General features: G+C 40.8%; 8 protein-coding genes and 1 long non-coding RNA gene across 14 annotated transcripts; 5 read left to right on the top strand and 4 right to left on the bottom strand.

Moving 5' to 3' along the window:
* Window positions 1–736: 736 nt before the first annotated feature.
* LOC133003346 (uncharacterized) lies at window positions 737–4435 on the bottom strand. Its single transcript, XR_009678277.1, has 5 exons — window positions 4170–4435; window positions 3462–3561; window positions 2705–2857; window positions 2440–2512; window positions 737–2131 (listed from the first exon to the last, which is right to left on the bottom strand). It is a non-coding gene; the product is annotated as an uncharacterized LOC133003346 (long non-coding RNA).
* Window positions 4436–5371: 936 nt separating this feature from the next.
* rps6kb1b (ribosomal protein S6 kinase b, polypeptide 1b) lies at window positions 5372–13806 on the top strand. Its single transcript, XM_061072729.1, has 15 exons — window positions 5372–5529; window positions 6954–6997; window positions 7083–7203; window positions 7390–7458; window positions 9146–9293; window positions 9378–9435; window positions 9586–9686; window positions 10193–10283; window positions 10385–10475; window positions 10587–10694; window positions 10802–10864; window positions 11013–11090; window positions 11487–11594; window positions 11767–11879; window positions 12461–13806. Exons 1-15 carry the CDS (start codon window positions 5461–5463, stop codon window positions 12714–12716), a joined length of 1518 nt encoding a protein of 505 aa, XP_060928712.1. The 5' UTR covers window positions 5372–5460; the 3' UTR covers window positions 12717–13806.
* A 264-nt stretch (window positions 13807–14070) lies between these two features.
* On the bottom strand, window positions 14071–20286 carry slc33a1 (solute carrier family 33 member 1). Its single transcript, XM_061072728.1, has 9 exons — window positions 20174–20286; window positions 19151–19605; window positions 18807–18960; window positions 18086–18281; window positions 17775–17977; window positions 17492–17676; window positions 17303–17420; window positions 16429–16644; window positions 14071–16316 (listed from the first exon to the last, which is right to left on the bottom strand). The coding sequence occupies exons 2-9, from the start codon at window positions 19561–19563 to the stop codon at window positions 16149–16151; spliced, it is 1653 nt and encodes a 550-aa protein (XP_060928711.1). The 5' UTR covers window positions 19564–19605; window positions 20174–20286; the 3' UTR covers window positions 14071–16148.
* Window positions 20287–25159: 4873 nt separating this feature from the next.
* Window positions 25160–37620, top strand: gmps (guanine monophosphate synthase). The gene is made up of 16 exons (XM_061072853.1): window positions 25160–25461; window positions 27474–27646; window positions 27777–27891; window positions 28390–28487; window positions 29037–29140; window positions 29381–29574; window positions 30549–30714; window positions 31067–31218; window positions 31430–31603; window positions 32127–32232; window positions 32394–32509; window positions 33664–33789; window positions 34780–34895; window positions 35007–35137; window positions 35762–35934; window positions 36082–37620. The coding sequence occupies exons 1-16, from the start codon at window positions 25435–25437 to the stop codon at window positions 36181–36183; spliced, it is 2073 nt and encodes a 690-aa protein (XP_060928836.1). The 5' UTR covers window positions 25160–25434; the 3' UTR covers window positions 36184–37620.
* Window positions 37621–40382: 2762 nt separating this feature from the next.
* On the top strand, window positions 40383–47284 carry LOC133002884 (vomeronasal type-2 receptor 1). Its single transcript, XM_061072475.1, has 14 exons — window positions 40383–40606; window positions 41063–41354; window positions 41441–41683; window positions 41767–41958; window positions 42050–42175; window positions 42300–42484; window positions 42988–43108; window positions 43578–43805; window positions 43920–44043; window positions 44797–44957; window positions 45035–45230; window positions 45549–45790; window positions 45911–46110; window positions 46963–47284. Exons 1-14 carry the CDS (start codon window positions 40383–40385, stop codon window positions 47282–47284), a joined length of 2856 nt encoding a protein of 951 aa, XP_060928458.1.
* A 4674-nt stretch (window positions 47285–51958) lies between these two features.
* On the top strand, window positions 51959–60678 carry LOC133002852 (transmembrane protein 255B). Its single transcript, XM_061072433.1, has 9 exons — window positions 51959–52022; window positions 53013–53152; window positions 53676–53738; window positions 55150–55239; window positions 55906–55986; window positions 56127–56212; window positions 56396–56555; window positions 58523–58627; window positions 60529–60678. The coding sequence occupies exons 1-9, from the start codon at window positions 51959–51961 to the stop codon at window positions 60676–60678; spliced, it is 939 nt and encodes a 312-aa protein (XP_060928416.1).
* Window positions 60679–69981: 9303 nt separating this feature from the next.
* Window positions 69982–93821, bottom strand: rasa2 (RAS p21 protein activator 2). The gene is made up of 24 exons (XM_061073313.1): window positions 93744–93821; window positions 90508–90631; window positions 85857–85960; window positions 85682–85776; window positions 84416–84492; window positions 82306–82389; window positions 80956–81028; window positions 80774–80850; window positions 80126–80227; window positions 78065–78218; window positions 77614–77762; window positions 77109–77223; window positions 76612–76686; window positions 76172–76295; window positions 75684–75790; window positions 75503–75586; window positions 75206–75283; window positions 75051–75124; window positions 74546–74652; window positions 73668–73750; window positions 72391–72599; window positions 71925–72028; window positions 70708–70888; window positions 69982–70220 (listed from the first exon to the last, which is right to left on the bottom strand). The coding sequence occupies exons 1-24, from the start codon at window positions 93799–93801 to the stop codon at window positions 70190–70192; spliced, it is 2469 nt and encodes an 822-aa protein (XP_060929296.1). The 5' UTR covers window positions 93802–93821; the 3' UTR covers window positions 69982–70189.
* A 1780-nt stretch (window positions 93822–95601) lies between these two features.
* On the bottom strand, window positions 95602–107341 carry zbtb38 (zinc finger and BTB domain containing 38). 2 transcript variants are annotated; one of them, XM_061073266.1, is made up of 3 exons: window positions 107299–107341; window positions 106471–106730; window positions 95602–100179 (listed from the first exon to the last, which is right to left on the bottom strand). In XM_061073266.1, exon 3 carries the CDS (start codon window positions 100177–100179, stop codon window positions 96589–96591), a length of 3591 nt encoding a protein of 1196 aa, XP_060929249.1. In that variant the 5' UTR covers window positions 106471–106730; window positions 107299–107341; the 3' UTR covers window positions 95602–96588. The 2 variants fall into 2 exon arrangements, with proteins under 2 accessions (XP_060929249.1, XP_060929250.1); XM_061073267.1 differs by lacking the exons at window positions 106471–106730; window positions 107299–107341 and adding an exon at window positions 102979–103045.
* A 1929-nt stretch (window positions 107342–109270) lies between these two features.
* On the top strand, window positions 109271–134310 carry trip12 (thyroid hormone receptor interactor 12). Of its 5 annotated transcripts, none has more exons than XM_061073507.1 (42): window positions 109271–109341; window positions 112413–112559; window positions 112959–113084; window positions 113292–114079; window positions 118134–118239; window positions 118532–118668; window positions 118886–118969; window positions 119164–119259; window positions 119350–119501; window positions 119662–119697; window positions 119797–119892; window positions 119991–120083; window positions 120178–120339; window positions 120773–120841; window positions 120961–121126; window positions 121529–121646; window positions 122392–122548; window positions 122783–122936; window positions 123282–123510; window positions 123608–123726; window positions 124267–124474; window positions 124823–124923; window positions 125689–125896; window positions 126021–126162; window positions 126405–126596; window positions 126801–126952; window positions 127041–127198; window positions 127385–127458; window positions 127598–127797; window positions 128223–128350; window positions 128610–128761; window positions 128885–129027; window positions 129137–129293; window positions 129508–129606; window positions 129704–129818; window positions 130006–130160; window positions 131094–131258; window positions 132316–132480; window positions 132579–132692; window positions 132799–132893; window positions 133644–133747; window positions 133856–134310. In XM_061073507.1, exons 2-42 carry the CDS (start codon window positions 112462–112464, stop codon window positions 134050–134052), a joined length of 6210 nt encoding a protein of 2069 aa, XP_060929490.1. In that variant the 5' UTR covers window positions 109271–109341; window positions 112413–112461; the 3' UTR covers window positions 134053–134310. The 5 variants fall into 5 exon arrangements, with proteins under 5 accessions (XP_060929490.1, XP_060929493.1, XP_060929494.1 ...); XM_061073510.1 differs by lacking the exon at window positions 109271–109341 and adding an exon at window positions 110721–110773 and having other exon boundaries at window positions 122864–122936; XM_061073511.1 differs by lacking the exon at window positions 109271–109341 and adding an exon at window positions 110722–110773 and having other exon boundaries at window positions 122864–122936; window positions 125722–125896.
* The last annotated feature ends 2967 nt before the right edge of the window (window positions 134311–137277 follow it).

The following is a 137277-nucleotide window of genomic DNA, read 5'->3' as shown; positions in this document are numbered from 1 at the left end:
GGACAAATTGTCTTAAATTTTAAAATACTTAAAAGTTACTTTTATATTTTTGGATTTTAGATACTGGAGGATTTAACATGCTTTAAAAACCTATTGTTAGAGAATAACCCAGTAGTTTCCAAACTTGTCTTCTGACTCCTTACAAGAATCACAGTCTAATGCTGCTTGTTTCCATGCGATGTCCTGAGACTGCCCCCTGCTGGCTGCTGGGTTCCTCTGCTGCTCTTGCTTGGTTTGTGCAGCTTGTGATTAACTAAAGCTGTCCATAAAAGTAAATCTTTATTATCCTTCAAGGGCAATTTGATGTACAACCAGCAACCAGTGCACACTCTTAACCCGAATAAGTTGACATTACTTGAAAAAGGTGAGGAAACCCGTTGCCTTAAACCGTTTAAGTTTTTACATAAGGTAAAAACTAAACAAGTTAAGTTGTATTAACATAAAAACCTTAGTTGATTTAGTCCACATATTTGAGTATACATTAGTAATCTGAACTCAAAATCATTAGTTAACATAAATTAATTCTACTAGAAAGTCTAAGTGAATTGAAATTATAATTTTAAGTTAAACAAACTAACTTGTTTAAGTAATAACAACTACAACATTATTTAACTCTACTTAAAATCATTTGTTAATGTAAGAGATGTCTTTAAGTTTAATGTAATCATATTTTGAGTTTGCAAAATGCATTGTTTAAACAAAATCAAATGAAAAGTAAGACATTAAACAATACATATAAATGCTCCAATGTATTTTATTCTTGAAAAAACATTTAAAATGTTATATAACAGTAATACTTTTAAGACAAGTATAAACAGACACAAAAAAAACTGCCTGTAACACTTTGTTTGGTGAAGGAACACAGACGTACTGTATAACAATATCTGCTAAATCCTTGTAAACATTATGACCCATACATCAGTGAATTTAAACTGGAAACAACAATTTAACACTGTTTAAGAGATTGTATAAAATCAACTGAGTAGAAAATGCAGTCAAACATATGCCTCTATATCTTGCACCGTACAATACAAGTGGCTGAAAATTCCTTTCCCCTCTCTTTTTTTTTACTTATATCAGTTTTAACATAATACAAAGTAATAAACACTGATTCAGTGTTGACATTTTTGACTTTTGTCTACCTTTTAGAACAACCACAAATAAAACGTAATCGGCCTCTTCCACTGTTGCTAGTAGTACTGTTAGAAACTAAGGCAAATAAACCACTCATGACAATCACTCAAATAGCTTGAATAAACTAAATAAAAATTAGTTTGGAAAGGGATTATAACACACAGCATATAACAATATCTGATGTATGTATAAAAAACTGGACATATAAACTGGCTACAAGCCTCTAAAACTTAAACTGACTGGAGAAGGACAGATAAACCGTGTCAATTTTCAAATCTGGTGAACACAATATTCAGTCCTGAGCATACACCACAACACATATTGTACCATGGAACACACATGGCTGGAAATTCCTGTCTTTCATTAAACTTAGATAAATTCTTGCATAATACAAATAAACAAAAAACGTTTTGTTATGTGCTATTCCCGTGTAGCCAGACACCAAGCTTGTGGATTTGTCCATATGAGACCAAAACTTTATATACATGTATACATGTTATACATCGAGTGCTAACAAATTCATTTGTGTTCGTAAGAAAACTAGTCAGAAATATACCCACAGAATTATTTTTACAGATACAGTCATGTAGAAAGGGCAAAGCAAATTGTGGATTTGGAGTTTTTGTGGGTGCATGGCCTTTTTTAAACCATCTTGTATTAACTGACCTAAAACCACATTGACCTTCACTTAAGATCATTACATTTTTCAGTGTTTGCAACCTTGGTTTTAGCGCACTCTGGCCCAACGATAGAAGTACCTGTTGAATGAACTGGAATCTGTGCTTCATCGACTTGGGGTAGTTGAGGTTAAGTGCGTATGCAAGTCCCAATAGAAGACAAACAGCCCTCAGCAGGTCTTCAATGTTAACCATCACCACTTTTTCCTCAATGATTATCTTCAAAGATGCTGGATAGAGATGCAGCATCTTCTTGTTGACAGCTCAACAAGAAGGATCCTAATGTCGATGTGTTGGTAGGAATCATCATCATCTGAGTCCTTAAGGAGACAAACATAAGAGCACAAAGACATCTCTGTCATTAAATAAGCATTAGTAACGTTTAGCAATGTAGCCTAGTCATGGGATATTGCGAAACATGAGGGAGGGCTGAATTGGTCATGATTAAAGGAGTAAATTAACAAACACGTCACAAAAAAAAAGCAGTTTTTTGGGCTCAAATACTTCACCCACCCCTACGGTATAGTGGTGAGTAGATAATGAGTCCCTTTAACAAATAATTGATAAAAGATCAACATGACACATTCACAATGTTATATACTCTTTGATAAAGAAAGAGGTTACTTACAAAGCAAGCTTTGAAAAAGTCATTGGAGAAGGCCTCTGAGCATCATTGTACGAATATCTGTTGGATCTGTAGTCTTTTGGAGAGTAATATGACAACAAGAGTTAGATACTGTGGATACAATGACAGGAAATTAATGGTTTGTATGGGAGTGCCCAAATAACCAAGCACAATTTGGATTGTACTGCACAATTAATAAAGTACAACTTTTTTGGAAAATTACATAAGCTGTGAAAACAATGCAAATACAGGATGGGTATGGACCAACCTTGGTCTCTTGTGATAGCTGAGTCAACTGCTGCCCAATGATCCCTCTCTTACATCAAAATATTTCAACGAGACAAGGACTGTGCCGATCGATGCCCTCAAAGAATTCTTTTTTGAGGTTCTTGCCCACAATCCTACTGTACTTCATGTAGATCTGAAAAATACAAAGTTACATTAAAAAAATGTATCATTTAAAGTTTTTACAAGCTTTCAGACAAAAACAATGCAAGTGAAGTAACTTGTGACCACTTCTTCAGATGTAATTAAACAGAAAAACATAACATGCCTCCATACTGCTTGTGTGGAGTCATCTGAGTGTCGCCAAGCCCACTCCCACTGTCACATTCAAATTCAACTCGAAACGGCGTAATTTACACCAAGTTTTTGCCCTAAATGTCCACTACCTGAAGAAGCTATGTTACTGCGCAGCCTAGGGTGAGAGCTTGTGTGGAGTGTGCTAGGGTGAACAGACTCCAGAGGAGGATATCAGAGGACATTTAGGCTAAAAACTTGGTGTAAATGATGCCATTTCGAGACGAATATGAATGTCAGGGCTTGGTGACACTCAGATGACACCACTGATGGAAGCAGAATGGAGGCATGTTATGTTTTTTCTGCCGTTTTATTACTTCTGAAGAAGTGGTCACAAGTTACTTCACTTGTATTGGTTTTGGTTGCTTTTTAGTATTTTGTAGACTCAAACACTTCACCCACCCCTCCATTCGACGTAGTGGTGAGAAGATAATGGGTGAACATACCTGGTCTTCTGTGAATAGAGCAGGCCAGCGTTCCATTATCGTGCTTATGGCAGGTTCAGAGTCGAAAGGTCAGTTGGGCAGTTTCACACATGTGTGCCTCCTGTGCATTTGGGTGAATCTTAGATAAGTATACCTTAAGAGCATTTATGGAATTCAATTAGCACAAACATTATTGGTGTAAGCAAGGGAATGCTACAGTTCTGGTGTAGCTCCCATGTTTTAACCTGTAATGTTTTAAAAGGTGACCCCTTTCCTCAGATATAAAATCACAGTACTTACAGTTCCACTGCATTTTCACAACAAAGAGAAAATTAAAAAACGTCAGCCTAACATCTTAGTTGCAGTAACATAAACGCATTTTGAATAGATATGGTTATGAACAGAAAATAGCTAGCGTTAGCCACAAGCACGTGCAATCATAATGCCCCTCACTAACACAAAGCCTTTAGGTCACTGTTCCCAGAGATATCCACAGATTGTTCAATTAAACACTCGCCATTCCACTTGGTGTAGGATTAATAAACGCTGCTTAATACAAAAGAAGAAAAAAAAAGGTTTTCAAATGAATGCTGAAGCTTTGTGGTCGGCAGCTATCTATGAGCCGACAGAAAATCACATTGACACAAGTTAACTTTAGCTTGTATGGTCACTGGACCGTTTTTCTTTTGTAGTAACATATCCAGGAAAGCTACTGAAAATTATATTTACCGTTCCACTTGGTTTAGGCTTTGACACCGTCGAATATCACTCGTGAAGCAGCAGCAGCCAGACTCCTCACACCGGGCCCTGCAGGCATGTCCCAACATGCCACCGAGCAGAAATTCAAATAGGCCCCTCCCCTTTCTTACAGAAAAGCAACATTCTAAGTCAGCTCTGCTTAACATCATTAGTAACGTTGTGTGTTTCAGGTGAATAGTGCAAACAACTCATTTGATTAAGTAATGACATACTGTTTTCACGAAACTAGACATTATAAGTTATGACCACTAAACAAGTTTAGTTCAAATAAAATCCGGGTTAAGAGTGCATGACACAAATAAACCAATATATACAATGTAAATAAAACACAATAATAACCCTATAGACTAAGTAGCAGGGGAAAATTAGCTTTTAATAAATCAGCCAGAGCAGCAATCCAAGTCGCAAACAGAACCTGTCCCGTTGGGTGTCGGAGTACGGCCATGGCGAGTTGACTGGCATATGCCGTTCCACTCGACGCCGCTGGATGCACAAAAAGAGAAAAACAAATCTTGACAACAACAACCTCACAACAGTTCCTCATAGCAGCATGATGCATACAAAGAGAAGTATAAAAATCTACTCATTTTGGCAGCTTAGTAGGGACATTTGCTGATGTCACCATCCGTGGCTCCATGGACAGGCAAGCAAGCATCTAAAACATCCTCCTGGATGGGCTCCCTGTGTGAACAGACACGCTGCGGTGACAGTCTGCGGTTAGAGTCAAAGATGAATCAAAAAAAGATTTAATCATCAGGTGGACAATTCAGAAAGCACCGCAATTAGAGGAGGAGAAGACAGAACAATATAGAGGTAAGAATCACCCCGATTGTGGACATCATTAATGTTTATTTTTGTCGACATGACATGATATGCTATCAGTACAGCTGATTTCAGAATCTTTATATTTTTTGTTATATATTTTATTGTTTTTTATAGCTTACAATTTTGTCTTCCCAGTGTGTGCATCTGTATACAGTCCAAAAGTTATTGTGGATGCATGACAGCTTGTGTGTGTATGTTGGCCAGGGCCGGCCCTGGCCTCAGTGTTTGGTGTTTGGAGCATCAACTGTTTATAAGGAGCTTTTACCTGTTGTCAAAATAAAAGCCTCTCGCAGGTCCCCGCCCCCTGTGCTGGGCGCCGCAGTGCGCATGCGCAGCGTAGTAGCCGGTCATGGCGGCGGTGTGTGTTCGTCCATGAGGTGGAGGGACGCCTGCTCTTCTTGCGGTCTGTGACGGAGCCACCGAGCGACACGCTGCCATGGCGGGAGTGTTTGACATCGACCTGGACCAGCCGGAGGACAATGTCTCCGACGATGAGGTCGAGGAGGTACTTGAGCCGGAGCTGTTGAAGCGAGATGTCGAAGTGTGTGTGCACGGCGGCTAGCGGCTAGCGGCTAGCAGCTATTAGCCCGCTAGCCTGTCAGCCACCGCAGGCCTGCTCTGCACCGGGGCTGCAGGCCTCTGCTAGCGGGTTAGCACGTCTGACAGCGGCCGTCACGGAGCTGTCACTTGTTGGTTCTTTGTCTGTTCACTTCTAATCTGTAGCTGGGGGTCGAACACACGCCTTGTAGACGCTGTCACGTTTAAAAAAACAGCGGCTGTCACGCTGGAGCTGTGCAAGCCAAAAGCTTAAAGCAAAGCCCTACTTGGCCAAAGGTGCTGCGGTGATAAATGTGGCTCAGGGTGCAACAGTGTATTCAGACCAGAGTGTGAGAACTGAGAGCTGCAGCCGCTTCGTCTGTGAGGCTGAAACGGCTTTAGCTCCACACACACCCCCACTTTACTTTAAAGGACTTTTAAATCATGTGTACACACGTGTCAAACTCCTGGTGTCTTATTACAGCAAATCCCCTGCTTGAAGGAGTCGACATGTTATCTGCACACACACACACACACACACACATATGATGTGGTCTCAGAGTTTAATCGGCATATAAAGTGACCTTTTGCATTATCTTGCAACATGTTTTGTTGTTCATGTTGCACGGATTGAGCAACTATTACTATTGCAGCAAAGCATTTCTTGTTTGTCACCATCATGGTCAACAGACAGGGTGTTTGTGTGTTGTTGTGTGGTTGTGTGTTTGGAGATGTGAACAAATAAGTGCTGGATGAAGTGACCAAAAATTATATCAAACTAAACGTTTTTATTATCATGATTGTCACATTATTTCTTTCACGTGTTTCGACAGATTTTTGCTCCTGAGTGAAGGTTGTGCTTTTTAAAGCTTCTTTATTAGGCAGAGAATAAGTCTGAGGACGCTCAATCGTGTATTAAATCACATTATTATTATTATACCTTGATATATTGAACAATTGCTATGAATGTTTCTATTATTGAAGAATATATAGTGACAATTATTGATATTTTTCATCAGTTTCTATGCTCTACTCTTATTTCATGAACTATTACCAATCTTTACATTATTTGGGTTCATGAAAATGACGTAAAATACAGATCACAGTATCCTACATTAAAGTGGATTTACTTTGGAACTCTAGTTGTTTTCAAACCCAAATGTTTTCAGTTTAAAATTAAACCAAAGTTGGCCCCAAATTTTCAAACTACAAAAGTCGGAACCAGATTGTTTGTATATTTTCTTGCAAAAAGTGATAAATCGTTTATTTCAAATAGTTGCTGATTCATTGTTGCAGTTCTCAATACAAACTTATGAGATGTGCTCATGAAGTTAAAAGCTACACACACACACACACACTTTTTTTTGACTTGTGGTGTGTTTTTCCTTCCAGGCTTCAATCAATGATATCATGGATCAGTGCAGCGGCTTCGAGTTGTAAGTATTCAGTCCATCTGTGCTTCTGTCCAATGCGTGATGTGGAAAAACCAAGTGTGAGCCTGTGAATCGAACGTCTCCACAGCAACATGGACGACTGCGAGAAGATCGAGATATCAGAGGACGTCGTCAACCAGGGGACGGAGAACATCCGGCCCGAGTGCTTCGAGCTGCTGCGGGTCCTGGGGAAAGGTGGTTATGGAAAGGTACTTATAGAAAGGAACTTGTGGTACCCGAGAAGCAGCGAGGCCGGAGAAAGTACACTGAACAAGCTCACACTCCTCTACGGCCATAAACACACACTTTATTGTGTATTCTGTGGTTCTGAGTTATTTAGACTGCTTTTTCATTTTATTATTCAAACCACGTGTATCTCTCTCCGTTCTTCGCAGGTTTTCCAAGTCCGAAAAGTTGTTGGCGCTGCATTGGGCAAAATATTTGCCATGAAGGTTTTAAAAAAGGTACTTAATTTTTTTTCTCCTTGCAATGCAGATGCACTCGTTCTATTAGTAACGTTCAGCTGCTCTCACTTTTTAATTCTGTGAACATAATTGCATGCCTGTTAGCACAGATAAACCTCATGTTGCTCCTTGTCTGCAAATATTGTCCGTCCTTGAAGCCAGTGGGGGGGGTAAGATTTCACTGCTAGTTGGTTGATTGCCATCTGCGCTGCTCTGCTGCAGCCTTGGCACGTGCAGCGCTCTGCTTCAGCCCTCGAGGTCCCGCTTGACATTCTCACCGCTCCTGCTTGATTTTTCTGAAATGACCCCGCTGACATGACAGAGACCTGCCAGATTTCAGCCAGTTGTTTTCGAGCACTAAAACGTCACAGTGACAGACGGAGGCCAGGGCCCGTAGTTATGTAGCATCTCGGATAGAGAGGCCTCTGTCCTGACTTGCCCAAACTGGAAACATGCATTCAGTCTTGCATTTAGGCTTAATGCAAAGTTTGATTTAAGAAAAAAAAAAAACTATAACCAGACTGGAATAACATTCTGTCCATGATAATAATTTCATCAACAAAAAGTGTGATCACTGCAAACAATGTTTAAATGTTCTTGCTGTTTACACACAAACAAAAAGATGCAGCTACATCAGAAATTTGACAGCTATGGTTTACACCGTTACGCCTCAAATTATAATATACATTTTAATTTGGTGTAGCTTGTATATTGAGATAAAAAAATTGTCTTTCTGTGAGTGCAGTTAGCTTTTGATACATGTAATGCTGTAATCTGAAATGTAATTTCACCCATTATTTCTACTTCAGCCTGTGTGCTGAGAAACGCTGAGTGTCATATATCAACCGTGTCATGTTACTTCTTGCACTATGAGGCTCATACACTCGTAATAAGTCCTCGTCTCAGACGCTCAATCGACACTTGCCCAGGTAATAAGAAGAAAGGTTAAAAGCTTTGCAGCGGCGGATGGAATTAGTTTATTTTATTATGAGACCACACACTGAGTTTTCAGAACAATTCAGAACACAGTGCGTAAACCCTAATCAGCCTGAACATGGACTGATGTCAACAAACTTCTCAGAGTTAAAATCCGCGATGGTTGTTGGCTTCAGTCGACCTGAGGACGCTCCATCTGTCCACAGGGTTGATGCTGACAGGCAGCTCGTCAGATCTCCAACAGAAGTGGTTCACAGATATGAACAGAAACTGAGTGTTTGTCTCGAGCTGGAGAAACACAGGTGCACGTATCGGCCCATTGACTTCAACCAACTCTGCTCCCAGTAGAACAACATGCACCCATTAAGGACTGCACTCTAACTCTGGTTTAACTCTCGTATTTGCAATATTCATTCGGTCTGTGCAATTCAATATTCACAGTTAAAAAATGTATTGTAATGCTTTGGTGTTGCAATTCTTTTAAGTGTTTATTAAGAAAGGATAGCTGCTTTTAGAACACGACTCAAGAAATGTGGAATCTGCTTCAAAGTTAATTCTTTAAACTAGATTAGTTGCTCAGCTCAACAGCTGCTTCCCAAATGTTGCACAGTAGAATACGTCCATCCCTTAGTCATGCAGGACGAGCAGCTTGTAAGACTGACACGCACACTGGAACATTTCACATAAGCCGTGGGTAGAACATTCCCAGTTTCACTTACTGTATCTTTCTTTGGGCTGCTGGGAACACCAGGCAATGATTGTGCGCAACGCCAAGGACACAGCCCACACCAAGGCGGAGAGGAACATCCTGGAGGAGGTGAAGCATCCCTTCATTGTCGATCTCATTTACGCCTTCCAGACCGGAGGGAAGCTGTACCTCATCCTGGAGTACCTGAGTGGTCAGTATGAGCGAGACGCACATCCGCTACTAACATTCATGCTGAATTCAGGAAATGAGACTTTAATGTTGTTGACCTGTGCAGGAGGAGAACTCTTCATGCAGCTGGAGAGGGAGGGCATCTTCATGGAAGACACAGCCTGGTAAACTTCCCTATTTTCCTATTGATACAAAACACATTTATAATGCAGCTTAATTTTGATCCCTGCTTTGTTACCAACCGAGGCTCACTGGTGAAAATGAGCCTCACCACAAACCTAATAGTTAATAACAGCATTTAAACCTCTCTGTAGTTTTTACCTGGCAGAGATCTCCATGGCTCTGGGCCACCTGCACCAGAAGGGCATCATCTACAGAGACCTGAAGCCTGAGAACATCATGCTCAACAACCACGGTGTGTGCTTTATCTCTAGTGCAGTACCTGTTCTAAACCTGTCTGTTTGGTTTGCTCGGCCTGTGGTGTTGCTGGTTTTACATTTCTAGCTGAAACTGAAAAAAGTGCAGAACTGCTGCTGCACAAAGGGCTGTTCACACGTTTACTCAGAGTTTGGCAGCTCACTCTGTACTCACTTCCCTGAACTGAGGGATTGGTTGTCTTTGCTTTCGTCGTGATCAACAACGTCTCTTTTAATATCGAACGTATCGCACCAAATACGACACCGGACTTCTTCGGGAAGATGATAAGATGAACGCTTCTGAAAATATGCTTTTTTTCATTTACAGACAGAGATTTCTGGAATAGTCCGATAGATAGAAAGATAGTCTTGATTTGCTACCTTGTTTATACACCCTAATACAGCACAAGTGTATGATTTTTAACCCTTCACATTTGAGTTTAATGTACAGATGCATGTATCCACTGCATCTATAATCAGCTGTATCTGGTCATGTTCCTTCCAGGCCACGTGAAGTTGACAGACTTCGGGCTGTGTAAAGAGTCCATTCACGACGGCACAGTCACCCACACTTTCTGTGGAACCATCGAATACATGTGAGTCCTGCTCTTTCATCTCTCTCATGCACTTACTGGTACTTACTGGTTCTCCTCTCCATGTTAATCAATAATCATGGACTCTCAATCATTTGTTACAGGGCTCCAGAGATCCTGATGAGAAGCGGACACAACAGAGCAGTGGACTGGTGGAGTCTGGGCGCTCTGATGTACGACATGCTCACAGGCGCGGTCAGTTCAACAGCTCCAACATAATACTATTGTGTTTCTACGTCACTCTAATTTTTTGCGCCGTGCTCTGGAATATGCGAGTTAACCTGTTGTCTTCTCTTCCTTCTGTAGCCACCGTTCACAGGTGAGAACCGGAAAAAGACCATCGACAAAATCCTGAAGTGCAAGCTCAGCCTCCCGCCCTACCTCACACAAGAAGCTCGGGATCTGCTGAAACGGGTACCTGCTGTTTGTTTCTCCGCTCATGATACTCCTGGTGTTTAACAGAATTAAATGTGGCGTTGTTGTGGTGGCGTTATGTTGACATGTTGCCTCTGGTTGTGCAGTTGTTGAAGAGAAACGCCTCATCGCGGCTGGGAGCTGCAGCAGGAGACGCCGCGGAGGTTCAGGTGAGAGCAACACAGGCTGCTCACAGTGAAACGACACACAGGCTCCTGTGGCTGAGCACTAAAACATACCGGGCTGTGAATAATGCAAATGAGTCAAAATTACATAAATTAATTAATTTGCCTTTTAATTTGATGACACTGTTTGTAGGCTCATCCCTTCTTTCGACACATCAACTGGGAGGATCTTCTGGCTCGGAAAGTGGAGCCTCCTTTTAAACCCTTCCTGGTGAGTATAATAGGAGCAGACCACAAAGATTTCTGAAAGGAAGGAAAGGCCCAAATTGTTATTCTTTGCCAAGAGTCTGGCAACACTAAACATCTCTTACTCAATGCGAAGCTGCACTAAGACTGTTTCACGTTTCACATTTCATGGACTGTCACAGTTGCCCTATAAGGTTACATTCTATCCCCTGACGCTGTGCCGGTGGAGGCAATCAATTGGACAGAAGTTTTCCACATAATGGGTTTTAACTTTGGTTAACTCCCCAGATTAAACCAATCGACAACTTTCAGTTATCGAACCAAGCTCTTCTCTAGTTTCAGACCTCCTCCTATTTATCCTGATAGCTGGCACATCTGCTTCACCTCCTCACCTGTCTTTATCTCATCTCTCTCTTCGCAGCAATCGGCCGAAGATGTGAGTCAGTTCGACTCCAAGTTTACCAGTCAGACGCCTGTGGACAGCCCTGATGACTCCACCCTCAGTGAGAGTGCTAATCAAGCCTTTCTGGTAACTCCTTTGTTTCTCTGGTCTTAATTTCGAAAAGCTCCGTCTCTTAACCACAAAACGCAATCAAAATCAATATGAGCTTGAACTGAAATGTTCCTGTAGGAAAATCTCCCCCCCCTAAAATGTGTCTTAGCACCAGCTGGACCTGTGTTTAACCTCTGGTCACTTGTAGGGTTTCACGTATGTCGCTCCATCAGTCCTGGACAACATTAAAGAAAGGTTCTCATTTGAGCCCAAAACCCGCTCACCTCGACGAATCCTGGGCAGCCCGAGAACTCCTCTCAGGTATGTCAACCCACCGACTGCAGCAGGTGCATCAGAAATGTCTGTGTTGAGAAATTACATTCTGGACCATGATAGTGCTCAGTGGGTCTTGGTTCAGGTCCTGAGATCTGGCTTCCGAATCCTTGATCGACTCCTGTTGTCTTTCTAAGTTGTCGTCTTCTACATGTACAGCACCTCTTCCATCATTAGATATTTTCGTTCTTTTAGGTAGAAACATCATCAACACACACACTCGCTGTGAATTCTTCGTACCTTTTCCTGCTGTATTATTAAGCGAGCTCACTCGGATATTTTCCAAACATTTTACTTGAAATGTCAAGAGCAACTGACACTTACAAATTCCAGAAGTTCTCTGTATGTCTGATATGTTTCAAAATAAGTTTTTTATAAGAAGCAATATATTTTAAGTTTCTTCCACAACTACAATCGCTGAGTTGTGTTCATCTGATGTACTATACCTCTTATATTACTGTACTCGATGGCTGAATCTGACCAAAGAAAAAGCCACAGGAAAAGAAATCATACATGTTTCTGAATGTTGTAAAAGCTTGTAACCCACGTCCCCCTTTTTTTACTTTCAGTCCAGTCAAGTACGCAGGGGCGGACTGCTGGCCCCGGAGCCCGCTCCTCACTGGCGGAGGACCAAGCGTCCTCCAGTCTCCTCAGGACCAGGCCATGGAACTGTCCACCCCAGAGCAGATGGATGTCACAAACAACTCCGAGGTCTCGGCCCCTCTTCCCATCCGTAAGCCTACAGGGGTCAACCTGGGTCAGATGAAGCAGCAAGCGTACCCTTCCGCGGCCAAGCGGCCCGAACATCTACGTATGAACCTATGACCCATCACACCTCTTTAGGAGAGTTTATTTCCTGACTTCTTTTTTTTTTCTTTTTTTCTTTATTGATATTTTTTAAGAAACAAAGCAAAAAGAGATGGATGCTAGAGACAATGAAAATCAAAAAATTGCACATCCGCACACTACATACACTGTCACAAGCTGGAGTTTGTGGGTCTGGGACTCGGGCGTGCTGCAGTCGAGAGCTACCAACATCACCATCTCACCCCTTCTCCCCCGATGCCTCAGGTGTGACCTGAAACCCCCCCTGCCCTCTCCTACCATTACAAAGTAGACTTCCAAGACTTGAAATATATTGAGGAGCTACAGCCTTTGTGTGATCGTGAACTCGAAGGTGATAACGTATCACACAGTATGCAAGCGACTTAAAGCTAAAAGGCAACCAGTCTACTGTAGGAGATGACGTCCAAGGTGCTCTGTGCTTTTTAAATGAATTCCAGTGAGAAACCGCTTCCATGGGGGGATTGTGATAGTATTTCTTCTTAGACTCAAATGCTTCCTGGCTCTGAATGAAAAGAAACAAATGAGGTTTTTGATTGAAAAAGATAAATCATCATCATCGTGAGCAGTGGAGATGCAGAGGTTCTGGTACTGATTAACATAGGTTTGCATCTTATGATGTTTTATGAAATGGCTGCATTAACTGTGCTGTGGTGAATCAGAGAACCCAAATTAAAGGAGAAGAAAAAAAACACTTTGACTTTTCACATTCTTTGAGCGTTGATGTTGAGGATGAATTGTGAAACTGCTTATTTGATGTGGGATCCATACGTCGATTATCTCACCAGACATGATTGAGCATGATGCAATGTTGACGTGACTCACTCACCCATCACCACAGCAAACTTCTAAGAACTGATCTCGGTGCTGCTCTGTCACACCCAGCCTCCCCCTGCTCCCTCTCCATCTGGCTGCTGGAGTGAGTTCATAATGGGAGTCTGAGGCACCAGTTGATCTGGTCACTGTTTGCAGTTGTGAGGGTTAATTCTCCAAAAAGTTGGAGGCAACATTTATAAAGCCTCTTGCATCAGCATTTACTTGTTTAGGAGGGACATTTTAGAATTCCTGAAAAGCAAGGAAAATTATAATAAAATGTAAAAAAAAAAATACAAAGTGCATTTTGTCTTTTGTGTATGCAGCAAATCATCTATATTCAGATTTATTTAAAATCAATAGTGCATCATATGAATGGTGAAGAACTTTACATTCATTATAACAGCAGATTTTACTTTGTCACCCTGTTTTTTTTACGATTGGGGGATTTTGATTCATTGTAATGAATGCGGGATGACGAACACAATTTTCAGTGGCTGAAATTACAGCAATTCAAAAGCCAAAATATGCAACCAGTATTTTAATGTCTGGTGAAGAACATACAAACTATCTCCTGTCAAAAAGAATAAAAACAAACATTGTCCTGTCAATTGCAGAAAGGCTCTGAGTATGAGTTATATTACAGTGATGATCTGGCACAATGAGCATTTAAATTCAAAACTGTTTGACCTTTAAATAGCTGTTCATAAAGTAACTATGAAATCAGGAACTATGCAAAACAAGTAAAAATACAAGCTTTCCTCACATCTACGCTGGCTTTAGAGAAAATACTGCAACAATCAGATAATGTACAATTTTTTTAAAACATCTAAGCCGAGCGTTTGCTTATGAGGCTGCTGGTCTGGGATTTGCATTGTTTTGTGAGCAAGAAATTCATTGTACTTCACATTTTTTAAACAAATGAAAAAAAAAATCCTGAATATCATTACCAACTGGAAGTGCAATTGGAGAGCACATAACGCTTCCAAGGCAAATGACAATCTTGCCATGATAAAGAAATAAATTATAATTAATTAAATGGGTTCTTCCATGGGTCATAACCCAGCCCTCCACAAAACTTCATGGAAATCAGTTCAGTAGTGTATGAATAATCGTGCTAACAAACAAACTAAAGAAAACATAACCCGGCTCTGTTGATATGACCAACAGGTTAGAACAGGTAAATGAAGCAGCGTCCAATATTAACAATTCAAATTGGTCCTATAACCAAGCAGACTCGAGGGAAATTTGGAGAAATAAAAGATACAAAAATCATTTAATATTTCAGTCATCTCAATTCATTAAACATCTGTGACACTGGTTTCATATTATGAATATATCACTGTGCAAATGAAACTCTTCATAATGAATGTGTGCTCACACACACAGGAGTATGTAAAAAGAATGAAGAAAGCAGTGGAGCTTTTTTCCGTTATCGGAAAAACAACAGTATATGAACTCAACCACATAATAATATTCAAACCATATAGAACTAATAATCCCTGCCTGGATCTTCAACCACAGATCTTCCAGCTTGTTGCTGCTGGATGGTCCTCAAAGTCGAGACACTTTGATCAGCTACACAAGGCACAAAGAACTTCAGAGGAAAACAACATTTAAATAATATTTTTTTAAAAATCAGATCTAAATTAAACAACTAAAGTGAATCTTCTTCACTCAAGGTTAAACTTGCGTGGATTATCAGACGGGCGAATTTGACGGTACAATGAAAGATCAGATAGTTGGAGACATGAACCCACGGTATCTCAAAACCTTTAACATACACGTCTTATCATATGTAGGTATGTATTATAGTACTCCTGATACTATGGCCTAAATACCAACGTGAGGCTGCAGATTAGAGACTATTGGAGTCACTGCACATTCACCTTTTGCTGAAATAGATTGACGGTGTGCGTAAAGGTCCCAGCAGAGAATCCCCCCCATGTAAAAAACTGTGTGGAGACTTTATGGGAATGGACAACACAGTGCATCGCTACATATTCCCTTTGCCATCCTTGAATACAGAAGATACAACTATTGTCCAGGAGGAGTGTGTTGAGTTTACTAAAATTAATTTCTAAATATCCAAGGGCTCAAATTTAAATAGCATACTTTTGCTGCCATTTTTCTTTAGAGGTTTAAAAGGTGCAAATCCAACCATCTGGTAATTCATGCAAGTTAAAACAGAAAAAGGAAGTAAGTCTTTGACCCAGCTCTGGTTTGGTAAGGCTATATTCAAGTAGCAGATTGTGGTTTGACAGAAAAGACTATTTTTAAACTTTCTAAAAAAGTTCTTGACCAGCCGGAATGTTTCCAGGACACTGTTACAGCTACAGTTAGCACGAGTGACGACCGAAAGGGCTTTTAAACACCACGTCACAACGGTGCTTTCCTTCAGATTTACGTGCTTCAAGCTGGCAGAGTTGAGAAACGGTTTTCTGAACGTAGCAGCTAAAGCGGGACCGAGCTGAATATGAGTCAGACGGGCGTGGATGGAATGACAGTATTTTTCAGAGTTCTGCTGTTTTTGAGGCAGAGGATGCAGAGGTACAGTGCATCAAGAAGAGTCTGTGGTGTTGATGATGTAAGTGAGTAACGTCACTGGTTGATTCTGCACCTCCATGCGGCCGGGCTCTCGTCTTGCAGCCGTCTCATTTTCTTCCCTAACCACACCCACCAGGCTAAACCAATCACGACACAAACCACCGACTCCACGTAGTAGCCGTCCAGTGTCGTCACACAAGCGCCGCCTTCCTTCACGCACAGCTGGAAATGGGAAGAGGGAAAAGGAAGAAGAAGAGTCAGTTTAGGATTTTTAGATTAGGACATACAGTCAGATCCCTCCTGAGAGTTTCATCCTCTCCCCCTGCCCACTCACCCCTGCCTCCTCGGGGGAGCCACAGGTCTGCCCGATGGCCCCCTCACACGCCTTCGAGGTCAGTGGATCCACCATCCACAGAGCCACAGTGGACGGCCAGTTCCCTCCGAGGTTAGTGACCGTGTTCAGCAGGGTCATGTACGTGCCGCCGATGAGGGGGTCGCTCACTTTGGCGTGGAAGGCCATGCAGGCCACGTACATACTGTACAACGCCACCTGGGGTCAAAACACAGGAAACTTTTGTTTTAGAAGAGCATTGCAGGGTTCATACACATTTTGACCAATGGATTTCCATGACTTTTCCATGACTTTTCAATAACTTTAAACCAAATTCCCATGACCAAACATTTTGTGAAATCTCGGTGTATATATGTGAAAAAGTGACGAAATGTATTATTTAAACTAACAATGAGAATTCCAAGGCATACAGTTCAGCTTAAATGACACAAACCCAAGTATGCCTGCTTATATTTTGAGTGTATTTCTTTAAAAGCATAGGAATTATTTAAAACTCAGCATAAATGAACGACATGAAAATACGAATATAACACATTTCCACGACTTTTCCAAATTTTTTGGGATGTTATTGTTTTCCATGACTTTTCCAGGCCTGGAAATACACATTTAACAATTCCATGACTTTTCCAGGTTTTTCATGACCGTAGGAGCCCTGGCATTGGGTTGAATGATTTATTGCTCCTGATAGCCTGATGGCAACTAGAATTACTAGCTGGAGTTGTATGACTGATAATAGGAAAAGTTCAGGTCTTAATAAGAACATCAACATTGATTTGGAAAAACTATATCAAACACTGGAATAAAGGGAGAGAAGGGGGGTAATATACTTGTTAGTATTAACAGAGGACTACTGCACCTGATGCCCTGCGTAGCTGATCAGCACGATGGTGTAGTAGTAAACAGGGAACCCTCCGTCTTGTTTCACACTGGACGTCCACCACACCAGCAGCGCATACTCAAGGCCTATGAGCAACCTGCAATCACAACACTCTGTTAGCGTTTGGTTTATATGAATGTCTGTATGTTCTCAATCGCGCGTCAATACCTGAAAGGAAAGGCCTTATAGAAGATGTCCAGCGGTCGGGGCCCTGCTGTGTATTTACTGATGACGACCGGTAGAAGAATCTGCAGAGGCACCATGGGCACCGCCAGCAGTGCCAGCTGCTCCTTGGGAACTCCAGCCTCTACCAGCTTCAGACCTGTCACCGCATCTGCTGCAGAGAAGCCGATCTGAGAGGAGGTAAATTAAATATTTATCAAGAAACGGTCACATAGAGCAATCTGCCAAATGCTTACATTTTTAGATCATTTCAAAAATGGTAACGTACTTTAGCGGTGAGAAGCAGGGCACAAAATGTGAAGACTGTGGGCATCTTGATAATGGTGAAGAGCAACTTGTAGGTTTCCAAAACGCCCTTTGTCTCCTCCTGTGGGACTCTCCTCTTCCCTCTGCCGTTCGCAGTCTCCCTTTTAAAGACGGCCACCAGCGTTGTGGAAATCAGGAACACCACTCCCCAAAAAAACAAGAAGTCTGCAGTGGAGCAATAGAAAGCAGCAGAAATTACGATATTTAACTGATCATCGTGGAAACTGTAAAAAACATTATTAATCTTTTTAGCAGGTCAGGGATAGAAAATACCTGACAAGGTCACGATGCCTGTGTCCTTAGGCTCCGATCTGAGGTACTTGTTGCAGAAATTAGCAGACTCCAGAGCCAGAAAGAGCACGTTCCCCAAGAAGTATCCAGCCGTCTGACCTACAGAGTTGCATGTAGATGCATAACCCACATTTTCTCTGGACAACATGGTCAGGGCCCAGCCATCCACAGCTATATCCTTGGAGACAAAAAAGGAAGAGAAACTGAAGGATGAAGATAAGAAGCTATCTACTAGGGCTTGGCGATATGACTTATGACAATTTCCTGATTTCAAACCTTTACCGTGATTAATTGATTATTTTTAATTAATTAACTTTTTTTGTTTTTTAGAGCAAATCAAAAAAAATTGTACCAATTCCTGTTGAGCATTTTATGTTTAAATACTTAAAATTTACAACAAGGGGTCCTGCTTATGGAAGCCGCTGTATTTTATACAGTAGCCCAGACTGGACAAACTAAACAGCCTTTGAGTTTTTATGAAACTGGAAGGGTTCTCTCGGGTGAGAGTGAGGTGAGGGGCTATTCAGCTGCAACATGCAACTTCACCAGTAGATTTCACTAAATTCTACACACCGAACCTTTAAGTCAGTCAGAGGTTATCAATGTATATTTCAATGTATTTTCAGGTAACTGCCCAGTCTCATTATCTACAGTATTTTTTCTCTCTGCATGTGTGTCTGTGTCAGTGTTTATGATGGTCTACCTGTGTGGCTGCCAGGAAGGCAAGCATGAAGAACACTGCAGTGAGTATCCCCACATTCGGTCCTCCCTCGCTCTGCAGCAGTGCTTCAACGGTGACAGACAGGTAGAGCATGAAGAGGCCCAGCAAATACTGTGTGGGCACCAGCCATGACTTTCTGCAGAGACAGAGGAAAGAGATAGGTGCAGGTGAATGATCAGTGAAAAGATGCTGTACAAACTAAAACATTCAAACAGTATATCTGTGATGATTCTCAGTCCATCGGGTCACGGTATCTTCTGGGGTGGTGCATGTATATACAAACGTAAAATGCCTGGAGATAAACAGTAAACATGTGTCTTTCTTACCTTCTGCCAAACCTGCTGAAGTAAAGAGCATCCACCAGTGGAGCCCAGAGCAGCTTGAGACTAAACGGCCAGAAGACGAAGCTGAAAAAGGCCTGATCTTTGTAGCTGACGTTTTTGCGCTGTAAGATGAGTGGGATGCTGCCGGCCAGTCCCAGAGGAATCCCTTGGAGCACGTAGAGAAACAGAAGAAGCGACACGTTGCCCAACTCGCCACGGATCCCCGGCCGGCTGGCGTGCCTCCTGCCCTCTGAATCCGACCCTCTGATGAGACCCTCCGCCTCGTCCTCTTCCTCCGGCTCAGAGACACTCATCTCTCCTCTGTGCAGGTCCCCAATGTTCACATTTGCGGGGGTGGAACCTGCCAGCTTCCTCTGCCGCCCGTTCTTGTGTGCGATCACATCTGAAGGATCCATGTTGGAGCAGCGGACATTAAACCAGCTGTGTCCTCAGCAAGTCTAAAAGATGGATGAGAGAGAATTATTGAAACAACTGCACAGATTGTTAATACTCAAAGTCTCAGTTAGTTGGCAGACATTACAACCATTAGATTTTTAGGAAGCACAGTCATGAAGAACACAACATAAAGTGTTAAAACAGTCTGGTTATTAATTACAAACATTTACATACAATTGCAATATCATTTTGAACAAATAGGATTGTGTATAACTATAATATCAATAGTCAATAGATTTGTTTCTCCACTTATCTTGTTGACAACAAGATGGAGGAGATATTATACATGAATAAATGGACCTGTCATAACAGCTGTAACCTTCAAACGACCAGCAAGGACCATATTTCACAATAATGGGCAAATATAAATATACCTAAATTACAAATACATTCCATTGCAATATATCAAATTACATTCTATCACATGAGGGGGAACTGTACGAAGCAAACGAACAAAGGGGGAAAGAGAGAATCCCCCCAGCAGAGAGTGAAACCCACCTGGAGGTGATGACAACATGTCGGAGCAACAAACACAACAACACAGCAGCAGCTCAGCCGGACACTACTCACGTATTCTACGATCCTTCAGTCGCAGCATGGAAACACCGAGGTCAAACAACCGGGAGATTTCTACCGTGACACTTCAGATCAGCCTGTGGCAGCAACACGGCGGACTCAGGAAGAGCGGCTGGTCCGACGCTCAAATGAGTCCGGCACCTACAGCTGACGTGTCAATACACGAGGAAGATGTGTTCCGCTTGACATCTGGCCAGTGGACCCTTCTATTACAGAGACAAGGGAGGAGGTGAGTCAGACTAGTTCCCCCTGTAGCATGGGGGTGTGTGTGTGTGCTGGTTACAGAGCTCGGACAGACGCCTGGACACATTTGAAGTAGATGTCCTCCTGCTGGACATCCTGCAGCTTGGCCTATGGGACATATGCAGAGGGCTGGGGGGGGGCTGAGGCTCCTCCATAGCTCTGGACCTGCTGTCCCGCTCCCTCGGCCTTCTCCTGCTGCCAGCAGCTTTTTAGAGACATGGACAGAGGGACAGCGTTGAGGACCAGGTCAAACTAGTCACATCAGTGTATTCAGTCTGTTTCCTGTCCTACTTCATGGATCATAGTACTTGAGGATAAACAGCTCCTGTTGCTGACCTCACAGAGCTTTACTTTCAAACTGCACCATCAAAGTGTCAACACTGGTTAGAGTAGTTACCAACACTACACAACATTATCACAGTCATACTATAGCTCTATAATACACACAGGCAGAAGGATGAAGTAACTAAAGGAATAAAGATATTACATGTTCTGTAAATGTTCTGTAAATAAAACAATGTTTGAATCACAAATAACTGTGAATGAATAAATTAATACATTTAAAAATCATTTAAATTCCTCCCCTGATCATTGATGACGTCAGTTTTACCTTTACGTTACCCAAATCTGAGATACTCGTCTGTTTCACACCTCCACAGACACTTCAGCCTGCAGGGATGTAGACTCTCTGGCAGGAGCTGTTGGACTCACAGGGACACTATGTCTCTCCTCCTGTCCCCAGCAGAGGGAGCTTCATACTAACATCTAATCCTCATATGATGAGGCCTCAGAGATCAGACAAACCTCATTCTGTGGGATGGAGGTCAGAGACATATCCAGACTGGATATTTCTACTCTTGTATATCTCCACTGACTTCCACAACAAAACTTAGGCTGATATCCTTCAACCCGATACAAATACACTGTTATATGTTAATTTATTTCCATAAAACTCAAATCGTTCATCTTCTAGAAATCTAAAGACTGCTGGTCCATTAAAGTAACTCATAGCTACAGCTGTCAGATACATGAAGTAACAGTCTACCTCAACAGTGACTTACACTTCTTGATGTACTTATTTCACCACTGTAAACGGCCAGCCTGCACAAACAGCAAGTAATACCACAGGATTTTGTATTAATCAATAAAGAGCATTTTAAAGTTCACTTTACTCCATGATCAATACAGCTTGTATCTTCAGAGGAAATATCACAACAACAATTATATATCCACAAAACCCCACCTTAATCAAAGCAGTGTGTGTAAGATACACTAGATCCTTTCATCTGTGTATCATTCACATGACAATTAAAAGAGAGAAAGAGCATTTTGAGTCTCCTGGGTTTTTATATATTTCCTTCATCGCTATTTAAACCAAAATGATAGCATCTTTTTTTTATATCAAAGAAGTCACAATTTTTAGAATAGTTTTGGAGCCTAGTGGTTAAAGTACATGAAGTCAATAGTGATCAATAGGTTGAAATGTTATGGATATACATTGATCTGTATGGACCCGCCGTTGTTTACATCAGTCAATATATTACTAAATGTTAAGTCAAGCATGCTTGTTCTATACATACATTTTAAATATTTGGTTATGTGCTTGTTGTCCCTGTTTGAGATCTGTGTCAAATTGAGGTGTACAAAATATTCCCAAAAAATTTAACTTTTAAATAAAGAGGAAAGTAGTGGATCTAAATTTTCTTTAACCACGCCACCAATCATGTCCAAAAACTGTGCTGCAGCCTGCTTGATCAATACCTCTTTTATTACCGGTCATGACGCACCCATTACACCACATTTTACTTAGAGGTAATGAATGACTGCATGCTCGGCCTTGTGGTTGCTGTGAGTGCATGTGAAGCTGCTTATCCTCACCGATGGCATGTGACAACACACGAGCATTATCGGTCTGATCGGCATGTGACGAGAGGAGCACAGTGAAGCAGAGGGTCTTTGTGAGTGTCCCAACACAGAAGACAAATAATTCACCTTACATGTGACCTCATATCAGGATGATGCTGGACTCTATATTGCTCTTGTGGCAGTGGAGCTGTGCTAAAAAGCCGTATTCACATCATTCCAGGAATATCAATCGTATTTTTAACTCGTTTTTGAGGCTGGATTAATAATACAGCACAGAGAGCAATTGCCTCAGGATAGTTTGGGTCTATATATAGTGATTAAGGGGCGGCACGGTGGTGCAGTAGTTGGCACTGTTGACTTAAAGCAAGAAGGTTCTGGGCTTGAACTTTGCTTCGGCCAGGGCCTTTCTGTGTAGAGTAAACACGCTCTCCCACGACTTCCTCCTGAAGTGCAATGACAAACTTTTCCGTGGGAATGAATGTGAGTGTAAATGGGTATAAACCAGCCCTGTATCGACTTTTGACGCTTCTTTACTAACTGATTGATTTCACAGTGTACAGATTATGGGTTTATCATCATTCCTTATTACCTAAGTTAACATCGTCATACATCTGGTTTTCAAGTCAACTTTATTGTCATTCATCCACATACACAGTAAACGGCTGAACGAAATTACGTTTCTCACAGGCGTTAGCCTCCATGTGCCCATACATCTTGTTCCCTTTTTCTGACAAACAGTCAAACACCTGATAATGTTAAATTATAAATAAGAGAAAACCCGTAAATATACACATTTGCAAACTGAATTGTAACTTTACAATTATTTTGCAATCTGTCAATAAACCTGATTGACAGCAGGGATAATAATGAAACCAATGAGACCCATTATTTAAAATGTCTCTATTGTGGTAATATGATTAATAGAAAAATAATACGCATACATCAATAAAAGTCCAATATAAACCCATCTACCTGTCTTAGAGAGGGGCCTTGTGCATATATGGCAAATGATCCTTGAATAAATGAACAAAAGGTTAACAGGGGCCCAAAGTTTATTTTTTCCCATATATAGTCACCAGGTTGATTAATCTGGTCGTGCTCATAAAGCCCAGCGTTTAAGTAAAGAAGCACTGTTGCAAGGTTATAATAATATTATTGGTGCACTACAGTTAAGTTTCACCAGTTTTGATGGAGACATACCAGACAATCAGACATGAGTTTTCTGTCGACATGGCAATAACTGTCGTAGTTGTAAAGTGCCGTTCATTACATTTTCCACATGCTGCCGTTGATATAACATCTCACCCTAGTGATGAGCCTAAGTGTCTGCTGTGTGAAATGACCTATATCAGTTTTACCACTGTGTGGGTATATTGGTCCAAATACTTGCAATGACATGTTCAAAAAGTTGGGACTACATCATTTAAACCCAAATACAGAGGGTTTAATGGAAAAACTGTCAAAGATGACCAGTAACACCCATGTAACCAATGATGCTGAAGGTAACTAACTGTCTGCTGTAATAAAAGCTGTCTGAACAAGACTTGTGAAGTGATGAAGACCTCAGTGTCTCTCACAGCTGGAACATACAGTACAGCAGAAGTGTTAAAGTACGGGACGCTCTTCACACATACTTTCTGCCTCTGCCTGAGGGGGTTTGAATCTGCTTGACCCTCGTGCATCTGAGAGTGGACACTCAGGTTAGGGGATATGTCAACGCAATAGTACTGTGGGACTAGGGTACCTATAAGATAGACCTGTTCCTATAATACTCGTCTTTGTATTGGAGCATCGACCTTGTGGGTGTGTGTGTGTGTCTGTGTGTGTTAGTGTATTGTCCAGGTTTGGACGTAAATCTGTTAACTCAGACACATTATGGACACTTGTTTTCCTTATGGGGGCAAAAATCAAGTCCCCATAACGTTAATTCTATGGTGTGGACATGTTGTAAAGTTAGTAAAGATTAGGTTTATTTGAAGTTAGGTCATGGTTAAAGTTTGGTTAAGGATAATATTAGGTTTAGGTTTGATTAAGGTTAAGAATTGAGATTTAAATTAAATTAAATTAATCCTGCGCAGAAGCGAACTGCTCACCTCCTGCGCAGAAGTGAACTGAACTTAATTTAATTTAAAAATTTAAAAACAAAGAAAAAAAGGTATAATAACAAAAAGCCAGTTCATTTGCCTGAAAAAATAATAATAATCAGGATTGCTCAACCCTTGAAAGTACCAACTATAAAATACAATATCTAAAATGTATAGGACTGCAAAAAAACACTAAGCAGGTTGAAGCGTTGCATGCGTTTTGCCTTTTGCCTGAAAAAAAATAAATAATGACTGAGGAAATATCGTCACATAGAGCTGTTCCGGCTTGAACTCTGATCATGAGGCAGAAGTTTGGTGGTGATAGGACAAATTGCACCTATAGACTTTTTTGTTTGCCTAGTCATGATACACATGTTTATCGATTTTTGTGAAGATATGTCAATGTGAACACGTTCCGGGGGTCTCTGGGGGCACCGTTGAGCAATTTTGCCCTCAAAAAGCCAATTAATTTGCCTGAAAAAAAATAATAATAACCCTTACAATTTCAATAGGGCCTCACTGTGCCAGGCAGTGCTCGGGCCTTATAATACTAATAACTCGTTTAGCTGTGGTATCCTTTGAGTCAAAGGCTTTGACTATGATGGGTTAGGGGTCAGCCTGGGTCCATAGGAGACCTGGTGTGCCTGTGACAACACTTGACTGTAAAAACATCTCACATCTAGTGAACCCTCCAGTAGCAGGAGCCACTCTGATCAGTGACATCCTCCTGTCTCAGCCCTCGTGAGGCCACTCACTCCCTCCACTTTCAGTTTCTACACATTTCACTCTGCGCTCCTCCCAGGAAACACACACACACACGCACATTTATTTGGTGAGATCCCACAGTGAAGCTGACTCTCCAGCCCGAGGAGGAGGAAGAGGAGCCCAGACTGTGACAGCCCGGCCTCCCGACAACACGCTACTGCAGCAGGAGTGGGCGAGCTGAGCCAGGAGCGACCCGGTAGCTGTCTGTCTCTCAGTGTGTGTGTGTGTGTGTCAGTCTGCGAGGACCCGGGACACCGAGGGGGACAGCTCATTCCACAACACAGCACTCAGTCCTCCATGGCTCTGTGCAACGGAGACAGCAAGGTCAGTAGCAGCGGGGAGTGTCCGGTAGTGGCCGGGCAGCGGGGACACCGGGGGTCCGGTGCACCCGCTGCCCCGGTTAGCCCCGGCCTGTGTGCACCTCCGGGGGGGGAAGTTAAGGAGGGAATGTAAGGTTTGCCAGCAGCACTGAGGACCCCCCAGCCCCCTGTCGTGAGCCTGTTGCAGCGGGACATGGACATGTTGGCTCCTGGGTATGCTAACGTACCGGACAGGACATAGGTCCGCGGGGTTCAGCGTACATATAAGCCGGGGGGCACATGTCTCCTCGGGGAGCGGACGCCTCTCTCTTGTCCCCTCTAGGACCATCTGCCTCACAGCACCGCGTGGGCTTTAGCATGGCTACGCTAACTTTAGCTAACAGGCTAATGCTACCTCGTCCTGTTTATACTACGCGCCAGCTAGCATGCTACCCGGGCGGTTCGCCTGCTAGCTCATAGCCGGGTGGCCGCAATTCAGCAATGACAGCGCGTCTAAAAGCCTGTCACGCATTGTGAAAGCTGTTTAGCAGGCACGCTAATTTCTTTTTGGAGCTAACTTTAAGCTAACGTACACGGAAATGTTTGCCTACGTCGCTTCTAAGCTAGTATGAGTCGGGGGTGACCGGTGTGACACCCCGGGCTGCTGCGGAGTGACCAGCTGACTCGGTAAAGTTTGACCCGGGTTTTTCTCCTGCTTGTTTTCCAAGAGTCACTGTGCGTGATGACGCGTTGCTTTAAGAGCCTTACACCACTTTAGACTTTGCATCAGAGGTGCGCCATCAAAGTTGTTTTTAGACATGTCAATGGCGGAAGTGTGTCCCTGCCCCACGTGGGGTTCTGTTACTCGTCTACATAGTTAAAGTAAAGGCACTTGCTATTCATGATCTGACCCCTCGTAGCCTGTGTTATGAATACGATACTGTCACGATACTTGGGTGGCAATACGATATGTATTGCGATTCTTTGGGTATTGCGATTCTGTAAGTATTGCGATTCGATTTCCTCCGATTTATTTTGGTTATTATTTTTTTTAAATATTGGACCATGGAAAAAAGTTGAATCATACCTTCAAATACAACACAGTCAAATTCACTTAGAGATTTACAAGTTTTATTTAAAATATTAACATTAACTTAATGACTGCCGGGGAGCCAATAGAGAAAATAAATACAAATGTGCCCTATTATTGTATAGCCCCTGTCAACTGCACACAAACTGACAGATTAAGAAATGTATGCCACCTAGGCTACTTTTAAACACTAAATAAAAGGTAAATTAAATAGAATGAATAAAAGTTCATTCAATATTTCAACTTTGAAATAAACAAAAAGTAGGCTATGCTTCATTGTTGTCTGCATTTAGGCGATGCAAAGCTAGTGCTTGGGTATGTTTAGATTCTTGTGCAAAAAGAAGAGCTGGTCAACTTGCCCCCCCCCATATATCCCCCCCGTATAGACAAATAAATATGTTATTAAAAAAAATCGATTTTGGAGGCAGCATGTCGATATAAAATCGTCATTCACAAAAATTGCGATTTGTGACTGAATCGATTTTTTCCCCCATCCCTAGTTATGAATAGTTTGATTTTACGCATAGGTTTATGAAATTGCCTCCGTACACGCAGAGAGGGAGAGAAACAGAATACCGTGATGAGGGGCTTGACTAATTTGTGGGCTTCATGTGATGCTGCTGATGGGATGAATGACTGCAGCACTCCACACGAGTGACGGTCTGTGTTGTAGCTCACATGTCCATAATTGTGTTAAGCCTAATTGAGTCCCATTTGCCATGGGGAAGGGGGGAGGGGGGGTCAGAGGGGCAACAGTTCAGAGTAGAGGGAGTGGGCTGTCTTGTGACGCCACCAAATTGTTGAAGAGATTGTTAAAACTATATTTGTCTGTCCCTGTCACCTGGTTAACACAAGTGTGCAAAAGTGACATTGGGCGGTCACACACCTCAAGCAATGTAAACATAACAGTTTGTGTGGTTTCTTTTTTCCCGATTGTGTGTCAACAGCTGGAGATCAGCAGCACGGAGCAGAATGGGTCGTGCGAGGGGGCGGTGGCGATCCTGGATGCCGGGGCCCAGTACGGCAAGGTGATCGACAGACGGGTGCGAGAGCTGTGTGTACGCTCTGAGATCCTCCCGCTGGAGACCCCGGCCTTTGCCCTCAGAGAACAGGGATACAGGTGAGCATGACAGGCACATGCACCACAGATGTTTATTTGTCCTTTGTAGCATTGTTAGTACTGTCCTGTCCATATTAATGTTTTACTCTACATTTTGACTTTATCGTTAACGCTCTCACAACCTCCTCAGGGCAATTATTATTTCAGGAGGTCCAGCCTCTGTGTATGCAGAAGATGCCCCCTGGTTTGACCCGGCCATATTCACCATTGGGAAGCCTGTCCTTGGGATTTGCTATGGGATGCAGGTATTCATGTTAAATCATGCCTCTACACATTTAGTAAAGGTCTGCTATGAGAAGCTGTTGAAGTGATTTAGGGATACCATCAACCCCATTCAAACCTGGTATTAACATCTTTCATGAGTTATCTGATCACAAGTGGTCATATGGGATTAGATATATAGATCACATATTGAGCATGAAAGTGAGATTCAGTCACAAGTGGTCTTTGCTGTGGTATTTGCTTTCACTCTAAGTAGCTGTACTGTACTATCACTCAACTCCAGGCTACTGTCCAGCTCTCTTGGGCTAAAGGGGATTTAAACCACCTTCTTCAAAGGCAGCCTGACATTTGCTGTGGAAGAAGAGAGCGCTGCTTGCTCGGTTTGCCAATCTAGCCTGAAAATGGAAACCAGCAGCTTCTCAAGCACATTTCTCTAAACTTCAGGCCATTGTGCAATGTTTGGAATCACACTAAAATGCGATCTGTGTCCAAGTGTTGACTTTGCTGTGTGTGTGTTACAGATGATGAATAAAGTGTTTGGTGGAACAGTACACAAAAAGAGTGTAAGGGAAGATGGCGTGTTCAGTATTGGACTGGACAACACTTGTTCTCTCTTCAGGTAATTAAGTTTCTATTACTAATAATATTACAAATATGTCACAATGAGCAATAAGCACATTGTTTACATGAAGCTACCCATTCGCACACATCCTTTTAATTTTACAATTAGATACAGGGTTTTTGCTATGTTCATTTTTGCAGCAGTGGCCAAATGTATATCTGTATTTGCTGATATATTTAAGGCCGAGAACATGACTGGTACTTTGTAAAAGTTTGTTAAATCGGTGAGGACATACTTGGTGCAAGAATAACATGAATCCTGTGCACAGAAAACAGCCTCACACTACCAATGAGGTTGTGTGATAAAGCAAGTTTTTGTTCTGGTTATTCTCAGGACCACAGTTACTACATAAACTGCTGACGCATTCCTGCAATCACATATAGTTGTTAGACAAATACTGCGGAGTTTAAAATAGAAAGCTTTTTTCACTGTCTGCCTCTAACCCTTGACTCAAATGCACACCCTGAAAACAGTCACCGCACTTATAACTAACATACACCACATTCCTTCTTCTTATGTCTGTGTCTCTGTTGTTTGTCTTTACAGAGGCCTTCAGAAGGAGGAACTGGTCCTGCTTACCCATGGAGACAGTGTGGATAAAGTCGCTGATGGCTTTAAAGTGGTGTCCCAATCTGGGAACATCATTGCTGGTGAGGAGCACACTTCAAATTTATTTAGAATCAGATTGTGGTGCATAAAAACAGTCGTTTTGTTTTGTATAAAGCCTGACACTGTGTGCGTGTATTTACATCTGACACAACCTTTGGGAATAATGTGCAATCTCTATTTTGAGTTGTTGTGTCTTGTACATAGTTGTTATTTTGAAACGCCCAAAATTTGACCGTGGTATATTTACATTCCCGTCATCACGTCTCTGTTTTCCCCAATAGGGATCGCTAATGAACAGAAGAAGCTGTACGGGACCCAGTTTCACCCCGAGGTCGACTTGACAGAGCGAGGCACGGAGATGCTGCGCAACTTCCTCTTTGAGATTGCGGGATGCACAAGTACCTTCACTGTACAGAACCGCCAGCAGACCTGCATCACTGAAATCCAAGAAAAAGTTGGGAAATCTAAAGTGCTGGTGAGTTGAACTGCACCAGATTTAATAAGTGTGTGTCAAAAGCATTTTTAGGGCAGATTTACTTAAAAGAAAGAAGCCTGTGTTTACCTACAATGGGAGATAAAGCCGAGTTGCTGAGGGTGAATTGTGCTGGCTTCTCCGAAAGTGGTGACAGCAGCAGTCATGTGAAGTTAAGTCGAACCAATTAAACTCTGAAATTAAACCCTGTCTGAAAAGAGGTAGCCGACTCCCTGAGAGGCTTCAAACTGGGCTTCATCTCAGGGGAGTATGAAGGCGTGTAGGAAACCGGCACAGGATTTATATTTCTAGAAATACATGCAGCCTCTTTATTTTTTTCTACGTGGAATTTCAGGTAACAGATTCCCAAAAGTTGTTAGCCAGCTAAGTAGAAGAATAGCCGCTTGGAGTCATCTTTTCCAACTGCCTATTATTTTACATCCTGGCAATACGTACTACTACACTTAAAATGAAGATTATATTACCGGGAAAAGCAGTCGTTAATGTGATTGTAAAATAGTAATGTTAGTGGTGTCCCAATTCAGGGCCGACATCCTTAGTAGTCTGCATTTGAAGACAGATGTCATGTGACTAGAGGGGTCCTTCACAAGTGGCTGAAAAATATCCAACCTATCCCAGGATTCATTGCACTGCAGTGACAAAGCTAACAAGCTAGCTATTCAGGTGGCTGAGCAGCAGTAAGTGCAGCGGGTCAAAGTAACTAGTGATGCATCAGTAGGGCTGAGACAAGCTGCTGATACAAATAGGAAAACCGCTGATAGACCAGACCAATCTAATTTCAGTTCAGCCGGCCCTGACTATGAAGACCCCACTTTTGACCGCTGAATTATGACACTGCTTTTGATATTGTGGTTGACTGTTGGCAAGTGGTCCAGTGATTACCTGGCGAATTTGTTCCCAGTCGAGCAAGATCACACCTCTTCATTTAAAGATGTTGTTTGGGAACATATCCTCAGGTGCTTCTGAGTGGCGGAGTGGACTCCACAGTGTGCACAGCCCTCCTCAACAAAGCTCTTAACCCGGACCAGGTGATCGCGGTTCACATCGACAACGGCTTCATGAGGAAGAGGGAGAGTCTGAGTGTGGAGGAGGCCCTCACCAAGCTGGGTATCAAACTTAAAGGTAGGTGACTAAGTAGAGATAGTACAGTTAGAACTGACGGGTCTAAATAAAGACTTCAAGATGGGAACTTGTTGACATAGTGAAATGTGCTCTTGTGGTTTCAGCTGTTAATCTAATTGGAATTTATCAAGAAGTGAAATCAGAAACCTATTAAGAGTCAAATTATAGCTTCTTTTAGGCTATGTATTGCCATTGTGGGTAATTGATATTATTTAGCCATTTGATAGACTGAATGATTTGTATCAGCCTTAGATGTAACTGGATAATGAGCTGAGATGTGGGTTTTTGTGTCTCTCGTAACCCACCTGTGTCTTCTGCCTCTCCTTCTCTCCCCTATCGTTGCACTCCTCAGTGGTGAACGCAGCTCACACCTTCTACAATGGAACGACAACCCTTCCCATCTCTGACGAGGACAGGACGCCCCGGAAACGCATCAGCAAGACCCTGAACATGACCACCAACCCTGAGGAGAAGAGGAAAATTATTGGAGACACGTTTGTCAAAGTGGGTTTAAGGTTTTGATTATTTATGAAACATACTAAATAATGCTTTTACTATTGCTATGTTTTAATCTTAACCTGTCTTGTTACTGTACATATCATCTTTAATCACATTATCTCTTCAGCTGCACATTCATATAATATGGTTTCTTTGTTTGTCTGTGATTCACTTGTTTACTGTTGTACCTGACCTAATGACTTGTCATGCGTCACAGGTGGCGAATGAAGTGATAGGAGAGATGAATCTGAAGCCAGAGGAGGTTTTCCTGGCCCAGGGTACCTTGAGGCCCGATCTTATCGAGAGCGCCTCTCCTCTCGCCAGTGGCAAGGCGGAGGTCATCAAAACGCACCACAACGACACCGAGCTCATCCGCAAACTCAGAGACGAGGTATTGCTCACACACTGTTGTTGATTTTTAATGGTTTGTTCTGCTGCTATGTAAGAGTATGGAAATACTGTGCCTTTCAAAGATGTTTACACTTATGCTTAAGGTCATAAATCTCATCACTTCCTCCCTTATAAACATTATCTAGAACAATTTTATCTAGATACTTCCAAATTACCTATTTGGAAGCAAATGTTTATTGAAAGCTTAAGATGTTAATGAAGATTTTTTTTTTTTAATTATGCTGACTATTGACAGTAAATCCCTTATTTCACACTTCTATGGCAGAATGATGACAAATTTGTAAACATCACTTGCTTTTATTAAAAGTTAATCTATAATCCTCTATTCTTCAAAGAGACCTCCTTCTTAATTCATGGTTAAAGATTTAAATTCACTCAAGGCAGCACCGAAGTGACTGTTCTTTTTTTGCTCAGTTCTTCTGCATAAACGCTATGCAATACAAACATATCCCTGACTCCCCCACGGTTGCAGTGCTGATTCCACTTGTTTTATGATCCTCCAGGGAAAAGTTATCGAACCGTTGAAAGATTTCCACAAAGATGAGGTCAGAGCGCTGGGGAGGGAGCTGGGCTTACCAGAAGAGATTGTCTCCCGACACCCTTTCCCTGGCAAGTACAGTTTTATAAACACAATACTGAGCAATGTTGCATTTTCATTGTCTCCTTTCTGTCTCTTTCTCTGATGTTTAGTTTATCAGACAGACTCAAATCTGTCAAAAATAACTCCTGCATTTTCAAAAAACTGCTTCTCCTCTTTCTGCTCCCGTTAGGTCCTGGTTTGTCCATCAGAGTGATTTGTGCAGAGGAACCATACGTCTGTAAGGATTTTGCTGAAACAAACAACATCCTCAAAATCATCTCAGACTTCTCTGCCAGTATCAAAAAGGTACAGAACAACACTAACTCCTAAGAAAATGTAATGAAGGGGTGGTGTACAGCTCACTTGGCACAGCTGGCAGCGACCTGAATTTGATTCCAGCCTGTGGTCCTTTGCTGCGTGTCTTCCCCCATTCTCTCTGTCCCCCTTTTACCACTAGACTCCCTCTGCCCTATAAAATGAATATGTACTGACTATTTGGATGACATTTGTTTGTGGAGACTATTCTAACAGAATCCCACTTCATGCAATGTCAACTAATGGGAAGAGAAACTGATTTATTGATTTGTATGCCAGCGTTTGCAGTGACGCATGCACATTTTTATTTATTAACTGAATCACTGTTTATTGAAAACACCACTGTGAGCCGCTGACACTTTAAATATCCTGACATCAGATATTTGAGGTCGTTTGCAGATCCTGATGAATCAAAGACAGATGCAGGACTGAGGGAAAGTCTAGCTCTGATAAATCACTGGTTCCCTGCAGTGAGCTTGCAAATATGACTTTATTTCTGTGGTAGAAACTCAGGCAAGTTATAATCTTTAGAAATAAAAATACCAAGTGGCTGTTTGTATAACGAGAAGACATAGGCTGCAATTCATATAATCAAGGACTTATAATGTGCAACCTCTGCTGGTGGTTTTAACAGATTGCTTCATAAGCCTTATATCATGGTTATGGTAGAAAAGCCTTATGATAGTTGAGATGATTTGAGAGTTTTCTCATTTGGTTTTGATTCTTTGTTTATCACTAAGTCAAACTAATGCCAAATGTGAAGAACAGAAATTTAACATTAGCTTTGGTAAGAATTGGAGTTTGCTACAGGTTGTCTGACACTACAACTGAGGTACAGAGAAGCTTTTCAGTAGAAGAATAATTTAATGTTTCTGTTTATAAGAGTTTATCAACATTTTAATCAAGTATTTCTACTTTGACACTGGAAATCAAGGTTTTTGTGGATAATCTGACAAAGTTGATGACCATCTGAAAGTCCGTTGTTCAGCAGTTTCAATGCTTCAGCAGTTTCAATGCTTCGTGAGACATTTTATATGAGAAATGTAATTTATCTTTGTTAATTAAAAGTATTGATGACTTGAAAGAACTGTGACCTGTTTGAGGTAGCTGCCGTCACAATCAGCGTCTTTGTTTCTTCTCTCCAGCCCCACACTCTGCTGCAGAGAGTCAAGTCGTGCATATCAGACGAGGAAGAGGAGAAGCTCATGCAGATCACCAGCCTTCATTCACTCAATGCCTTCCTGCTGCCCATCAAAACTGTCGGCGTCCAGGTAACCAGCCTCATTACATCTCACCAGTCGCACTAAATTTATAGGTTGTTGATTCAGTGGGATATAGAACAGACAATCTAAGGTAATAATAATAAGGAGAGAAAAGTAGCCATTCAGGTTAAACTCACAGTTCAATCGTTATTGAGATGTAATATTTATCTTCATATAAAAACCTTGTACTATGGCTTTTACCAACAAGTTTACGATTCAAAGACTCTTTTCTACTTTATCTGATATTTAATCTAAGATTCTATCATAAATCACACAAGTGACATTATTGCATAGGTGGCTTTAAGGTCTTCACATTGACTTCTCTACCAGGATGTGGGCAATAGTTAGGAATACATTTATTCATTTGTTATTTTAAGGTAGAGCTAATACAGCGGCAGCTTAAAGGCTCAAGTAAAAATACACTTTTAAAAGTTTATGTATTTTATTTGTTTGAGATTTCTTGAGTAATTTTACATATGTGGAGAATTCAATTATCTTCAGAGTTACTAAAGTTTCATTTAAGGCTGTGAAGACCTAAAACAGTGTCTCATGTGTTAAAACTATAACTTCTTTGTTTCCCATCAGACACACACAGAGGTGTCTCTTGTGTAACTGTTGTGGCGTAGATCAATTTTTTTCTTACTTTCTGGAAGTTTATACTGAGCTTCTGTGTTGTTTGGAGAGAACAGTGGTTACAACCACTTTCCTCCCACAGTCATCACAGTCAGTGACTGTGTGTGGGTGTGTCCTGTCACTTCCTGTTTGAAGTTGCAGTTTTAAATTTAGTATAAACCTCAAATTGTGGGGCAGACAGGAGACTGTCTGCAAACACAGGGAGGTTTCCCTGCCTGGGTGATTAGTTGAAATGAAAACAGACACATTTATTTATAGAAATGTAACTGCTACTCCTGCGTTTGTTGAGGGCTTGTGTTTTCTTATTTGTTGTTTTATTTGTAGTTCAATGAAAACTTAAGCTAACATTTTTTTTTTCTGTCTTAGGGAGATTGCCGATCCTACAGTTACGTGTGCGGTATCACAAGTAAAGAATCTCCACACTGGGAATCTCTTATGTTCCTGTCCAGACTCATCCCTCGCATGTGCCATAGCATCAATAGGTAATACACAAATCTTGCAGTGAAACACCACGTTTTAACAGTCAGCTCTGTCTGTGGTTAGCAGAACAGACAGACCCATTCATGCATATATTTGTGCGTTTCTCTTTCCAGAGTTGTGTATGTATTTGGGTCCCACGTGAAGGAGCCTCCAACAGACATTACTCCAACCTTCCTGACCACAGGCGTTCTGAGCACGCTCCGACAGGCTGACTTTGTAGCTCACTCTATTCTTAGAGAGTCTGGTAAGTGTGTTTATCCCAGTAACTTCAGATATTTTAAGTGAGCCCTATGTATTGAATCAAACAGACTATTTGGGATGATTTTTGTTGAAGGAATATATGTAAGCTATACACACACATGCATAACCTCACTAGCGCACTTGTGTGAATAGTAACACCCATAAAGGGAATTTCACGTCTCCAGAGGCAAAGCAAATAGGAATTTTAAATGTTCCAGTCAGACGACCTCTGGTTTTACTTCTCTATGTAAGATGTGATTAAAATGGCTTCAAAGATAATTTTTTCCACTCTTCATATGACTAGTACTTTATTAATATATTTCTGATAGCCCTGTGTTTTTCCATTGCTGACACCCAGTTAAGGCATCATTAATAAAATAGACAGAATCTATTTATGAAGATATTAACTCATCTTAAGGCATAACGGTATAAAGAACCAGCACCTGAGTCTGCATCATTTCATGTTCCAGATAATTTAGACTCAAGTTATTGGCATTGTCAAATGGACAAATGCTATGTGACTATTTTTTTTTCCGAACAGAGACGTTGAAGCTTCATTGGTCTTTTCAATTATTAAAATTTGTCAAAGCAGCATTACGATCTTTCATTTTGGCTTTTTTTCTTTCAGGCTTCTCCGGTAAAATCAGCCAGATGCCAGTCATCCTAACCCCCCTGCACTTTGACCGTGACCCACTGCAGAAGCAGCCGTCCTGCCGGCGCTCTGTGGTGGTCCGCACTTTCATCACCAGCGACTTCATGACTGGCATCCCCGCTACGCCGGGCAACCAAATCCCAGAGGAGGTATACAATGATTTACTCTTAGTGTTTGCCCGATAGTTGGTGGCATCATCTCAACACCATGGGTCCCAACTTAAGGGCCAAGGGCGTTAATCGACTCAAGAATTAAATAAAGGGGCGGTTGTAAGTGTTATCTGTTTATTTCCCCAGGTGGTGCTGAAGATGGTCAACGAGATCAAGAAGATCCCAGGCATCTCCAGAGTCATGTACGATCTGACTTCCAAACCGCCGGGCACCACAGAGTGGGAGTAACACACCACACGACGTCACACCGACAGGACACGCACTCACACACGATGCACAAAACACACTCAACAGATATCAGAGAGGGCTGGTGAACTCCTCCTTTTATTCTGTCCTTCCAACCTTTTCCCACCTCCCCACTCCTCACCCCTCACCCCTTCCCCCTCCTCTCTTTAACATTCCCACGGAAGGCAGACTGTACTGTGACGGGTGCACGCGCAAAGGTGCTCCCGCTCTGCTCTCCCCACCACTCCTCCCTGGTCTTAATATTTTTTGGCGATAGGGATTGATTTACGTCGGTTATTGATAATGTATTGTAATTTTTTTTTGGTCGATGTTTTTCCTCTCTATGACAAAAAGATAAAATTGCTGCTTCCTTTTTTGAGGTAAAGCCATTAAAGGCGAGCGGCGAGAAGCTGTGAAAGTTCAGAACGTGGACTTTATGTTGTGCCTCAGGTTACGGGATGAGCTTGACATGAAATAAGCAAAACCATAGTGTGACGAAAAGAGAAAAAAAAACAGTGGAGGGAGGATTTGCAACTCTTCAGCAATTGTTTTCTGCCTTCTTATTTTTGTCGTATGTTTTCTGTTGTATTATCGTATGTCAGAATGTTCTCCGCCTAAAGACTATCCTCTCTATTTGTCTGTTATCACTCTCTGCCTGTATACTGTGCTCTGAAGAAGGTTGTCTGAGCGGACATTAACCTGCACAGACGACCAGAATGACCAATCAACAGTTTTTAAGCTTTTTGTTTTGCCAAAAGTAGAATATGCCGTGGTGATGTATAACATTGTGGGTTCCTCGGGCGACGACGCTGCACCTGCTGTGGTCAGCCGTCAATGAGAATAGCTTCAGTACGATGACTGGTGTGCAGCTGTGCAGGAGGCAAATATGATGGGTAAAGTTTATTGTGCCTGTTCTATTGTTTTTCTTTTTTGCTTTGTTGTTTTCTTTGGTGTGACCCGACATGGACTATTGACGTTTCCAGAAAAGAGGATATAACACTGTTCCTCCTCATGCTGCAATATGTATGCTTTTTATGAAGACTAAACACGACAAATAACAAAATTATAATTACATTAGAGTTTATAACCACATGTGTAAATTGCTTTTCATCCTCATTTGGTTGCCCTTTGTTGTGCAGGGGCATATCTTTGCACATCTCTTCTTTTTCTTTATTCACCCATAATTCCTCTGTGCTTGATCAGCACAACAGCATAAAACATCCAGCGGGAACTTAACCGCAAGTGTGTCACTGTGTCGTGTCAAAGGTCAGGTTAAGAGCGCCGTCTGTGGCCATCTCTAGCATTACGTTCACTGTGTCTCAGAATGGCATTATCGTGTCATGTTACTTCTGTTCTGTACAGCATCATGATCTCAATTCTTGTCATTTAGACCTCAGTGAATTCAGTGCTCAGGTTTAACTGAGTTTCAAAAAGTGTACCCCCCCCCCCCCCGTTAGAGACATTTCACTCAGACATGTTGGTCCTCTCACCTCCAGCTGTTTGTGTTTGTGCCTCCCCCCCTCTGTAATATCCTCATCCCTTCCATTTTAGAGGCCACATACTCCTAATTAAAAAATAAATGGTTTTCCTCTAACTTGTCTTAACTGCTATTAGTGTTTTCCCTCAGTTCTGCCTTTTTATGTGTATTTCCGTTGCATATGTCTCCATAGAAAACAGCTTGATAATAACGGACATAGAATTTTGTAGTTGGATTTAACTGCAATATTGATAAGATTAAGTTATGCAACTATATGTCTGTTTTTTTTTGTTTTTATTTCCGTTCAACAATGCTCGTTCTCCTTAGTAATGTGCCTCAAACCAAGCCACTGCATGCAGTTTCAACTATGACGACATTTGTACAATGGAAAACTGAGCTTTAATAAAGATCTCAATGTTGAAACTTCTCACATCTGTCATGAACAGCTCATCTATTGTAGACTCTATAAATGTATTTAGCTTATCCTCTTCATCACTGAAATATGCATCACTTAAAAAATATTGAACGTGTCTGTGGAGAGTCACCTTTGGAAGCACTTGTATTAGAGGGAGGATGAGATGATAGAAAATCTTACCAATAAAATACAATATAACAATATAATATACATCATTCTCGCTCTCTCAATTTTTTACATGTCAAATTACCAAACACAGGCTACTCAAACCTCTAAACTAAATAATCGTTTATTGGAGCATCACATTTTTAATGCTGTTCCTGTGTTTAAACAGCAATGAACAATTACTCTTGATCCATCCATCTCTATCTCTATGGCATGTATCTGTCTTATAATGCAGCCTTTTGTAGTTTGTAATATACTGTGATTACAGCCAGATTGCTAATATTTACAGTTTTGTTTAACACCAGAGGCATCTGAAGGTTCATTTTCTCACCACACTGAAAACTCTTCACTTCAGTCTCATCACTTCAGAAGTTATCATGTAAAACTTTTTAAAACCAGCCCAGCAAAATAAAACTCCAACACACACATACTTCCTCTTTTCCCCTGTAACAGCGTGCCTCACGTGTCTGCGTGAGCTGCCCTTTAAAATTAGCATCTTTTTAAATGACTGCATAATTGATTTCTCGCAGAACTCATCAGCATCAGTCAGGCGACTCTTGATCACAAGGGCTCAATTACATACACACATACACGTGTACATATCCTCAGCAGCTATACAAGATTTGCATCTCGATATCTCCATGCTGTTTGCAAATCCACTTTGAGTATAATGTCATATAATAATAATAACTTTATTTCTATAGCACTTATCTAAACAAGGTATACTTTACAAAAACATTGAAATAGAACGAAAACAAAATAAGACAAAATAAGAAGGATGGCATAGAACAATATTAAAAACATCAGTTAATTAAAACGAGTATAAAGTTTTGTAGCTTTATGTTTTTAGCAATAACTGAAATGGGTAAAGTGCCAGAATATCTTATTCCCTCAGGTAAGAAATGTCAGAGCCGCCTGGTCCTGAAGGCAAAAACCTGGTCATCCCTAGTTACCAGCATCAGTTTCCTGCCTTGAGTAAGGTACCGGCAAATTTTGGTTGGAGGATTTTAGATTACAGCTTGGAGCATATAGGGATCAGACTGTCCTGATGAGCTTTAAACGGTATTTAAAAATATCCTAAATAATAGTGTTATACAGTTAATATAAACCGCTGTGTAAATTGATTTCATTAAGAACTTATTTGTGTACATTCACCCCTCGTTAACCAGCAGAGGTCCCTCTCTGGGCCCAGCTCTGTATGTGTGTGTGTGCGTGTGTGTGTGTGTGTTTGTTTGTGTGTGTTTGTTGTACAGATAACTTTGGGAGGACCATTTTTAGCCTACAACCTGCAGAGTGAGGACATTTTGGGAAAATGAGGACATTTGGGCCAGTCCTCACTTTCTGACCCACATTTAATGAACTGTTTTGTGGTTAGGATCTGGTTTAAGGGTGCGCTTTAGGTAAGGGTAAGGGTAAAGGGCCACAGATAATGCATATGCCAATGAGTGTCCTCACTAAGATAGAAGTACAAACCTGTGTGTCTCCCCTCTGACTGAGAGACAAGAGCAGACAAGTTCAATCAGCCATGGACACGTCGCAGACCCACACTCGGGGGACCAGACATGATTTTGGAACAGTCGCCAGGCGTGATGTTGTGCAGAGACTCTACAAGTTACAACATGCAGCCGCCAATTAAGTCCTGGCCTGTGGCGGTTTGTTGCTCTGTAGCCGACCTGAGTGGAGACTAATGAACTGATTGGTATTTACAGGAGGACAGAGAGAAAGAATAGAGAAGATATGAAACTATGGGATGTTTTATTTGAATGTATTTGATATTTTGGGCATTTTTTAGTGGTTCAGCATCCAGTTTGTGCTGAAGGAGGGTGACAAAACTGGTGGAACAATTTTTGAACTTTATCTTAAACACCATTAATAACATTAAAAAAATTCTTTACTCTTTGTTAAAATGAACCAAATCATACTGTTCTGTTTCAAATTAAATAAAGTTAAAGTCCTCTCAGCTTCTCATTGTAGTCCAGGGCCTTTCTCTTCGCTATTGAATCCCATCTGATGTAACCTTGTGAGGCACGTCTCCCCCCCCCCCCCCCCCCCCCCCCCCCCCCCCGGGAGCAGATGAGACACCTGTCACACTTTGCCGTCTGCCACAGTGAGAGAGCTCACTCCTTTCACGCTGTCGGACGGAGCATGGAACTCACACGCTACCTGCTGGGATTTTGTGCCTTTCTCTACATTCACAGGTCTGACTCTGCAGAAGCCACGTGCAAGCTGAAGGCCAAGTTCAACCTGAGCGGCTACAAGAACGTTGAGAAGAAGCAGGTGGTCGTTGGGGGGATGTTTCCTGTTCACAAGCGCATCGCCTCCACCGACAGCAACACTTCCAGGCTGCCCGTCTCCTCGGGATGTGAGGGGTGAGTCCAGCTTTCTCCTTTAGAATCTTTATAACAGACACACTTATTGTCCTATTAAAGTTTATTTATGAAATATTTCTGCTCTTAATTATGTGTTTCATCCACACAACGTACTCCTGAGATCTCTTAGCATCACGATTTAACTACAGAAAGACAGACAGAGCCGAACAGCACCTCTGGGACCAATTAGCTACAGAAGCCTTTATTATAAATATTATGTACAGAGTGTACGTCTGCAACAACAAGCAGCATCAGAGTCTGTGAACAGTACTTTTGTGGGTAATTTAGGTAGAAACATCAGGACTTAAATTATGTGTGTGAATCCATCAAGTATTTTGTTTTTGCAACTACTAAATATGACTCTAGGTTTCTCTTTCTTACTAAATACATCATTTTGTGAAAAGAAATAAATACAGGAGAATAAAATTCATCTCTTTTTTGTTTTTCATCCTCCAGGTTTAACTTTCGCACCTTCCGCTGGACCCAGACCATGTTGTTCGCCATCAATGAAATAAACAACAGGGACGACCTGCTGCCCAGCACAGACTTGGGTTACGTCATCTACGACTCCTGCTTCACCATCTCCAAGGCCGTGGAGGGAACCCTCACCTACCTGACGGGCCAGGATGTGGCCGTGCCCAACTACCGCTGTGGGAACGGGGCGCCCCTGGCCGCTATGGTGGGCGCCGGCGGCTCCGATCTGTCCATCGCCACAGCCAGGATACTGGGACTCTATCACTTCCCACAGGTAAGGCATCCGTGAGAGACACAGAGGTAAAGACAAGGAGAAGTCAACAGAACGAGACATGCTAATCCTCTTATCCGTACCTGTAGGTCAGCTATTGCTCTTCGTGCTCTGCCCTGAAGAGCAAGTTCCAGTTCCCCACCTTCCTGAGGACCATCCCCAACGACGAGCACCAGTCCTCAGCTATGGCCCAGCTGGTGCTAAAATTCGGTTGGACCTGGGTGGGCACCATCGCTGCAGATGATGACTACGGCAAGTACGGTATCAAAGCCTTCAAGGAGCAGGTGGAGGAAGCTGGTGTCTGCATCTCCTTCTCTGAGACGCTGCCTAAGGTGATCTCTTTGTCTGTAACTAGTCATTTTGATCAAAATGAATACGCTGTTGTTTCTGCAGTTTTCTATTCTTGTTACTTCAGGTGAGTTCCGAGGAGGACATCCAGCAAATTGTTGACACCGTCGTTGAGTCCACGGCCAAGATCATTGTGGTCTTCTCATCAGACGTGGACCTGAGTCCTCTGATCCTCGAGCTGCTTCGCCACAATGTCACCAACCGCACCTGGATCGCCAGCGAGGCCTGGGTCACCTCCGCTCTCATCAACCAGCCTGGGGTCAGTGATCAGTCACATGATGACCAAGAGGGAAGGATTCTGAATAAAGGGTGTTTGAACTGAGGCTGATAATGTGCATGTTGTTCTGCAGGTGAGCTCAGTTCTGGGTGGCACTCTGGGCTTTGGGTTGAAGAGGGCTGACATCCCTGATCTTGAGCGCCATCTACTGGACCTAGACCCCTACACTGACCCACTCACTGAGGAATTCTGGGAGGAGGTCAGTTTTTTCTTCAAGCTTTTTAATTGACTTGAGGAGCTGGAATTTAAACTGTAAAAAAGAATGTGTTGTAACGCTACGAGTCACTGGGATCAGATCAGATCAGATCATTGTTGTCTTGCAGATGTTTAACTGCACACTGGACTATGGCAGAGCTATGACCCAGGCTAAGCAGAGGGCGAAAGAGGTTAACAGCACTGTGTCCAGGGCAGCGAGGGGGCTTCCTGACGGGCTGTGCTCAGGGAAAGAGTCTGTGGCTAAGTTCAACAACACCTACTCTGATGTTTCCCAGTTACGAATCACCTACAGGTCAGTTCTCACCATTAACACTTACTAACCGATGTCAGCAATGTCACCAATTCATATTAATGCTACTGCAAATGTCACAAATATCACCTGTACCACTGATCTACCACCAGTCACAGGACCGTGATTTAAGTTAATATCGTCATAAGACATATCATCTTTAAAGACATTGTCCCATATATTAATAACTGTTTTCATTGGGACTGTTTTTTGATACAAAGTAGTTCCACAGTAATTAATCTGAAAAATAAATCTGGTGTCGATGTTGCTTTGAGCCTCACAGACAAAGATTGGGCTTCAGTGACAGATACATGAAACACAACAAGTGTGTTAAAGTGTGTTTTTCTTTCTGCGACGTGGGAGAACAAAAACCTGTAATTATCATCCTGGATCATTTTGCAATTCATGGTGATGATGATGGGGATGATGATGAAGATAGTAATGATAGTGATGATGAAGATAGTAATGATAGTGATGATGATGAAGATGATGGCACTTCCCCTCAGTGTATACAAAGCTGTGTATGCTGTGGCACACGCTCTGCACAACCTGGAGGACTGTCAAGATGGACAGGGGCCATTCAAAGGGAACACCTGTGCTAACATCAGCAACTTTGAGCCATGGCAGGTACACGTGCCTGTGTGTGTGTGTGTGTGTGTGTGTTTGTCTAAAGTTATTGCTAGACACCTTGTGCAAACAACCTGTAATACAATGAAATAGTTAGCTAATATAAAACTTAACCTACTGTGGAAAGTATTTAAAATATTGTTTAAGCATTATTTAATTGTTTTTTAAAGCATTGACAGCTCATATGTGGTCAAGTGTTTTTTTAGTGTTCTAACCCCAGTGAGAACCTTAGTGTTATTATAGTTCATCTTCTGCCACAGCTCAAATTATAGCACGTTGTAATGAGCTACAGACATTAAAACGGTCACCTCACCTCGGAAGGACGAGGACATGTTTCCCTACATATATTATCGACCAGAAGGTGGTGCTACAATCAACATTCAAAAAAGTGAAAGACCTTTTGACTGAATGGTACTTGTGTTAGGAAGAGGCCATGCTCCTTTTCTAATTTGAAATCTGTCGTCCTTAGCTGATGTACTACCTGAAGAACGTGCGTTTCAAGGTCCCGAACTCAGACGATGTTATCTACTTTGAGGAGGGGGATGTGGAGGGCTACTATGACATCATCAACTGGCAGGTCAATGGTCAAGGGGAGATGTCGTACATTATCGTGGGACGTTACAATGGCTCAGCAGATCCCGGGGACAGGATGACCATAACCAATGACTCCATTGTGTGGAACAATGAAGTGCTGGAGGTCAGAAGCTTATTAAGACAAATAATGACTAAGTCTACTCTCTGTTTAATTGTGAGTCTTTGTAGTCTTAGGCATAGTTATGTCTATAAATGTGTGTGTGTGTGTGTGTTGCAGCCTCCTCGGTCAGTGTGCAGTGAGAACTGTCAGCCCGGCACCAGGAAAGGGATCCGGCAGGGAGAGCCGGTCTGCTGCTTTGACTGCATCCCCTGTGCCGACGGAGAGACCAGCAACACAACCAGTCTGTACACAACTTTCAAACTCAACCTTAAAATATGACAGTGTCCTCCTCAAACATCCAAACTTCCACTGAAACCGACATTTGAATGATTTTCTTTTATTCTGTTGCTTCTTGAACTTGAATTATTATCTAAATGTTAGTGGATCTGTCAGAGAGAAATACTGTTCTACTTCTGTTTTACTTATCTTAAACCCAGATATTGCAAACTGGTATCTGTCCAAAAGCTGTATAATAATAATAATAATAATAATAATAATAATAATAATAATAATAATAACAATAATAATATAATAATAATAGTAATAATCCATTTATTACAACGGACACCTCGCAATAAATGATTTATACATATAATTATATATATAATTATTATATATTATTATTATATTTACAAATCTGTTAAATACTCATTCTATCCAAAAATACAATAATAAAATAAAATAAAAACAGCTTATACATCTTTATAATGCATGGCTTAAAATGATTAATTACCACAGTGATAAAAGTCCAAACAAGTTGCTCTGTTAATTTGCTTCAAAAAGCAAGAACATGCTGCAAAACCTTTTTTTCCAAAACCCATGAGGATTTGCTCGAGCAAAGTCAGATGTTATTTTACTCTTATGCTGAAACGGTGCTAAATCAGCAAAGTCTTATTTACGCTGATGAATCCTCATGAGACAAGTCAGCCATGATGCTGCCTGTAACTTCTGCTGACCCCACCGTCCTCTCATCTCCCTCTCTTCACTCTGACAGATGCTCGTGAATGTCTCCTGTGCAGCAGAGACGACTGGTCCAATGAGGCTCATGATGCCTGCATACCAAAGATCATCGAGTTCCTGGGCTTCTGGGAGCCGCTGGGCATCACTCTCATCGTCATCTCTGCCTTCGGGGCATTGGTTACCATCGCTGTTGGGGTGAGAATCATAGATGGAAAAACAAATAATGCCTCTATTGTCCCATGTTGTGTTTTGATGTGTTTATGTTCCTGCAGGTATTGTTTGCTGTGCACATCGGGACGCCTCTGGTGCAGGCAAACGATGCACCGTTGAGTTTCTCGCTGCTTTTCTCGCTGGTGGTGACCTTCCTCTCCTCCATCGTCTTTCTCGGAGAGCCTCAGCCGTGGAGCTGCATGACCAGCCAGGTGGCCCTGGCTACTGGCTTTGCTATCTGCCTTTCCTCCATCATGGGTGGGTGTACCTTACCTAATAAATGTGCTTTGGTAATTTTTTTTTTTTTACCATATGATATGATATGATTATCCTATTGCACTACTTTTTTTTAGGTGTATATGTTTTTTTTAATTTATATATTATATATTTTTTTAATGTTATTGGTGTGCACATGGAGTAAACTCTTGAATCTAGAATTAGGCAAACATAATCAGGTGTGTGTCTACACCTTGGTCTTGGTACTTCTGAGGTTTTTTTTTTCAAGGTATTACTTCCTCTCTATATATTCTTTTTTTTTAATTCTACAATAACATTTGCAATATGTGTTGACTTCAGGTAAATCCGTGCTGTTGATGCTGAGGGCCCAGGCTCTGAAAGCAGCTCGCACCAGAGCCAGAGCCGCATCCAAAGCTGCAAAAGCAGCAGCTGAGGAAGCGGCCAACAGCGGCAGTCCTGACGTCATCGTGACCAACAACACGTATAACAACAACGATGCCAACGTCGGTGCCAACCCTGAAGTTGACACTATCAGCTGTGCCCACCAGAGGGCGATAGCAGCCGGGGCAACATTAATCCAGGTACATACATTCACAGGCAGTCTTGGATCTTACTTGACATTTGACTCTGACCTTTTTTACGTTAGTGGAGTTGGATGTAATTATGTGATGATGTGACAGAGGTTTCCCTGCTCCCCCCAGGCCATCGCCTGCACGGTTTGGCTCTGCACGCTCCCTCCTCATCCTGTGAAAAACACCTCGTCCCAGAATATAAAGATCATCCTGGAGTGTGACGTAGGCTCTTTGGTCTTCATCTGCTGCGTCTTTGCCTATGACATCGTGCTGGCTCTACTGGCCTTCATCTTCGCCTTCATAGCCCGAAAGCTGGAGGACAACTGCAGGTAGGAGACTCAGGGGGCCCCTGAAGTATTGTTTTTTTATAAACGAGTAAATTGCAATAACATTTTTACTTTTGAAACTCAAAAAAAAAAAAATTTGCGTGAACAAGGAACCAATTAAAACTATATTCAAAGATGCGTCACTCAAACTTATATAGCAAACTATAAACACGGAATAAGTAAAGCAGTAAGAAGACAATTACTTTAATATCAGTACAGCCACCAGCTCATTTGGAGCTTAATAATTTGAATACATTTCTCTTATCTGGTCTATATATGTATAACAATAATTTTGAAATGTATAAAGACAGGTCAAGGGCAGAATATGACATGCAAAATTATTGAGGGATTATTACCTCCATCAAGGAGGTTATGTTTTCAGCCATCGGTTTATTTTTCTATTCGGTTGTGGGAATTCTTTAAATTTCCTATAACATCGGGAGATTTTCTTTAACATTGAGAGAGGTTTTTTAACAATATATTTGATTCAATAATAAAAAATCCGATATGTTTAGGGGGCTGATATGTGTGTGCGCTTTGGTTCAGATCCAAAACAACGTATGGATTTGGTGAATTTAAATGTGGTTTCATGATGGGACTGTTGGGCCTTGGTGGAGCTATTATCTTAATGTAGATTGAGTGCTATTGAACAGACTGTTCAGACTGTTTACACTCATATTTTGGCTGAATGCAGATATAATGTAAACAGATGCTACAAACACACAAAGCGCACTGATTTCTCATCAGAGGTCTGGTTGTCCCTTGAGATTTGAAGTTTGAATCCTTCTCTTGTTGTTAAAAGTTCATTTTAAAACTTCAGAGGTACAATGCACTTTTTCTTTATCCGTCTTCCAGCGAGGCGAAGTGCGTGACCTTCGGCATGCTCGTCTTCTTCATCGTGTGGATCTCCTTCGTCCCGGCCTACCTCAGCACACGTGGCAAGTTCATGGTGGCTGTCCAGATTTTTGCCATCTTGGCCTCCAGCTTCGGCCTGCTCACCTGCATCTTCCTGCCCAAGTGCTACGTGCTCTTGGTGAAACCCGAACAGAACACGAAGGAGATGATGAGGCCTCGTGCCAATCTACGCGATGGAACCTCGACCGGGACCTCGGCCTCGCTCGCCACCGCCGGCACTGAGATCCACTCTACGACTGCATCCACGTCCATTGATGATTAGTGGAGGAATCATTTAAAAAAAAAAAAGGGCTATGAAATTGAAGATTTAAGATAATGTAGATGGCAGCTGTGTCACTTGAATGATTAGTTCCTACTATTAATATTCACATTTTATTTTACAACTATTGTTTGTTTTTAATGAACAGACATAATATTTACAAAATACCTATATTTATACTGACTGAATGTGTGTGTAGCCCAAGTCAAGTGTATCTTCACATGCGTTAGGTCGGGTTGATTTCAATGAGCAACATCCATGAGAAAAAAAAACCTGCTACCTCATCGATTACTGAACATCTCAAACGCACATTTCCAAAAAACATATAATTGATTGTGTATGTGTAAAACAAAATATTTGTATTTAAGGCAGCAATTACCTCACATTTGTTTATGCTCTACTTGTTGCAAATCAGTCTAAAAACACATCTGACATTTTTTTGCAGCTACTTGCATTTAGCTTCTATCATAATATTTGTATAAAGTTCCACTGTAGACTTGATGTCACCATAATAACCATGTCAGGGAGACCAAAACGAGCATAACTCGTGTTCTAATATAATAATAAATGTTATTTTCAGTCTCAACAATATGTGTTGAAATGTCTATCTAAAAAATGTAAATCTAGTCAATATGTGGCAACTACAAGTGTAACTGTTAATGTAGTTATTGTCTCCTCACACTTGAGAGGGTGTGCAGAGAAGTGTCTCCTGTATAGATCCTACTGGGTCACTACATAAATGAAAATGAAAGAATGAATGAACAATAAACATGTCGCTCTCTGTCTCAGTGCTCATGTGGGTGGAATCGGTGACTTGAAACTTTCAGCTTTTATCTTGTGTGACAAAAGGGGAACAGAAAATGTCCTTTAAAAACTGCACTAATAAATATTATATTAAAGCCACCTGTCAAATCAGCTGCTTTTGGTCCAATCTTATCAGTTTCCCCAGTAGGCATATTTTTTTAATGAAAAAGACAAAAAAAAAGAGATAATAATGCTTCCTACCCAGGTCCAGACAACAGTTACATTAGAACGAACCCTTCATATCTGAGCACCAGCACAGATCCTCTTGCACGGGCTCCACCTTGTTGCACTGCCATGTTTTTACTGGAGCCCAGAATGGACAAACTAAACACTGGCTCTACAGTGGACCTTTTGCATTTCTACATCAAAAAATAATATAATATATACAAAAATATACCATAAATATTTATGAACAACAGCATTTTATATTAACAAGCACTTTCGATAGAAAACTGAAACTTAATTTTACCGGACATCATGTATTGGTCCATAATGTCCAGGAGTCAAACTGCTGTCACAACATAAACATATCACTGATCTGAGGTCCCTGTGGGTAGGAAGGATTCATCTGATGTGTGAGGGTGGGGGAAATCACAAACGTCACAGGCTGGGTTGATCCAGCAGAGGGAGCTAGAGGAAGCGGCTGTGAATATAACACATCACAGACATTAAAGAGCACTGATGCCTGAATAATGGAGATATCAGTTCAGAGAAAATGTAATATTGTGAAAGGACATTGCAACCATGTTTTAAACCTCTGCTGTTAATATCCCAGAATTATGATAAATCCTTCTATTTTCACAGATATCAGTTTAAGATCTGGAAAATTATTTTTCATTCAGCTTTGAATTTCGTAAAGCAAATGCTAACAAGTTTGCGATAAGATAAATTAAGCCTTGATCCGTGTGGTGAATCCTCAGAGGTAAAAAGATGACAAGATGAGAGGAAGCATATAAAACAGTAAACAGCTACTTTACTGAACTCGAAAAGAGAATGATGATATTCATGTGTGTGGGTGTGTTGACTGTCTCATTAATCACACTGAGCTTTGTAAACCTCTGTATTAAAAAACAATCACACTCTATTTCATGCTTTTGGTTTCATCTTGTTATTATTTCAACCACTCACTTTTTTATTTTTTCAAGTTTAAAAAAAATAAACGTGTTGTATTCGGGGTCAGCGGTTACACATCTTTGTGTCTTTTGATGCAGATGCAGGTTGTTGTTTTCTACTTGTGTGTGTCTGTGTTGTGCGCTGTGAGAGCGTGTGTGGTCCCATCCACTGTGAGCATGAGGGCTCTCCAGGAATCTGTGAAGCTACGAACTGTGTCCAACTAAATCTGTCAGTGTGCATGGTCCCGGTGTGCTGAGGGGATGCATTTCTAATTTATTGCACAGGAGCACTAAATCAAAGTGTGTGAGTGTGTGTGTGTGTGTGTGTGAGAGAGTGTGTGTTTATTATAAATGTTAACCCTCAATAGTTATTAACACTTAAAAACAGGCTCTATTTGCAGTTTATCTTGTAATATCTGCTGTTTAGTAAACTTAATTAGGGCCCGAGCACCGAACGGTGGGAGGCCCTATTGTATTTTGAAGGATTTGTATTTGACTTTTGGAGCTTTTTCAGGGCCTAGACATCAACGAGCTTCTACGACCTTCGGAGGGGAAAATCCCAGTTTGTGAAGGGTTAGGGTTAGCAGCCCATAGGCAAAGGAGATATTCTTGAAAAACTTTCAAGAAGCTTGATCTCAGCTGTCAATCATGAAGTTTCACCCCATCTTTATACCATCAAATAACTATTGAAAACCAAACCTACTGAGACACTTGTAGGTGCATCAGTGTGATAAGAACTGCCTAAAATGACAGAAACTATCTTTGAGAACAATGTTTTCAACATGTACTTTGATTTTTAGTTTGATCCTTGTCCAATCCATTATCATGGATGCTGGATTTATGACCTGCACTGCAGCCAGTCTCAAGGGAGGGATCGAGACGCTTCAGCTTCACACTTGGTGAACAGTCTATGGCTATCACATATCATAGGAGAGAAGAAAGTTTTACACAGAATGGGTGGATCTTGGGTTTCAGAGGGACAGGTAAGTCTGACCATCTCTACAGGTCCACTTCCAGTGACGAACAATCTCCTCATGTTCTCCCCCCCTCTGCGCTGCAGCGGTACATCAAGCCCCTGACTAACGTATGTTCTTTAGATTTACTGCAGCCACAAGGTCAAACTTTTATCTCTGGAAAAGAATGCTTAACATTCTATATCAGGGTTGGGGGATCTCCAGCCTCCAGGCTGTAAATGGTCCACAAGACAATTCATTAATACTGTAAAAAAAGCAACTCTGAACTCTTTACAGCAATATGGTTTCTGTGAATAAAGAAAATAAAGTAGACTCACATGTTCGTTAGGGTTGTCTCCTCATGGCTGTTAATCTCTCAGGTCACGGTTGTCAATTTGTGACAATGCCCTTGCAATTATGAAAAATACCAATCTCAGCATCAGTACAGCTGAAAACAAGCAGATAAACTGAATGAGTTGCATGGACACTTTCACCAGGATAAAGTAAACACCCTGTGGCCCGAATTTGTATATCCAACAAGAGAGCATATATAAAGATGGACATCATGACTGCTTCCTTAAAGTTTAGCCAAAGCATCTGGATCGCAACCTGGTGGCTGGCTGCAGTATAGTTCATTAACCCTGCCTCCTCCATGTGAGTGGATAAGAGATAGAACAAACTAAAAAGTCAAAGCACATTCACAAATTGAGGTAGTTCTTACCACGCTGGTGTTTGTTTAAGTGTTAATGTCCTTGTAAGTTAGGTTTTTTAGCAGCTATTTGATGCTATAATAATGGGACAGCTGAAACGGACTTGTGATTGGTTGAGCTTGTATATCGGCCGGACCTCCATCCTCCAATCGCTACGGTGCAGACACGGTCTCCAAATGCATCAGATGGCGGCGCTCCTATGGATGATTGGGCTTCATTTCTGGATAGTGGGAGGAAGTGGAGACGTGTCGTACATCTTTATATACAGACTAAGACAAGCAGCTTTCACGAGACAACATTCTGAAAGAGACAGTATCATACATAAGACCACAAATTCTGCTTAATTTCTTAATCCCTGAACAGGTGTTTGGACTCAGAATTATGTGAGAGACTTCAAAGCAGTGTGGTGGAACAACACACCTGTCTTTGTATATGTAATTATAAGAAGCTTCAAACCTTTGCAAAGGGGTCAATACAGAGACAGAGTCCCCCGCAGTCTGTCAGAGACTGACAACGTCTTTCTCTCTGTGAGAAGTGTTTTATGCTCTGGTTATGTGGTGGTAAGAAGATGAAAACCAGATGTCCTACGCATTGATATGATCTGCTGCTTTACCAATGATTTAACGATTGTTTTGCACTTACAAGGTGTTAATCAATTTTATGGCAGCACCATGCAGTCTCTCACTTCTTAAGTAAGCAGAAAGAGAACAAGACACCATAGATTCCATTATAGCAGCACTGGTCCAATGGATTTATGTGCAGCTGACCATTGATAGCATAGTTCACCTGTTGCCTGACAGTGAAACAACCAATCACAGCTGCGTAGAGTTTTTGTAAATTAAATTTGGGTTTTGTGAAATATTGTTGTTTTTTGAGAAATATTTTGATTTATGCAATAAGGCTACCATAACAAGTTTGTCTGGTTCAACAGTAGCAGACGTGCATGTGTCCCACTGTCCTTGAACGCAGCAGAGGCTGGAGCTTCCTGCAGGCTGCACACAGACCTGCATCCTCTCAGTTGATGCCTGAGCTGCTCAGGACTTCACACAGCTGTGAGAGAGAACATCTGAAACTTAATTTTAGAGAAGTGGATCTATCATGACTGCCAGGATCCAGGGAACAAGGAGCCAGGACAAACCTGAGCCAAGGAGCCGAGCTGCAGGTAAAGATAATTTATTAACTGAGCTCAGAGGCTGGTGTGTTCACTGATGTGTCAGGTGCATGAGGCAGCTGTGTGTGTGTAGCTCAATTATTTTATCCTTACTCATGATCGAGTGAGACTTTACCAACGGACTGCATTGTCTTTGAGTGTGTTTTTAATTAACTGAGACAGAGCTTCAGCTGTATATGACACTAAAACAGAAGTCCATAAAACAGTTTTTATACTATTTGTAATGTAGTTCAACAATAAAGTTAAGGTCGTTCTCGTCATTTCAGCAGTGATGGGGGTCATCTTACGTACAGAAGATAACTTTATTATTCCCTAAAGACACTTCAGAAAATAAAATCTACTTGTTTTACTTGTTAACTTAAAGAAAACAAGTTAATGAGATGGATGATTTCACCTTTGTGTCCTTGCAAATGGACATTTGATAATATGAGGGACACACTTTTAGAAGAAAGTTCAGAGAAGCCGTCCACAGTATAGAGTCTGACTCATTTCACAATAAAAACATTGGTCTCTGAGGGGCTCATGTCTGACCTGTGATAGACTCACTGACGGCTGAAAGTTTGTTTTTTTATAATGGATTCGAAATAGTAACAGAAGAATCAGACGACTACATGTCTTTCAATACAAGTAATGTACATTTGTTGTATGTTCAGTACTGGGTAAATAGTGATGTTGACGATATTTTATTGTATAAAGGAGTACAACAATATTTGCACAGTTTTCCTTCACTTAGAGTAGTATGTGTGATGTATATATATATACTATTTAGATATTTTAGACTGTTGAGGTCACTTCTGTAGAATAATGTCCATCAAGGTGAGTAATGATGTAATATAATTTGTTTTTATAAGCAGCTGCTTTTCTCACTATAAAAGCTTTATGGTAAATGTTGTCACTGCTAGTAAGCATGTGGTCTAGTTCATTATGTTTTATTTAATCCTGCGGCGTGTCATATAATACGACTGAGGTTTTTTCTCCCAGAGATGAAGGCGAGGGTCAGGAGGGCTCTGCTGCTGGTGGGGGGCATGCTCAGCCTGTCCCTGCTGGTGGTGGTGCTGGGGGTCTACACCACCACCCGAACAGAGAGCCTGAACGTGACCGGCTACATCTCTGGGGTCATTGTGAGTTCTTCTTTGGTCCCTGGGTGATTCCCTGTGTACTGGATTTAATCAGGGAGGTGACACATTTGCATGAATAGAAAACTTTTAGTCTGCAGCTACCAGAACATTTGCTGAAAGTTTTGAAACCTATAAAACATCCTCTAACATTTGATATCCATTGTGAAATTAAAGCTTCAGTCCTAAAGTTCTGCCGTGCCAGCCAACGGGTTTGACTCCCTCATTTTAAAAACAGTTGTAGGCAGACTGTAAAACTGATGATTGACAGTTTTGTGATTCACTCAGACTTCAGCATGAGCAGCCATTAGACAGGATCTCAGCTGTTTCAAACTAAAACAACATGTCTGGACTTCTTAAATTGGTGGGTTGTAACAAAGCACATTTACGTTGTTATTATAATTAAGTAGATTTGACCAAAAATGACCAAAACCATATGAAGACATTTCAGTTTCCAATCAAAAGGAACTATTCTGTATTTCTTGATTTTAAATAAAACTCACAGCGCTTATTATGTTCTTATCTGCAGCTGACCCTCGGATCCTTCTTGGGACTTCTGGGGCTCTGCCTCGAAGAGAACCGCAAGCAGCTGGTAAAATCTTCTGCTCTCCTCTTTTTTTCTCATCTGACACACACACACACACATACACACACACACACACACACACACACACACGTACAGCCACAGAATTTCCCCTCATGTCCCTGACCTGCTGAGAGAGAGTGCACTTTTGGATGGTTACAATGAGGAGGCTGCTATTCCCCTGTTAATCCTGTCGTCAAATCTCATCACATTCTTCACTTTTAAAACGTTCACATTATTTTTTCTGGGAGAAAACAGTATTATCCTGGCCGTGAGATATACTGAAAAGTATTTAGGGTGATGCTGGATCCAGATGGAAAAGTCCCATTCATTTCCCCATAGATAATGTTATGTGAGTCAGTTTTGGGACATGTCTATGGCTTGGAAGAAGCATGAAATGCTTAGCAGTAGAAATGCTTTGGAACGCGGTTAGAAAATATCCAATTGTTTGTATAAAACGTTAAAGGTCATTTTGTCTTTTGGGTCAGTCTCTGTCCTGTCCCTCAGCCCAAAATCGTAGTGCTACTTCCACATCTGGAAGAGTTCCGATGCACACACAGTAAATCATACTGGTTGTCTGACAATAAAGGACACCGGCGGCAATTTGTCCAGATGTGGAAATATACATGTCTGAGTCAGACATTAGTATCATCCAACTCATCCTGCTTTACTCTTCCACCTGTTTCTTTGGCAACTAATGGAAAAACCTTGATGTCAATCTGCAGTCCAGTCCTTCAACATTCTTTCCTTTCACTCAAACATCAACAACAACTCTGGTCAGATCAACGTTTCCCACTGCTATTTCTTTTTTCTGCTGATCATTCATATCCTGCTGACGGAACACAGATGTATATTTATTCTTTATGACGGTGTCACTTTACAGAGTGAACACTACTTAAAGAGCTATATTGCTGTAGTTAGGTACAGGGTTGAACAGAAAATTGAATAATTTGGTTAAGACTGTTCCTGAAGGATCTGCAGTATCTGTCTTGCTGTAATTGTGTTATTTGAAAATGTCTCCCCACTAAATTGTCCCAAAGGTTAAAAACTTCCACCAATGTGTAGCTGAGATAATATAAAGTGGCCTAAGCTATAAAGCTTGTTTGAATCTAAAGGTACTGTTGGAGGTATACGCCCTTCTGAGGGCCATTCTAGTTATGTACACAATAGTATTCACATACATAAACGGAAGTACTTTGAATTTCACATGACCACAAATACATTAATTCAAACTGAAAAAAGCCTGTGTCGGAGATGTAAGAAGCTAAATGCTTTTACAAAGAGCTCAAGATAAATAGACAACCATTCATCGAAAAATACTTGAATTAAATGTTTAACATCTGCTACATAGGGGAACTCAGCAGGTGTCTTACTTAAACAAACTGATGTCTTACTGCTTTTCTCTGTGCTCTTCCTCCAGCTGACGGCTGCGATCGTATTCCTCAGCTTTGGGATCATCGCTGCTTTTCTGTGCCTGGTGATTGACGGCGTCTGTACTGTCTTAAACCTGGTGAGCTACCTGCACTCGCATGTGGATACTGTGACGGAGATGACTGTGCTGTGCGATGAAAGAAAACAGTAACAGAAGACCGTGGAGGAATGTTAAACCACCAACATGCCTCTGTTGGCAGTATTGACCTTTTGTCCAAAGAAATCAAGTTTATTTTTTCTCTTTTACCCTCTTCTCTTTTTAAAAATAATACCTCTTGACATCTGCTGAGCTGGAAGACTGAGAATCTTAGTAAAAATATAGTAAAACTACATTTCACTTCTCTTCAACTTATTCCAAACCAGATGGAGGATGACATACCCTGATTTCAATGCTAAATAATGAAGTATATGAGTATATGTTTTATACGCATCTATTCATATACTTAGGTGATCTCCTTAAAAAAACAATACAGACGGCAAGATTGATTAGACAATAGCACAACACGTAGTTAACTGGACATTCTCATCTGTTCTATTTCACTGTATAATAAATAGTTTGGGATTTCACTAAACGGTGTGGGTCATGGAAGTTAATCCATGAAAGTAATGAAAGTGAGTCCATCTGCTTGTTCTCCTAAACAGACTCTAAACTCAACGGTTGTTAACTTCAAATGCGTTTTTATCTGTGCTCACCGTGGATTATCTTCGATTGACTGAGGTTGTGTGGATGATATTTGTTTGCCAGGACATGCGTCCACTGAGAGCAGGGAGATGTCAGTACTACAGCAGCGGCAGCAGCTACATCTATGAGAATTTCTACACCCCAGTGAGTAAAGATGTGCAGATTTATCAGAAATGATATCCCAATGTGAATCACAGACAGCAAACTGTTGGTCTGGGGGGGAGTGTTCTGTAATTTATTTGCAGGAATCTACACTTTGAACTTGTGTTTTTCTTCTTTGTCAGGTTTCATGTTGGAATCTGAAGGAGTCTTGTACCATGACAGTAAGAAGTGGGACCTGCTACTGCTGCGACCTCTACGACTGCGCTAAGTGAGACACTGCACCATTATCCTCTGACATTAGCGTAGCATAATGTAGATAATGATAATCATCACAATCTAGACAAACTCAGGATGGTCAACTCGCAAGGTTTGGTCTCTACAGAAATTTATTAAATTCTCCAACTAACTAAAAACCTTCCGTACTGAACAGAGCTGTTTTTCTGCTCGGCAGTGGAGGTTACCTCAGCAACTACTACGAGTTTGTTGGAGTCGATAGCTGCGAGGAAGTTTTCACTCTCTACATTTTGATTTGGATCCTCACCGGTCTGAACCTCGTGGCGCTCTTCACAGGGATCCTGATCACAGCGGTGCTAGGCAGCATCAAGGATCTGGTGAGACAGACAGACACACACACACACACACACACACACACACACACACACACACACACACACACACACACACACACACACAGACACACACACACACAGACACAAACACACACGCACACACACACACACACACACACACACACACACACACACACTCGCACACACAGAGATGTCTCCGGACGACATTACATGTGTGTGTAAACAGATTTAGGTCCCTACAACATGAGTTATATCTGGACCATAAGCACTGACACCATGTCCAGATTAAATGGACATAATAGGCTTGGTCTATCTTAACCAAACTAAAAACAAAGTTCGTTTATCTTATTTGACAGTAATTTATTCTAAAGACACATTTATGTTCTAATCCTTTACCCTATCAGTTTTTCATTCGTCTCCTATTATATTCAGCCGTAAATTATTTTCTTTTAAAATTCCTTTATTTTCTTTTCATGCAAAACATGAAAAGATAAATGTGTTTTATAGAGTGAGTTGCCAGCTGACAACCTTGACTCATTGACTGTTGACTTTGGATATAAATCTGTCGTTGGCTGCACAGCGATTTCCTCCCCTTCCACTCCTGGCCTGTTATCACTTTCTAAACTGGCCGACATGTCATCCAGCGTTCTCCACCAACATCAATACAACACCGTAGGAGGGAATGGATATGAAACACTGAAATCTGTTCAGGAAACTAAAATACTCCACAGGATCGATCCTGTGATTATTGTAGGAGATGTGTAAATACACAGCCACCATCTGTACAATGTTATGATTTCTTTGGCACAATGATTATGTAGATTTAACATGTTCTCAACCTGGATCAAAGCCACAATCAAAGATCTGCTGGATTTAACCTTTTTTTTATAAGAGTGATTGGCTTAAAAAAATAAAAACCAGCAACCGTGTTTTTTTCCATAATAATAATGTGTGCAGTCAGACTGATCTCATAACAGCTCCATTGAGATATGTCTGGCTATGTGGGACCATCAAAGGACAATATAAGAGAAGAGTTGTTTACATCAAATCAAATTTACTTTATTGTCCCATAGGGAAATTTGTCTTGGTCCTTCACTACCCTGTGTTTGCTAAACTATAACCAGTTTCCAATCAAACTTCAAGGATATGATTTAAATCGGTCTCATATTCAATCCCAGTCCACATTAAGACAACATTGAACCATTTGATCTCCAGACCACAGGATGCATTATGGGGGGGAGATGTGACGTGTGAAAGTTGAGTGGTGCATGCTGTGGAAACACAGTAAAACAGAAACATCCAAATTACAAACACTAAACTGGTGAATAATGATAGCTTCAGATTTCCTTTTTTCAAGTCCACGTCTGTCAGAGCTGATGTCAGGGACACAGGAGAAAAGACTCAGTCAGACAGTGGAGAGGGAGTTGGTGTAGTTCAGCAATTTATTGGTACAAAGAGACAAAAGGATGAGAGTCAAAAATAAAGTCAAACAATTCCAGGATAACACAGGCAGGAAAGCAAAAATCTAAATAAAAGCTTTATATTTATATATAATGCCAGAAAGTTACGTTATTGGTTTTAACATTATTTCATGGTTCATTGTAAATGAGAAACCGGTGGAAGGCAGCAAAGGCAGGAAAAAACAAAACACAACAGGCACAACAACAAAGGAAATGATCTCATATAATCTGGGCAATAAAGCACACACAGAGGCAAAGCATTACAATAAACATAACTTTACATGTTTGGGTTTAAAACAGTGTTTTAAATAGTTTCTGGCTTAAAACTTATAATCAGATCATCTTACCCATCTGGATAATTGTATTTTTAATGGCTAACCGTTTTGGTTTTCATATTTGCACATTTATGTTATTTCACAATGAAATAAAACAATTAACATACAGTTGATGGTACTTAAAGGGATGCTAAGTTATTTGTGTTTATGGCCCATGTGTGCGTGTGTGTGTGTGGTTTTGTCTCTGCATCAGAGGAGTAGCAGCACTCTGACCGAGTCCCCTGAAGGCACCACGACATCCCCAACAGCTCCTCGACTGATGAACACCAACACACACACAGTTCCGCAGCTCTACCCAGTCAGTGAACACACACACACACACACACACACACACACACACACACACACACACACACAGACACACACACACACACACACACACACACACACACACTAACTTAACACACACAATGATTTAAGCAGTTCCATCTGGTTGAGGAGGTGAGTGTGTGGATGAATGTTGCTGTTTCTTGACAGCATGTTTGTTCATGTGGTTTCAGGCAGTTTAACGCCTACAGTCATGTAAGAGGTTTGACATTTACAATTTAAATTCAACAACAGATTAACACTGGATGTGCGTGAACTCACCTGGTTGTGATATGAACGCGGCCTGAAGTGATATGTTTACATTTTAAAATTCATTTAATGAGCAATGTCCAGGATACCAGCAAAAATACTGTGTAGAGGTGAAATGGTATTCCACATGCGTCCGGAGCATTTCTGTTTCCGAATCAGATTTTTGTCATCATAATGATCCTCTCAGAATTTGGTTATTTCGGTTTTACCTGTCTCACGTGTGCACATCTGACTGATGTTTTCTTTTGAAACGCGTCCATATTCCAACATTTTTCCAGTTTACAATATGGTTTATCGTTAGTGGTACTCTTTCTCTTCTTAGCTGGAATCAAATGACCTACCCAAGAGGGACTCACTGGAAATGATGCAATGATCCCAATTTCCTGTTTGTAATTTTATATTGTTGACATGAGCCCTCTTACACCAAATTACTGCTGTATGCATTTTCACATTAAAAACTTTCATTGGCAACTGGAAACACCCTGTGTTTGCCTCTGAGGGAAACACTGACCACAAAAGTTCACAAAGAAAAAGTAGTTTTTGTTGAAGTTGCTTAAAACACGCTGCATAAATTCTTCATGAAGTTTTTTTACAATGTGTCTTGCTGAGAAACAATGAACAAAAAATATTGTCTGAATTAGATCTCAGTGGAGTTCCTTTTAAAATTGTATTCTCAAACAGAAGTTCTGGAAACACTGATGAGGTCATGGCCACCCACATTTGATCGACTTATCGGTTTTGGTATGTTCATCTGTGTAAACATGTGTTTAGCACAAGGAATGCTGCATTTCCATCCACCAGATGCTGACAATCTTCTTAACGGCTACTTACGTGATGAACAGCAATAAAAATGAGTCGACGGTAGAATGCGAAGGTTCGTTCATGAGCAGTTTGTCATAAACGGTGAGATGAGGGTGAAACCTTGTAAACAGAGCTTGAGTCATTTTTATTTGTTTAGTCATCGGCAAAACAAGGTTTTCAGTAGAGACAACACGTGTTGATCTGATAAAGATGAAGTTAACATGTTTTACCAGCCAACATGATGTAAGTCTGTTTTTCATTTAAGTGCCGGGTAATAATAAACACAAGGCTTATTCTAGGTTAACAGCAAGAATCTGCAAAAATATCAGAATCATGTGATCAAAGAAATATGAAAAAAAAACTTCAGTTGTCATGTAAGTGGTTGGTTGTGTTGCAAGTATTTGCTTGTGTTTAAGTTTATGGTTGTGTTGCAAGTCCTTGGTTGTGTTGTGAGTATTTGGTTGGGTTGTGAGTGCCTGTGTTGAAAGTGTTTGGTTGTGCTGCAAGTATATGTTCGTGTTGTGAGTCCTTGGTTGTGTTGTAAGTACATGGTTGTGTTGTGAGTGTCTGTGTTGAAAGTGTTTGTTTTTGTTGCGAGTATTTGTCTGTGGTACAAGTATTCGTTTGTGTTGTAGGTTTTTTGTTTGTATCGCGAGCACAAGGATGTGTTGTGAGCATTTGCAGTGAATTTGTTGTGAAATTGACGATGTTATATGTTTTGTCTATTTGCATGTGTTTATTTAGGTTGTTGTGTATTGCGCTCTGAGAATAATGTCGCCAATTTGTTTCCTTCTTCTCTTTCCTTTGTCTTTCCTCATCCAGGAAGTCTCGATGTATTTCCCTCCTGCAGAAAAAGCAGCTGCGTCACAGAGTTTTCCTTCATCATCCACGTCTCCCTTGGAGTCGAGTCCTCCTCCCTTCGCCCCTCTGACCAACCTGCTGCCCTTCAGAGCCCAAGGCTTCTCCGCCTGAACTCCACCTGCAGAAAATGACAGAAAAACATCTAGAAAGGGATAAACAGAATCTTCATTATTATCGTCACTAATTACGATATATTTTTTTAATTTGAACAAAAAGAAAGATACCCTTGTCTGAATATTATGTACGAATACAATATGAAGATTTTGTTGTTGTAAGGATCCAAAAGCAGACCTGAGAAATTTCATGTAAAGTGCCACTGCCACTTTCAAATGTATGCACGGTTTATATCATATTTTACTGTATATTGCTCAAAAATGTTGAGGTCTTATATTGTACTATGTTTTTAAATGAATATTGTCCGGTAAAAATGTGATTTATCAATAGACAGCATGTGCACAAGACGGCGTTTGGGCTGTAACTCAAACTTAAAGAAGAGTTATAATCCTACATGTACATATGTAGTCTATTTTATGTTAAATGTTATGTTAGGTTAAAGTGCATCTGCATCAACAGTAACTCACTGTTATGTCATGTTTATAGAAGTGTTTTTTAAAAATCTGCAGCCACTAAACTGAAATGAGGAGAGTGTTAGTTGAATCTGATCTTAGTGCCACATATAAACACTTTTTTTTACATTATAATGGATTAATCCTTCAATATTTTGATGAAATAAATGATTTGGCACAAGAAATTGATCTCAGTTTTTATGTCATCATATATGTGGTGGATTAAAACACAGCGTAGGTGTAAGAACATTTGACATTTGAGGAGATCATCTGAATAAGAATTGTAAAATACACGAAAAGGACAGAGCTCAGGAGGCAGAGTGGGTCGTCCACTAACCAGTGGTTCCATCCCAGTCTCCCCTGTTCTGAACCCCAAATTGCTGTGTGTGAGTGGAGTATGTGAAAGTGCTGCAATACGACATCAACAAATCAGAGCTGGATTAACACCTTTATAAATGAATGAAACCTAATATACACCAGAACAGCGTAGCCTCATCACACCTCACGTTATTACAGGATATTTTTAGTCTTGTAAGAAACAAAAGGACCCACAACTTTTTATTTGGTGTGTTTTCTCTTGAACAGTTAACATGGAAGCTTATTAGGCACTAAACACATGGCCTGAGGAGTGTGAGGTGGGTCTGGCATCAAGATGTTTGGATAACTTGCGGTGTGGCAGCTCATTGAGAGTTCCAGGCTGCTTTCCCTCTTTAACACACACTGCACACTCCTACTCAGAGATGGATTTTAGGGAAATAGTCACAACATTTAGCCAGATCCATATAGATCTATACATCCAAACAACAAATAACTACAGTATCTCTATGAGGGACCAGAAAACACATGACAGTGATCAGAGCACTTTGGAAAAATACATAAAGACAATGAAACGTCAAACAGCTCCTGGGATCTTTTTGAGATGAGAAATCTAAACCTGCTTTAATGTTTTATTCCCTTAAGTTATTTCATGTCTGTGTGACTCCACCGAGGTCAAGGTAAAGCTAAGTTAAAATATAGACTGTACAAAGATGGCCGACACTACAGCTCCACAAAAGTGAGCCAAATCATCTTAGTCTCCCCCTGGAGGCTGGCTGCAGTATAGGTCATAAACCATGCCTCCTTCATGTTAGTAGATGGGATACATGGACCAAACAAGTCAAGTAAGTAAATACATTTTTCACAATGATTGGTTTCCGTCATTACTTTTTTCCAGTAACTTTGGATTTAATTTGATGCAATAAAACGGGGTGAAATGCCATGACTGCAGACAGCAGGAGTCTGATCCTTGATTGGTCGAGGGCATGTCTCTACGACAACTCGTCACAGTGCCTCCACACCACGATCACTACTACATAAACTCTGGCTCCAAATTTTGTAAAAAGAGCAAGATGGCTGCACCTGTATCACGGATATTTGGCTTGACTTTTGTAACATAGTAGGGAGTGAAGTTGCATTGCTTGTCTTTATACACAGTCTAACATGGTCAAATGCTGGTTTTCGGTATAGGTGTAATGTCTGTGAAGTTTACCATCTTGGATCAGGATGAAATTAGCTCCAAAGACAAAGTATATCTGAGGTTGATGAGAAAGTCATTAATTCTGCAATTGAAAACTTGACCTGATGGTTGTTCTATGAAAGCTCAGGAGATCAGCATCGCTTTTTTAATTCATCCCCTCTGGACCATAATTGTCAGCACAAAACTGAATCATTTGTGCAATAATTCAAATTCAAATTCAAAGAAATAGTTCTGGACCACAAAACAGCACGGCTTGCAGCTGCTTCTAAGTTATGGTGAAAATAAATGTCGCTTAAAGTTGATCTCTTTTAAACAACTTTGTTCAATCAGCAACATGTTGAAATCATGCACATCGGTAATGAAGGCACCAGATGCGGGATGCTGAAAGTGCAGTATTTCAAAATGTGTGCATATAGCTAATGAGAACTTGACATTTTAAACGTCAAAATCACCTCAAGTAACCTCAGAGATGACATTTTGAATCAAAGCTGTGTTTTGTTATTCAATTGCACGGAAAGAAAGATAAGGAAACTGCTGTGCAGTTGGATCAAAACACTACACAGGTTTGATTCCAGCACATACCGCATGTCAGTCACCAAATTAAGTCATATTAGTTAAATTGACCTTGTTATTGGCTGTAATCTCTACATTTTAAGTACATGTTGACCCCATAAAGGAAACAAGATTTCTTCATCTGGTAATAAAACCCAGTTTGGGGTTTGGGGGTGAAACCTGACAACATACCACAGTGTGGAATACAGGCAGGACCACTTGGCTGCACTCACTCTCCACTGACTTCCAGTAAAAAGATGAAAGAGACAAAGCTTGGGTCAGATTTTCCCATGGGTCTAAGATTAAGTGCAGCCATGCTGTTAGTCACATGATCAGGAAACACCGCTGTGTGGGATGAGCAGAATGCTTGGACTCTGCAGGCAAAGGTTCGTGGTTTTTCTGCGAAGGGGGTCGACATGAGAAGGCCCGGAAATTATTAAGTTACAGAGTAAAGCAAAGCCTCAGAGTATTTGTAATTTCAAGGCTGTATACATGTGCTTGAGCAGACTTGAAAGAGTATAACATCTGCATTCTGCTGGGTCAAGGACTGGACACACCTATTCAGTAGACGTAAACACACCCCAGGTCCGTCCTTATCAACGTCTGTGAGATATCGTGTAACATTTGCATCATGTTGTGAGACAGAATGTTCCCTGATGCAGGCCAGGCTTTGGGATACAAAAGGTTTTTCAATATGAAGGAGACGCCCTTAAGTTTTAAAATGTATTCTTCTACACTAGAGAATCTTAGGAATGATGAATCATTGAGTTGATTTTGTTCAAACGTTTTATCCAGTAAGATTCATTCAGTAAATAAGTGATTAAATTCATAGTTCACCCTGAAAATCTTGTGTATAAGCCTGTTTACAAAAACAAAGAACATGACAGCTCCCCAAAAGTGAAGCCATGATGTCATGATCGGCACATGGTGGCTGGCTGCAGGAGAGGTCATTAACCCTTCCTCCTCCATGTTGGCAGATGGAACATGAACCAGCTAAAAAGTCAAATGGATTTTTCTCAAAGATGTTTTCTGTAATTTTTGTGGTAAATTTGGAATTAATTAGTTATTTGATATAATATAAGTGGGGTGAAACATAATTATTGACCGCTGACCCACTTTCAGTTGCTCCATCCACCCATCACTACAACACAGACTCTGGCTTCAAGTGTGCAAGATGGTGGCCATTTTCTGGCATTGCTTCTTGATATTGGGAGGAAGTGGAGATGCCAAGAACATTTCTGACCACAACTAACCAAAGCCATTAGTCATATCTTTTTCTCTGAGCGCATTCTTTCAATAGTGCGTATGAAGAGTTTGTGAATTTAGTAAAAGCCTGATCCTGGCCTATATGGGTACCAAACATACACTGCACTGATGCTCCAGTGTATCTGAATAAACTAAAATAAGCTGTGATCATTAATTTATAAAAGCATAAGGCAAGGGTAGATTACAGCTTTATTGTGGAGATTTTTTGTCTATTTACTTAAATAAGGTCCTAGGCAAAGGAGCGCGGCCAGGAAGGCCTTTAAAGGGACGATATGTACGATTTAGCCATTCGCTTCATAGCCAATAGTAACATTAATCACAGCTAACTTACCAACATAGCAGAAACACTTTGAGTTCAGCATCAAGCTTCATTCCCTTAATCACCCATAGCTGTCTCCAGCAGTCTAGAGCAACGCAAATGCTTTATGTTTATTTCTATCCAGCTCGCCCTACTGGCTCATCTTGTCCCTTTCTGACGACGAGTCGCAGTCCAGACCAAAGAAGTAACGCTGCTATGAGCACATAATTTAACCTCTTGTCTTGCAAACAGTGGCTAACGCTCTCTAAAGCGATCATCACCACCAACTGCTCAGAACAAGAAACCCCAATCACCAGCAGAGAAAACTGACCTATCGCACCTTTAAAGTCTGTGCACGAGTCTCCGGATCAGTAAGCAGCCGGCTGCAGTGTGATGGGTGTTCTGTATTAACCTTAAAATTACCATTTTTGAGTGAGAGTGTATTTTCCAGACAATGCTTTGTGTTCTCATAACATGTGGCAAAAGTTGATCCTTAAAACACAAATATCTTCCTGTCACGGAAACCTTAAAAGATGGATTCCCTCCCTGGTAGAAAGTGAAGCCAGCCTTTGGACCAGAGTGTTTCCATATGACAACGCTGACAATGACAGATGGGAACAAAGCAGAGGTTGACAACACAAACCCGACCCTCTCATTGGTGGCATTTCTCCTCTTTCATCTTTGTTGCTCACATTATTTTTAGATTAAATCCTATAGATATTTACTAAGCATTCAGGAATTAAAGGGGTAGTTTGACATTCGGAAAAAAATATGCTTGTTCGCTCTCTGGAAGCACGATAAATGAAAAGATTGATACCATATGTTCAATATGAAGCCTCAGGCAGCAGCTAGTTAGCCTAGCAAATTGACTTGACATTATATAGACTGTATATAAGTACAGTATATTTAGCTCCAAAGACATATATATTCCAGTTATACTCAAAAAGGCAAAAAAGGAAGGCTCATGACAATGAACTATAAAGATGGACGTGTCTCCACTTCCTCACACTATCCATAAATTAAAGCATTTAGAGCCAGAGTCTGTTGTCTGTTGTAGCAGACGTAGGATGAAGCCACCGTAGCGAGATCCCACTGATGCATGTGTTTGACCAATCGCGAGTCTCAGCTGTCAATCGAGACATTTCGTCTTGACAAAAAGAACCAAACTTACCAGAAAAATGGGTTTTTGTCTTTTATAAGCATTAGTGTGATAACTACCTAAATCGACAAATGCTATCTTTAAGAAAAATGGTTTTAATGTGTAGGAGGTGGGTTAATGACTTATACTGCAGCCAGCCACTAGGTGGTGATCAAGACACATGAGCTTCCTTTTGGGGAGCTGTCATGTCGACCATTTATAGATGGTTCTATACCTCCTGTGTAGATCAGACCTAAAAGATGGACAACATGTCTCCAGGGAGAGGGAAAACCTCCTCTTATGAAACCACATTTCAATTCACAACATTCAGATTGTTATTTGGATCTGCATCGATCATCACACACACACAACAGTCCCCTAAACATTTCCGATTTTTTTCATCAATATCCATGAATTATTCTCAGAAAAATCATCAATCCAAAAATGTTAAAATACAATGGGAAAAAAAAATAAATCCTTAATTCGGATCCACATTATCAGGTTTTGAAAGCCTGTTAAAAACCAAAGATCATTTCCTTCGTGAGCGTGATATAGAGGATAAATACATGCGAGGATGCGACCAGCTTCACACATTTTCATAAAACCTCTCACATGGAAACACACAATCCAGGTCCCACCACAATCCTCTTACAATGGTCATCAGTGTTTTTTCTTTATTGCTAAGAGCACAAAAACTTGACAAACAGGAGAATTATGGGCAAAGTGTTTATTGTAACTTGTTTCAAACGGACACAGACGAGACCCATGTATGAAAAATAAACATTTCATGTGTATAAAAAGAATAGACACTGTGCTGAAGCTGCACGGAAACATTCAGAAGAAATTATTATTCGGAGATGTGAAGATAGTGTCTGCTTCCTGAAAGTACTGACTGGACACTGGACAAAGAGAAGCTCTGACATTGGAAAGAAAGATCCTAATAAACCTTCACACTGACTTTTAAACCTGCACTCTGCTGCCACTGCCTCTCTAAGTTGATTATTAGATTGTTTTTCCACTTCACATCAGTATTCGAAAAACAATGAACGAACACCTGAACCTCAAATCAGTTTTGGTTCTTGTATAAAGCAGTTTTTTTCAAAACAAAAATGATTAACAGGGGGAGATCAGAAACATCAGATATGTGGTTTGATTTGTTTTGCATCTGATCATTCAAAGCTTATTCAGTTTGATAACGTTTAAACCAAACCCTTGTGGCCACAATCCAACGAGTCAAGAACAGCTGTGCTACTTTCACTTCAACAACTGCCAGACCACTGATCGTGTTTCCACATGCATCCCATAAGGGCTGCGGTCTGACAGACGATTTATTCGCTGGTTAATCAGCTCACATTTGAACACATTTTCACATCTTCTACCAACTGAAGGTGGACCAACTTATTTAATGTTTACTCGATGTCAACACTCTGTCAACTTCACTGTAATGGTGTCAAAGAAGTCCTTCGTCTGGCTGTATGTTGTTAAATTGGATGATCAGTAAAATGACTTGTCTGCATTAAGATGCTCTGTCAATTGTCGTTATGCTGCAAATACCAGCTTTTAATGTTTACTTATAATTCAATTCGGCCGCCAGATAATATCAGATATTCATAAGAGCGAGTTTTTCTTTCAGCTGCGACCAAACTAGTGGTTGAAGAGAAGGTACTATGTCATTTGAGAGAGAGACAATGCAATGATATGGGAAAACAAATGGAATAACTTGTGATTCAGTGATAACGTGAGAGGAATTAAGAACCAAAAGCGTGTTCACCTTCATGTGAAACTGAACACACAAGCAGATCATCTGCTAGTGCAGCTGCTCTTATTACAAACTGCAGTGAACATGCAAGTTTATACAGTATATAACAATATCTTTATGGCCTGTTGAGTTCAAATCTAGATCCGACAGTTGTTGAAATTTTATCCAGGAAATCTTTCTGTTCGACCAAAAAAGTTTCAAAAGCACAGAAAAATCATCAAATTAAATTACTTAAAATCACTCGTTTAACATTTGTTTTGTGGCTCCGATTAAAGAGACCCACACAATATTATTCACTTCAGTAACTGTGATAACAATGACGAGTGCAGCAGCTACAACCACATCCAGTCAGCGACAGGACAAAAACAAAGAGCCTGAACGAAGTTCTGCAGATAAAGAGCCAGGTAACGTACCAGTATAGCAACAATTAAATCAGTGTAATAAAAAGATTTAAAAAAGGTTTTCCTATAAAAATATATTGTTAAATATACAAGACATGCATGTTGGAAATATATGACGGACCAAAGGCAAAACAACTTAATTCCAAAAGCCGAAAAAATACCATAGTTAACCATCAGCATGAAAATTCTGTTGTTAAAATGAATGCGAGGTTCTTTCTTTTTCAAAACTTCATTGTTCAAATGGGCAAATGACGGGAAACATTACAGGAGACAAACAAAATCCAAAACAGGAGTGAATCAAATTTAGATTTTTCTTCAGTTTTTGTTAGCACATAAATAATATGTTGATTAATAAAAAAAATTGACTGATAGAAAGAGTAAAAAGTTGCAACCTAAAACTTTCAGTTTTGGTTTAAGTACCATATAAATATCAATTTTATAAAACAGATAAACCAAAGAGTTAAAAAATCCACAATCTCTTTCTGTCAGTTTCAAGAAAAGTTTCTATTACTGTACTTTGCAGCGCTACTTTTGCAAAATATGATTGTTAAGATAAGAATTTATCTCGGATATAGTCATTTAAACGGAGTAATAATGTGCATTATACCATTATTTATGTTGAATGCATATCATTTTCTGTTTTACAACACAGAACTTTTCTTGACTCTTTGGGTTTGGGCAGTACTTATGGCAGTGGAGTGCTGTGACTAAAGGTGAGGAAAACGTTAAAAACACAGGTTTTAAGCAACAGAGTGTCGCGTCTCATACTAATTTTCTTAAACCATAAAGTGCAACAGCTGGAGCTGCACTGAACTGATCGTCCGAGAGATAAGAAAAAGACATGGTGAGACTGTTGGGGCTAATTTAGGGATAACAGGACTCATTTGTTCCTCCAGCATTTTGTTTCTTAGCCAGTACAGACATGTTGCAATGCTCTCGAGGTCACAGCACGGATCTGAGGTACGACGTACCGATTAGACTCACAATCACAGCGACACACAACTCAAACCACAGTCATGTGCTATCAGGATTCAAAACTGAACGCATGCAATCCGTTTGCCTAAAGTCACGAAAATAAAAGGATATGTTACCAAAAAAAAACATACACATAAACCATATATATATATATATATATATATATTCATTTTTAAAACATTTGTATTCAAAATACACGTTTCATTTTTTCAAGTCAAACCTATGAAATTGTCTTTGGTCAAGAAAAATATTTTAAAAACTAAAGGCTATCAATGTTATTGTACAAGAATGAAACAAAAATGATCATGTAACTGATCAATTGGGGGAAAAGCTGATACCAAGTATCTAATGGTTTTTCATTTGGAGAACTCCAAATATTTAAAGTGCTTCTGCATTATTCCATCAGCATTTAATCTGAAAGAATCATCCATCAAAGTAAGGCAGATCGGTTTCATCTACTCAGAAAATGTATATGTGTATATAAATATATGTATGTATATATTTATATACACATAAACATTTGTTAAGAGGAGGAAGGACAATAAGAATGGAAGAAGGTGTTTAAATGTGCTTGGGCACAAGTGGAGGAGACTCCTCTAGAAACATAATGATTATCAATCAACTCCGAAAAGCAAACTGTTAAAAGAATGGGAAAGTATCATCTCAGCTGTCGATATAAAAGTGGGTGAATAAAAAAAAAAGATAGCAGCCTATTCACACACTTATTCTAACTATGCCTTTTTCATACAGCTGGAGACGTAGAAGAGAACGTAGATCAAGAGAGGGAGTGTCTTTACGTGAGAGAGAGGAGGAGGAGGAGGAGGAGGAGGAGGAGGAGGAGGAGGAGGAGGAGGAGGAGGAGGAGGAGGAGGAGGAGGAGGAGGAGAGGAGGAGGAAGGAGGAGGAGATAAGTGGCAGGAGAACACAAGGAGAGACGCCGGAAAAAAAGCTTGCAATCCATCCACTTCCCGCGTGGCGGGGGTGGAGTCAGGGTGTCTGGAGGTCAGGGTGTATCAGTTGTTCTTCTCCTGGACTCACATCAGCTGGTGTTGGCGGGACAACTCCTGGCGCCAGTGTGTCACTGCAGCGCTGCTGGTGAAGTACTGACACCTGCTGGTTCGACCCTCTCAGGCCACACCTGCCCGGCCTGGTTAGGAGGTTTTCCCCACTATCGGGTTGTCCCTGAAACAGACAGGATGGCAGGAAGGTTTTCATTTTCAGAGTGATCGCAGCAGTGATTACATCAAGGAAGTTATGTTTTCACCCGAGTCCGTTAGCAGGATTACGCATAAAGCTCTAGACAGATTACAACAAAACTATGTGGAAGGGTGGGACTTTTTAATTTCCCAGGGAATAATTCATGGATCTTGATGAAGGAAAACAAATCTGGCATATTTAGGGGACTGATATTTATGAGTGCAGCTTGATTTAATTTAAATGTAACTTTGAAGATTAAAGAAGAGTTTGAGAAGCTGTAATAAAGATACTAGAGTGGGACTTTGAGGGACTTTTTCTTTACATCATTAATCAAATCAAAGAACAAAAAAACAGTTCCACATTCGCTCATGCAATCATAAACTGAAAACCGCAATCTATTTATTTGTCTATCAAGTCATAGACCTGTATTGCAGATCAAACACGACATGCTGTAACAGCGGTGCAGACTTACAGGCTGCCGTACTGCGCCGTGGTGTCGTTCCTGATGTTGTGCTGCCTCTGAAGTTCCTCCATGACATTGCGGAGCTGCTTCAGCGTCTGGAACGTCTCTTTGGGTTCCTGAATGGTGAACTTTGAGCGTTCCTCCTGCTCCCGCTGAGGGCCCTGGTATACTGCCATACTGGCACATGCATCTGTGGAGAGGGCAAATGTTATATTACTTAGTGGAGCTGACATGTCACGTTATGTTTGATCAGAGCAATTTTTATTAATTGTGCCCAAGTTTCAGGTGAAATAAAGTTGGACGAGTAAACATAAGTTAGTCTGTTTTGCTAAAACTTCCTGAACCTCAGGAAGAAGAGGTGCTGTGATGTAGCAGCTATCCAAGCACACACCAGTAAGATACACAACTTTTCAGCTCAACTGAGATCAGGTGACATGAACATTTCTAAGTTAAAAGAACATGTGTAAAAGTAACAATAGTCTCACTCTAATCAGCCAACATGGATGTTAACATGGTACTTTTATCTCTTTTGATTCTACTCACAGATCAACATTGACTCTCAGGTCATGTCATCTAAATTTAACATTGTGCAGTTAAACACAGACACATTATCACACATGTGTATGAATCAGATAGACTTTCATGATTCCTGCAGGGAAATCCCTTTAAGAGTGGCTTCTCTTTTACCTTAGGTGTAGACTCAGCACTTATAAATTGATTTTTTCTGATGAAAGTTGAGTTGATATAGTAATTGTAGTTTGAGACTGTGGGAGAGCCCGTGTGTGTTTGTCCTGTTGATGTTATTGTGTTGATTGTTCTGTGTCGCCAGATGGTTTCATTCATTCTCATTGTTAATTATTCATTTTGTTCTGTTTATGTTTTTTTTGTTTGTCAACTAATGTTTTGTGTTTGAGGACCCCCTTGAAAGCGAGTTGGTGCATTTTCAGGGGTTTAATCTCTAATGAAATGTTTGAAATAAAAATACGACTTAAATTAACACATGGAAATATGTGATATAAAAGGGAGAATTACAATGTGGACAAATGTGACCTTAAAGAGTTTTTTTTTATGGATTTTTCCCTTTTTTAGTGTGCTCATCTACATGTCCTGATTTCTAACAGGGATGTAATGCTCTAGGAACCCAATAATTCCGTGCAGAACTTTTTTTGACACTTAACAATCGTGAGAACCTGCTGATAAACAGCGTTGTATGGGCGGGCACTAACCCTCCATGTCCTGCAGCTTGGTGTCGTTTGAAGAGAGAAGGGAGAAAATTCGCTCCGTTTCCCGATCGCAGTCTATGTCAAGCTGTAGGTTGACCAACACAGTGCTGAAAGAGAAGGAAAACATTAGATGTTTCCAGGAATGAATAGCAGAGAAATTTAGTTTAAATAAAAAATACAAGTGAGTCAATACCAACTGCGCCAGGCCTGAGTTTATTTTGTGTGAATACTGATATATAGTATATAGTCTATAGCAGTAGAAAGGTCTCAACCTCAATATGTTATGTGACGCTTACGAATTACCTTTTATTTGTATATATTTTTTTTTTTATCGCCGTGTACTCTTTGAAGCACTTCGTAGCCTTGTTAAGATTAGTGCTATACAAAAATAAGGTTATCATTATCATATATCTTATATAAGACAAACTGCTCGTCCTGCTGCTTCTGGTGGTGGCGAGGAAGGACTCACATTGTGCAGGGCTTGCAGCCTGGAGCATTGTTGTTCTGGTTTTTGCAGCACTGCCAGGCTCCAGCGCTGTAATTGGATGTGTGGAAGTTGGCCAGGCGTCCCTCGTTGCAGCGGATGACCTGACCCAGGACATCCAGCCACTCACTGGCCTCCACACAGTTTCCAGCCTGTACGTACAGAGGCTTCTCAGAGTGGACCACCTGGAACATCTGACACAAGAAACAGAGCAGCTTAAAGGAAAGAAAGAAGACGTGCACTTTTACAAACAACTTTAAAATAGTAACTAGGGCTGGGCTTAACACCGACAATTATTTTATCGGGCATTAACGCAGTTTTTTTATTTATTTTATTATTGTGAAAGTCAGACTTTTATTTTGTGAAAGTCTGTTGCTGACTGCTGCGGAACCGGAAAAGGAAAGAATTGGTATAAACAATCATGGCGCGGGGTATGGAGCTTTTAAATGACCATTATCAATTTAAAGTTCTTCCAGAAGGCGGAGTCGACAGAACCAAAGTTATTTGTAACCACTGCCAAGTTGAATTATCTTGTCGTGTCTCACTCTAACAGGGACATTTGGTACTAGACTGGTGATGCTGCTCCCTGAAGAAAGTAAAATGTTTCTGCTGTTACCTCAGAAATTGCCTGTTTTAATGATATGATAGTGGCTCAGGATTTTGTGGCCAGTTTTTTTCCTTTTCATAACGAACAGGATAACATTAATGCCCTGGCAGTGGCATTGAGTTTTAATTTTGTATTTGCTTTGATAACATTGTTTTAAGTTGAGATTTACACTGAATATTCTATTTAACTGCTACTGCATTAAAATGCTGATGTTAAAAGTGTTTGCACAACAAATGCTATGGCACTTTCGTTCATATGGCAGAACATTAAAAATAAAGTGCGCTATACACTACTTTTTAATTCATTATTGGATTTTGATTATACAAATGCGATTAATCGTGATTAATCAGGGAAATCATGCGATTTATCGCGATTAAAATTTTTAATCGTTGCCCAGCCCTAATAGTAACATGTTAGTCTATGGAACAACGAGAGCTGCACTGAGATGATTGATGACTTGAACATTTCACCTGCATATACCTGAGGGAATTTGTTTCTCATTAAGGTGACAACTCACTTCTCGGCTGCGGCTGGGGATTATTTACGCAATATTTCATTATTCGTTTATTTTAACTGCACTGGGAATAAAACTTCCATTACAAGTGGGGCGGTGGCCTCAAAGTGGCGATTGAGCATCAGAGGGGAACTGACTCACATTTTTGCGGTTAAAGGCACTTTCATCCAGTTTCTCCACCGCCTGGATATTTTTGACGTTGATGATGCAGAGGGCCTCTTTCCCTGAAAAGCAGAAGTTTTGGATTTGTATCTGGAATAACACACAGTACTAACAACCTGTACCTTAGGTTTGTTAGTGTTAAACAATGTAGTCCTTGTATAAATCATTAAATATAAGAAAGTGAAGGTCCACAGCTTGGAATTGCCATTAAATAGGGCAAAAGCTCAAGACAATTTTTATATATAAAGCACATCTATATATAGAGGTTGATTAAAGCTGCTGTACAGGGACATTAAAAACAACAGGGACAAAAATGTAATAAATCAATTCAAATTAAGTAATTTTTTCTAAACAAAATTAAAAAGATTAAAAAGAGCAGAATAAAAGAGGTAAGAGAAATTAAAAAGGATACATCCATGAGTTTTTGTTTTTTAGATAAGCAAAAGGAGTATACAAATATAATACTATGATGGTGTGGCCTTAGATTTTGACACAAGATCTAGTTAAAGTTAAGTTTACGTTTTCAAATTTTCAATACAGATAATAATAATGATTAGAAAATTCCTCCCGAGAAATTAAGAGAGACATATATAAAACCTAAATGTTTATATTTCAACATGATCCAGGTTGGTTCGAGGGAGAGAGCGAGAGAAGGGCAGAATAACATAGAGATTAGAGAGAGAGACACAGCAGGCATTACACCCAAGTGCAGAATCAGTTGTCGCTTACGTTAATGTGCGGTTGTTTTGAACGTGCCCATTCTAAACCGACATGTTTAGAATGGGCACTGCAATAGTGATAAAAGTTTGACACGTGAAAAGTTTTGTACGAACTGAAATGGTAGAAACTATCCTCACCTTTGTGTTTGTGGTAGGAGAGCTCCCTGTTGGTCACTCTGAGCCATCGCTTTTTGAAGTTTTTCTTCCCCAGGCGTTTCCTCCCCTGGGCACGTTTCTGTACTTCCCTATAAGGACACAAACAAGATTGAGATTCAGAAAGTCTGTCATGTTTTAACAAGAGCTAAGTTCATACAGTGCCTTTGTGAAATGTAACTAATTTAAGCGTTTTCTTCTTGTTTTGTCAAAATGTCCAACTCAGCTCCAGTTGCATTTGATCTGATTTAAAGCTATTTGTTTATGACAGTTTCGTGGTTGTTTTGTGTTTGGCAATGCACCGATTTCTCATCTTGGTTGCATGAAGCTATCGTTAAATCTTGGTTAAACATCTGTTATTGCAAATATAACTCTTCAGTTACCAATTCATGATTTAAGCAGACTGCTTTTTGTAGGTTATAATGGTTAAGTCTCTTTATCTTACATTTCCTTTCTACTGATCCTCTTTAGGCTCCTATTAATCACTCACCCCTCCTTGAGAACCACTGCGTCCTCCAGCCCACTAGACCCTTTGCTGACGTTTGAGGAGATCTCATCTAGAAACTGGAAAACAGAAACCACAATGACGTCACTGAAATTAAAATAACAACAAACAAGCTGATAATTTGAATTTATTTAAAATACCTTTTTAACTCTTTCGATACACTTGTCCTCTTGGAATGATTTGAAGAAGTCGTACATGTAGGTTTCTTTGAAACTAGACTGAAAAAATAAAGACATAAATAAGCATTGAAGTCCTAGTCTTAACCATTAACTGCATACTATAATATTTAACTGCATAAATAGTATTTAACATTATTTGGTGCTCTTTTAAACAAAAAGATATATATTTTACTCTGACCAAACTAAAGTCTTCATTTATAAAAATCGTGAATCCTTATCCCTCCCACTGTTATATACAGTTACTGCTGTTCATCTTACCATTTTTTTTGACAAACTACCCCAGCTGCCCAGAGTCTGGATGGTTTTTGAGATGAGAGTGAGCGTGCGGGAAATCTCAGGATCCTAAAATTGAAGACAATTTAAAATAATCAGTAAGGTATTAGCCACAGTGTGTACTGTGTTTGTTAAATGGTTAGCTGTCGAGCATCCATGCACTTACAGGATGATGTGAGCGTAGCTGGAAGGAGTGTGGAGAAAGAACGGCCACGGCAAAGAACCGCAAGAAAACAAAGCTGCTAACAGCTGAGTACTGAACGTGAGGGTCGGCTGTCGAGGGAGAGAGGAAGAAAGAACGTGTTTGAGACAGTAACAGCTTCCATGGTCAACTCAGAAACAAACATAAGAAGGTGAGGGGATCATTTTACTATGAGGTGTTTCCAATTCTACAAGATGAAACTCAACTTAATCTAGATTTGGTTCCACCTAGTGGTAAAATATATTCACAAATTAAAACCACAGTGATCTTATCTGCTGTGTACAACAATGTAACTAACATAGATCCACACTAAAAACTACAGCACGAAATTTTATTAAAATATAAAATAAAGTATAAATTTACAAATTAGTCAAACTGTAAACAAACTTGGCCTGGTAATGGAGACAGATTTAGTGGAAAAAAAAGAAACTAACAAAATAATTTTTTTTTACCTTGGAACCGCTTAGAGGCCAAGTGTCTCAGTGACCTAAAGACATCACACATGAGCGGGGGACAGGTCGAACTGGACTGGGTGATGGAGGAAAAGACCTTCTGGACGTAACCCTGTAGGTTCTCCTGCAGAGTTAACAACAACATCAGTACTACTCTACATACCATGACCAACATACCATACCATGCACATTACTGAAAGGGAAAGGATTATTGATTTAAGGCAACACCAATAAAGAAAGATCTGGGTGATATATTTCACAACCATTGGTCTGTCAGCCAGAAATATAGTTTCACAAGACATCCAGTGTTTTGATGCAGCTCGGCATCACAAATGTTGCATAGATTGATGTTGTACAGATTTATGAGTGTGATCAAAATCTGAAGAATTTCAAATATTCTGCTCGTCTGTGGAGAGGAGTATAAGAGACATCTCATTTACCTTGTTGACCTCCACGTTGTCACCTTCCTTTAGTTTGACAGGGTCTATCTCACAGGTTTTGTTGGATTCACAAATCTATATGAGATTGAAATCAAACAACAATCAATTTTAGAACGAATTAATTATTTGGAAATAAACAAAGCATCTTGTGTTGGTGTGGAATTGCAGATGTATTCCTCTTTTCCTGAAACTAGAACTAAAGACAAGTCACAGATTCAGTAGGACCATCATAAAAGGAAGACAGATTAAAAAAAAGGAGGTTTTATTCCCATTGACCTGAGTCATTTGAAGGGAATTATTGAAAAACTGTTTTAAAAAAATAGTTGATGAAACTTGTAAAAACTAATTACATTTGCACATCTGCTTTCCTGCAGTGGAAGAGCAGCTGTTTCAGTGGAGTTTTCCATATTGACCTCAGTGATGCATGCCCATTCTGGCATCTGAGTGTGCACGTGTGTGTTTGTGTGCATGTGTGTGTGTGCCCTTATTACTCATACCTCATCTATTACAGGCTTCAGGGTAACCGCCAGGTAATTTTTCCCCACAATCTTCATCATGTCATCAATGCAGCGTGTCGCCAGTGAGTTGCCACGGAATATAGTGTTAGCCTCCCTGTACGGACACAGAAATGTTTCACCATCATCAACCAGACTTAAGAACCACTTTGACCACATTTCATCCTCTGTTTTTATCACTAAGGTCTTATTTTGTAATTACGGTCGAATTGGACATCTTATCCAACCTCCTATACATTACAAGTTTAATGGGGTAACATGAAAATCCACCTCTTATCGTCTGTAATTTTCCAGAGCTACTTCCTGTTTGCAATGTCAATTTGGTTATATCATCACAGCCACAAAGAAAGAGGGTAAAAACTAAAACAAATCCAAACCAGGTTGTCTAACTTTAACAATTGGAGAAGAAACAGTTTGTTAATGGCATTTATCTGTACACATGTATACCTGTACCTGTACTGTGTGTTATAAATGTGTGAGCACTCACTGAGTGTTGTCCAGCTCTAGCGCTGCCACAGCAGAAACAAAAGGCACAAAGCGATTGTGGTGGAGCAGCAGTCGGACCACGGGCAGAACAGCCTCGTACCGCTCTCTGTAGATGTCCCCCAGGATGTGTGCTGCCGATGCGGAGATGGGCTGAGGGAGGCAAAGAAAAACAAGAGGACATTGAGAAGGTGAAAAGGGGAAATACACCACTTGCAGAGAGAAGGAAGTTATGGAGAAAGAACATAACTTTGCAATTATCATCATCAATTCCATGCTTATATTTCAATACACTTCAGAAACATATGCGGTGAGGTGAATGAGTTATAAAAAAGGAAAACTACACCACCATGAATTATCTGATGTTGCCTGAAACTAGAAATGTATTTTTGTGTCATATTTTATTAGCTTTCCCACCATCTCAGGATTTACTGTAACTTGAGCCGTTTCCTCACCTTCACATCTGGGGATTTGAGCAGCAGGTTGCAGAGTGGTGTGTAGCAGGCAGATGGCAGCACGGTGTCTTCTATGTAGGTCAGCTTCAGACGTAAGGATCCTAAATCATCCGACTTGGACTTGCTGCCGTTCCCTTTAGGCTGGAGGAGATACCTGACCACAGGGAGACAAATACTGTCCATCACCATGGTTCATATGAGACATATAGTTTAACCCTTGTGAAATTTCTTTGTCATAAGGGTTTGATAATGACTTCTTAAGAATCATTGCCATTTATATATCTCTGTAAAAATAAATCTATATCAGTCGGGCTCTACAAACTATTGGACAGATTGTGCAGAAAAACCAAATGGTGCATTCATAAATAGTAATTGTTCAAATGCATTAATTTATAATATAATATGCACATCTCTCTAGAAGCCAACAGGTGGAGCAAAATTCAAAACGACTAAATGGAGAGTAGAACTGTTTCAAAAACCGCATATTGCAAAATGGGATCGTCCCTAAACTGCTTGATCTGTTACCATGGTTACCACAAGAACAGGGACGTTGCAGAGCAGTCTTCACGTTTGCAACATGGGCGATTTCCAGCATCAATACGAGATACAGCCACCGTGCAAAAAACGCACCACCCACACACAACTCACAGCCCTCATGTACCAACAGATTGCTATCTGGCATAACCCCAGATCACATAAACTGACGCAAAGCAAGGGAACACCCACGCAATGAAAACAAAAAAAGGGGGAAATGTAGGAAGACTGTCAATTCACCTTCTAATGGCATCAACAAGTTACCAGTACAAGTTGTCATGATGCATACACAGGACGTAACTCCCAAAGAGGAAGACTGTAATGCATGAAGACCCACCTGACCTGATCTATTGAAGAGGAATGTGATGAACCATGATATGTTTCTAACTGCTTTTGTTTCAAGACACCAATCTTATAAATTTTTTAAGAAGCAAACATTTGAAGGACTATTATTCATCACTGTCCCTTCTTCATGTTTCCACGGTCAAGCTATTGTACCAAGATGGAGACAAATGTCCCTTTCTCTAAATTAAAGTACACAGAAACGAGAAACAAAAAAAGAGTCTCTGGTAGTCATGAACCTAAGTCAGGGCTTGCGTATGTTTGTAGCACAGATCTTACAGTTTTCATATTATCTTCTGTGGAAATCTAAAATGGGCCTTTTCAGAGCCAAACAGAACAACAGGCCTGAGAACGGTTTTGACCTAATGCAGCCGAAGTACATGTGAGGAAGAGACAGTGACAGACTGGCTGTTTTATTATGGTGCTTGCATTATGAGCTGCTGAAAAAGATTTATGATGTAAACAAAACATGCTATACTTCTGCTGAATACATTTTTTGAATATTATATTTAAATACATTTAAATATAATACACAGGAGACCTTAGGAGCGCAATGGTACTATCGACATCTGTTTACTTGTGTCCAGCTAGCTATATTTTCGTATACAAATTGTCCCTTTGTATTCCTCTATTCATATACATAAATTTAACTGTTCCTAACTATTTACAGAAAATAAAAATTTGAATAATCAAATAATAAAAACAGGGCTGCATTTGAACCCTTACTTCAAAAACTTAAATTAATCAAAATAAACCTTTGTCACTGTTAATATCTGGACTGTAAAAAGTCAGAAGACTTCCTTGTATCAGATGAATATGACCTTAGCTCGGGATCTTTTTTCATTATATCACAAATTGATAAATGGATATTAATATTTGGATAAATACATGATCTTTGGATAAAATTCCATCATCGCCCCCAAGACTGTAAAGGCTGACTTCAGCAGATTGTAGTCGTGTGTGTGTGTGTGTGCGTGTGTGTGTATTGTCTGTGTTTCTATAAGTGTGAAGTTTGAAGTAAATTGTGCAACAGGAGAGAGAAATACAAGAATGCAGAAATGTGGATGCTGTTCATATCTGGCTGTTTTATGTGTTTGTACCTAAACAATGTATTTTATATCTACATTCATCGTTAATGCTTAACATTAGGAATTTAAAAGACATTTTCTTCTCTCCAGTCCTTACCAGGCTTTGTGGATGTGGTCTGTCCGCAGGATCTTGACAGGGACCCGCGTCTCACCAAGAAACACGTCCTGAGCCAGACTCTCATTGTTCCACAAATCAACTCTGGAAATGTAGAGGATGAGAAATTAAACTATGCATTTCATCAGTGAATAAAAGCAATTATACTAAACCAAGAATAACCTTTGTAGCATGTTGTGTGTGTGTGTGTGTGTGTGTGTGTGTGTGTGTGTGTGTGTGTGTGTGTGTGTGTGTGTGTGTGTTTCAACCCAAACGGAATACCACTATGGACAAAATCCCTACTGAGTGGTGCTTACCTGGTTGGTGCACAAACGTCAATACAATGCCCGTGCAATGACACCACCTCAAATCCAAACCTCAAAACCATGCATGAGTGTTTACCTTTGACTCTGTCTAGTCTTACCCAGTGAGCTATGAGTCCACTGTGATGGAAGCCCCACATATCCTTAACCAGAAACCAAGGCTCTCTATCAGTAGTCAGAACACACCAGATCCAAATTGACTTTTTTGTCTTGTTGTTGTTGTTGTTAGAGAAATATTTTTTTCTTCAGTCAAGACTATAAAGAGGGAGAACGAGAGATATAGAGAAAGAGAAACACATGGAACAAAGAAATAGAAGAAAATACTCACTTGAGCTCAAGTTTCTCAATGTCCTCCTCCTCCACTTGGAAGTGAGACTTTTTGGAATAGCTGCTGGATCGTGTGACCTGAGGGTGAACATGTCCAGGCTTACTGACAGGTTCTCAAGTACTTTAACAATAATGTAACCATGAGATCATTTCAAACCCATGATTTATTCCACAGCAAATTACCTCGAAGAAGAATGTCTCTTCAAAATGAGGGTTGCTGGTTTTCTTCTTCACCTTTGTTTTCTTTTGGTCAGACCTGAGGAGAAACATTACAGCAAAACTTTTAGTAAAGCTTCTATTTTCCTGATTGTTTTTATAATTTTTTTTAAGTCTACTTTTATTTATATGCCTTAAGATTAGAGCCATTAGATCTAGTAATCTAAACAATGTCATCATTTGCTTTCTCAAGATAAGAGCAAACTGCCTCAGCCTGAGTTTCCGTCTGCAGTTACAGTTTGAAGACGTGCATCTTCCAGTCTTAGGATAACAATCAAAGCCCTGTGACAAATTAATGGATACAGAAAGTGAAACGCTGGAGCTATTTTACTTTGAAGTGGGTTCAGGAAGTGTTGGGAATACATTTGTGACAAAGACAGATAAACATTGTGGTTCACAGCAGAATAAACAGAGAAAATTGTCTTTCACCTGAGTTTTAATGTTTATCTGATAAATTAAAAATAAAAGCACTCCAGTGTTTCTGTTGAAAAAATCAATTCTTTTGTTTAAAAAAAAGGGGTTTTTATTGTGAAATATTTGCAGGAGCAGAAGACGTACAGCTTTATACTGTATAATACTGGTATTTATGTGACTACACAGGACTACTTTTATTCAAGGAAATAGTCATCTTTATGAACACATTCAAGGCAAAGCCTACATGTGCTGCAGTAGCAGCTCTTATGCAAAACATATTGGTGAACTGAGAAGCTAAATATTGTGCATTGAACAGATGTTGTAAATATGAATTGATATTAATGTGAACATGATTCATTGAATATATTAAGTTGCACAACTGCCTTTCTTTGTGTATATTTATCATTGTACATTCAGCCTTTAACAGAAATTGCAAAAATAATAAATATGATCTTCCTAAGTGTTTTTTTGGATGATATCAGGGTGGTAGATCTTGGCTCACGTACATAATTTAAAAAAGTGATCTTGGGCTCGAAAATATTGGTGACCACTGCTGTAGACCATAGTAACATTGCTGCACTCATGAACCTGGTATGTGCCAGGAAGTTACTTAAAGTTCTCAGAAGTCTTGATCGTCAATCTCCAGCTTAGTGACAAAAGTTGAGAAGATGCTTACAGCCAGAGCCCAACACGTTTGTATGTTGGTTTGTTTTTCAGCAGGATTTAAAAAAAAAAAAACACCAAACAGATTTCCACGAAACTTGGTGGAAATTAGTCAACATTAACAGTTTATAGTTTAATTAATGTAAAACCATGTATTCAGAACATGTAAGGAATATGTTACCCATGAGTCTGTGTTGTTATGAAACTGTAGCTTCCATTGGTGCACATTTGCAGACTTACCTGGCAGGTCCAACAAGTGACACGGTGGCATAGGGGTCACAGTTCTGCCCGCTGATTAAAGGCAGCTCCTGACACTCTATTATCCTGAAGGAGGATGCAAAGACAAACAAAACAATTACTAAATACATCATGGACAATGTGTTAAATACAATCTGTACAGTGTTATTATAATGAGTTTAAGAACTAACAAAAAAAAAGACTTATTGTTTCATGTTAGTAGCAGGGTAGATCAGCTAAGTGCTGTTTTGGAGCTGATCATTTTCAAAAAAACATCAACATTTCAAGCAAGTATGATTTGACTTTACAGTGACCCGGACCTTGGGAGAGATTAGCTTAGCTATAAATGGTAAACAATTTCTTGTGGGTCCAACAGAAATATTAACCCTCTCTGCATAATCGCAGCACTGATTAAAAGAGATGTTTACATAAAATAGAACACTTACGAATATAAATAATAAAATAAACTACGTATTTTGAGTGAAATAGTTTTAAAGTTTAACACTATATCAAACTATTTTCTGTTTCTGTTCTCAGACATGTTTAACCTGGCATCAATATCAAGATCACCACTAATATAAAACAGCCCTACGCATTGATGGCATTGTGTTATAGTGTTCATGTTCAGCTCCTGTCACACAGGGGCCACTGCTTTTTCCGCAGGTGTTGCAGGTGACAACAAACAGACACTGTCGGCACTCTAAACAGGATGTGGCTGCAGAGCAGGAGTCACCAGAGAATAACAATGAATTCAGCCCAACACTAAGTGAGGCCAGAGGGAGACGCCACACAGTGCGAATGTCAGGATGTTTGTATATAACCTTCCAGGGTGCCATGGTGATATTCCCAATGGACTCTCCAGTGCATCTCATAGTCTTTAACTCAAACCCATCGCGCTCTGCTCGTACCATCTCTGGTGACTAATCACACTGCAGAGGAGTGTAAGTGTGTACATATGGCAAGCGCTTACAGGGAGCAGTTACAGTTTTAGCAAACAACCTGCATAACACAGTGAATGACTGCAGAGAAAACCACAGTGGTTGCCGTGTGACAGTCGCAGGCTTCCTGCTCAGATGCCATAACTTCCTCCTCATTAACCTGCTATTCAAGTATGAATGAGGGGTGAGAAACATCACATGTAAACAGCACGAGGTCTGACATTGACACACATGTACATGTGGGCACATGTTCTCCACCTGAGTACTTTCTTTCGATCTGCCAGTGTCATAGCAGCTTCTGTTAGGTAGAAACTTTTTGATGTACAATTTTTCAGCTGGGAGGTAAAGGTGATCGATAGACTAATATTGTGGGACACATATAATCTGGAACAGCCCACTACGACATTGCTAAATTATAGAATCAATCAATGATGACTACTATGTTTTCCCTCGCTTATAAATGTTATTTTTGCCATTTCTTTATTGAAGAGTGTGTTCTTTCAGTTTGAGAGCAGGACTGTGATTTCCCACTCAGATTTTGTATTGGTTTCACAATTCTGTGTCCTAACTCAAATAGCCCCTGCCTGTGTTTGGATCTGCTCTGCTTGCGCTTAAAAAGTGTGCTCAAGATATTTAGTTGCTTAGACAGATTTCCTTTGTTCCAGTGCTTGCTCTTCTGCTCATGCTCACTTTGCTTGTGTGCACACATGAAATGTCTTCTATTTCATTTCTCCTCTCCTCTTTGATTTTTCTTCTGCCCTTAGTTTCTTTTTTGAGCAACAAGTCTGTCAAAATTCTACAACTAAGAGAATGCCAGCTTATTGTTGACATACAAAATTGTTCTCCCCTCATTATGGGTGCATAAGCTGTACTTTTGCGGGGAAAATTTCATTTGCCATCACTGTGACGGAAATCACCGTTTTTTATTGGCTCTGGCTCCAATCCGCAGTGATGGAAACATGACACCCTGGTTAATGCGTACATTTTTTAAGACAGCAAGGTGAAAGGGTGCCTCAGTTTTCGGTGCATTTGTGACGTTGAACATTACGCCCAAAGAAAAGAAAAGAAAACGGGAATGAGAAAGGTGCCGATTGCCTTTTTTAGTGGGTTTACCCACGTTAAAAAACCCTGCATATAAGTTAGCTTTTTGGCGTAAAAGAGGTATTAGTACTCACCTGACTAGTAAGTGCTGACCTCCTGAGCCGTTCTCTGTGATCACTTCATTCAATCTCATCTCAAGGTGGACTTTACCCTGTTGAACATGGGGAGAGAAGAGTGACTCAGTGGTGGGTGAGGTTTCATGAGATCTCAGTCATTTGTCGGAGCACAAGGCAAAAGTTTCAAGCTGAATCCCAAATCAACACGTGGGTGCAAAAACCAGATGTGGGTTGTAAGAAAATGACTGGATGCCAAATCTCTCAGCCAACCTCATCACTAATCACGTTTTATTTTACTAACAACATGCAAAAATACGTTCCTTGCATTTTATTTGAATACAATGAATGTATTGTTTCTCTCTAGACCTGTGGCCCAGCTCCACCTCACGTTTGATGCTGCTTTGAGTTCATGGCGGTAGCGAGTGTGACAACAGCTGTCAGCAGTTTTGACATCACTCAGAAGGATTTTTACAGCGTCGGATGTGGTGAAGGCTGCTGGTCTTGCCTTCGGAAGTGTCGGAGTTAGAGAGATAGAGAGATACAGAGCGAGAGAGTGAGCAACAGAGCGAGGCTAAACAAAAACGCCCACACACTTGCACTCACTGCAATTCAGCACTTTGCTGAGATGGCCAGCAGTTCTTTCTGATGCAAGATAGACCTTTAAGCCAATTCAATACTGACTTCTTTGCAAGGATCTGAATGAGCCAATATCATCAGCAAAATAACCCTTGCATCACAACTCCCTCTGCTCCCTTTTGGGCGACAAATATGGTCAAAATAAATGTGTATTATTTGTCCTATTTCTGCAGATTTCATTATTAACTGAGCAATTTCACAAAATATGAGTTAACGCTGCTCACAGCGTAGAGAAACCGCTAAAATCATGGCAGAAAAGAACTGCAACAACACCTCCATCACTCTCTAATGTAACTTTCCAGCTCAAAGTGTCTACTTAAGTGTGAATCAGCGTAGCAGCACATACCCAGAATAGTCTGGCGTGGGATAATGGCAGCTAGAGTCAATATGTTAGCTACAGCAGCGTACAAGTGGTTTTGTGCTGTAGTTTCACCCCAAAGCAACCAGACCACAAAAATCTGATCAAGCGGAACAGCCCAACATGCTCGACATGTGATAAGAATAACAACAGCAGCCCTGAAGAAATTATCAATAAAAGGCTGAAAGGAAAAAAAGGTTTACAGCTGTTACAGTATCATGAAGATTAGTGATATAAACCAAATTTTCTAACTCATGATTTAGATCAGTGAAGTTCTTCCTAGACATTACCTGGACTTCTGAGTTAGGATCTACTGGCTGAAGGCTGAACCAGTGCTCCTTCCCACTGTATTTACACAGGTCATCCTTCCGGATTGATACCTTGCCTGAAAAATCAACATTAAGTTACAACCCATCCATTCAAACATTATATACTTATGTAAATGTCTTACTTAATGTGACTTACCAACAGCTAGGTCCCTTTGAAAAACGCTCTTGGCATAAACATAGAAGGATAAACACTGGAATGGACGCGGGATCTCAAAGTAGAAGTCCTCGCCATAGAAAGGGCTGCAAATAAAAGCAGAAGTTTAAATTAGAAAACAAGGGAAGCGTGTGAGAATGTGTGTGGTCCAATTTAATATTCATTAGATAGACCATTTGATTAATCAGCTAATCATGGCATTTCTTAACACACGTGCGATCAGACTTCATATTAATTTTACTCTGAAAAATAAAATCATCACATGTATTTTGTGCACGACTTTTATTCACTTCACTCTATGGTCAATGCAATTGTATCATCTAAGCCAAGGAAGTTGTTGTGTGTTTGTTAGCAGGATTAGGATAAAGCTACTCTATTTAACCTATTTAACCTTTCTAACCTAATTCTATGACGTTTTGTGGAGGGGTTGAGCATGTTTCAAGGAAGAACCCATAAACATTTTGGTACAGATGTGTATTAGGGCAAAGATCCAGGCTGTTATTAAAAATGTTTTGTTCATTTCTGTTGCGCCTTGGCTGAGGTATTCTTTCTATTAAGTGCCAGGCTAGTTTCATCCGGTTCCAAGTCAAATTAACATTTTTCAAGAATCAGGATTTGGACTTTTATTAATCGACATTTAATTCCTGTGTGTAGTAAAAATACTCAATGTACAACTTGAACACACACTTCCTCTTCTACATATTGTCTGATGGCACATTCATGTTACATTCAGATTGGTGTTAAAGACTGTACCCCCATCATGTCATGTACCTGTGTGAATAAAGTGCACTTTTCTTCCACCCCCTTTTCATCTTTAGTTCATCACCCCTTGCAATGGCCCTCACCTCCAAGTCTGAAAGCCCCCTGATCACAGCTTAAATTACATACAGACTCTCCCTTCTGTAAAAATCTCCCTTCACTCTTGGTCAGTCAACTGTCTCAGAACCGTTCTGTAAAGCAGGCTTGCTATGTTATGGAATACAAATATAAAACACAATACTCTGCCAAAAGGCAAGAGTCGCTACTGGCAAGCTAGCAAGTATCCCAAGATTTGTCGCCAGCAGGGACTTTAGTACGCGATTGCGATGTCCTCAAAAGGGAACTTAAGATTGAAAACCTAAAAGAGTATGAAACTGAGACTGCACTCTGGTTTCTCAACACATAACAACTACAGTGGGCACTGTGAAATTACCTGCAGCTTCTTGGATTTGGACCTGGTTCCTCTACCCCAGTATCTGCTGCGAGTATCTACCAAGGCTACAGTATTTTATCTCTGTAAGCAGTGGGTGTACACGTGAATTTCTTGGAAAAATAGCATTCACCTGATAATATACTGTGAATCATGTGTTCGCGAAATGAAAGTCCTCGTGCAACGCATTGCTGCTGATTTGTAACGATGACGTAATGAGCGTGATACAAGGTTGTGTTTATGACCCTGGATTTATGTGGAATGCATGTCGTGCTTTAGCCGCAGCATAATTATATTATTGTACCAGAGCAAAATAATCATAAAGACAGTATTTGTTAATAGGATTGAAGTTCCTGGGCATAAGGTGGACAACACAGGGTGCCCTCATGACTCATCACGGGCGAGAGGAATGTTCTCATCATGTCCTCAGTTTATATCTGTCACTTTTGCCATCCATTCTCTCTATAAACAATTTCTTGTTCTCCTTCATCAGCAGTAGTGTACCTCAAACTAAAAGGTAAAATACCAGCAAAGACCCAAGACAGCAAAAACATCTATAAAGTGACAAAAATATATGGACAGTAAAATAAAAGAGTGAGGACTAAGGTTCTGGAAAACAGAAAGAAAACTGCATTTACTGGGAAAATCCTTTGTTTTACTGACACGGTCAAATTTGATTCTATCCTGACATTGTGAACCAAGCAAGACAAATAGAAGCAAGTGACCAATAATAAATACATAACCATCCATCCATCCATGTCCACTATACCTGCTAAGACTGTACACTGTGTAGAGTTAATCTTTTTCTACCCGTAATATTAAAACTGTTTTTCTTCTCATTGAAATCTGAAATCTCTATTGACGGAAATATCATGATTTAATTTTCTTAAACATAGCCCTTATACTATGTCAGACTTAACAAATACAGATTTATTGACAGTTCATTTTATACATTGTTTCCCCCACTGTAACAGTAGGTCATAGTGTGTATAAGAAAGTGGATTAAGGAATTGAAACATTTTTAATAATGTAATTGCAGAGACTGACAAGTGCCTATTTGTCTATTGGATTCTAGGAGTAGTGTAATAATAACAATAATAATGATAACAATTCTACAAAATGATTTATTTATACCTAACTTTGTCTCCAGAAAAAACAAATAAAACTTATGTAAATGAAATGAAATAGTGTTTAGTCCTATGTTGTTTTTTAAGGGAACTAAACTAAATCCAATACTTTCTATGACTTTAGTGGAATTACTTTTAATAATAATCATATCCTCCCAGTGTCACCCAGACAGGTTGCTAGTTCACTGTGTAGCTAACACACATAAACAGACAACATGCTCACATTCACACGGATGAGCAAATGAACACTTTCCGCTTCACTTAAACTGCAGGTCTTTGGACTGGGTCGTAAACCTGGGCTCTTGAAACACACAGAGACATGGGGAGAACATACAAACTCCAAGCTTTAAACAGCATGTGTGCCACGCCTCCACATGACCTGGCCGTGTGTTCAGCAGAGGACTGACTGCCCCGGTCAGAGCTGGCAGGAACACAGAGGGCCCTAGCATATGTGCCACTCAGTCCTGCCAACACAACCACGTCACAACCAAGACTACGAGCAAGACAGCTTGACCTGACACAGCAGATTTCAGGTTAAGCACTACCTCGATGCAGGTGCTGCCTGCAGATGGACAACCTGTCCCAAACAGACCAAACAGTCCTCAACACAGTTGCACTGGAGTAACACTTTATATGTTCAAGTAAAACCTCAACCCCCCTTTTAAAATGTATATTCACGTCCTCTAAGGTCAAGGTAAGTTTGGAGGTTGTTATGTTCATTTTGGGGGGAAATAAACAAGCATACTAGTATAAACAACTTGCCAGAAAATTGCTTGGTGTATAAATATGCTTGTTTTCAGAAAAATAACACACAATAACCTAAACAAGTGCCACTCAGACATGTGGTTGCCTGTCATACATTATTGGAGTTTATGGTTCATGTGCCTTAATGAATTATACTTAACAGTTACATTTCATCCATGAATCAAACTAGCCTGGTAATTAGACAACTGCAACATTGTGCTTTGGCTTTTTAAACCCTGCCTGCACTGATGCTCCTCTCTACTATTTATGCATCTTGGATGGTGAAATATCTTCCCTGACACTTCCGCTCAGGGTTTGGCCAACACATCCTCGGAAACGCCCACACAAACTACTCAACATCACATGGAATTAAACACCTCACCATTTTGCACAATCTCAAACATACACCTTCTGACGTACCTTCCCTTCTGCTGTCATCCTAGCTTCTGACTAATAACGAGAGCTCAAGCTTGACCACAGCTTTTTGTAAACTCCTGTGTCCACACAGCTTTTAAACAATTAGAAACAGGAGCTCATACAACACGGGTAAGTCAAGCACCATCCAAGAAACACTGGCCCAAAATCTGGATCATTATTAGGACGTGCTAAACAGAGGCTACGGTGGCGGAGTGTGACACAGAGAAAGAAAGGAGAGAGCGTGGGAGGACACACTTCCTCAGAGAGACTGTAAAATATTTTTGAACAGCACCGAAATCAGGAGAGAGAGAAAAAAAGAGCTGTTGTGAAATACCTAGAGAGGACAGGCCCATGCTAACAGTGAGACATGCGACAATGAAGATAGACCTCTAAAAGGTTTCCTTAATGCCCATCTCGCACACCTTTTACTAAATCGCTGGTAAAATATCTAATTTGATCCACATCTGTACCAAAATATCGAATTACAAATGGTATCAGTGCCACACACAAACATTGATAGTGTTAACGATGATAATTTCCCCCATGATAGTCCAACAATGAGCAAAATAGTCCAGAGTTTAGTATAACGGAGTCAACATTAGAAATCTTTCAAATTTTTTTGGCTTTATTTTGACAATTGTACAAAGAATGAATGACATCGAACAGCGAATGGCTAATATCCACAGTCACTAAACTTAATGTGCATTTTGAATTTCACACAACGCAAAATCACACAAAAACTACTGGACGGATAACCAGGCAAACTGGTTATTTAAAACTAGTTAAAACGGCATTATTTATCTATATTTTGTCAACATGTGAACCCCATAAACGACTCTGTGCTCAATGTCAGAGCAAAAAGTGACAAGGCTGGATTTGCTATATTAAAATAAAAAATATATCTAATATTTTTCTAAGCAACCATGGTCTTTTGTGCATTCTTCGCGTAGTCCAGTAACAACTCATCTGACCAAAGTATGCATAGTGTACCTTGGTATTATTATAATGTACAGACATATTCATGTTTGGGGGTTCATTATAAACCTATAGTGTCACAGTTCTAAAACTAGAAATAAGACAATAAGATGGGGTACTGAACAATAATCCACATTGTAATTGACTCCACCAACGTTGGAGGGTTAGTTCTCCAGCTTACCTGACGCTTTTGTCAAACACCTTGGTGCGAAACACCTCCTCCTGGTCCAGACTTATGGTGCAAACGGTGCAGAGATCCCTTTGTCGATTTGGACCCGAGACTGGGCCCAGGTTCTTAGCTTCACCTGCAGCACCAAGAGAGGAACATCATCACTTACTTGACCAACATCAAGATAACTACAACAGTGTCCTGAATTAATGGAGAACCAAATTAATATCAATTAATTGCACATGTGCCTGTGTTGCAGCATATCTGGCAAATCAGGGTTTAGCCTATCCCAACCCACTCAATAGCATTTCGCCATTTGTTTACAGTCCAGAATAGGTATGAATATTGATTTCACATTTTAAAAACGTGTGTATGCCAAATAGAGAAGTTAACTAAATGACATTTGAGCAGAAAGTACTTTGAGGACGGTCTTAGAACATATACATGTATGCCAATTCAGTTTACTATACCATGGCAGTCCTAAACTAAAAAATACTTTTAGATATTTGGATTAGTTAACTCCTACTTTTAATCTTAACTTCCCTGAAGCTACCTCGGTGCAAGCTAATCTTAGTCAATACAAGCACAAATGATTGTAATCACAGTTCACTTTTAAAATGTGCTTTTGTTTTCAACATCCTAGTGTTCACATGGGAGCTCCGGCTCTTGCCAGTTGCACGGGCAAGCTGCAGAGCGGATGTAGCTGAAGTAGACGAGGCTCATATGTGGTTAAAAACATGAAACATTGACTTCCTCATCATAACCAATGGCGACGGTACAGCGCTGATTCACAAATGACAAACACCTTTGTGACACACACCACTTGCACACACACTTCCATTACATCGCAGCAGACCCAGATTACATTGCACAAGGATTTGTGCAACGCATACACAAAAAATGCACCGAATCGAAGCCACATAGCTTGAAACTGAAACAGGGAGTCACTCAAAAGGAGCTCTATCAATAACTTCACAATGAGTCAGATTTAGACTGGTGGATTAGAGGGGCAAAGACAGTAGTCTAAATTGATCCTTGTGCTTTGGATAGTTACTCTGAGCCATGTGTGGGACCTAATTAGGAAAGCCAGCAGTGAGATCAGCTTTTTAACGGGCTAATCTTAGGAAAGGTCAGTAAAAAAATGGCAAGTTGTCACTAAGCTTGGATCAGGATGACCTGGTGGGAGTAGGGCACAGACGTAAACATATATAGTTTACTTTGACAAGGCAACCATACTACCATCTTTCTTCTGCAATACCATTAACACTAAAACAGAAGCTTGTCACCCTGTGAAAACCACGACTCTAAGCTCATAGTATGTTGTCTTAGCTGCTGACTGCTCGGTCACTCTATCAACTGGTCTTTCATTTGATTGTATTCCAATATTGAAGAAAACAAGTGCATTTATCAAAGTGCTCTGTCCATTTAAAGCAGCAACACATCTTGCATAGAGGGCCACCTCCACTGGTGTAGGCTAAAGGAAAAAGGACAAAGTGTGAACGAGGAAGAATGGAGTTTCATAAGACTGCAAAGTGAGTTACATGCCATGACAGTTCCTCTATTTTGTTCTGCTAACCGTTTTCCTATTAATTCATAGTAGTGAAACCGATATCTGTCCTCCTGTTGTGTGCCTATGGACACGCCTTACATACTTGTTAACCTATTTTCACTTTATAGTAACAAGTTAAATCACATATATATCCAACCATTACATGGTCTAACCCTGCTTTAAAACTTAAATGTCTCGTAAGCACATTTAAAAACACTTAACACATTTAAAACAATATCAAAGATGATAACAATTTTCTAAACAACTCAGCGTTAATTCACGCTTGTTTTAAAGTGAATTCTTCTGAAGATTAACCGCACTTCAGTTTAGTTTCGGATGAAGCAATGCCACTTGGGGAAAATTAATACTAACCAAGATCAATTAGGTCAGAGCGGGTGGTGCGGTGTACAATACACTGATGGATGTGTGTTAAAAGTGAGAATAATCAAATCTGCTGCAACACATAAAATACCTTGTTTTGTACAATTCCACGTGTTTTATAGGAATCAGTGTGGCTTGTGTATCAATATCCAAGTAATGGCTGAAACATGAGACACACATCTTGGACTTGGAAGTAATTTGACAAAACAACACAATAACACATTCAAACAGGCCTCGCAGACATGCAGGTAGTGAGCTGGACCATTCAGGCCGGTGTTAAATCACTGATCTACCTCAGATTTGTCAAATATTTTAAAGTGGTTGTTATTGTCTGTCCATAAAGAAGAGCTTCAAATCACAACCTTCAGTCAGGAGCCAAAACAATATCATATTATGATGATAATATAAGCATCGACTCATATGAATGCATTTTCACTTTTGATATTGTTTTGGGCCATATCGTCCAACCGTCACTCTGAATCCAACGTTTCCCATTCGTACTGTAATTAGATGCATGACTATAGTAATATAATTATAACCACGCTGGGGACTATATTGTCTGGTGCGGCAGGAAGGACAGCTACCTCACAACTCTGTGTGGTTTCACATCGAATAATGTCGACAGAGGCTCATTTACATGCGTCTTCATTATATTGTCCTGATCCAGTTCGGACTCAAGACACTTGATGAAGCAAACTGTGGAGAAACTGCAGTCAGTGAAGTGCTGTCCTCCAGTGACTGGCACTAGAAAGTTAAGGGGCTATTTAACGTACACATTGTAAGGTCCAGTATCTAGGGTTCGTGGCTGTACGTCTTTGTTGGGCCGTAATGTTCCCGGAGGTGAGTTACCTGTCCGCCAGATGCCTGCAGTGAGTGGGCTCGCTAGTGACGATGGAGCTGCTGGTAGCTAGCCTGCCTGCTCTGCCACCAAGAGGTAACTTAGCTTAACCGGGCAGCTCTGGGGCAACACCATTTAAAAAAAAAAGAAGTAATATTGTCATTTTAATGTTCGTCAAACCCCCGAGCTGCTCCCACTACTGAGCGGGCGGCCGTGTGTCGTGGCCCGATGAATGAAACCATTCAAAACAAGCCCCTCCGCCGCTGTTAGCATGCTAGGCTAACCTGACGTTAACCAGCGGAGCGACCAGATGAACGGGCTGCCTCTGCCTCCACACACTGCCGTCCGCCCGCCGCGCCCCTCTGGCTTCCCCTCCTGCCACCACCGCCTCTCTATCCCTGGTTCCACCGCCGACCTCTCCCACCCAGCACACCTCCACGCCGCCGGGAGATGGGTGGGGGAAACGGGGGGTCTACTCACATATCTTCCCCCGCAGGCTCTGTAGGATCCGAATCCTCGCGTCGTCCTCTTCCGCCATGGTCCGAGCCGCCTGTCGTCGCTGCTCCTCCGGTGCCTCTCAGCGCTGCTGGCTTCTCACATCCGTCTGTGAGTGCAGGCAGAGAGCGGAGGAGAGACAGCCCCACTGCCGCGTCACTGGGAGCTTCCTCTGGAGTCCAGCTTCACACTCCACGGTGCTAGGTGGAGAGACGGTGCTAGAAGCTGTAAGGGGGATTTCATTCGTCTTTGCAAGTGTTGTTAATTACGCAACGCGTGTTTAGAGAGCACACACTGACTCGTGGAGCCGAGGCTCAGTGGGTAATCTCAGATGTCACTGCTTAAGCCTGTGGATCTGTGAGACACCTTTTGTAAATTAACTCTTATCTCAAAACTCATTAGTATTTAATTACTGATTCATATACCAGTGATTTGATTGATTTATCGTCTAAATATTGTGGATTAAAAGGCTAGAAAATAGTAAAAAAAATAAATTGAGTCCAATGTGATGCCCTCTTGTTTGACCAAGACTTAAAAATGAAAAAGATATTCAATATATTGTCATGTGTTTGCAAGAGTATTATTTCAAGGCTTAAGATATAAGTATAGCCTCGAACTAATATTTGCATTGCTAATATTTGCATTTCAATAATAAAGTCAGAAGATTGATAATTGAAGCCAAACTAAATCAGTTGAGAATTGTTGAGAGTTAGGTCCAATTAAATCAGTATTTTAAATGTAACATATCAAGAATAAACTCACAATGTTGAGAATCAAGTCAAACTAAATGAGTGGCGAAAGAGTTTTTATTTTTGTATTTTACATATCTCGAATAAAGTCAAACTGTGGAGAAATAAAGTTAATCTAAATTGAATTAATCTAAACTTAATTTTGCATATGGAGAATGGAGTCAAAATGTTAAATGTTGGGAATAATTTAAATTAGTGGCAATTTTTTATTTATTTTACATGTTGACAAAACGACATGAAGATGAAAATAAAACTCTTAAGAATATATCAGTAAGTGCACATGTAACTGATGATGCACCAGGTGGGATTTCCTGATCGTTGTGTCAATGCTGCACGTGAATGCTTATTTAAAGTATCAGTTTAATTCATTAATCAGTACGCAGTTGTAAACTTTTTGTAGCAAATCAGAATCCAACATATTTCAATGTCACATGCTTACAGATTTTAAATGAAAAATCAAAGATGAACTGGACTAACATTAAGAACATTTCGACTTGTTGCAATCAGTGTTATAGGCAATCAACCTTTTGTTAAAAGACAGATAATGGGGACATGGTGAATTGTTCATAATCAGTGGGATGATCAGTACCTTGTGATCCATTTGTTGCATCATGGCCGGTCTTAGAGAGCAGCAAAGAATTTTGGAAACATCTGGAAATTGTGTTTTTGAGGCCCAGCTCTAAATACGGATGCAGTTTGTGTGGAAGACGAAGGGAATGGACTTCTCAGATGGGCTGCAGGTCCCCAGAGGAGCGAGAGGAGCAGATAACTAACACATGGCTTTATATTTAGGAAAATGTTCACTGTGGAGCAGCCTTGTATATTAGCACAACTGTTTCACTCTCACTATACAAAAAACATCCTATTTCCTATCTCCACACTTAAACTGCATAGCTTTTGGAGTGATTTTAAATATTCCTTTACCGCAAGTACCAGAATATCTACAAAGTTGATGCCGTGTTGATCAGTGGTCGCTGAATACTGTGAAATGGAAGACAAGCATTGATCGTGTCTCAAGCAAGGATAAGGAGGAAAGGATTTAACTGTTTAGATCAATATCAACAACATTTATTTAAATGCTTTTACATGTTCTATACATATTTTAACACACAAAAGTAGTAACAGTGGTGCCGTGTGTTAATTAGAAATTAGAAGAATATCAATGGTGCTCAGAGTTGAAATGTAACTATCAAAGTATTCAACAAACATATTAGCATAGTCAAACTTTAAAGTGCAACTCGCCATAAACCTGTTAACTCAATGGACGAATTAGAAATGTGACCACAAAAAAAATATCATATTGTTTTACCGAGACAGACAAACGTGAAGAGGTCACCACACTAGACAGCTTTTCAGTTGTCCGCACGTCCGACCCCTATTCTGAAATTGCACATCATTTCTTTTCTCAAGGTAACAGTCATGTCACTGATTCTGCCTCATATGCATAGACAATGGACCATGGACTCGGATGTTGAGTTTAGGAGGAAAGGGCCCACACTGATATTACATCCTGCTCAGCTGCAAAATACAACATTGCACATTTGACATCTCTTACAGACTGTATATAAACATGGATGACATGACAGCTCCCAAAAAGTCTTAATGGCCCCTGGTGGTTGGCCGTACTACAGGTAATAAAATGCCGCCTCCTCCATGTTAGTCTAGGGACAGGAGCCAAACTATAAAAAGTCAAAGTACAGATCAAATCAAATGTTTTCAAAGATTAGGTAGTTTCTAGCGCACTAATATATGTAAGTGCTCATTTTTCTGAAAGTTTTCGGTTTAACCGTTTATTTTAATGCTATGAAAATAGGGTAAGACATCATTAGGCTGAGACTGACTCGTGATTGGTTGAATATGTGTGTCTGTGAGACGTCGTTACTGCAGCTCCATCCCCCATCTCTGGTTGCAAAGACGCAAAATGTTCATATCCGGGATATTTGGGCTTCGTTTCTGGATAGAGGGAGGAAGTGGAGACTCGTCGTCCATCTTTGTATACAGTCTATGCTCTTAACTGAAGCAGAGGCTCACAGTCAAATTCCATTCACTTTCTCTTTTGCCTATAGACGATTGATATATCTTTAAAAAAATGGCTCCTCCTTGCAGACCCATTTCTCCGGCTTGTGTATAGAAATGTGGCTACATTTACTCTCTGAGTCATTTTTCTTAAACAGTTTATGGGACTTCTCTCGATCACTGTGACTGTTCATTCTCGGCCCCGTCAAAATGTCCTTGCTGCTGTCGCTGACTATGACGCTGCCTTGCTTTTTTGACATGAGATGCACAGAGCGCTGTTTTACCATTTTGTGTTTGACCTTAGCGGATGCCAGGGGAAACAGTGGGTCAATGCATGGTGATAATGGACCTTTAATGCTGGAATGTGACATGTCCTGGTATGTAGCCAAAGGCATGAAGTCAGTTGTATCCTCGATTTTAGGTTTAATTTTAGTATTTGAAAAATGTCCTCCTTTCTCCCTTTCATTCATTATGTCAATGTCACTGCCCTCTGTTTTGATGGTGTCTTGTTTATTTTCTTCACTCAAGTATTCAGAAGATGGCGTGAAGTTGTCATAGTTATATCCCTCTTCATTCGTGTCCTGGTGTTTCTTCTCGTGGCTTCTCTTGGTGGCAAGGTAGAGGAAGCGCTGGGGACAGAAGGAACAGCGGTACTTCTTCTCTGGGTTGGGGCTCCGGGGTGAGTTGTCAAAGCAGGAGCCACTTTCCATGCAGCTGTTGCAGATGTAATCCCTGCCAGCGGGTGCCTCACCAGGGGGACCTTGTTTACCGCACGTCAGACAAAAACATGGGTGGGAACCAATCACGTGAGCTCTCAGGCCGGTCTCTGTGATGAAGGAGCTGTCACAGATGTCACAGCTGTAGGTGGCCCTCGGGCTGCAGTTCCTGCTCAGACTGCGTTTCACCTCTGAACTGCCACCTGAGCTGTTCTCCTCTGTCAGCCAGCTGCTTCGATCGAATGGGGCCTCGGCTGCACCAGATCTATCCACAGATCCTTCAGCGTACCGGTGAAAGAATCTCATGTTCTTCCTCTTCTTCTTAGCTTTGTAAGAGTAGTAGGGACGCCAGAGCTTATCAGCGGTGTCGCAGTCATTGGGATCCTCGTACGTCTCTGGCTCCGCGATGGTGGCTTCTGATCTGAGGCGGAGCCGGGGGCTTGCTGAGCTCTCTCTCGTCGGAGGAGACTGACTCAGACTCTCCTCCTCACTCGATTCTCGGACTCTCCGCTTCTTTCTGCGGAAGAGCTTAGATCCTTTGATTCTGCGGCGGATGATGGCCTCATTGCCTATTTTCACTGTTATCTGACAGAGTGGCATTGACTCACCATCCAGTGATGGCCCAGGACACGCGGGTTTGGCGATATATGTTTCTGTCTTTGACCCCACTGTTCTATCACGCACCAGACTCTCTGTGCCCGACTGAAGTATCTCCTTGGTCATGTCCTCAACTCTTTTTGCAGAAGCTGACAGCTCACCTAACTTTTTAACAGTGTTCAGAGAGTTTAGGAATGGCACGTTATGACTGATGAACTCTGAGTTCCTTAGGAGCGGAGGATTGTCTTTGTATGCTTCTGTGTCGTGTTGTAGAGAGAAGCTGCTGTTGTAGTTGATGAAGGGTGAATCTTTACTTTCAGCCTCTTTTCTTGCATCTCTCTGACTTTCAGATTCACTGTTCAAATCATGATCAACATCTTGGTCACAGAGCTTGTCAAAGCTGATGCGAGGAAAAACAGGGGCCACTGTCTTTGTCGTGGCCATGAACGTGAGAGGGAACGACACAGCATCAGGGTGGCTGATCAGACCGTTTTCTTCTAATGGAGGGATGAGAGAGCTACTCTCCTGTGCGTCTTGGTCACTTTTCTCAGCACTCTCTGAGTACGTCTGACTGTACGTCTTGTATTGTCTCTTTCTGAACCTCATAGGCAGGAGCCTGTAGAGCTTTATTGGGTACACGCTGGCTTTCAGCCCGCCGTTGGCAGATTTCCTCTTGATAGCTAAACTGGGATCAATGCCGTGAAAAGACTTCTGATGGTTTTTCAAGATATAGTATGTCATGAATGTTTCCAGGCAGAAAATGCATTGATAGCGTCGTTCACCTGTGTGCCATATTTCATGCTTTGTGCGGTATTCTGCCAAGGCAAACACTTTATTACAGTAATGACAGGGATAGGCCCTCTGCCAAGAATGTACATTCTCATGCCTCTTCAGACTGGATAGGGTGACATAGACCCGTTTGCACATGCTGCAGTTGTACCTCCTCTGCTTGCCACCGGGCCTCGCTGCCTTCTCCTGCTGCGGAGGCTCTGATTGGTCCATTTCAAGGGGATCTGGTGTGCGAGGGGTGGAGAGGTCAGCAGAAGAAGGAAGTTGTGTTTTGATGCTCTCCATTTCATCTGAATGGTGGTCCATCTCATTGACTGTTATGTCAGGAGCTTCTAATTTAGGCGGGTCTGTTGGAGCCTTAGGACAGGCCTGCTCGTGGTTGCGCAGCCGTTTCAGGTGTATGAACTTTCTGCGGCAAAACTTGCAAAACAAATGACTGACAAAACGCTTTTTATGTACTTCTGAGTGAACTGTGAGGAGAGCTGTATTTGTGAATATCTCTGGACATTGCTCGCACCCATAGATCGAGATGCTGTCTTCAGTGTGAGGGGAAAGGGTTGGTGGGCCTAACTCCATTTGAACATTGTCAGTAGCTGACGTTGGCCCCAGGTCCACACTCTTTTCTCTCTCTACCTCTGAAAACAGTGGTGGCGGTGGCACGGCTGCAACAGGTGTTGCCGTGACACCAACAACTAACGTGGGGGTTACTGTATATGGTTTGTCTGCGTGTGGTTCAGCAGGTGCTGGAAGAAGCGTTCTACCCACAATGCCTCTCAGCCTGTGACGCTTTTTGAGCGGGCCTATGTTCTTGTATATGAGTTGCTTTGGCTGTGACATTGCCGGCTTACAGACCTTCTGGTTTTCCAACGGACTGCTGTCCTCAGTAGATTTGCAAACTGCATATGAGTGCTCTGAAAGGGCGTGGGTGGTCTCATTGTTCCCGCTGAGGCAGGACGTTGTGGGGCAACTTAACGGGAGCTGCCCCACGTCCGGTGACTGCCTCTCCACGCTGGTTTGAGCCAGAGGGGTGAAAGGATTGTTCCCAGGGCACACTTCAGTGATGGAGAAGGCGTTGGTGATGCGTGGCCCTCTAGTACTGTCTATCTCCACAGGCCTGGGAGCCTCCTTCTTTGTTTTCTGAGACACTGATGCTGTGCTGGACTCGTCCTGTCGCCTTTGTTCTGCCAGCTTCTCTAAAAAAGGAATTCCGAGTCTTTTTCCAGCTGCCACCAGTCCACCTGTGTCCTCTGCACAGGGTGAGGTCACCTTTGAGCAGTAGATGAAGTTGAGGATACTAGCGAACACCTCTGACTTCAGGTCCATCAGCTCCAGCACTTGTCCGGAGCTCCATGTTTCCGGAGCTGTCAGGGCGTTCCTGAAGTAGCCACTGCAGGCTGCCAGGATGTTCTTGTGGGCCCGGAACTTAACATCCTCCACCACGATGGTGACATCACAGAAGAGGCCCTGTGAGCGCTGCTCATTGAGCTTGCTAAGCACGGTGTGAGGGTGGGCGGTATCCATCAGGTTCTGAATGCATGGAGACACCACTGTCATCTGGAACAAAGAAAGAAATAATCACATTATTGTTATTACAAAATCAAGAATCTGACTGTTGTGATCCAGGAGACTGGTGTGTTTTAGTGTTTACACACTAGATGGCAGTAATGTCCTTACAGATGAGGTGATGCTCAGTCTGATCAACAGTGGTGACTCAAGCGTCACATCAAGTCATCAACACATCCACTACAATTAAAGAGACATTGCCCGGCTTGAAGTTTAAAACTTAGAGTTAGAATAAAGGGCCCTTACACATTCATTGTGTAAGGGCATCCAATATTGTATATTGGATGATTTCATTGAACTTATTCAGGATTGTGCAACTATATCACTAGGTATCTTGCATTAGTTAGTTTCTCATCGACATAATTTTGTTTCTCTCTCATTTAAGAAGAGATTCGTAATCTCAGTGGGCTATAAATTATTTCTCATAACATGAAAATAAAAAAAAACTCAACTGGGGCAGGCATCACTGACGTAACACTGAAATGACATAACACTTGTTTTGAACTAATACATTTATGACTGGAGTTTCAGATCCCAGCTGCCAGAAAATATGCAGGAGGGAGAGCAGCAGTTTAATTACTGTCAACATGCCTCTGAGCTACTCACAAGTTCTGCAGTTTAGTGGTTTACAGTTAACAGCCAAGTGAGAGTCTAGATACTTAGAAATAATGTGAGACTGCTTATTTATTCAAAAGATGTAACTAGTTCTGTGCCAAAAGAATTCGGATTAAATAACAGTCTTTGATTTGGCCCATGGCACAATGCGTTTATTATTTTCTAACTGTAACTATCTCTGGTCTGCCCACTAGTTTCCTTATTGTTCCATTGTTGATTTTCAATGTGAATTAAGTTTTCTTATCATAAATAGAAAAAGAGGGTCATGTGCATAGGAAGTTGGTGAAGCACTAATACCAAAACAAAGTCACAAGAACACCTCAGACTCGTCTTTCTAGAAACTACAATATGCAAGGAAAGTCAGGTGACTCACTCAGTCATTGACTTATCGTCATTGTTTCTAAATAAAACTGTGTTTGCATGGTTATCTTAGTCAGTGTGCTGCCACAGCTTTCTATCAGGTTTAATCTGGATTAGTCAGTCCTATTGTTATTAGTATAAAGACGGCATGCAGATTGTTGTACATGTATGAGGCATGTGCTCCCTTCGTCAGTTGATATCCGAGGCATCACTTCACTTCAGAAATCATAATCTTATAATAACACAAAGCCAGACACTGCTGCACTGTTTACACAGGTAAAACTGGTTTGTGGTCTGGTCAAGATCCACATAGTTTTATATATTGTCAAAGCAATATTTGTGGATTGGTTTGATTTGGATTGTAATCTAAAATAATTTCCGGCTCTACATGACAGTGGATGAATCACCCAGCGTGTTGTTCTCTCTGTGGTCGACTCATTCAGAGTCAGCGTGGTTTGAGTCTATACTGAGTCATTTAGCATGTCTTACGTAGCACGCTGACTGTTCCAGCCAACACACACTCTTGCCCGCTCTTGTAAATGATGAGTCATCACAACCGCTTCTTGAAAGTCTTAAATAAAAAACTTCAGCTCAGAGAGAAGTTTGTAATTTTTCTCAATGTGATAATTTTTTATTCTTCATTCACCGCCACAGTGAAAGTCTTACAGTGATTGTGAAGCTTTGCCATGAATTCTCTTTGGAGATGTTTTGGCTAAATGCTACTCTACTTCTTTTTCAATGAAACTCTGAGGTAAACTTATTCTAATCCTAACCCTAATTTAATGCTAAATCTGTTTAATTTGTTGTGATCAATTTATTTAGTTTGTGCAAATAATACCACTAAGATGATCTCAAGTTATATCAAATTAACAAAGAGATACATTTTACATGAAATTTTGTTTTGCATTTTTCTAAATTTATTCTACGCCATTTCTAAATTGCTGGATTTATGTTGTTATTTTAAATGTCATATGTTTTCAAACATGGGGTTTACGTAATTTATCAATTATGTAATTTTATTGTTTCAAATTTCACGGTTGTGTAATAAATACAATATGGCCGCCGTTGTCCAAAGCCTCTCAGACGGCTGAAAACATCACCAGCCTCCTGCCCTCCTTCTCAGACAGGCCTCCGTTGTCATGGCAACATGCTATGGCGCAGCAGTTATTGGGATTCAGCTGGATGGCAAGTGAGCTGGTTATTCATCCCCTCTCCCGCAAATATCCTGCCATGTCTGAGAAACTGCAGCACACAGCAGTAGAGGTTTGCCTTTGACTCTGCTTGAACACGATTCGTGTGTGTGCTTGTGTGTGTGTGTGTGTGTGTGTGTGTATTGGTCCGTGTGTCTTTGTCTGCAGCAGAAATGCTACTCAAAGGACTTTCTCATCTGATAACATAATGTGCCAAAGCTTTTATACTAATTTATCAGTTAATGCCTTTTTCAATAACAGTTTCATATTTTCTCCTAGATTGCTATTTAACTTTAACGCTTTCATTTTGGACAATTTCTACTTCATGCTGTGGTTCATTGTAACAAGATGCTGAGCGGAAATTTTGAATTTGTCATCACTGCTCCAGGTTTTGCCACACCCAGCCTCACTTTATCTTCAAAAGCTCATGTGAAATTATTTTTTACGTCTCTATCTGTTCAGAAAAACCTCACACACAAACCCACAAACCAAGAAATGACAGTATAGCATACAGACAGTCAAACAAAGAGCGAAATGTCAAAGCAAAAGCCCCTTCATGCACCTCTGCAAAGCGTACTTCCGCACAACACAGGTTACAAATTGAGGGAAACCATGCAAAACGTACCTTAGTAAATCAGAGAAAATGATGCAGGGCGAACAGGAAGCAGTGTCATGCAGTATCCCTCTCGTACAGACCTGAGTATTACCAACTATACGTGAAAAACAATTTTGCAAGAGCAAGGCGAAAGTAGTTTTCTTTCAGTGATGGTCGCTGATCGGTGGTGTTGTCAGAAGCAGAGCTTTTTTTCTGACGTCTTTCTTCCTCTCCCTCCCTCTCTGTGCGCAGATGACTCTAGCTCCAACGTCCTTCGCCTCTTTCCATGCAGCCCAGGTCCTGGGCTGGATCTACCCTGCCCTCCTCTGGCTGTCCCACTTCTGTCCTGCCACAGCTATATAGGAACAACTCACAGTTAATGCAGCATGTAGCTAATCCGGAGTACGGCTCTGCCTTTGTGTTAGCTGGGCAATCTGATGCGTTCACACTGTAGCCACTGAGCAGGAAGCGGCAACTTTTATTAAGCATGGCAGAGGGGCTGTGGGGAGAGCGGAGAGATGCTGGGTACTACATCACACATCAGCTCTGCGCTCGATGCTACAGCCAGAAAACGCTCAGCTGCATCGCTGGTAGCAGCGGAGAACGACAGGTCCCTTGCTGTACAGCAAATGCCATATTAAATCCCCTCAGCACCACACCAGCTAAATCCCGATGCATGTCGGTGTTGAAAGAAAAGGAAAGATATCTTTTGCACAAAAGTAAAATCATTTGAAACACTAATAATCTGCAGCCCTCCTAGAAACACTGACCATGAATGTATAACGCCATCTGTTTCATGCTTGTGCACTCACTCTGGGTCTGTGCTGCAGTTTATTACACCAAAGCCCTCCATCCGTGCTTACGCAGTCACTGTGGTTAGGTAATGCAGAACCCGAGAGATGATGGCAGTGACGACCGTCGTACCGTGCATCACAGCAGAGACGGGACAGATGTTCAGCAATGCTTTTTTCTCACCGTTTCAGTGACTGTGAGAAGCTGGATGTGATGATGAAGGGAATAAACAGAGAGTCCTGCGATCAGCAGGGACTCTGGGTCTATACCTATATAGAGGCTGCTGCTGGATGCAAAAGCAGCAGATGCGTCACCACTGCAGACGAGGGGGAGGGGAGGAAGCTGAACCCGACATGGCACTGTGAGCCTCTCACTAGCGTCTGAGGACGGAAGCAGCTCTTTTATTTACATTACTGAGTGTGAAGTCCTGTGGCTTGAGGGTCTTCTCATCATACAAGCTGAAACCAGCTTCATACAAGTTTCAAAGACAAATATTTAATGTAATTTCAAAGACAAAGTAGCAGGTGTTCCTTTAAAAGACGGAAACTTGCTATTCATGTTATAATATTTTGTGCCCTTGTCTCTACAATATGCTTGGGGGTCTCTTTTAATCATAGGTGCTGGGTTGTCCTCCTCTCGTTTCCTGTGTTTGGTTCACCATCACTGTTGTTTCATCAATGCACAATTAACCACAGGCTCAGACTTCAACTTTTTTTTTTATTCTGACAGCAAAACTTTCTTCCTTGAAGACGCCTACATTAGACCTGGGGAGAAGCCGTTGTGCCAGCCTGATTAATTTGTCACTTGCTTCTATAATCTATCACACTGGATCACATTAGTTTGAAAACCAAAAGAAATATGACATTAGCATTGAAATGCTAAAGTTTTCTGATTTCAGCTACATCTTTTCGGTGGCATGATGTGCTGCATTCTACACACCAGTATAATTTTATAACATTTATAACTTAGGTTATGTTTTTTTGTGTTGTATCAATCACTTTGTGTTTTGACTGCTTGTTTTGACTTTGTTTAAACTTGGATCAATTAATCTTGTTAATGTTTATAAAAAGTATACACTAGCTATTTATATCTTATAACACAATTTTACTCCACATGCTTCAGTATTACATGTTATTTTACCAGAAGAATGATGCTTTAAAAGATCAAATCATAACTTTGAATGTTCCATGAGGTTAAATAAAGCTCATTATAAATAAAATAGTTTCAAAAGGTGCATTTGAAGGGAGCAAGGTTTATTGAATATTGCTTCTGTCTACCGCTGCGGTACTTGCAGTTTGATTTTGAATATTTTTAAAGAAAATGTATAAAGAAAAACTTTATACTAACCAGTGAGCTTCAGCCTTCATTAAGGTGTATAGATGTAAGTGCTACATGTAGAGAAACAATGACAGCATCCAATGTGTGCAAGCAATTGGTTTGGTAAAAAAGTTGTTATGCATTATCGGATATATCATGTCAATTGATGTGATATTACAATATATGAGTAAGTCCCATACTAAGTGTAAGAAATGTATTGATGTTTAAGAGGATCACCACCAACCACGGGCAATACCAACATTGTTATAAAGCCACCTTCTGGTTAGCTTGGTCACTCGAGTGATATCATGTGAAAAAGTTGCTTCACTGCCGCTTCTATTACTGGAGCCAGAAAATCTAAATCTGGGGGTTGGGGGTCTGGGGATGTGATGGGGTGGGGGCTAGACTGAAGCTGCAGTTGGATGAGTATGCAGCAACTTCTGCAGCTGTTTCCAAGAGTACCCTCAGTCAATTAATCTCCTGAAAATAATTCTAGTTATTGACTTCACAATTTAAAACACATCTGAAAAAGTCCAATAAAATAGAGCCTGAGTTCAAATCTATTGCCATTATAATTGTTTTCTCTGAGCCAACATCTTAGATCAAGACCAACGGGATCATTGGCTGATTTAAAGAGAATATACAGAATTTCTTTTATTTCAACAAACTTTTCAATAAAGCCCTCCCTCAGTTTCGTCAATGAATGGAAATGAGTACATGTTTTGATGGCAATGGTTTAGATTAATAATTTTAAGTCCATCTGGAAGCCTTGTTAGAGTCCTTTTAACGTTAACGAATCACATGTACAGTATATACTATATACCTGACTAAAGCATGGCATAAGAAACACATCTTAAATATCCATCTAGAATATTGTACCATATTAGTGCACCATTTCTATATATTAAGGCCATCCTTAATATTTCACCCTGTCTGGTCAAACGTATTATGCACTTTATCTGGTTGGAGATCTCAGTCTCTACTTGTTAATAATTTGGAAATAAATGTGTATTCACAATTAAAATAGAACTTAAGCTAAATCAGGTTAAAATCTGATAACAGAATAAAGCATCCATTGATCTTATTTAAAGCGCTCGGATATGACTCTGTGTAGCAGATTCTGTGAAGCACTGTGTAAGCATCCCCTTTTCATCCACACTTGATATCACAGCTCGGAAGTGTTCAAAACCACAGGAGAAAGTATGCAGGCCTCTGTGCCTCTGATGCTCAGTGAGCTCAGCTGCGGCCTGTAGGGACGCTGAGCAGCAGGGAAGCAGAGACTGCAGTACAAGGCTGAGTAGGCCTCAAGGCCTCATTCTCAAAGCATTCACACTCAAAGCATACAGCGACACTCAGCCCTGGTAGCACTTATGTTGCTGCCGTAACAAGCACTCATACTAGTGAGTAGCCTACCAAAAGTGTCTCTGTGGAGAAGGTCTCGCTGGGCCTGTGGTCGCCGCTGTGGAAGTCTCTGGTGTTTGCTTTGGAGGAGGAAGGCAGAGTGACATCACGGCTCCTCTTCACCCTTTGGCTCAGACCCGGCCTTTGCCATCTTCCTTCTTCACTGCTGTCTTCTCCAACAGGTTCCCTCTTCCTGCTGTGTAAATTTGCCTTCTGGAGTCGGCTGCAACTGCTGCGTCACTCCCGATGCATCAGTGACCCACAAAGAGGAGCTGGGAAGGAGGAGTGGCGTGGTGAATGTGTGGAGGTAAAGGGTAAGCAGAAAACAAGCAGAACAGCTCTGCACTGCTCCAGCAAACAAATGGATGAGGCTTCTGCTTTGTCTGAGTATGGGGGTTAGTTGCTGCCGTGGTATTCAGGAAGTGGGTCTGGGAGACAGATTCTTTATTGTTACGTAATGAATATTTTTTCTCCCAGACCAGACTGAGCTAGGAAGGCGGTATCTAGTGTTCAGAAGCTAATAATAGGCCATAGTACCGACCAGTCAGGGGTATGTGCAGTGCTGTCAGATCAGCCCAGTGCCAAGATACCATCTGGACATTGAATGTTGCCATTCATAGAAAATTAACTGCATTACATGCTGTTCAATGGAACACCTCTTGTTTACCTTATGTCTCTTTTTTGTAAATATTTTGTGGAAATATACCATTAATCTAGTACATAGCTGTTGTGTTGACATCTATTGTCCCATAGTGTTGTACAGCCTATGGTTGTCTCTGGTCCACTAGGGTACCTGTCAGAAACAGAAAGACAACAGTGCATACCTTGGTCTTACATTACCTATCTTGCTTGTACAGGTTTCAGTTGAGGAAGGACCTTTGTGGCAGATGCCATTAATGACGCATTTGTATAAGGTTTCAATCCAGATGTATTCTCTATAGGCCTGGATGTGGTAACCTGACTTACAGCACTTGTTTTGCACACGCTACCCAGGGTTTTTGTTTACTTGATCCTCCTCCTCCCATCATCTGACTCTTGTTTTCGTTACCATGTTGCTCCCTCTACTGGCTGCAAGGGTGAACTCAACACAGTGACCATACACAGACCCCTTTTATCTGTGGGCAGAAATGGCAGCTAGGGCCCAGGGCCTCCAGCAGAGGGCGCGAGAACGGTTCAGTAGCAAATGTAAACAGGAAGTAGATGAGGAAATTGACCATTGACCTTGATGTGATGTCAGCAGTGCTGTTATTGCCTCAGTATTTAATTGTTTGCCCGTGTATGATTCAGAAAGCACAATGGGACACTAACGACTGTATTATATAGTATGCTTTTTTTATTTACCAGTATTATTACGCATTGCAAATTATTAACAACATACATGACTGCATCCACTGAACATTTGGCACTTTTAAACCAATGGCATGTACAGATACTTGAAAAGTTACATTACTGTCAAGTGATGGATTTACGTAAAACCAAAAATTCAGAGCCTAAACGAAGCATGTACCACTACGGCAAAGAAGATTCATTGTAGATTAAGATGGGTGAATAAAGGTTTCTGCTATAATGTAACTGTAGCTACTGGGCACTGATGATGAAACTTTGTGCTTTAGCAGCTTGTGATGTAGGAGGTTCTGAGGCAAGTGATCTTTTCTTGGACTTCGCTGGGCCTTTCTTGGTCTCTGAGGTATTGTCTCTGGGTGGTGGGAGTGGAAGTCCTCATCTCTGTGGGTGGAACACATCAACAAGTTGCAAAGAAATCTTTATGATGTGAACTTTATTTGGATAGTTATTGATATGGATGGATGTTCATTTTTTTTATCTTGATGTAGTTTTTGGACATATCGTCCAGCTCTACTCCATATTACCTGAAGTTATCTAAAGGCAAACTGATGACATTATGATTCATATTGTGGTGAGGATCATGTGAATTCAAATAACAAGATTTATGAAGCTGAAATAACATAATCTGTAAATGATTTGTGGCTACTGATTTGTCCAGGTCATGGACTGTACATATTTTGCCTCAATATCATTTAGTTTTACTTACCAAAACCCTTGAATGGTATGAAACAATGTGTTAAAAAGTATACACACTATGAAAATCATACCCCAGGAAGGTATTAAGCAAGCTAAGTATTTCACTTCGTAGGGTGAAAACTGAGTCTCTGTGTTGCACATGCACAGTGGTTTAATAAACACTACCAATAAAGTTGTTATTTTTAAGAATTTATTTTTAGTGAATACAAAATAATACAAATACTTTACCTCGTTTTCCGCAATAACAAGTTGGAGAAAAATATGTAAAATTCACACAGTTGCTCCTCTAACGAGACCGCCATTTTGGACGCAGACTTGTAACCATGACAACTGAAAAGGGCCTGAAATGAGAGGACTAACCCAACAGCAGAGGGAACTATTTGATACGTGTTGTGTTACATTAACACGCAGTGACAATTAAAGGTAGGAAATCAAAGGAATTATTGAAGATTAATGTTTTATGTACACTGAAGAAAGAGGGGGAGGAGAGGGGGTCACGACCTAGCGGATTGATACTTAATATTTGTGACAAGCTAATGTTCTCGAATGAATTCAATGTTGCAGGGATTAACCTCGAACGACGTAAAAACTAATCTCTATCGTTGTGTCTGAGGAGTTTGTAGATTTATAGGATAACACAACACACACACAGGGTTTTGTCGTGGCCTGAAAACATGCGGATGCCGAAAAGCTTGTCCGAGACAAGTAGTCCCCGAGCGGATGAATCACGCGGATGTATACTGCGGTTGTGGGCCCCTCAGCTGATGCGAAAGTAACAGGGACAGAGAGAGAAAAGAGGAGCTGGTGCACTGTCTGTTACAACTACAACACTGGAACAAATAGGTAACAACAGCACACAAAAGGTAGAATTGTGCCGTGACATGTCCGCCAGCGGTCTGTCGGACCTTCGAGGTGATTCAGTGTCGAAATACATCGGAGGATTTACGGCTCAGTGCTGCGAAAATATCTCGATTCCCGTTCCTGCTTTCCTGTTTTTTTGTGTGTGTGTCTAAAAGGTATCAGAGGCCATTTCTTTTCGCTAGCTAGCAGCTAGCGTGCTAGCTGCTAGCTAGACAACTTGGAAACGTGAGCAGAATTTGACCAAAATTGTTCTCACAAGACTGAATTCGTGAGTTTGAACCAGTTTGTCTTGTGTTAAAGAAATCCCACCACCGTCCCGTGGAGGTGGCAGAGCGGTACACAGCGGGTATAAGGCTTGCTAATATTAATTACTTTGCATGCCAAGGTTAGCTGGAAGTAGCTTCTAGGCTCTTGTTTGATTTGACAACGCTAAACGTCAGCTACGTGACTGTCCCGCAGCAGCTAACTCGCTATTGATAATGTCAGGGATATTTTTCTTCCGGATGGATACACAGCGTTGTATTAACGAGTAACTGGACGTGTTCACCGAACAGGCGAGTGTTTATTTTTGTCCTCTTATTGTTGGCGAGTGACTGGTCATTGAAGAAACGTTCGCTCTTATTCAGCTAGGCTAGCTTTAGCTAGCTAATAATTAGCTTCGATACTTGTCATTCTAGGAGCTAAGAATAATACCCGACGTAACTTTGTCTCCTCATCCGAGCTTCTAATTGGAAGTATGTGCTTTGTTGACACGCTGCTTGTTAGAAGTTAACTTGTCTCCTGCGTGGTTTGCGTTATCCTAATTGCTAGCAAGCGCTAGAGTGAGGCAGACATTGGCCTTAGTTCAGCTTAGAAAACATTAGTGACCCGAACAGCCAGCTAACATCAGCTAGCTCTACTTGTGTACTCGCGTTGACAGTTCATAAGGGAGAGATATTTGATCTGCCTCGTTACCTGTCGACTTTACAACTGTATAATTTCGGATTCGAGCCTCCAGTGAAGTAGTGATGGTGAGCTAGCTTACGAGCGAGTCATGTACATTTTTTTCCTTTAAACTTGATAGACTGCCAGACAGTGTGTCATGGCAGTGCGAATACAAAGTTAGCGTACGTCGGTTTATTGGTAGCTTGCTAGCTCTGTAACATTACACGGCTGTCGATAGACGGACCGGCCGATGCTGCCATTGTCGGATGTGTAGCTTATCGCAGGTGAACATAGTCAACATTTAAGGGCCTGGTCGTGACCAGTCTGTAAAAAAAAAAAATCGGCCGTTTCATACCACAGACAATGTAGCTGTTGGTTTTTGGTGCTGCGTTTAGTTCGGGGGCTAAAGAGGCTGACACACCGGTACGCCAACTACGCATTTCCATGGAGCCGCTGCTACGCTAGCCAACGTAACTTTAACGTATGTCTGGTATGTTATTACCACCACTACAGCGTTTCCTCTCCTTATATTCGGTATGTCGTGTTAACATTGGTTGGTGTAATTGTGTGTGTTTTTGAAGATGGGGCTGTGACTGAGCTGCTGTCAAAGTGTATGGGACTAGCTAGGATACGAGGGGCTAAACATGCTAACGTTAGACGGCGGTGGTAGACAACTACGTCAGTAACACAGGCCTCTGTAAATCATGAGTATTAAAACTGGACACTTATTAATGATGTTGACGAAACTTTGTAGCGGCGATTGTTTCAAGCTCCCGAACATTTGAGGAGCTGAACTCCATCATGTAATGTGCGAGTGTGGTGCACCAGTTGTCAGAATGGACGAATAAACAAAGACTAGGACGCACTGTCAGCGCAGGCCTTAAAAGGCCCTGTGAGCTTACCTAGTGTGGCGTATTTTTAAGATCAATGATATCATGATTTAAACCTCAACTAAATGGATTCATTGATAACCCTCCTATTCAAGATGGCAGAAAGCATTTAGGTGTGGATTCAGTAGTCTCTGTGTATCAATTGATCAAATCAGGGTGCTCTGTTTGTATATTCAAATCATATCAATCACTCCTGTTATCAGTACCCTCATGTCAATGGCTCATGAGAATTACATATAAAATAGACTTCTTCATGTGTTAAAGATGTTTTCTTTCAAATCCAATCTTAAATTACTACTGTAAGCTACACAACAACAGATTATTGGTATGGTATCTAAATGTTATGGAATATTCGTACCATTTTAAGATTATCATCAGCTGTTATTTCAATCACAGTCTGACGCTTTGAAAGATCATCCCTTGTTTTTGGGGGAGGTTTGTTTGACTTGCAGCCTTCTCTATGGTAGGTCTATTTACATCTGCCTGTGACCTAGTTCATTATTAACAATTATAATTTATTTATCTGAGGACTCTCAGGTTTTTGTATTCATTTTGGTAAAGTGACACTTTGATGATGATGATCATTGTGATTAATCACAGTCATGATCCTAATCATGGGTGATAGTCATGATCACAATTATTGTGATTGATGGTTATTGACAATGGTTATTGACAATTGTTTGAAACGCTGTCTTGTAAACAATTATATTATAATCTGATATAGTTGGTTGGCAAAAGTTAGGTAAAGGTTTCTATTTAATTTAGTTTGAGTTTTTCATTCTGTTTTACAGACTGGGGAAATTGTGAGGGTGCTTTGAACATAAATTGAGTTGTGTTCCTATTATCTTTCCTCGGAAGAAAGGAGATTTCTGCCTCTTTGAAATCTTTTTCATCATATAAATTTATTTAACACTAAATTCATAGAACAATTTTACCATTTGTAGCAACAAATTTCTTTCTATCCCAACACAAATGGTAATGTCATCAATAGGATGGCTGTTGATTTCAGGTTTGTATCTTGAGATGTACAATCACAGGGATGTTGATGAAACATTTTGTGCCTGATCATCTCAAATTATTTTTTTTGTTTAACTTGAGATTAATGATGCATAGCTCTATCAGCTCTCATCTACTGCACAGCTACCTGTTAGAAACAGAACCAGTTGGGTACAGATACAAGGCTCACCATAATTTGTTTTCAAGTATTCTTAAGTGGTTTCTTTCTGTCTTTGATTGCAGTGAATGGTAGTATCTAGAAAGGGTATGTCCCTTCAGGAGAGAGGTGCCAATGTCCAACCGGCCTAATTCCAATCCAGGGGGGTCACTGCGCCGTTCAAAGAGGAACACTGCTGCGGCCCAGCCACAAGACCACACAGTTGCGGGAAGGTGAGTCTACTGATGAGAATGCAGTTTTCATGGTTGGGGTTTTCCTGAATAGAGCATTTAAAGAGGGCTATTGAATAGAGGGGTGTGTATAATAGAGGGGTGTTTGTAATTAGGTTGTGGGTGGCATGAACAGTGTTTATATGTAGTAATCTGAAATTGAATAGTAACCCACAATTGACATTTTGACCTCTTTGATGAAAGTGGAAGCTAGTGTACTTTTATCATAGTGAAACTTCTCTGTAGCAGCCTTTGATGCTACTCCAAAGGTGGTAAAGATCAGTATCAATGAATATGTAAGCACGGTTAATCAAATTTATTTGGGGATTGATCAATCTCTTTTATGTGGCTGCATAACAGAAACCTGCAATGTCACTTGTTCTTTAATTTCCAACCTTACAGGTTGCAGTCAGAGCAAGTAAAACATAAAGCAAATTCCCCACCTGAAAGTAGAAGACCTAATTCTAAGGCTTCCAAAGCCACAGCCAGCACAGCCACTGGCCAGTCCAGAGGGCACAACTCAAGAAGGTACCCCTCCTCTATACTTGGTGCTTAATGTCTGCGTGTGTATTTAGGGTTTGTACTTTATCCAATAACGTTTGTCCTACTTTACATCTTTGGGTTTTGTTCTAAATCTGAATGAGTACAATAGTTGTGGCATTGTAATTCATCCCTTTGCATGGTTTCAGAGATTTTCTAAGATGGCGTTTTGTTATCCCTCTTGCTCCCTGGCAGAAGCGGTCTCACTCTGTCCGTGGCTTCATTTGTGTTGCAAGACGACCCAGAGGCTGCAGGGACCTCTGAACAAGACAGACCAGGCCACCAGTCAAAGAGTGAAGGCACCCGAGGTCTAAAGAGAAGTGAAGCTCCTGACCAAATTATTACCTTTGGACCGACCCCTGCCAAGAAATCCAAATCGCTCCCACCACCCAGAGACAATACCTCAGAGACCAAGAAAGGCCCAGCGAAGTCTAAGAAAAGATCAATTGCCTCAGAACCACCTGCATCGTCAGGTCGAGGTCAGAGCAAGAAGAGCGGGCCCACTGGGGCCTCACCAATCCCGAAACGGAAGAAAGTGGACTCTGCCCCCGGTCTAAGTAGCACCGCTGGGTCCCTCCCCAATCGTACGGAGGGCAGAACTGCAAAACCCACCAAGCTGGCGTCTAAATCAGCCGCCTCAGCCAAAGCTGGGTGTAGCAACGTGACAGACTCCTCCTCCTCTGCCTCCACTTCTTCCTCTTCATCAACCACAGGCACCAACAGCGCCACCACTCAGGGCGCCAGAGTCAAACAAGGAAAAGATCAGACCAAGGCACGTCGCTCTCGCTCGGCCTCAAGCCCCTCCCCACGCCGTAGTACCCGTGACAAGGAGCAGGCCAAATCTGCCAGCTCTTCTAAATTTGAGTGGGCAGCACGCTTCAACCCCAAAGTGAACCTGCCAAAACCCAAACTGTCCTTGCCCGGATCTTCCAAAACTGAGACCTCCAAACCTGGGCCATCAGGATTACAAGCTAAACTAGCAAGTGAGTCACATTAACTGTATATGTATTCCCCCTGTTCATGGTAAAAAACACTAATTTGATTTGCCTCTTAGCACTATACAATTTTATGTTAGAATAATCTCATGGTGTTTACAAATTTGGTTTAATAACCCAAATCGATTATTCACATGGGTATGGTGGGAAGAAGTTTTTTTTTGAAGAGTATTTGCTGTAATGGTTTTTTTCTGATTGCATGAAAGGATAGAGGGGTTCAGACTGAGCGAAGATTTGCCTGTTGAGGGTCAGCACATTATTCTCATGTGCTCAGTTTAAGGTTACACCTTTGGGATTAGATGTCACAGGACCTGTGATCTGAGCAGTGTCGCAGCATCAGTTGCTGCCCAGTTGAGAAACATTGCAACACACACACACCACCAAGCAAAAAGCTACATATAGATGCTTAACCTTTGACAGAAATTTGTACAAATACTCAATTTACACCCAGGGGTAAGAGTTCACAAAGCCTTTATGCTGATATCTGTGTAACTCATGATTTCCACGTATTGGGTATTAATACAGTTGGTGTTTCTTGACTAGTATATCTAGTTCACATGTGGTGAGTGTGGAATTCTCTCTGCTGGTGGTGAACTGGCTCAGATTTCAGACTGAAGTAAATGTAGCCTGATACTTGAGAGTAGCTAAATACATAAATACTGCTGGCTGCCCAATTGTCAGTGTGAAACAAATGTACCACTGCTATAGTAGACATGTAGGGCTCTATTTTAAACTTTTGATTGGCAGTGCATACAGTGTTGTGTCAGACCCTTAATTCAAGAGCTGCAGTCTAATGTGATGAACGCAATATTAGTGCAGCTTGGTTTTTTTTGGTTTGTGGTATTGAGGTAGCACATTGGTCTCTGGATTATGTATTCAGATGTTTAAAGATTGTGCTGAAAGGTCGTCAGGTTAGTATTGCCTTCGGTTGTTGTCAGCATTAATGGGGGCAGTTATCTTTTTCTCTAATTGGCAGTAGAGAAAACTGATACTCATTTAGCCAGACAAAACAGTTTTTTGAGGCTGATACTATAAATAATTTTACATTGTCTGATTTTTAATTTCAACATATAAACATACTTTTTCATGTGCATAACTTACAGCTTTGTCACCGCTCTGGTTGACACACCATACAATGCTTGTAATTATAGCATATTAACGTACTATTGGCAATTGTTGGCTACAGTATTTAGTAATGGTAGTCAACAAATATTTGTGTGTGTGTATATATATATATACACGCATACATACATACATACACCCCAAAAACACCAATACATAAAACATTTGGCTGCATACCACATTTTATTCAGTAAAACAATATTTTCTGCAGAATATCATTTCACGATACAAAGCAAACTTATCAGTTGCGTCAACTGTTTATTAATTGTCACGCAAAAATTCCAAATAAGCCTACAGAAGACAAACAATGAGACAATTTTTGACCAAAGGACACTATGGTACCTGACAATTGCCAATAAGAAATGCTGCAGCCAGTGCTGCAGAAGTATTGAGCTTTGTTCTATATCCCGAGTTGTAGAGGAGAAAATGTGTAGGAACAATAGGTCAGATGTATATTGCAGATTAATTTTGGTGTGCATGGTGAAGTAGGTCTAAGCTGTCAGGTCAGCGAGGGGTCAGGCTGTTTTTGGTATAGGTGAAAGGATAGAAACTGAGGTGGGCTCTGTGCCATGGGCCTTGGGCCCAACAGCAGAGACCCCTCCTAAGTTGGCATTGGTGTGTTGGCCCACCAGCTGACGTTGGGTATGTTTGAGGGCAGGGAAGGGCTCAGAAGCTGTTTCTGTCAAGAGAAAAGTACTTTATCTCCCTTGGAATATCTTAATTTGTTGGACTTTGTTAAATTTGAATGCACATATTCTGTTACTTTCAGCGGTAATGGTGAGTACTTACCCAATGATAAAAATACAGCAACATTGTATATGTTTTAATTGTACCATTGCTTTTGTATAGCTTTCCATGACACAGTGCTTTTTTGATTATGTTAAATTGGTAATGTTACTGCAGGTTCAACAATGGGGAAAGTTTATGATTGCATTGGCTTTAGATAACTTCATTTTATATGGAAACAGAAATCTGTGTGAGGGCTCTATTTGACCATTTGTAATTTAATACTAAGTTAGATACAAAGGGCTGGACAAATGAACCACATAGAAATCTTTAATTCATTTTGTCTTAATCTTTTTAAATGTTTATTTTTATACTAATTTATGAGTCATAGATCTAGCTTGAGGGTTGTTATGTCATACGGCCACGGTTTAGTTGCTATTAATACCTTTTCTAGTCAGTCGAACAGGGCTCTAAACGGGAAACATTGGAGACTCTTAATGAATTTAACAGTAACAATCAGAGTCCACCAGTATTTAATAGCTTTATTGATCACAGACCTGTGAACAATAGTCATGATATTGATTTATGTTACTAGAAGTATTTTAGTTTAAAACATTAAAATTAAACTCGACTTTGATCAACAACACTATCAAAGATATCTATTGTAGCATGCCAACCAGCTAGCCACAGCCTGTCCCGGCTCGTAGTACCACATAGAACCTCAAGAGGCAACAGTGAGTCAATGTAATAGTTTGTAACAGTTTGCCCACAGTCACGAGAGGACGAAGAAGTAGTAACAGTGAGTAGACTGTAAACTTGTGTTTCAGTAATCTACCCACTCACTCATTACTCTCTCCACGAGCTAAAATATTTATGAATCTGTTTTCACGCATGTTCCTCCACCTCTCGACAAAACCTCTTCTCCTGTCACCATTCCATCTTTTCAGGCTCTGACAGGACAGACTGGGTGTGTAATCGTCATTGTCATTATAGATTCTTAAGAAAACTCCCTACTTGTCACATAAACAGATTGTGAGTTTAAAACTGTATGGAAAACATTCTCCTCCAATTTATGGAGGGTTGGCTATGGAGGTTAGATATGCAATACATGCATATTCTTGTTTGGAAGGTAAATTAATTGAGGAATTATTGTCCAAGACAGACCTGGACCAGCTCTCACTATAACCTTTATCATAAAGGAAGGTTTTAAGCCTTCTCTTAAATGTAAAGATGATGTCTGCCTCCCAAACTGAAACTGTGAGATAATTCTATGGAAGAGGAGCTTGATAGCTGAAAGCTCTGGTACATACTCTACTTTTAGAGACTAGAGAACACGCAAGTCGAAATTCTGGGAGGGCAGATCTCTGGTGGGGTGATGTGGTACTATGAGCTCTTTAAGTTATGATGGTGCCATAGTATTGAGGGCCTTTTAGGTGAGGAGGAGAATTTCAGATTTAACAGGAAGCCTTTAAAGACCTACTGCTGTAACCTGATAAGGAATACGATAATCCAGTCTGCATGTAGGCATGGACTAGTTTTTCTGCATCTTTTTGAGACAATAAATGTCTGATTTTAGAGATGTTACGTTAGTGAAAGAAGACAGTCCTACAAATTAGTTTTTACTTAGAATCAAAGGACAAATTGTGGTCGAAGATGGCTCCAAAATTCTGACTGTTTCATTGGAAGCAAGGGCAATGTAATCTATTGTAATTAGATAATGTATCTCTAAGGTGTTTAGGGCCAAGTAATATAACCTCTGTTTTAGCTGAGTTTAATAAGAGAAAATTTAGGGTAATCCAGGTTATGTCCTTGAAACACGCTTGAAGTTAAGTTTATTGATTACACTGTTGGACCAAGCACAGAACCCTGTGGAGCACTGTGGTTAACTTTGGTGTGCATAGATGACTCATCATTAATTTGCACAAATGGGAATCAATGTAAAAAATATGATTTAACCAAGTTTAGGGTGTATCCTTTCATGCCAATTAGCTGTTCCAGTCTCTGTAATATAATTTGTTCAAAAGTGTCAAATGCTGCACTAAGATCTAACAGGACAAGGACAGACACAAACCCTCGCTCTGAGGCTAATAGTAATGAATGCCAGATGACTGGTTTTCAGACTGGTTCCGTTTCGTTTTGTTTTGACAATGCATTTCAGTCAATAAATACCAGTGTTGATACTTTTTCATTGCAGGTTTGAGGAAATCCACTAAGAAGCGCAGCGAGTCTCCTCCAGCAGAGCTCCCCAGCTTTCGGCGGAGCACACGCCAGAAGACCACGGGCTCCTGTGCCAGCACCAGGTAAAAATCCCAGCGCTAACTAGACAGGCTGGACTGTTGTGTAAATACTGATGACTAAAGTCTTCATGCATTCTTTGATGCCTTTAATCTTCATGCATCTGTTGATGCCTTAAATCTTCATGCATCCTTTGTTGCCTTAAATTTTCATGCATCCTTTGATTCTTGAACATGAACAACCAAATCTACAAGTGCATATCGCGTGAAACTATCCAGGGGAATCACTGTTGGTGGCAGAATGCAGTTTGGTGATTGTCCATTACTGATTGTCAATCTGTTTTTACTCATACCTCAGTCGGCGGGGCTCAGGCCTAGGCAAGCGCGGGGCAGCCGACGCTCGCCGGCAGGAGAAAATGGCCGACTCTGACAACAACCAAGATGGGGCCAACTCCTCAGCCGCTCGCACTGATGAGGCATCACAAGGGGCTTCAGGTACCCATCATAACACCTTTCCAAGTCTTTTTGCTATGAGATGTTTAACTATTGGATGATCAAGAATTTTTCATTAAATTTTTTCAGGATTAAACCTTCAAACCCACAAAAAACCTTCAATGTGATTTTAAGCTTTTTCTTAGTAAAATCTACAGCCATTATTTTGATCTCTTTATTTACTATTTAACAGAGAATTGTATTTATATATTGTTTCTAGCTTCAAGCTCAGTTGCTGGAGCAGTGGGCATGACCACCTCTGGAGAGAGTGAGTCTGATGATTCTGAAATGGGAAGACTTCAAGGTATGTTCAATGCCACCTCAGATTTACAATTCAGTCCTTGGCAAAATACAAAATTTTCCCAACATGTCAGAATATTATATAGCCAAAATACACATTTACCCATACACCATCAGGTTATCAAGCTTTTAAAAACAGTCTTTGAATTTACACTACTTGTAATTGCTCTCTAAGCCTTGCTGTGTTCGCCCTTACAGCTCTACTGGAAGCCAGGGGACTCCCCCCACATCTTTTTGGGCCCTTGGGACCCCGCATGTCGCAGCTGTTTCACAGGACCATAGGCAGCGGAGCCAGTGAGTGTAAACTCCTGACTCTTACATCAGTGTTCTTTATGTTTGGTAAAATCCAAATAGGTGTTAATAAATTCTGCCCTCTCTTTACAGGCTCCAAGGCTCAGCAGTTACTGCAAGGCCTGCAGGCCACAGGTGATGAGTCTCAGCAGCTCCAAGCCGCCATCGAGATGTGCCAGCTGCTGGTGATGGGGAATGAAGAGACACTTGGTGGATTCCCTGTTAAGAGTGTGGTGCCCGCCTTGGTAAGTTTTATTCATTTTGGCTGTTTGCATTTTTCATCCTTTCCTGTGTGCTTTGCAGCCATGCCTCAGTTACACTTTAATTTGCCAGTAAAGTAGCTTTCATGTTGCTTGTCTTTGATTTACCACTAATCTGATTCCATGTTTATACTTTCTTTTGCAGATTACACTGTTACAAATGGAGCATAACTTTGATATTGTGAGTATGATGAACTTCTGTTGCTGTACGTGTTATCTATGTTTGATTCAGTGTTGTAAGGACAATGGGATTGATCCTAACTTTGATCTATGTACACAGATGAATCATGCCTCTCGTGCACTCACATATATGATGGAGGCATTGCCTCGATCCTCTGCTGTGGTGGTCGATGCTATTCCTGTCTTCCTGGAGAAGGTAAGACAATACACTCCCTCTCTGTCCCTACTCGCGTGTTATTTCACAGTGGTGGCCTCTTGATATGTTAATGCCTTATTCCGTCTTATTGTACCCAGCTTCAGGTGATACAATTCATTGACGTAGCAGAGCAGGCACTGACTGCCTTGGAAATGTTGTCAAGGCGACACAGCAAAGCCATTTTGCAGGCTGTAAGTGCATTCTAACTGTCACAACCTTTAGTCGCCCTCTCTCTTTCAGCCAAAATTGCAGACCACAATAATGCTCTTATTTCATCCCTCACAGGGTGGGCTCGCTGACTGCCTCCTTTACCTAGAGTTCTTTAGCATCAATGCTCAGAGGAATGCTCTGGCCATTGCAGCCAACTGCTGCCAGAGCATTACTCCAGACGAGTTCCACTTTGTAGCTGATTCTCTGCCACTGTTGACACAGAGACTCACACACCAGGTACGTTTTCCCATGTAGTAGAACAATGAAATTCAAAATGCAATGCCATCACAGCACGATTTTGACGCAAATGAAACCTAGTGGCATTCATTTCGTCAGTTAGGAGAAAGACCTGGTTTAAATCAAGTTGATGAGAAAAAAGTGTATACTAGTCATATAAGCTTGCTCAGTGCTCAGTTGTATACTTATACATACCCTTTCTCTCTGCGTTACTGTTAATTGGCTGTGTTTGTAGAACCCATTGCCATATTTGCATAGCAGCAGGTTACAGATGTAGAAATAGATGTATTTTTTAGAAATCTGTTGTTCTAAAACGAGTACATTGAGTTTACATGAATATTTCACTTTTTTAACATCGTCCCTATATTGAGAATTTCTTCAGTGTAAAATGCAAAGATTCACTCATGTTTTTATTCTTGTAACAATCTTTCAGGATAAGAAATCCGTCGAAAGCACTTGTCTCTGTTTCGCCAGGCTGGTGGACAACTTTCAACATGAGGAGGTTTGTAACTCAATTCTTCCTCTTTTTTTTTAAGACTTAACACAATGTTTACAGTTTTATCTTTGCCTTTTGCTATCCAACCTTCCGACTAATGTGAATGGATGTGTTCAAATCAACAGAACCTGCTGCAGGAGGTGGCGTCACGGGACCTGTTGACCAACATTCAGCAGTTGCTGGTTGTGACCCCTCCTGTGCTCAGCTCAGGGATGTTCATCATGGTTGTGCGCATGTTCTCTCTTATGTGCTCTAACTGCCCCTGCCTTGCAGTCCAGCTTATGAAACAGAGTGAGTAACCCTCACACTCGTAAATACTTACTTTTCCCCCTGTCCATTACTGTTATACTCTATGTAATATACAGAGTGTTGTTGTTCTTACTGAATGTAATAGTTAGTAGTAGATGTAGACTTTGAATCAGAATGGTATTTATGTGAATATAAAATGTGTATATGAATTTTGTGTATTTGTGTTTATATATGCTCTGATTCTCCACAAATTATTGGCAACATGAGTAATTGCCATAGAGATCAAATTGTTTTGTTCACATCAACTTGTTCGTCATTGTCTGCCTCTGAAATTCACTTTCACTCCACTCAAAACAGATAGTAGTAGAAGTGTAGGAATATTCTGTGTTAAAGATCCAACAGGCAACTAATAGCAGAACTGTCATTGTTTACTTTTCTGAACAGACATAGCAGAAACTCTACGTTTCCTCTTGTGTGGTGCGTCAAATGGCAGCTGCCAGGAACAGATTGAGCTGGTACCTCGGAGCCCACAGGAGCTCTACGAACTGACCTCACTCATATGGTAACATCTGTCTGCCTGCCTCCTGTTCGGTATCGTGTTGCGTAATTTCTGCAAAATGTTATTTCAAACATTGTCCTTTGCCCAATTTACAGGAATTCTATCAAATATGCTCTGCCACACTCACATTTGGTTGACCACAGTGTCACTCCTGTTACAACTGATTCTCACAGACCTTGAAACACAGATACAGTTGTTTGCCACAGTGGTCAATTGACAGTAATTAATCCATGGCAGGTGCTAATTTGGTCAGTCAGTGACATCTTTTTAATAACTTCTTAAAATCCTCGTTTATAGACTTGCTTTCATGTGATACTTTATTGTCATTTTACCGCTTTTACGCGTTCAAGTTTTTATTTACTTTTTTTGCTTCGTTGACAAAGCACCTAGTAAACTCTGTTTTTAAAAACTGCTATTTAAATGAAGTTTCAATATCTTTAGCACAAACTAAAGATGCAGTATATTTATCTCATTAACACAGACACAAAGTTTAATGGTATCAAGCTAAAGCTAACATTGTTTTAAGAGCTCTAAACATTAAGGGCAGTTTCATGCAAAGGTTGGTTCTCAAATTTTAATAAATTGATTAATCAACAAACTGTAGCTTCGCCGTCTTAGTCATTACACAAAAAGGCTGTAAATAAAACGGCACATTTAATTTCAAAAAAGGTATTTAAAGAAAAAGTATTCCACCTAATACAAGTGAACCTGAATGTCGCCACTTTCTGAAAGCTCTTCTTTTTTACAGTGAGCTGATGCCCTGCCTGCCGAGAGAAGGCATCTTTGCCGTTGACTTAATGCTGAAGAAGGGTAGTGCCCAGACTACCGAAGGCGCGATCTGGCAGTGGAGGGATGACCGAGGACTGTGGCACCCTTACAACCGCATTGATAGCCGCATCATTGAGGTATAAATGCTTCACATGCAAACTCTAAAAAAAATTTGCGATGATATCACATTACAGAAACGATTTGTTCGAATATGTTGTGCCTTCTGCATGACTGATTAAGGGCCTTAAAAGTAGATTTAATCATTCAAATACTGAATTAAATTACACTGTCCCAGTTTTACACACACTTTTGTGGAGTTGATCTATATGTTACTGATGTCGGGTGTATTCGGTTATTATCTGCTCCTATAGACAGCGCACCAGAACGGGGAGGATGAGATTAGTTTGTCAACTCTTGGCCGTGTGTACACAATTGACTTCAACTCTATGCAGCAGATAAATGAAGACACAGGAACAGCACGTGGAATACAGAGGAAACCAAATCCTCTCGCCAACCCCAACACAGGTAATTCAGGTCACTGTAAATGACCGATATTTGTTATAAGGTGGCTTCTGCAGTTTATCACATTTCTAGAGGAAATAATCTTGGTGATTTTTAATGGGTTTTTAGGTAGCTTTTTTGTTGGAGGATAGGGCTTTACAGCAGTGAATGTTCAAATTGTGTTTCATTTTTGCAGAGGAATCTTGTACAAACTGCATTCATGCAATGAGTGCAAGTGAATGGAGTTTGAGCAGGCAGCAGCAAGCTGTAGTCTTGCTGTTGCTGTGTCTTATCCAGTTGTGTTGTGTGGATTCTGCACCTGATAAGTGAAAGAAAAGCTAACTAACTTGTTCACCATTTTGTCTTCAGGGGGCCACCAGGAGGTTCGTCGAGAAGACGCACGAGCCCAGTTGATGAAGGAGGACCCTGAACTGGCAAAGTGCTTTATCAAAACTCTGTTTGGGGTCTTGTATGAGGTGTACAGCTCGTCAGCTGGCCCTGCTGTCAGACACAAGTGCCTTAGAGCCATCCTCAGGATCATCTACTTTGCTGATGCAGAGCTGTTGAAGGATGTGCTGAGGAACCATTCTGTGTCCAGGTAACAGTGCCGTACTGTGAGCTACTTTCAAAGACTGACCAGTCATACTCCTTGAGTGAAAGTAAATTTACCTGTTTTTCTGTTTCTTTTTCTACAGTCACATTGCCTCCATGCTGTCCAGCCAAGACCTGAAGATTGTAGTGGGTTCTCTGCAGATGGCTGAGATCCTAATGCAGAAGCTACCTGATGTCTTCAGTGTTTATTTCAGAAGGGAAGGTAAATAAACGATCCCCTAGTAAAACAAATTTCTTACTGTGTGTGTTCATCAAAATAGATGATATAAAATGATTTAAAGACATTAGCCTGAGCTTCATCTAAACACTGACAAACATATTTAACGTTGTTGTATCCTGTCAATTTGGGAATTTGTCCGTCTTTATTGTGATATTTCATAGCTGTAGGCTCACATAGAATTTTATGAAGCTTTAGCAGTTGAGATTCAAGATTTTTTTTTTATTGTTTTACTGAAGAACCCCATAACCCAAAGCCAATAATTGCATCACCATCTGAAGCTCAACAGTTCATGAGCCAAATTATTTAATGCAGTTTAGAAACATTTTGACTTGATAAATAAATGCATTGCTGCCAGTGTTTCCTTTGCGTTACCTTTCCAGTGCCTTATTCATCGTCTGCATTTCACATTGACCCACCATTGTTCACATTGACCCACCGTCCTCAAAACGAGTGTGACTCGCAAGAGTTCTCTGGTATTTCTTTAAGGGTTTAGGTAGTTTCTAACTCCTCTTTCTCTTCCAGGTGTAATGCACCAGGTTAAGAACCTGGCAGAGTCTGAGACCTTTCTAGTAACAAGTCCCCCTAAGGCTTGCCCAAGTGGTACTGCCAGTCTGTGCACCACCACCATCAGCACGGCATCTACCACATCTGCTAATAATGCAACTCCAGACCTTGGCTCGCCCAGCTTCCAGCACAGCATGGACGACTCACTGGACCTCAGCCCACAGGGGTGAGTCTGTGGCCATGTGTGGCTTTGGTTTGGCTGTTTACAGAAGGGTTTTAAATATACGTTACTAGCACAAGCCCAAAGACTGTCACATTGGAAGCTAAGAAGCCCATAAAACACAAACCACCTTAAGAGAGTTTTGGCTAATTTTGTCTACAAATTGCATTGAAACCTCATATCTAAGCTTTTCAGACAGAATTGGATTGTTTATTCAGAGATGGATGTATGCTGCTTTTCCTCAATGTATTTTAACATGTGTATCTTACCCAGTTGTTGTTTGAATGAATTTGCACACAGATATTTTCATTGTTCCCCGTTAGCATAATAGTAATTATTTTCTCCTCCTCAAAGGCGGTTAAGTGATGTCCTCAAGAGGAAACGACTACCTAAAAGAGGGCCGAGGAGACCCAAATACTCTCCTCCAAGAGATGAAGACAAAGTAGACAATCAGGGTAAGTTAAAGTGTTACAGTCACAGTGTATGCGATGTTTATCAATATCGAGAAAAACGCATCTAATACTTTGTTTGAAGAATCTGTAAACATGATGATGTGAAAATCTTTGCTGAAATGTTCTGGTTTAAATGAGTCCCAGACACAGAGACACAGTATCTCCCCATTCCAAGAATTTACACACGTATATGAATGTGAGTGTTGGTTGACGCAGTGAGCACAGAATATTTAGAAAGTGTTCAGTCCAGCCGCAAACTCTTCTCTGATCAAGTTTTCAGAAGAGTTAAACAATCTCAGGTGGTCCATCTTAGTCTTCACTGGGATAACAAATGATAACATTCTTTTGGTAGGGAGGAAAATTCAAAAAAGAAATCTTCGCTCTTACTGTGTCAGGAAACTTGGATACATAAAGTCTCAGTGTCAAAAGTCACATTGAATATCAGGACACTATTCATTCGAATCCCATCTCAAAGCATTAACAACTTAAAATCAATGCTGACTAGACCATTTTTTTAATCAATGTTTTATATATTTTATAATACTGAGCTATAGTGCAGAATCATATCATCTCATTTGTATTAGTAGCCTTACAGTGCAGTTATCATTTAATACAAGGTTGGCAGTAGAATCTGTTCAGTTTCATGTGGCAAGTTCAGGATTTAATTGTTCAGTATCGGCGGGTGTGTCATTGATTCCTTGAAGCACATTTGAGTGGTCGTGACCTGAACTGACATTTTGTGATCTTGGTTATATTCTCAACCCGTAGATAACCCTCCCACTCTGCCTGGGTTCTTTACAGCTAAGAGCCCAACCAGTACTCAGTCACCCAAATCATCCTTCTTGGCCAGTCTCAATCCCAAGACCTGGGGCAAACTGGGCGCCCAGACCAATAATGCCAACTCGGAGCCCTCACGCACGGCGGGGGTGAGTGGCTTGGCAAGGGCCCCTCCAAAGGACTCAATATCAAATAACAGGTACTATGATAACAAGTATGGGAGAAGTTTAACTTTTCCCCCCACTTATATTATAATATTGTCAAAGTCACACTTTCCCTTGTAATTTGAAGAGAAATGTGTTTTATTTTCAATTCTTTTGCAGAGACAAAATAAAGGCCTGGATCAAAGAACAGGCGAGTAAGTTTGTGGAGCGCTACTTCAACTCTGAAAATGTGGATGCCAGCAACCCAGCACTGAATGTACTCCAGAGACTTTGCACAGCCACTGAGCAGCTCAACCTGCAGGTAAAACATACACCCACGCTGTGTAGTGAACTGTTAAGAACTAATAAACCAACAAATTCAAGGTAATATATATATATATATGAAAAAAGATTGATAAAACTGGGTACCTCCCAAACATTTAAACCAGTTGGAAATAGAGAGAAATATAGATGCTGAAAGTGTATCGTTTTTAAATAATATTCACTGTATAAAATACAGTAACATGCCAGTACTAAGACATTTTTCTCCTTTGTTTTTCCCAGGTGGACGGTGGTATGGAGTGCCTGTCAGAGATCTCCAGTATTGTATCGGAATCTGATGTGTCATCATTTGAGATCCAGCACAGTGGGCTGGTGAAGCAGCTCTTGGTCTACCTGACCTCCAACACGGACAGGGAATTGCTGACTCGTGACGTGCGGCTCAAGAGGTTCCTCCATGTGTTCGCTGGCTGTCCGGTGAGAAACTAAAATATTTAGACTGCCAGGCTTCTAAAATTCCGATATGGTACAAGGTGACCTGTCTCTTCTAATACTCAGTGTTCTTCGAGGGTGGAAACTCCAACAACACTGGAAACTATCAACACAGTTTGTGACTCATTGTTTGCTGTCTCCTGTTGTCCTGTATAATTTAACCTTGATTATTCACTTTGTGGTTTGTAGGTTCCAGGAATGGAGTCTGTCGGTCGTCTAGACCCATCAGGGAATGGGGCTTACCTGGGCCTGGTGCACAAGATGAACAGCTGTCTGAGCCAAATGGAGCAGTTCCCTGTTAAAGTGCATGACTTCCCCAGTGGCAACGGCAATGGCAGCAGGTCTGTGGCTTTACATGAATGTATATCTAAACAGTTAATCTTACACTGTTTCGATTAACATTGTACTCTGATTCATTTCTCTCTCCAGGGGATCTCAGGCACTGAAGTTCTTCAATACACATCAGCTGAAGTGTCAGCTTCAGAGACATCCAGACTGCACTAATGTTAAACAGTGGAAAGGAGGCCCAGTGAAGATAGACCCACTGGCTCTGGTGCAAGCCATCGAGAGATATTTAGTTGTCAGAGGTGAGGGCTGCTCACAGCTTTTAATGTTGATGCTGATTCCTTGCCAGTGTCCACCCTGACAACACTGGACACAATTTAAATTTCTAGAAGCACCTGTTTAATTTCCAATTGTCTAGATGCCCACAGATTGTTCTTTTAAGCTTTTGTGAATTAACTTTGCGATTATTTAAAATCTGGTCTGCACAGGGTATGGCCGAATCAGAGAAGAAGATGAAGACAGTGATGATGATGGTTCAGATGATGAAATCGATGAATCACTGGTATGTGAGGCATTTCATGCCAAATATGTATGTTATCTTTTTATTCGTAAACAGATCCTGTGTAAATACGTGTGCTAAAGTTAATTCAAATCTCACTTAAATACTGTTAATACAAATATGTAATCTCTTGTGTATCCAGGCGGCACAGTTCCTGAATTCTGGCAGTGTGCGTCACAGACTACAGTTCTACATCGGTGACCACCTGCTACCATACAACATGACTGTATACCAAGCTGTACGGCAGTACAGTCTTCAGGCAGAAGAAGAAAGGGAGTCGACGGATGATGAGGCCAACCCCCTTGGGCGAGCTGGCATCTGGACCAAAACGCACACAATATGGTAAAAATGCAGACAAGGTCTTAACAACTGTCTTAACCGTCATTGTCACTTTTGAATCAGAAGGGCAACATGTTTCGGGATTTGGTAATTAACCAGTAGTGTCCATGCAAATGTATTTGTCAAATTGTCTCACACAGGGTGTGATATGCACATGTTCTTGTATTCTCAAAAGTGCAACATTTTACTTACCAAAATGCAGTTACTCCTTAACATGTTTATATACCCAAAGTCCAGTCATTAAGGTAAATGAGTTTCAAATGATCTGTGTCCAAAAGGCATGTAACCTAATACCCATCCAAGAATCCAAAAATCTTTTCTTAAAAATTTTTTTTATTACATTCAAAAACCTAAATACAGTGAGTTAGCCCTGAACTGTACCTGATATGAGAAGCATCCATAAACAAAATGTTGTGTCTCGTTTCCAGGTATAAGCCTGTGAGAGAGGATGAGGACGGCAGCAAAGATGCTGTGGGTGGAAAGAGGGGCCGAGCCCAGACTGCTCCCACCAAAACCTCACCTCGCAACGCCAAGAAGCAGGATGAGCTGTGGCATGGTGAGAATCTGAAGTGAAGAGTTTCTAAAACTAATATAAGTACTGCCATCTGACAGAGAAACATTCTGCATCTGCTTCTTTTTAAATTGACTTTGTTGTATATTAATAGTTCAACTCAGCATAGTCGTTTTGTAGTTGGTAGTTCCTAGTCCAAATCAAAAAGCAGTTGAGTGACCAGATGAAAATATCAGAATCATACAGCTTTTCAAAAGTCTGAACACTGTTCCTAATTACAACCATTGATTCCCATTTCTTGCAGATGGTGTGTGTCCCAGCGTCATCAATCCCTTAGAGACATACCTCAGTCCGGAGCCACCAGAGACCATAACCTTTGATGACCCCTCTTTAGAGGTCAACCTGCTGCTGAGGGTCCTGCACTCCATCAGTAGATACTGGTTCTACTTGTTTGATGTAAGTCTCCAAAGATGCCTTTTAATATTGTTTCAATAATTAAATGAATAACACTGCAGTCAGCATCAGTTATAGCTTCATAACATATAGAGAATATCATCAATGTTTTTGGTTGTTTTGCAGAATGCTGTGTGTAAGGAAATCATCCTGACCAGTGAGTTCATTAACAGTAAGCTGACAGCCAAAGCCAACCGTCAGCTACAAGACCCACTGGTCATCATGACAGGGAATATCCCTACATGGCTCATTGAGCTCGGAAAGACCTGGTAAGTTTCATCCTGTTGACTGAAAGAGGAATAAGAAAACAAGCTGCTACCATTTTGTTTGACAGCAGTTGGTACTTACACACTTTTCTCTCACTCTCTTCCTCTACAGTCCTTTCTTCTTCCCCTTTGACACCCGGCAGATGTTGTTCTATGTAACTGCCTTTGACCGCGACAGAGCCATGCAGCGCCTACTGGATACAAACCCTGAGATCAACCAATCAGATTCTCAGGACAGCAGAGTTGCACCACGTCTGGACAGGAAAAAGGTGCTGTGTTTCCAAACTTAAGTGTTGCACTTGATCCACTTGCTATACTCAGTCTTCAGTGTTTCACGAGTTTCCATTCTCTATGAATGGAATTTAAAAAATTTTCTTTAATCATTTTGAATTTCACGTTGTGAAATGTTGGCACCTATTTGTACATTTGTTTTTAGGGATGTCTGAAACTTAACATCTTTCGTTTCTCGGCTCGTGTTTTCAGAGGACGATAAACCGCGACGAGCTGCTCAAACAGGCTGAGTCTGTGATGCAGGACCTCGGCAGCTCCAGGGCAATGCTGGAAATTCAGTATGAGAACGAGGTACATTTACTTTCTGATATCTGACTAATACTAAGACATGATGTTGGTGCAATTTATTTATTTTTTTATTAAATTTTTTTATTTTATCTTCTTTCAGGTTGGCACAGGTCTTGGCCCAACTCTGGAGTTCTACGCTCTGGTGTCTCAAGAGCTGCAGCGGGCTGACCTCGGCCTGTGGAGGGGCGAAGAGGTCACTCTGCCCAATCCTAAAGGTACCAGGATAAAAACAATTGTCCAATGATTTTTGGTTTTGTGTTATTATTCAGACATTGGTTAATTTACCTGACAACCCATGATCTTTATACATTTGTACTTAATGTTAATATAAATCAGATGTTGTACTGTTTGTTGTAGTTTACCTGACTAAGTATGTCTGTACCGTTTGTCTCTGCCCAACAGGAAGCCAAGAGGGAACTAAGTACATGTTCAGCTCCAGAGGACTGTTCGCGGTTCCCTTTGGCAGGACAACCAAACCAGCACACATAGCCAAAATCAAAATGAAGTTCCGTTTCTTAGGAAAGCTAATGGCCAAAGCCATTATGGACTTCAGACTGGTAAATACTTCTATCTTGGTTAATGGACTTGTATTTCCAAGGATAAGCATTAAGGAATGATTTTCTGCCATTGAAAACATAATCTCATGTATAAATGCTGAAGTGAGTACAGGCATAGAGAGCCTGCTTAATGATGTTTGAATACATTTTTTCAAGCACTGGTCACTGATCAAATGGGTGATTGGACTTGGGTCGATGTCCGATACATATTTGGGCATTTAAACATTACTATATAACCCCTATATAACATTGTTGTTTTTAAAGCTGTCTGACTGTTTTTATGGCCTAAAATGGGATTGAAACATAATTAAGCCTTTGGGAAATCTATAATGATCCTTCATTTGCTTCAGCTGTGATTCGTATATAAACCCCATCCTTGAAGGTATTCAAGGTGAGTTGCAATCATGGGAAAGACAAAGGAGCTTCTACAAAAGCTGAGAGAAGAGATTATTTCATCACATCTGAAGGGTATAAGATTTCCCAAAAATGTATATTCCAAGAGACACCATTTGGAACATTATAAGGAGGTTTAAAACTAATGGAGCAGCTTCAAACCTGAAAGACAATGATCCAAAGCCCACCTCCAAGTCAAGCAAGGCTTGGTTGAGAAAAAGATCCTGGAACGTCCAGGAGTGGCATTCTCAGTCACCAGATTTAAATCTGATTGAAAATCTTTGTTGGGATTTAAAGACTGCAGTTGAATTTCAAAGTTAAGTCAACTTCTGTTGTCAAAATAACTCGCATGTATAAATATCTTTTGTTGTTTAATGAGGTTTTTTGTCATTTATTGACATTATCTGTCATCCACATCACTATAATGTCATTTGAGGTGAGGGGGTTGAATATGTCTGATTGCAACTGTACATGTGTTGTAAAATGTGTTCCTGTTTTAACTGACTTCATTAACCACTTTCCTCCTGCTCCTCTCTCCAGCTGGACCTGCCCCTGGGTCTACCTTTTTACAAGTGGATGCTGCGAAATGAGTTGTCGGTAAGCTCCCATGATCTGGTGAACATTGACCCCAGTGTGGCCAAGTCTATTCAGCACCTGGAAGATATTATCCGCCAGAAGAAGAGGCTGGAGCAGGACCGATCACAGGTAGATAACACCATCCTCAAATTGTTAAGTTTACGGCTCTTTAAGGTTGTGTACCAATTCAGAGGCCGTATCCATTGCAGGACCATTCGGTCTACACAGGCGTGGCCTCCATATCTAAGTCACCGGTGAAGGTTGAGGCTCCGATGGGTTGTTGATGATGGGTCCTTCGTTGCTCGAGAAGGAGCCTTAAAATGGTCTACAGACAAATGTTGCCCATGTGACAAAATTTGGTCTTCAAATGCAGTGAAGGATGAGGCCCCTGAATTGGGACATAGCTCATGAGTTGGTTTAAATCCTGGTTGACATTGATTGTGTATTTTTTACTCTTTTTTTTTTTTTTTTAACTTATTTTTTATTTAGTTTTCAACAAAACAATATGCATTTTCAGACAGTTACTTTCTTTTTCCATTTTTCAACTGTATACAATATTGTTATACATGGTATTCAAGTACAGTGTACAATGCATAGAAAGAACAACAAACATCACACAGTGCTCACTCCAAGAGAAAAAGAGGGGGCATAATAATAAGAATAAATGGTTGATTACATACATAATTTATTAAATTAAAAGAGGAAAGAAAAAAGAAAAAACTAGTAAAATGAAAATAAAACCAGAGGTAAAGAAATAGTTATTGTCCACTCCAGAATGTAGTATATGCTATATATGCTTTTCAGAGAGGATTGTGTATTATGTATGTGAATAGGGAGAGTTGACAGATAACTGCTCAACCAGAGGCCCGGAGCGAGATTAATTAGTGACCGTCATTGCATTAATAACGCAGAGACAGGACCCCATCGTTTAGTAAAGATAGACTTTTGGAGTATGGAGTAGGAATATGTGATTTGCTCCATTTGGTAGATGTCCCATAATTTTTGGGTCTACATATTGTATGTGGGTGGGTCGGGTTTTATTTTTTAGTCTTTTAAAGAACCAAAGTGTAGACCTCTGTTCCAAAACAGTTGTATCAGGGTATTTTCATCAGGGTTCCATAAAAAGGGCTTCTTCCTGTTTCTCCAGAGGTTCCGTTGTTAACATGTGTTCATGTGTTTGTGTCAGACGAGGGAGACCCTGCAGCAGGGGCTAGAAAGCCTGAACATGAACGGCTGCTCAGTAGAGGACCTGGGTTTGGACTTCACCCTCCCAGGATACCCAAACATTGAGCTGAAAAAGGGCGGCAAAGACGTCCCAGTCACGATCTACAACCTGGAGGAATACCTCAGGGTATGAGAAACACACACAAACTCCATTTCAAAAAATGTGTCACTGTTATTATTGTTCTTCCTTACGATCATTTATTTTTTTAATTTCTCTCTGTCTAGTTGGTGGTGTACTGGACTCTAAATGAAGGAGTGTCCAGACAATTTGAGTCGTTTAGGGAAGGGTTTGAGTCAGTCTTCCCTTTACATCACCTGCAGTATTTCTATCCAGAGGAGGTAAAACGTTTTCCTTTTTTGTGTTATTTTTTCTTGCCGGTAAAATAAAAGCTTGCATTCTTATTCTCTTTTCCAATTTCTAATTTGTTCTCCTCTCTTGCCGTAGCTTGACCAGCTGCTGTGTGGCAGTAAATCAGAGACGTGGGACGTCAAGACACTGATGGAGTGCTGTCGACCAGATCATGGCTACACCCATGACAGGTGAGGCTGTCACCCAATGACATGAAACTGCAAACAGGGCAGTGCAGCCTGTAAATACTGACTAAGTTACAGAACCTGCTGCATTTCACTTTTTTCCAAGAGAATTTAACGATGAGACTCAATCAGTGAATCTTGATTATACAGAAATTAAAGTTCTACGTCTCAACAAAGGAATTCTGTCAGTTGGATTCCTCTGACATCAATCTAGATAAGAACATTATGTTAACTGGAGTTTTGTTGCTCAGACCTAGTCACATATCATCATATGTCCCTGACTAGTCAGTGGGTGGTGATAAATAGCTGTGGATTCACAAGGGACCAGAGTTAGTAATAACCATGCTGTTCTGACTCGTAAAGCAAGTAGACCCCATACAATAATTCAATGATCTTTAATGCTATGTTCAGGTTATTAACTACGTATAATTCACACAGTTGCAGTTTGTTAAAATTGTGTCAAGAGGAAAAATAACAGCAAGTCAGCGGTTTAGTAGGCCCGTCATATCCTGTGTTTTTCCTAGCATTTGTTACTTTGCCATTTGTCTACTGACACAGTGATGACATTTTTGATGTTCCTGTAGCTGCTTCTACAAGTTTGTCCTCAGCGAAACCTGTACCTGACAAACAATTTAGTGATGAACACCATAGAATCTGGCATTAGGCTTCTTTCATACTCCCTGTACGACACAGTATAGGTAAAGGTTACCTCTCCAGACCCATATCTGATGTATCGTTGATCTCTCTCTTTTGCAGCCGTGCAGTTCGGTTTCTGTTTGAGGTGTTGAGCAGTTTCGATGCCGAGCAGCAGAGACTCTTCCTGCAGTTCGTTACAGGAAGCCCCAGACTGCCTGTCGGAGGTGAGTCTCCTCATACTCGCTGGTTTTAAGGATGATGTCTAAATTGTGGATGCATGTTGAGCAGTAAGCAAGCCCCGCACTCACTTTGGTATCGCTCTGGTCTCTTAGGTTTCCGGAGCCTGAATCCCCCTCTGACGATCGTGAGGAAGACCTTCGAGTCGACAGAGAACCCAGACGACTTCCTCCCCTCAGTCATGACCTGCGTCAACTACCTGAAGCTGCCTGACTACTCCAGCATAGAGATCATGCGAGAGAAACTGTTGATTGCGGCACGCGAGGGCCAGCAGTCTTTCCACCTTTCCTGATCTCTCCACATGTCACATTCAAATGCCTTCTACAGCGACTGATGAAATCATTACTTCCTTCTTAGTTTTTTTTGTAATCACATACATCGAGGCTACGTGTACAGCCTTCTTGTTAGAGAAAGCAGCTTGCAGAAAACTTAAGACTTTAAATATATATTTGCTGCCCCTGTCTCTCAAAAAAATATAAAAAATACAAAAATGGAAATGTGTTCCATGACTCACAGAACTTAAAATATAAAAAAAAGAGAGCAAAACTTATATCAGTAGTTGAGTAATGTTAAAAAAGATGAAAACATCTGGGTGACATTTTAAATTGCATTGCTATGTGATATTTAAAAAAAAAAAAAGGGATGTCTCCTCTTCAGACTGGTGGACAAAGTCACTGGGTGTGGGGAGCGAAGGGGAGGGAGGGCTGTGGGTGGGTGGGGTCCATCGAGCAAGCTAGGTTTACTTTAGCTCCAAAGATCATTTGTACAGACAAATTTGCAGACTTTGCTCATTCTACACATTTGATAGAATAGCTCTTTGTTCTCATGTCTCTTCCCCCCCTCAGTTCGTTCGTTGGCATTTTGTTCTGTATTATATTGGCCCCAGTTTGTGTGTTGCGTTTTCGGTTCGGCTTCTCCCCCCCCCCCTCCGTGTGTCTTTGCTTCAAGTTGTGAAAAAGAGAGTTGCAGTTGTTTGAATGCGGGGTAGTGATGAGCGCATATTATCTTTTTTTCTTCTTTCCCCCCTTTACGCTAGTTGAGATTGTGTTCTGGCCCTCCTTTATATTATAGAGAGCTTCAGCTCAGATAAAGAGTTGTAACCAATGTGTTGATCAGGTAAAATTTGTTTTTGCTCTTCTTTTGATAGGGTTTAGTGTCTTTCTTTTGGGCCCTACCAGATGTGTAGGGTTTTCTTGGCAGACCAAGCTCTGAGCAACCCTCAACACATAATGTAGCCGGGCACAAACATTTTTTGGCTGGTCTCATTTTATCGTTTAATGGCCAGATAGCATTTCAAGCTCATTTATGGAATAAAGTTTATATGCAGTTTCACACCCTGTTTGAGGTGCGAATGTCTGCTTTACTTTTTTTTTTAATTTTCTATATTGTCTTTATTTCTTGCTGTAGTTGATTTTTTTTCTTTTTTCTTTGCACTGCTGGCTTGGAACAAACCGTGGTGTGCACCTGCAGTCTGGCCAGGGGAGGGCGCCACTGTATGCTCTCTTGGCCCAATCGTTCATGTGCTGGTTTCTAAGATCTGCAATAATTTACTGCATCAGGTTCATGTTTTTACCTGAACATAAATAAAGTAATTGTTTGACTCATCTTTGTTCATCGTTCTTTTTTTTTTTTTAAACATTTCTTACTATGGGTCATTTTACCAGACAAATCTTGACACTTTCCTCCCCCACAGGACTCCATTGTGGACATGTTAAACTGAGTTGCCATGGTGACGGCGACAAAGGGGGATTATTTGACTCACCTGCAAGGTTGATCGTTTGATCACAGCACGATTTAACAACGCTATCACCTCAAGCGGAATCTTTACCCACCACTGTGTTCACAAACCAGAGTCAAGCCTTCCCCTTTGAATGCTCTTTATCGACAACACTAAACCTTCTGTGATGATATCAGACAACATATTCTAGTCTTTCTTTACCCTAAACAACAACAAACATTTCCCGAGTGAAGGAGAGACACTTTACCCTTTTTCACGACAGAGCAACAGGCGTCATGACTTTGCTGTCTACGGCCGTGCCCTGTGTTCAGCGAGCTGAGCGACGCATGTCGACAGATTTACTGCACCGTGGTAAGATTCATTATGGAAATGGTACGGTTGAGGCCAGAGGGCAAGGCCAACATGTCATTATCAACCACAGGGTTTCATATTCATCATACCAAGCATTCAACTACAACAACAGCACCTCTCCCACAGGCGTACGACTACTTGCACCAAAATAAATTGAGGTTGTGAATCAGCCCTTGAGACTTTTAGGGAGGGAGACAAATGGGACATGGACACTTCTCCTCCTTATTGAAACATTGACAAACCACTGATCTGTAATTGGTTACTTAGTAAAATTAAATAATAAAACAAACTCTGTGACCACCCACTGCAGGATTTTGAACAAAGATTACATAAGATTAGGGACTTTGTGTACTCAAGGCAACAAATCCTTCCCGACAGATGTTTCTAAAAATAAAAGAAGCTTAAAACTGGGGCTTGTTTGCCTCTATTCTGATTAACAACCCAAAACATTTTATTTTCCTTTGATAATCCTTTAATTCATGCTAATAAAAAGAATGCAGGTCATGAAAATAAAATGTGATGGATTTAGTGCCATCTAATGGTGAGCATGCTAATTGCACCCAACTAAATGTTAATTTCCACCCTCGTCTTCCCTGAATGTAAAAGAACCTTCAGTGGCCTTCAGGGAACGTAACAATGCAAAAGACCCTCTCTAGTCTGGTACCAGTGTTTGTCCCTTCTGAGCTACTGTAGAAACATCGAGGTACAATATGAAGGACTCTGTACAAACCTGCTCTCCGTGTAGATATTACAGACTCATTGTGAAACCACCACTCGTCAAAAAGGCTGGACAACATAGAAAAGACCACACATTAGTTTGAGTAAGAATCATTTTATTTAAAGAATTGAAAAGGAGATTTAAAGACACAAACCAAATATTGTGGAAGCCACCAGCTCTTGTAGTCCAGCCAGGTGAGCTGAATCTACCTGACAACCAGACTCCACCCATCATGCTCCTGCAGGAAGAGGCCTGCTCACAGAGGGTCGACACACGAAGGTAACACAAACATCATCGTCATGAATATTATTTTTCATTACTGCCAATAGATCAACAAATCCTATACACTTGACATTTAAGTTGAGAGAATGATGTAACAGGTCACAAGATGTCAGGCTGCAGCAGGGCCGGCCCTGGCAATGTTTGCACCCTAGGCGAGATTTCAAATTGGCGCCCCCCAACATACACACGCAAACTGTCATGCATCCACAATAACTTTTGGACTGTATACAGATGCACACACAGGCAGACAAAATTGTAAGCTATAAAAAACAATAAAAATCTATAACAAAAAATATAAAGAGTTTGAGATCAGCTGTACTGATAGCATATCATGTCATGTCGACAAAAATAAACATTAATGATGTCCACAATCAGGGTGATTCTTACCTCTATATTGTTCTTTCTTCTCCTCCTCTACTTTGCGGTGC

Source organism: Limanda limanda, chromosome 6 (genome assembly GCF_963576545.1).
Source record: "Limanda limanda chromosome 6, fLimLim1.1, whole genome shotgun sequence".
Lineage (NCBI taxonomy): Eukaryota > Metazoa > Chordata > Actinopteri > Pleuronectiformes > Pleuronectidae > Limanda > Limanda limanda.
The sequence above is the reverse complement of the archived record's forward strand: the minus strand, read 5'-3'. Positions and strand labels throughout refer to the sequence as shown.

Excerpts from the sequence above, each read along its gene's own strand:
- LOC133002852 (XM_061072433.1), top strand. The coding sequence starts at position 51,959 with ATGACTGCCAGGATCCAGGGAACAAGGAGCCAGGACAAACCTGAGCCA. Across the intron at positions 52,023-53,012 it reads GCCAAGGAGCCGAGCTGCAG|AGATGAAGGCGAGGGTCAGG; the intron begins GTAAAGATAATT and ends TTTTTCTCCCAG. Across the intron at positions 55,240-55,905 it reads TCTGTACTGTCTTAAACCTG|GACATGCGTCCACTGAGAGC; the intron begins GTGAGCTACCTG and ends TTTGTTTGCCAG.
- rps6kb1b (XM_061072729.1), top strand. The coding sequence starts at position 5,461 with ATGGCGGGAGTGTTTGACATCGACCTGGACCAGCCGGAGGACAATGTC. Across the intron at positions 10,284-10,384 it reads TGTGGAACCATCGAATACAT|GGCTCCAGAGATCCTGATGA; the intron begins GTGAGTCCTGCT and ends CATTTGTTACAG. Across the intron at positions 10,476-10,586 it reads ACGACATGCTCACAGGCGCG|CCACCGTTCACAGGTGAGAA; the intron begins GTCAGTTCAACA and ends TTCCTTCTGTAG.
- gmps (XM_061072853.1), top strand. The coding sequence starts at position 25,435 with ATGGCTCTGTGCAACGGAGACAGCAAG. Across the intron at positions 29,575-30,548 it reads TTGGGAAATCTAAAGTGCTG|GTGCTTCTGAGTGGCGGAGT; the intron begins GTGAGTTGAACT and ends ACATATCCTCAG. Across the intron at positions 32,233-32,393 it reads CTCCCGACACCCTTTCCCTG|GTCCTGGTTTGTCCATCAGA; the intron begins GCAAGTACAGTT and ends TGCTCCCGTTAG.
- trip12 (XM_061073507.1), top strand. The coding sequence starts at position 112,462 with ATGTCCAACCGGCCTAATTCCAATCCAGGGGGGTCACTGCGCCGTTCA. Across the intron at positions 118,669-118,885 it reads GGCATCACAAGGGGCTTCAG|CTTCAAGCTCAGTTGCTGGA; the intron begins GTACCCATCATA and ends TATTGTTTCTAG. Across the intron at positions 129,607-129,703 it reads AAATTCAGTATGAGAACGAG|GTTGGCACAGGTCTTGGCCC; the intron begins GTACATTTACTT and ends ATCTTCTTTCAG.
- LOC133002884 (XM_061072475.1), top strand. The coding sequence starts at position 40,383 with ATGGAACTCACACGCTACCTGCTGGGATTTTGTGCCTTTCTCTACATT. Across the intron at positions 40,607-41,062 it reads GTCTCCTCGGGATGTGAGGG|GTTTAACTTTCGCACCTTCC; the intron begins GTGAGTCCAGCT and ends TTCATCCTCCAG. Across the intron at positions 41,959-42,049 it reads CTCTCATCAACCAGCCTGGG|GTGAGCTCAGTTCTGGGTGG; the intron begins GTCAGTGATCAG and ends GTTGTTCTGCAG.
- rasa2 (XM_061073313.1), bottom strand. The coding sequence starts at position 93,801 with ATGGCGGAAGAGGACGACGCGAGGATTCGGATCCTACAGAGCCTGCGG. Across the intron at positions 76,687-77,108 it reads TGAAGCCTGTAATAGATGAG|ATTTGTGAATCCAACAAAAC; the intron begins GTATGAGTAATA and ends AATCTCATATAG. Across the intron at positions 75,791-76,171 it reads GGCCTCTAAGCGGTTCCAAG|CCGACCCTCACGTTCAGTAC; the intron begins GTAAAAAAAAAT and ends CTCCCTCGACAG.
- slc33a1 (XM_061072728.1), bottom strand. The coding sequence starts at position 19,563 with ATGGATCCTTCAGATGTGATCGCACACAAGAACGGGCGGCAGAGGAAG. Across the intron at positions 17,421-17,491 it reads TATAAGGCCTTTCCTTTCAG|GTTGCTCATAGGCCTTGAGT; the intron begins GTATTGACGCGC and ends TTGTGATTGCAG. Across the intron at positions 16,317-16,428 it reads GCTCCCCCGAGGAGGCAGGG|CTGTGCGTGAAGGAAGGCGG; the intron begins GTGAGTGGGCAG and ends TCCCATTTCCAG.
- zbtb38 (XM_061073266.1), bottom strand. The coding sequence starts at position 100,179 with ATGACAGTGGTGTCTCCATGCATTCAGAACCTGATGGATACCGCCCAC.